The 135,624-nt window shown below is 36.8% G+C and overlaps 4 protein-coding genes across 9 annotated transcripts; 1 reads left to right on the top strand and 3 right to left on the bottom strand.

Annotated features, from left to right (window-relative positions):
• The first annotated feature begins 28,183 nt into the window (after nucleotides 1-28,183).
• Nucleotides 28,184-70,952, top strand: LOC123525711 (ribonucleoprotein PTB-binding 1-like). Of its 5 annotated transcripts, XM_053538818.1 has the most exons (20): nucleotides 28,248-28,384; nucleotides 29,517-29,730; nucleotides 35,840-35,929; nucleotides 36,828-36,903; nucleotides 37,303-37,524; nucleotides 38,086-38,237; nucleotides 39,626-39,733; nucleotides 42,159-42,341; nucleotides 43,151-43,262; nucleotides 43,459-43,542; nucleotides 44,753-44,871; nucleotides 46,660-46,710; nucleotides 48,692-48,926; nucleotides 49,121-49,480; nucleotides 49,893-50,083; nucleotides 52,184-52,357; nucleotides 55,161-55,235; nucleotides 56,160-56,391; nucleotides 61,996-62,330; nucleotides 64,499-70,952. In XM_053538818.1, exons 4-20 carry the CDS (start codon nucleotides 36,843-36,845, stop codon nucleotides 64,652-64,654), a joined length of 2,850 nt encoding a protein of 949 aa, XP_053394793.1. In that variant the 5' UTR covers nucleotides 28,248-28,384; nucleotides 29,517-29,730; nucleotides 35,840-35,929; nucleotides 36,828-36,842; the 3' UTR covers nucleotides 64,655-70,952. The 5 variants fall into 5 exon arrangements, with proteins under 5 accessions (XP_053394791.1, XP_053394790.1, XP_053394793.1 ...); XM_053538817.1 differs by lacking the exon at nucleotides 29,517-29,730; XM_053538819.1 differs by lacking the exon at nucleotides 35,840-35,929.
• Nucleotides 70,953-75,540: 4,588 nt separating this feature from the next.
• On the bottom strand, nucleotides 75,541-79,252 carry LOC128555696 (heavy metal-binding protein HIP-like). Its single transcript, XM_053538820.1, has 2 exons — nucleotides 76,279-79,252; nucleotides 75,541-76,019 (listed from the first exon to the last, which is right to left on the bottom strand). The coding sequence occupies exons 1-2, from the start codon at nucleotides 76,664-76,666 to the stop codon at nucleotides 75,565-75,567; spliced, it is 843 nt and encodes a 280-aa protein (XP_053394795.1). The 5' UTR covers nucleotides 76,667-79,252; the 3' UTR covers nucleotides 75,541-75,564.
• Nucleotides 79,253-79,583: 331 nt separating this feature from the next.
• On the bottom strand, nucleotides 79,584-120,943 carry LOC123524507 (uncharacterized). 2 transcript variants are annotated; one of them, XM_053538814.1, is made up of 4 exons: nucleotides 120,770-120,943; nucleotides 120,166-120,273; nucleotides 119,774-119,885; nucleotides 79,584-82,531 (listed from the first exon to the last, which is right to left on the bottom strand). In XM_053538814.1, exons 1-4 carry the CDS (start codon nucleotides 120,820-120,822, stop codon nucleotides 82,214-82,216), a joined length of 591 nt encoding a protein of 196 aa, XP_053394789.1. In that variant the 5' UTR covers nucleotides 120,823-120,943; the 3' UTR covers nucleotides 79,584-82,213. The 2 variants fall into 2 exon arrangements, with proteins under 2 accessions (XP_053394789.1, XP_053394788.1); XM_053538813.1 differs by lacking the exons at nucleotides 119,774-119,885; nucleotides 120,166-120,273; nucleotides 120,770-120,943 and adding exons at nucleotides 83,721-83,832; nucleotides 84,068-84,175; nucleotides 84,670-84,860 and having other exon boundaries at nucleotides 80,616-82,531.
• On the bottom strand, nucleotides 112,337-114,749 carry LOC123524506 (uncharacterized). Its single transcript, XM_045302751.2, has 2 exons — nucleotides 113,076-114,749; nucleotides 112,337-112,815 (listed from the first exon to the last, which is right to left on the bottom strand). Exons 1-2 carry the CDS (start codon nucleotides 113,461-113,463, stop codon nucleotides 112,361-112,363), a joined length of 843 nt encoding a protein of 280 aa, XP_045158686.2. The 5' UTR covers nucleotides 113,464-114,749; the 3' UTR covers nucleotides 112,337-112,360.
• Nucleotides 120,944-135,624: the final 14,681 nt, after the last annotated feature.

The following is a 135,624-nucleotide window of genomic DNA, read 5'->3' as shown; positions in this document are numbered from 1 at the left end:
GTTTAAATTTGGTCAAAATTTACTTCTCCATTTCTAAAATACAGGATAAGTTACTATCACCAACTAGCTCTTTGTCATCCAAAGTCATAGTCCCTTTCATGCAAAAGCTAGCCTTACCACAGTGACACCAGTTACCAAAAGAGACTGCTTTCTTTAGTTTTCTTTCCCTCTTAGACCCCATTACATTTTTCAAAATATAGGTTACCATAAGAGACATCTTCCTTTCCCATCCAGTTTCTTACTCCTAACACCACACCATTTGCAAAAATTAAGGGAAGGCCACTAACATTCCAGTTTGTTCTTTTTACTATCCAAAGTTACTTTCCCTATTCCTCAACGCCATTTGCAAAATAAAGGGGATGCCACTTACCGACCCGTGTTTCAGCCATCAAAGGTTACTTCCCCAACCTCCTACGACGCCATTTGTAAAATAAAGCGGAGGTCACTTACCGACCCTTGTCTCGGCCATCTAAAGTAACTTCCCCTGCCTCCCTTGATGCCATTTGCAATATAAAAAGGGAGGTCACCCTTACCGACCCATTTTGTTTTTTTGCCTCCCACAGTTACTTCCCCTACCTCGACGCTATTTGCATTGTAAAGGGGAGGTCACCTGTACCGAATCGTTTATTCTACCCGCCCCTAGTTCCTAACCATACCTCCCTCGACACCATTTGCAATATAAAGGGGGTCACCCTTACCGACCCGGTTACTTCCCCTAACCTCCCTCGGTGCCATTTGCAATATGAAGCAGAGGTCACTCTTACCGACTCCTTTTTTAGCTGACCACAGTTACTTCCCTGCGTCCCACAACATTTGCAAAATGGGTCACTTATCTACCCGTGTCTCAGCCACCCAAAGTTACTGCCCCTAATTCCCTCGACGCCATTTGCAATATAAAGGGAGGTTACTTACCGATCCGTATATAGCCACCCACAGTTACTTCCCCTACCTCCCTCGACAGCCATTTGCAATATAAAGTGGAGGTCATTTACCGATCCGTTTTTTAGCCACCCACAATTACTTCCACTACCTCCCTCGAAGCCATTTGCAATATAAAGGAAGGGTCATTTAAAGACCCGTTTTTTAAGTCACTCAGTTATTTCCCCTACCTCCCTTGACGCCATTTGCGATAAAAAGTGGAGGTCACTTTTACTGACCCGTTTTTTCAGCCGTCCAAAATTACTTCCCTTGACGCCATTTGCAATATAAAGGGGAGGTCATCCTTAAAGACCCATTTCTAGCCGCCAACAGTTACTTTCCCTTATTTCACTCGACACCATTTGCAGTATAAAGGGGAGATCACGCTTACCGATCAGTTTTTTTTGCCGCCCACAGTTACTTCCACTACCTCCTTCGACGCCAATTGCAATCTAAAAGGGGAGGTCATCCTTACCGTCTCCTTTTTCTGCCGACCACACTACTTCCCCTACCTCCCTCGACGCCATTTTCAATATAGAGGGGAGGTCACTTACCGATCCATATCTATAGCCTCCCTCAGTTACTCCCCTACCTCCCTCGACGCCATTTGCAATATAAAGGGGAGGTCACTTTTACCGACCTTTTTTTTTAGCCTCCCAGTTACTTCCCCTACCTCCCTCGACGCCATTTGCAATATGAGAGGAAGTCGCCCTGCCTTTCCCGTCTATTTAGCCATTTGCAATATAAAGAGGGGTGGGTGGGGGGGTTCACTCTTACCGACCCGTTTTTTTAGCCACCAAAAATTACTTTCTCTACCTCCCTCGACGCAATTTGCAATATAAAGGGGAAGTCACCCTTACCAACCCGTTTCATATTCACCCAGAGTTATTTTCCCTACCTCCATCGACGCCATTTGCAATATAGAGGGGAGGTAACATTTACCGACCAATTTTAAGCCTCCCACAGTTACTTCCCCTACCTCCCTCGACGCCATTTGCAATATTAAGGGGACGTTATTCTTACAGACCCATTCTTTAAACTTCCAACAGTTACTTCCCTTATCTCCCTCGATGCCATTTGCAATATAAAGCAGATGTCATTTACCAACCCGTTCTTTAGCTGACCAGAATTACTTCCCCTACCTCCCTCGACGCCATTTGCAATATAAAGGGAGGTCACTCCTACCGACCTGTTCAGCCGCCAAAAATTACTTCCCCTATCTTTGTCTATGCCATTTGCAATATAAAGGTAGGTCACTCTTACCGACCTGTTTCCGCCGCCAAAAATTACTTCCCCTATCTATTTCTACGCCATTTGCAATATGAAGGGGAAATCGCCCTAACCGTTTCATATTCTCCCAGAGTTATTTCCCCTACTTCCCTCAACGCCATTTGCAATATCAAGGGGAGGTCTCCCATACTGATCGTTTTTTCGCCGCCCACAGTTACTATCACTTACACTCTAGGCGCCATTTGCAATATAAATGCGAGGTCACCCTTAGCGACCCCCGTTTTTGAAGCAGCCCACATTTACTTCCCCTACCTCCTTCGACGCCATTTGCAATATAGAGGGGAGGTCACTCTTACCGATCCCTATTTATAGCCTCCCTCAGTTACTCCCCTACCTCCCTCGACGCCATTTGCAATATAAAGGGGAGATCACTCTTACCGACCCGTTTTTGAAGCAGCCCACATTTACTTCCCCTACCTCCCTCAACGCCATTTGCAATATAGAGGGGAAGTCATTCTTACTGATCCATATTTATAGCCTCCCTCGACACCATTTGCAATATAAAGGGTAGGTCACTCTTACTTTCCCTACCTCCTTGACGCCATTTGCAATATAGAGGGGAGGTCACTCTTACCGATCCATATTTATAGCCTCCCTCAGTTACTCCCCTACCTCCCTCGACGCCATTTGCAATATAGAGGGGAGGTCACTCTTACCGATCCATATTTATAGCCTCCCTCAGTTACTCCCCTACCTCCCTCGACGCCATTTGCAATATAAAGGGGAGGTCACTCTTACCGACCCGTTTTTGAAGCAGCCCACATTTACTTCCCCTACCTCGACGCTGTTTGCAATATAAAGGGAGGTCACTTACCGACCTGTTTCAGCTGCCAAAAATTACTTCCCCTATCTTTTTCTACGCCATTTGCAATATGAAGGAGAAATCGCCCTAACCGTTTCATATTTTCCCAGAGTTATTTCCCCTACTTCCCTCAACGCAGGTCTCCCATACTGACTGTTTATTCGCCACCCACAGTTACTATCACTAATACCCTCGACGCCATTTGCAATATAAATGCGAGGTCACCCTTAGCGACCCCTGTTTTTTTGCCACACAAAGTTTTTTCCCCTACCTCGATGCCATTTGCAATATAGAGAGGAGGTAACTCTTACCGACCCATTTTTTTAGCCTCCCACAGTTACTTCCCCTACTTCCCTTGATGCCATTTGCAATATAAAGGGGCGGGGTTACTCTTACAGATCTGTGCTACCCACAGTAACTTCCCCTACCTCCCTCGACGCCATTTCAAATATAGAGGGGAGGTCACTCTTACCGACCCGTTTTTGAAGCAGCCCACATTTACTTCCCCTACCTCCTTTGATGCCATTTGCAATATAGAGGGGAGGTCACTCTTACCGATCCCTATTTATAGCCTCCCTCAGTTACTCCCCTGCCTCCCTCGACGCCATTTGCAATATAAAGGAGAGGTCACTCTTACCGACCCGTTTTTGAAGCAGCCCACATTTACTTCCCCTACCTCCTTCGATGCCATTTGCAATATAGAGGGGAGGTCACTCTTACCGATTCCTATTTATAGCCTCCCTCAGTTACTCCCCTACCTCCCTCGACGCCATTTGCACTATAAACGGGAGATCACTCTTACCGACCCATTTTTGAAGCAGCCCACATTTACTTCCCCTACCTCCCTCAGTGCAATTTGCAATATAGAGGGGAGATCACCCTTACCCATCCCTATTTATAGCCTCCCTCAGTTACTCCCCTGCCTCCCTCGACGCCATTTGCAATATAAAGGAGAGGTCACTCTTACCGAACCGTTTTTGAAGCAGCCCACATTTACTTCCCCTACCTCCCTCGACGCCGTTTGCAATATAAAGGGAGGTCACACTTACCGACCTGTTTCAGCCGCCAAAAATTACATCCCCTATCTTCGTCTACGCCATTTGCAATATGAAGGAGAAATTGCCCTAACCGTTTCATATTCTCCCACAGTTATTTCCCCTACTTCCCTCAACGCCATTTGCAATATCAAGGGGAGGTCTCCAATACTGACCGTTTTTTCGCCGCCCACAGTTACTATCGCTAACACCCTAGGCGCCATTTGCAATATAAATGCGAGGTCACCCTTACCGACCCGTTTTTTTGCCGCACAAAGTTTCTTCCCCAACCTCCCTCGACGCCATTTGCAATATAGAGGAGGTCACTTACCTACCCATTTTTTTTAGCCTCCCAGTTACTTCCCCTACCTCCCTCGACGCCATTTGCAATATAAAGGGGAGGCTACTCTTACCAACCCGTTTTTAAGCTACCCACAGTTACCTCCCTGGACGTCACTTGAAATATAAAGTGGAGGTCACTTACCGGCCTTTGTTTTAGTCGCCCACAGTAACTTCCCCTACCTCGATGCCATTTGTAATATAAAGGGGAGGTTACTCTTACCGACCCGTTTTTTAAGCCACACAGTTAACTCACCTATGCCAACGCCATTTGTAATAAAAAGGGGATGCCACTCTTCCCTTCCTTTCTATTAAGCTGCCCATAATTACTTCCCTTACCTCCCTCGAAGCCATTTGCAATATAAAAGGGAGGTCACTTCCCCTGTCTATTTAGCCGCCCATAATTATTTCCCCGACCTCCCTTGACGCCATTTGCAATATAAATTGGATGTCACCCTTACCGACCTGTTTTTAAGCTACCAACAGTTACTTCCCTCACCTCCCTGGACGTCACTTGAAATATAAAGAGGAGGTCATTTACTGGCCTTTGTTTTAGTCACCCACAGTAACTTCCCCTACCTGGACGCCATTTGTAATATAAAGGGGATGCCACTCTTCCCTTCCTAGCTATTAAGCTGCCCATAATTACTTCCCTTACCTCCCTCAATGCCATTTGCAATATAAAGAGGAGGTCACTTCCCTTCCCATCTATTTAGCTGCCTATAATTATTTCCCCTACCTCCCTTGACGCCATTTGCAATAGAAATTGGATGTCACCCTTACCGTCTCCTGCTTTTGTTGCCCACAGTTACTTCCCCTACCGTTACTTCCCCTACTCCGTCGTTTATATGACTGCAAAATTGTTGAAAAAGACGTGAAACCTGGGGAGGTCACTTTTACCGACCCGTTTTTAAGCAGCCCACATTTACTTTCCCTACCTCCCTCGATGCCATTTGCAATATATAGGGGAGGTCACTGTTACCAACCCATTTTTTAACCTCCCACAGTAACTTCCCCTACCTCTCTTGACGCCATTTGCAATATATAGGGGAGGTTACTCTTACCGAGCTGTTATTAAAGCTGCTCACAGTTACTTCCCTTACCTCCCTGGACTCCATTTGCAATATAAAGAGGTCATGTACCGACCCTTCTATTTAGCTGCCCATAATTACTTCCCCTACCTCTCTCGACGCAATTTGCAATATAAAGGGGAAGAAACTTACTGACCCGTTTTATATTCACTCAGTTATTTCCCCTACCTCCCTCGATGCCATTTGCAATATAATTGGGAGGTCACCCTTACTGACCCTCTTGCTGCCAACAGTTACTTCCCTTACCTCCGTCAACACCATTTGCAATGTAAAGGGGAGGTCAGTCTTACCACCTCCTGTTTTTTTGCTGCCCAAGTTATCTCCTACCCATCTCGACGCCATTTGCAATATTAAGGGGAGGTCACCGTTACCAATCCCTGTTTCTTGCCGGCTACAGTTACTTCCCCTACCTCCCTCAATGCCATTTGCAATATAGAGGGGAAGTCACTCTTACCAACCCATTTTTAGCCTCCCTAAGTTACTACCCCTACCTCCCTGAACGTCATTTGCAATATAAAGGGGATGTCATTTACCAACCCGTTTTTTCAGCCAACAAGAATTACTTCCCCTACCACCCTTGATGCCATTTGCAATATAAAGGGGGGGGGGGGGGGAACACTTACCGACCCATTTTATTTAGCCACCAACAATTACTTCCACCTCTGTCGACGCCATTTGCAATATAAAAGGGAGGTCTCTCTAACCAAACTGATTTTTTTTTTACTTTCCCTGCATTTTTCGATGCCATTTGCAAAAGTGAGGTCACTCTAACCGAACTGGTTCTTTTTACATACAAAGTTACTTTCCTTGCATTTCTCGACACCATTTGCAATATAAAGAGAAGTCACTCTTACCGACCTGGTTTTTTTTAGCCACCAAGAGTTACTTCCCCTACCTCCCTCGATGCCATTTAACCGAACTGGTTCTTTTTACATACAAAGTTACTTTCCTTGCATTTCTCGACACCATTTGCAATATAAAGAGAAGTCACTCTTACTGACCTGGTTTTTTTTTAGCCACCAAGAGTTACTTCCCCTACCTCCCTCGATGCCATTTGCAATATAAGGAAGATGTCACTCTAACCGACCTGTTTGTTTAAACACCCAGAGTTGCTTTTCCTATCTCCCTCGACGTCACTCTAACCGATTTGGTCTTTTTTAAGTTACAAAGTATCTTTCCCTGCCTTTCTCGATGTCATTTGTAAAATAAAGGGAGGTCACTCTAGTCAGCCTGTTTTCTTTAACATACAGTGTTACTTCCCACATCTTTGTCGATGCCGTTAGGAAAATAGTGTGGTCACTCTAACCAACCTGTTTTTAGCCATCCAGAGTTACTTCCCCTACCTCCCCGAACGCTATTTACAAAATATAGGGGAGGTCAATCTAACTGTCTTGATTTTTCTTAATATACAGAGTTACTTCCCCTACCTATCTCGATGACATTTGCAATATAATCTTACCGACCTGTATTTTTTTTAGCCACACTGAGTTACTTCTGCTATCTCTCTCGACGTCATTTGCAATATAACCGGGAGGTTACACTAACGACCCAGTTCTGTATCAGCCCAGAGTTACTTCCCCTATCTCCCTCGACCCCATTTGCAATATAAAGGGGAGGTCACTCGAATTGAACTGGGCTTACAGCGGTACTTCCCTTACATTTCTCGATGGTATTTGCAAAATAAAGTAAAGGGTTGTTACTCTAACCGACCTGTTTTTAGCCATTCAGAGTTATTTCCCCTACCTTCTTCGGACGCCATTTGCAAAATAAAGGGGAGGTCACTCTAACCGTCCTGTTTTTTACATACAGAGTTACTTCCGCTATTTATCTCGACACCATTTCAATAGAAAGGGGAGGTCACTGTAACCAATCATTTTTTATCAAACAGAGTTTCTTCCCCTATCTCACTCGACACCATTTGCAAAATATTGGGCAGGTCACTCTAACCGACCTGTTTTTTATGGTGGCATATTTCTGCCAACCACATATCCACTTATTTATCTCGAAATTTTTCGTAAAAATGTCACTTATTCAGTTATTATCTGGCAAGTGACAAAACTGCTTGTTATCCACTTAAATATCTTAACAGGACAAATCTGCCTGTTAGTGCCCACTACTGCCATCCACATATTCACTTACGTTAACTAGGTATCTTGATTTTTGTCACTTAGTCAGTTATGATTGGCAATATCCCGTAATCGACCCCATCATTACGGAATAAATGAAAATACATAAAGGGGCATAAAAATTATGCAAATTTATAATTCCAAATCCTATCTATAGGCACAACCATTAGGGGTGGTGGTAGGGGATAAGGTGGATATACACATATTCATTCTGTCACAGGGTGACAAAAATGTGAAGCCAGACCGAGACTCGAACCTGGGGCCTCGGAATACCTGTCCGGTAATCTACCGACTGGGCTACCCGACTGCCTACACATTTTCTCCCCATTTTAATATTCAAGTTCTATACCGTGATATATTTCCCATTTTGAAATTCGTCCTCGAATTTCAGTGGGTACTTTATAAATCAAGCAATTACAGGCATCGGAGACTAACCAGTGTAATGCCGTCACCGCCCCACATTGGGCGCCAAATATGATAGGATGAGAAAACTGTGCAGCCAGACCTTGACTCGAACCAGGGGCCTTGGAATAATGCTTTACCGACTGAGCTATCCGGCCGCCTATACATTTTCTCCCAGTTTCACTGTTCTATACCGTGACAATTCTGTATAGGGGGTGAAAAGTCTAACTGTAAATCATGAAAACTTTCACAATAACCACTTATTTATGTGAATATGTGGATGACAGAAGTTGGCACTAACAGGCAGTTTTGTCCTGTTAACTTACTTTTATGGAAAACACGCAATTTTGCAACTTGCCAGATAATAACTGGATATGTGACATTTTTAGAGAAAACTGTCCATAAAAATAAGTGGATATGTGGTTGGCAGAAATATGCCAGCGTAGTTTTTAAGCATACTGGGTTAGTTTCTTTATCTCCAACATAAAGGGAATGTCACTCTAACAAATCTGGCTTTTTTACCATTGAAAGGTACTTCTCTTACCTCCCTCAACGCCATTTGCAAAGTATAGGGGAGGTTGCTCTAATTATATGTACCTTTTTAGCTCATCTGATTTTTTGAAAAAAAATGATGAGTTATTGTCATCACTTGAGCGGTTGTCGGCGTCGGCGTCGGCGTCTGCGTCGGCGTTGCCTGGTTAAGTTTTATGTTTAGGTCAGCTTTTCTCCTAAACTATCAAAGCTATTGCTTTGAAACTTGGAATACTTGTTCACCATCATAAGCTGACCCTGTATAGCAAGAAACATAACTCCATCTTGCTTTTTGCAAGATTTATGGCCCCTTTTGGACTTAGAAAATATCAGATTTCTTGGTTAAGTTTTATGTTTAGGTCAGCTTTTCTCCTAAACTATCAAAGCTATTGCTTTGAAACTTGGAATACTTGTTCACCATCATAAGCTGACCCTGTACATCAAGAAACATAACTCCTTCTTGCTTTTTGCAAGATTTATTGCCCCTTTTGGACTTAGAAAATCAGTTTTCTTGGTTAAGTTTTATGTTTAGGTCAGCTTTAGTCCTAAACTATCAAAGCTATTGCTTTAAAACTTGCAACACTTGTTCACCATCATAAGTTGACCCTGTACAGCAAGAAACATAACTCCGTCCTGCTTTTTGCAAGATTTATGGCCCCTTTTGGACTTAGAAAATATCAGATTTCTTGGTTAAGTTTTATGTTTAGGTCAACTTTTTCTCTTAAACTATCAAAGCTATTGCTTTGAAACTTGCAACACTTGTTCACCATCATAAGCTGACCCTGTACAGCAAGCAACATAACTCCATCCTGCTTTTTGCAATAATTATTGCCCCTTTTGGACTTAGAAAATCATTTTCTTGGTTGAGTATTATGTTTAAGTCAACTTTTCTCATAAACTATTAAAGCTATTGCTTTAAAACTTGCAACAGTTTTTCACCATCATAAGTGGACACTGTACATCAAGAAACATAACTCTATCCTGCTTTTTGCAAGAATGATGGCCCTTTTTAGACTTAGAAAATCATGGGTAGGACAATATTTCTATTACACTAAAAAAAATCAGATGAGCGTCAGCACCCGCAAGGCGGTGCTCTTGTTTATATATTCAGTATACGATTCGTGATTTTGGTATTCCATGTATTACATTTAGAATGCATATAAAGGGAAATCAAATGTATATAATAATGTTTGCTATCATATGATGAAAAGTTTGTTCCATATAAAGACGAAACGGTTCCATATATTGGATTATTCAATTTATATAATGAGCGAATGAACCCATAATATTTCTTAAGATGAATGAATTATATGAACAATGTCTAAATAAGACAACCGTGGCATTCCATAATAATGGGTACCAAACAAATTTAGTTGTTTACAGAATTCCAGAGTGCGACAATACGATTTAAGTACTCATAAGAGAAACTATAGCACACAGAATTTGAAAGCACCGCTTTATTTATTTTATTGAATCTCCTCGAGTTTACTTTAATTATGACACACAAAATCTTGATCAGAAGTTCTGTTAAGTAAATTATTACAATACACTTATCTGACCTCTTGACCGTTTCTTGAAACTGAGTGAATTCAATTTAAAAAAACTTGAGAGCCCGTCCACTTAGCTCAGTTGGGAGAGCGCATATCTACGGATCGCGGCACCGTGAATTTGATCCCCGGGTGAGGCATATGTTTGCCGTGATGATTTGATAGAAGATATTGTGTCTGAAATCATTCGTCTTCCGCCTCTGATTCATGTGGAAAAGTTGGCAGTTACTTGCGGAGAACAGGTTTGTACTGGTACAGAATCCAGGAACACTGGATAGGTTAATTGCCTGCCGTTACATAATTGAAAAACTGTTGAAAAATGGCGTTAAACCCAAAATAAACCAGAAAAATCAATAACATGTTTCTAATTATTTGTTGTTGTTTTTTAGACCAAAACCTTTGTAATTTTCGTGATGACCTATTTTAACTTAAATGTGGGGAATGAAAACTTTGCTGCCAGTTTATTTTCATACATATGTTAATAAAATGGTCTAAGTATAAAGATCTTATTAGTTTATACTAATTTATTTTAGCTAGATTGTGATGAAAGTTTCAAGCTTATTTGAACCACTCTCGAGTCTGCTTCCTGAAAAAAGCCAGTACTAGTGTCATATGAGAATGCATGGTCGTGATCCCAATGGGGCTCGAACCCACAGCCCCCCAGTTGAGCAGCCGACACCTTAATCACTCCTTTAAAGGTTTTTATTTCAAAATGATTATGAATGAGTTATATTACAAAGTTTCTGTGCTGTTTATTGGCCTGCAGGATCATTTTGGTGAATTTTTGTAGGTAGTTTTACAATAGTGGTCCTAGGGCTTTACCCTGTATCAACCCACGTGCACAGCCAGACAGTGAAGCATTTTTGGGTGAGAACCCAATGCTGCGTTGGCAAGCAAAATGGCCTTAGATGAACCTATTGGCCCAAAGGTACAATTAATTTCCCATAGAGTTACATATAATATACCAATGCAATACTTGACACAATGTTCAGGAGACAAAACCAACTACCTTCTCTATAGAAATATATCTGAGAAAAGCACTAAATTCCGTTGACCTGCTACTTTCCTCCTCACATCACTTAGCATGAATACCCTTACAGAAGCAAGCCTCTGTGGCGTACATGCTGCGTATTTGCTGTGTATATGCCTTGAACACAGTAGTACGCCAGAGGAGTACATTTTACATACACCGCATGCCGCGTACTATTTCGACGAGTACACAGCATGTACGCAGGAGGTCACTAGTACACTGCATGTACGCAGGAGGGACTTGTACAAGAAAATAGTACACTGCATGTACACCGCAGATACTTTGAAATTTGTGCAGTACACTTCATATACGCAGGAAAGACTTGTACAATTTCTTTTGGCATTTATACTTAGTTTTTTTTTTATAAGTTAAAAGTCTGAAGTAAACTTCATATACGCGGGAGGGACTTGTTCATTTTCTTTTGGTGTTTATACTTTGAATTTTTTTAGGTAAAAGTCTGAAGTACACTTCGTAAAAGTCTGAAGTAAACTTCATGCAGGAAGGATTTGTACATTTTTTTTTTTTTTTTGGAAGCAAGAACTTGATTTCCGAGCAACTTTTATCTTAATAGCATAGAATAGTTCAGATTACCGGTATTCTGAACAATGAAAATTTGCCAATCTATTTGCAATGTTCATTTGTGAAGCTTACATCTTGGTGATTTCTGAGCTGCACCTTGCATGCAGTGTAAAAATATATTCTTTTTCATTTTGAATTAACCCTGGAGCTTTCTAACTTGGATATTTGAAAAGCCTTATTTGAACTTCGTTGCATTACATTTTGTAATACATGAAATAATTACCAAGATAATGCCTCAACAGCGCCCGAATGAGAAGAATTAATAGCTCTCACTGTTATTTGAATACTCTTAAGCAAAACACCTTTCTATCATGTTTTATAAAGGCTTTAATGCTCATTATGTTAACTCATTAAGGCCTCACCAAATTAAAAAGTTGTTCATCGGATTTGCCGCTCGTATATTTTCAGAACATTTTAGGCTAATTGCGCTCGCCCCATTGGAAAAAATCAATCCAAAATTTTTTGGTGCGCTACTTTTTACGGACGTAAAAGTGTATAAATGCTTATATAATTCCAGTCCTAGATTGTTCTCAGATGGATTTTAATCAAAATAAATACATATTACGTACACATCGTCTATAATAAATCATAACACTTATATTTAGTTGCATTAAAGTTGTTTCCCCTTGATGCAGTTACGCCATTTTCTTCAAATGTTTACCAAATTACATGCTACAAAAATTGATTTATTTCATTGAAAAGTGGATGAAGAAAAGCATACTAATTTATTTGATAACATCAATCTACATTATTTTGGTAAGGGTAAATACTTATTGATGCATGTCACTTATCTTTTTTCTGCTTTTTTCTGTCCAAATGATCAGCATTTGCATATGAAAGTTGGTTGGGTAAGGAATTTACATAATCACAGCAGTTTCGCCACAAGAGTACACAGCATGTATGCAGCAGGAGTACACAGCATGTACGCCGCAGGACTCGGGCCAGGAGTACACAGCATGTACGCTGCAGGAGTACACAGCATGTACGCCGCAGGGGTAGTACACCGCAGGCTCATTTGCATGTGAAAAGTGTATGTGCCGCGTACATGCTGGGTACTATTTCCCACATACTAAATTCCTCCAGCGTACATCCTGTGTACTATGTAGTCCACAGCATGTACGCAGCAAGTAGTTTGCGGCAGAGCTCATTTGCATGTCAGAAGTGTACTACAAACGTACTATCGGTGTATGTGCGGTGTATATCCTGCGTACTATTTAAAGCCCTTGATTTCAGTACACATCATGTACGCATCATATACGCTGTATGTACACAGCAAGAGTACGCAGCAGGCCTTTTTCTTCTGTAAGGGATAATCATAGTAGACTAGCTACAAGACTGAAAATAAATGTATTTCTGCATTTTTCACCTTTTTTTGTCGCACTCAATTTCATAGAGACAAAAGCCAGTCTATTCTAGAGATTTTCACAGAAGAATGATGTTAAAATAAAATTATCATATTGGCCATAGGAGTTCATTACATTCATTATAAAAATGTAAAAAATATATGTCATAGTCTAGGAGCTAGTCCATAATCATAGTACAGTATCCACAAAAATGCGAACGTTTTGCCGGAAATGCACACATGTCAAATAAACTCTCTTTAAAGTTGAGAATAACGAATATCCAACAGTTACAGCCAAAACTGCACATCATAAGACTTAGTTTGAAATTCCAGTTTTTGTTCAGTAATAAGGGCTTGTAAAAATTACTAAATTACCTTCAATACTATATTTGTGCTGAAATCACCCTTTAATTAATTAGAAAACTTAATTTGTATTGTTATAGCTTTTGAAAATGTCGATGGCCACTTAACCCGGGAGTCAAAGATTCGAGTCCAACTGAGGTCACGATCGAGCCTTACTAGTATCATAATTCACCAGTACTGGTCTTTCCAGGGAGAGGACTCAAGAGTGTACGATCAAATTTACTTCTACTACTACTATTACTGCTACCACTACTCTGCTACTGCTGCTAGTGCTACTGCTACTGCTACTAGTGCTGCTGCTGCTGCTACTGCTACTACTATTACTACTGCTGCTGCTACTGCTACTTTTATTACTACTGCTGTTACTGCTAATGCTAATGCTACTGCTGCTGTTACTACTGCTGCTGTTACTACTGCTACTGCTAATAATGCTACTGCTGCTGCTACTACTCCTATTACTACTGCTACTGCTACTACTACTACTACTACTACTACTTCTACTACTACTACTACTGCTGTTACTGTTATTGCTAGTGCTAGTGCTACTGCTACTTTTATTACTACTGCTAATGCTACTGTTACTACTGCTGCTGCTAATACCGCTACTGCTACTACTACTACTACTATTACTACTGCTGCTGCTAATACCGCTACTGCTACTACTACTACTACTATTACTACTGCTGCTGCTAATACCGCTACTGCTACTACTACTACTACTATTACTACTGCTGCTGCTACTACTACTACTACTACTACTGCTGTTACTGTTATTGCTAGTGCTACTGCTACTACTCTGCTACTGCTACTGGTACTACTCTGCTGCTGCTGCTGCTACTACTACTGCTACTGCTACTACTACTACTATTGCTATTACTGCTGCTTCTGCTACTGCTACTACTACTACTACTGGTACTTCTCTTAAGCTGCTGCTGCTACTACTACTGCTAGTACTGCTGCTGGTACTACTCTTCTGCTGCTACTACTACTGCTACCGCTTTTACTACTACTACTACTGCTGCTGCTGCTACTGCTATTACTACTACTGCTGCTACTACTACTATATACAAAATGGTTAATGTCAAATGCTAAATTTTATACAAACTAATTCTTATAGTCAAATGATAAATGGTAATTCTCAAATTATTGGGCTTTATACATATATGATCAGTTTTTTTTTTCAACTAATGAATGTCACTTTACTCCTTTGAAAAAACTCTACCTGACTGATTTGAAGCAATAACATGTTGCACCTATTATGGGGACATAGAACCGTAACTTTTTGCTGTAAAATGCTTACTAAAATATCACATAGAGCAATGAACAATGAGTATATAAAGAATGCATTCATCCACTGATATTTTCAGCTATTTACTCAGCAATAAGCATTTAGCGTTTATTGTTTCAACAATTAGCATTTACCATTGACAATTACCGTTTGACAGCCAATATATGATTCAAGCATTTGTAAAAAGCATTTTTCATTAACGATTTGCCAATTAGAAAGGCGCATCGGCCTTCCACAGACACATGTATATAGCATTTGGTATGTTGCATTATGAAAGGCCAGTGTACCATGGTAATGGCCAGTTGATAAATGCTCAATAATCAATGATAAATTCAACTACTTAATCCGGTATGGCATTTTTTAATGCTAAATGCCAAATACTTAATGCTCAATATTACATACATTGCATTTATTATTACATATTTGTCATTTTTTGAATTACGTAATTGGAATATAGCCTTAAAATATTTGCTATTTAGCATTTGGCAATTAGCATGGTGCATTGGCCTTTCATTGTAATATATATCACTCGTTTTCGAAATATTCTTCATAAGGTATTTGGCAATTGACAATTAGCATGGCGCACGGGACTTCCATTGCAAGATAAGCAAAACTTCCGTAGATAGGTCAGATGTTGTTATTGAGACACGGCTTTGGATAGGTTGAACAAATGTAGGAAACCTGTTAGATTCAATGAGGCATGAGCTGATTGGATGAAAAGGTAATAAATAAGATAGAGTCAGATTTAAGCAATACAATGTTTTATGTGAAACTTGGAATACTACTATTTTACAAGTGTTTGACTAAATGCCTCAATGTGGCCTTTGCTAGACGTCTAGTAATAACACTATGACGGGGTAGGGGTAAGAAAATGGGTGAATGATGATACGAGAATCTAAGACACAAATAGTGTTATAATGTTGGTGGATATAAAGGAGACACAACTGTTTTCTAAGCTTTAATCTATAGGAATCAATATTCTATGTACAACAAACATACATGTAAGAGAGTGGTCAGTGGGCGGTGCTTATCAGTAGATCTGATAGCTGTGATTGGCCAGTGGACTAGCCTATAATGTAACATCTCCCTTCTTCATAAAAAAATGAAACACATCAAACAATTAATTAGTTCCAGCAACGGTCAACACACAACACAAATAATTCTACAGAGAGTTCCAAACAAATTGAGTCTAATATGCCTCAAGCTCAATATTCTACCCCACCCTCGCTGGAACAATCTATGCAGCAATCTCCGCAAAAAACACAATCCCCACAAACAACAGTAACTGATCCGCCCCAGGCCAGTCCAGCCACTTATAGAACAAGATCAGGTCGTAGTATTAAAATGCGTTACCTCATTGATTTTGTTGTTGTCAAGCTTTCTCCTTCTGCATACTTTGGCAAAATGTTTAGGTTTGGCACAATAATCACAAAATTTCCCTTTAGCGGGACCAATGTCATTATATCCATGTTTTGAATTCCCACAATTGTCACAGAAATTGCTAGTCCTATGTGTGTCATATTGTCCACCTTGTTGTTTCCCTTGAAATGGTCTCTGTTGGCGATCTTGGGGTTTTCTGGAATAAGTCTGTTGCATTGTACTCCGTGATTTCTTCTGCGCTACCCTGTGCATTGCGTTTTGTCTAACAGCATACACTGACTGGGATTGACAATTAATGTCCTTGAGCTGAGTTTGACTCAACTCATAAGTCCGTGCTATATCCATGCACTTTTCAAGTGTCAATCCTGATCCTTCACTTATGAGTTTTTCTCGTATATTGTGCGAGCGTATTGCAAACACTATGTGATCTCTGATCATTTCGTCAATGATTGTGTCTGGATAGCCACAGTCCTTAATAAGGATTTTCAGTTCGGTTACAAATTGTTCAAAGACTTTTCCTTCTTGCTGAACTCGCGATTTAAACTTGTATCTGCTGTATATGTGGTTTGACTTTTGTGCAGAGTAGTTTGCGAAACCATCATAATATGTTTGCAATAACTTCTTTGCTTCTGTGTCAGTGTTCCATGTTGAGAATATCTGCCGTCCTTTTTCCCCAACCCAAAGCATTACATAATTGCATTTTGATTCCTCGGTTTTCTTTTCTAGGGGTCCACCAAACATAAATTTGGCATGCTCTTTAAATCGCTTAAATGCATTTGGCAAGTCATTTGATTCCCAATCCATCCTGGGATTGCTTTGTGTTTCCATCTTATCAATGGGTTTTCTTTTTTTATACAAAACAATAGTCCGCAGAATATTTAATTGTTTAATCCGTCAGTAATTAGGCACAGAATAAAGTCACTTTACTTCTGACACCATGTTATAATGTTGGTGGATATAAAGGAGACACAACTGTTTTCTAAGCTTTAATCTATAGGAATCAATATTCTATGTACAACAAACATACAAGTAAGAGAGTGGTCAGTGAGCGGTGCTTATCAGTAGATCTGATAGGTGTGATTGGCCAGTGGACTAGCCTATAATGTAACAAATAGTAAAAAAAATAAGGGGGGAGCGGGGAGGGGGCTGGGCAGTAAATGTGTAGGGATGGAAAGGGAGAGTTAGGGAATATTGTCAGTAGTGATGATGATGATGAGATGATGAGTGACTATGGCCTTGATTGTAAAATTCAAACAAAGAAATAGAACCCATGATCAATAAATAGGTAATCATTCGTTTTCTACTACTGTACGGTACAAAACACAGGAACGATGATAGTTTAATTGACTGCGGGCATATAATTAATAATAAGAACAGGTTGAAGTCTCCCTTGTGCACGCCTTTATATGAACAAGCGTTAGCAAAGTCGGTGCAATTTCGTATTACTCGCATGTCCATCAATTTATGACTGGTTGTCTTTCAACATATCAGGGTTCGATCCTTCGGTGGCAAGGCCGTTTCATGTCGCATTTATCAAACATTTCCCTACTACAAAAATATATCTTGTTGCAGCCTTTACTTAAACGAATCAGACTGGACTGGGCTGGGCTGGGCTAGTAAAGCCTTCATTTTTTGACAGGTCAATTGTCTTTTTTAAATGTATCATGTATAAAAGTTATCGGTGACTATGTTATGATTTTTAAATTGAATTATCTTTGAGCAATCGAAATAAGATTTTCTGTGATCAAAAGAAGACATCGTCAATTCGAAAAAGGATCCAGTGCGTTCAAGATAAGAATCTGATACTGGTGCTCGAGATAAAATGTCGTACTGTAGCTTAGACCTAAAACAATTCGCGTCAAGGCCCAAACCTTTAAATATCAAATCAATTACATTGAAAAACAAACATGCAGTTCAGAACAGTATGTAATTTCTAAACCCTTTCAATAGCCCACACAGTGCATACTCTGGCATGCACGTACACACTTTATCTTATCTCGGGTTGTTATGACCCTGAACATAACTTTATTATTTCTTTCGTTATTTGCTGTGTGGTGTTGCTACAAATAACGATGGGCAAGTTCTTGCGACATATGTAACGTTAAAGGTGCGACATACAGCGGCAGATGATTTTGTGACATTTAACAGTGCTGCGACATTTAGCGGTGTTGCGACATTTGACTGGGGACATTCGTATCCTATCGACAGAATTCTAGTTTTGTTTGTGCAGAAGCCCCTACAAACACAACGCAGTAACCCTCTTTAAAAGAACACGCAATAATGGATAATGTCACGATGTTTCAACCGTAACTTAATTTTCTAACCGGTCTGTCATTCTCTATCAAATGCCTTACATTGAGCATGACCGTCAGGTGCGGGTTCAAGCCCGACATTCATTTTTTGCTATGAAAAATTAAATTTAAACTGCCGAGCCTGGCATTCCAGTTCTATAATCTTTTTGTTCAGTCAAATACAAAAAGTGATGCTAGTGGCCATGCTCGGTTTTCGTTTTTCACTATATAAATACTAATGCTGAGTTCTATATATAATCCTAGAGCCATCGTCTCACACATTACTCAAAAAATGTGGATACGGCCCTTACAGAAGAAAAAGGCCTGCTGCGTACTCTTGCTGTGTACATACAGCGTATATGATGCGTACATGATGTGCACTGAAATCAAGGGCTTTAAATAGTACGCAGGATATACACCGCACATACACCGATAGTATGTTTGTAGTACACTTTTGACATGCAAATGAGCTCTGCCGCGTACTACTTGCTGCGTACATGCTGTGGACTACATAGTACACAGGATGTACGCTGGAGGAATTTAGTATGCGGGAAATAGTACGCAGCTTGTACGCGGCACATACACTTTTCACATGCAAATGAGCCTGCGGTGTACTACCCCTGCCGCGTACATGCTGTGTACTCCTGCAGCGTACATGCAGTGTACTCCTGTGGCGTACATGCTGTGTACTCCTGGCCCGAGTCCTGCGGTGTACATGCTGTGTACTCCTGCTGCATACATGCTGTGTACTCTTGTGGCGAAACTGCTGTGATTATGTAAATTCCTTACCCCACCAACTTTCATATGCAAATGCTGATCATTTGGACAGAAAAAAAACAGAAAAAAGATAAGTGACATGCATCAATAAGTATTTACCCTTACCAAAATAATGTAGATTGATGTTATCAAATAAATTAGTATGCTTTTGTTCATCCACTTTTCAATGAAATAAATCAATTTTTGTAGCATGTAATTTGGTAAACATTTGAAGAAAATGGCGTAACTGCATCAAGGGGAAACAACTTTAATGCAACTAAATATAAGTGTTATGATTTATTATAGACGATGTGTACGTAATATGTATTTATTTTGATTAAAATCCATCTGAGAACAATCTAGGACTGGAATTATATAAGCATTTATACACTTTTACGTCCGTAAAAAGTAGTGCACCAAAAAATTTTGGATTGATTTTTTCCAATGGGGCGAGCGCAATTAGCCAAAAACGTTCTGAAAATATACGAGCGGCAAATCCGATGAACAACTTTTTAATTTGGTGAGGCCTTAATGAGTTAACATAATGAGCATTAAAGCCTTTATAAAACATGATAGAAAGGTGTTTTGCTTAAGAGTATTCAAATAACAGTGAGAGCTATTAATTCTTCTCATTCGGGCGCTGTTGAGGCATTATCTTGGTAATTATTTCATGTATTACAAAATGTAATGCAACGAAGTTCAAATAAGGCTTTTCAAATATCCAAGTTAGAAAGCTCCAGGGTTAATTCAAAATGAAAAAGAATATATTTTTACACTGCATGCAAGGTGCAGCTCAGAAATCACTAAGATGTAAGCTTCACAAATGAACATTGCAAATAGTTTGGCAAATTTTCATTGTTCAGAATACCGGTAATCTGAACTATTCTATGCTATTAAGATAAAAGTTGCTCGGAAATCAAGTTCTTGCTTCCAAAAAAAAAAAAAAAAAAAAAAATTTACAAATCCTTCCTGCATAAAGTTTACTTCAGACTTTTACGAAGTGTACTTCAGACTTTTACCTAAAAAAATTCAAAGTATAAACACCAAAAGAAAATGAACAAGTCCCTCCAGCATATATGAATTTACTTCAGACTTTAACTTATAAAAAAAAAACTAAGTATAAATGCCAAAAGAAATTGTACAAGTCTTTCCCGCGTATATGAAGTGTACTGCACAAATTTCAAAGTATCTGCGGTGTACATGCAGTGTACTATTTTCTTGTACAAGTCCCTCCTGCGTACATGCAGTGTACACCTTAAATTTTCAGAGTCTGTGCTGCGTACTTGAAGTGTACTAGTGACCTCCTGCGTACATGCTGTGTACTCTCGTCGAAATAGTACGCGGCATGTACGCGGCATGCAGTGTATGTAAAATGTACTCCTCTGGCGTACTACTGTGTTCGCGGCATATACACAGCAAATACGCAGCATGTACGCCACAGAGGCTTGCTTCTGTAAGGGGGCCGGACTATTCTATATTTAAAGTTGCTTTTTAGAAATCAGTCTCAATATCTTAAATCATATAAATGAATTACTAGCAACAACTACGTGGTCATGTTGCAACAAGACCGGGGAACTATATGGGGAACATTTTTCATATCACTCTCTCAGGAATGCAATATCTACATAATGTAATATAACAAAATTAATGACAAAATTTTCACCACAAAAAATTAAAACCTATGACAAAAATAACATAGATCAATTCAAATTGGTAATTTTTATTTCCGTAAATTTTGCATTTATGAAATCATCAGTTTTTTCTTGTGGTAATTCATTCAACCAAAAAGTTCTTTACCACTGAAATATTGTTAATTGAATCATCAAACATATCTAGCACTGTTACGTTATACTTTGTAAATACATTGTATAATGGAAGTGTTTCTGTTTATCCAGTTCCGAATTTGACAAATCTGGCCTCGATATTCAATGGAAACTTTGGAATATCAAATGAAATGTTTGCTTGACACCTCCTATTTATAAATGTATTGCCTTGCTTTTGATATGTTTCTGGCCCGATGAGCTCAATTTTCGACCCGGCCAGATTTTATTGTACATACAGAAATGAATGGCATAAAATCTAAATATACAATTACAGTAGCAGGCAGTATTAACCTGTATTGTTTACTTGCTGCAGGTCAAACAATGAGAAACCAGTCCTCTGGAGAATCATTAATTAGCCATCATTCATCTTATTTGAAATACGGATTTGCACTGAAAAAAATGGTGTAACTAAAGGATAACTACCTGGTTTTTATCTGTAATCCAATTATCTACATATACATCTACATCGTTACAACCAACAATCGATTTCCGATTATGACTGGTTGGCGCTGTCAGAGAAACAGTTGTTAAAGAAATTTAGTATATTACAGTACTAAAAGTAAAAGATAAAAGGACAGTATACTACAGTTAAAATAGGACAGAATGGAAGAATTACATAGTGACCGCCGCCAGCCTATCTGTAAAGATACTGAGGCTGGGGCTAGCTTTGACTGATGTGGGGAGGGAGTTCCAGAGACGGATGGTTCTAGGGAAATAAGAGTTAGCAAAGTATTGAGTACTGGAATAAGGGATCAAGTAGTTCAGATTTCTAATGGGGGTCAAGTAACCTTGGTCAATAGCAACGGTCTGGGTCCTTACTTTGTAAAACAAAAGTAATGAACAGTTTAACCTACGGTGCTGGAGAGTTTTCCATTCTAAGGATTTCAACATTTCAGTTACACTGCTTGTATAGTTGTAATCATTCATAACATACCTAGCTGCTGACCTTTGGACTCGTTCAAGTTTATGGGTGAGGGTTTTCTGCCAGGGATGCCACACAGTTGAACAGTATTCTAGCTGGGGGCGGACATAGGTGGTGTATGCAGCTTCTTTGACCTTTATGTTATCTGTCTTGACATTTCTCTGAATAAATCGAAGGGAAGAGGTTGCCTTAGAAGTTATGTTTTCTATGTGTTGTGACCAGTTCAAATCATTGGAGATAGTTATTCCTAGGTATTTAGCTGATGAGGTGGACTTTAACTCTGTATTGTGTAACCCGTAGGGATATATAAAGGGATTTCTCTTCCTACTTACTCTAAGGACTTCACATTTGTCGGGGTTAAATTCCATTTGCCAGACTCTTTCCCATATTTCTAATTTATGGAGATCTTCTTGAAGGGCTATGCTATCATTATTTGATTTGACAGTGAGGTATACGATGGTGTCATCTGCAAACATACGGGTTTTACATTTGACTGAGTCAGGCAGGTCGTTAATGTATACAAGGAAAAGGCAAGGCCCAAGGACAGACCCCTGTGGAACTCCAGACAGAACCGGAAGTTCGCTGGACAGGTGACCTTAAACTGCGACCTTCTGGGTACGATTAGAGAGGAAGGATTTGACCCAATTAGTTATTTGGGGACTAACACCTAGGGATTGTAACTTGTAAATTAGCCTCAAATGGTCGACTTTGTCAAATGCCTTAGAAAAATCCATTACGATGACGTCAGTTTGTTGGCCTTGTTCTAAATTACTATAAAGTTCCTGGGTAAAATTGATAAGCTGAGTTTCGCAACTATTTAAAGTCAACTATAAGTTAACACTTAGTTTTAAAACTAATGGATAATTTCATTAATAAGTTTACCTGCTGCAATTAGCTGAGTATTTGCATGCAGTGAATGCATCTCTTTGGGAATTGTAATTAGAGGTTGTGTCCCTACTATCCTTAGCTGACCTCTTAACTGTTCAGTTGAATTGGATTGCGTGTTTACAACCCTTGTTTACGAACATGATAGGACTTAAAGATAAACGTTCGAGATAGTGGCCCCTCATAATAACAGAAGCTGCAAAATACTTTGGTGTCATTCAAAGCAAAAGCCTCAGTCATATTATTTCAGGTGTGGACGTGTACCTAGGTAGAACCACCGCATTCCAGACGTTTCACCCCCAAGACTTTTCCTCCCCAAGACATTTCACCCCCAAGACATTTCCTCCCAAGACTTTTCACCCCCAATTTTACAAATCCTAGACTTTTCACCCCCAATTTTTAATATAGTGAAAATTGGAAATATTTTGTTATTTGATATTTAAAATCTTTTTTATATATTTTTGTATAGGTTGTTAGGGCATTTATGAAGATAATTTGTTACTTTACGGACCATAATTCTATAAAATATACACTGAATTTAGGGTAACATACATGTAGTCAACTTAATCAATTGATCTTTTCAAATGTCATTTTGTTGAGACTTCTTAATGATGACTTTTTTTTCTATGTTATTCAAATGGATTCAAGTTTTAATTATGTGATATAATTTTAAAATATATGAGTAGATTTAGATTACAATAGTAGATGTAAATATTAACTAAGGGGTATAATTAGAGGGTATATGTTTATCCTTTAGTATAATAATGATAGCCCAACTGTGATAACATGTAATATGGGTATTATAAGTGCAATATGATGTGGACTTTATTTTTATGATATATTTTTATATATTTAACAATATATATAGTCTCAGGTAACTCAGTATTGAGTGGCAGCATTCGATATGTTTAATGTTATTATATGTAATACATGTATGTACTGTGATGTTATTTATGTATGCTCATTGCTGATGAGACTGAAATAAATAAATAAATAAACTAATATTACAATTTGAAAGTCATTCATTTCTAAATCTTTTTCAAGTATTAATGCCGTCCAGAACCGTGCTATGAGATTTTTCCTGGGCTTGGGAAAATATACTCCTAACAACGCTATTTATGGTGAGTGTGCTTGGCGGCCCCCTCATGTGAAACAGTGGGGCTCTGCATCCCAGCATTGGCATAGATTACTTAGAATGGATGATACTAGAATTAACGTAAAAATTTTTAGATACTGTGATAATAAAAATAGTAGTAGTTGTAAAAACTGGCAATACCAGTACCGAAAACATATGTCTACTTATAATCTACTTAATACTTTAGATAATTGTTTAAATATGTCTTCGAAAAGTTATTGTCGTAAAATTGTTGATAGTACAATGGATTCTTTTATAAACGACTGGAGAACTGGTATACAGAATGTTATTGGTCCTAGTGGGAGAGGAAGGAACAAACTAAGGACATATTCACAATTTAAATCTGTATTTGAAACTGAAATGTATGTTGAAAGTACAAATATACCTAGATCTCATAAAACTGCTCTGGCTAAATTCAGGTGCGGAGTCGCCCCCCTCCGTTTAGAAACTGGTCGATATGAAAATATCCTAGAAGAACAACGCATCTGTCCAATTTGTAAAAATGGTGTTGAGAATGAAGTGCATGTACTGTTGTATTGTCCACTTTATCAAACGCTCAGGGATACTGCTATTGTTAAAGCAAATGAGATTGATACTTCATATAATAGTCTATCTGATCTTGATAAGCTAAAATTTATACTCTCAAATCAACAAATGTTAAGAGTCAGCTCCAAATTATGTTATGACATACTTAAAGCCAGGACCAACTTCTTATATGAATAATTGTATAGAAAATGTTAATGGGATTTATTTGGACATGTTGAGCGATGTTTTATATGTGCCTTTAACTGGATTATTTGTCTCTTATTATGCTGACATCCCTTGTCCAGTTCAGGGCATATATATTTTTATTTGGTCACACTTAACATGTTTAAATGTTTTCCTTTTTGTATACAATGCATATTATTTTATTATATCTAATGCGTATCATAACAGAAATGTAAATTGTTTTAATGTATGTGTGTAAATCTTTTATTAGAGTTTATATAGTCATTGCTAATCAGTTCTCTTCTGGTCTGACCAGAGGTGATATTCGATCTTTTAAAATGTTTTTTATATGTGCACTAGTGCTCCAATTTACAGTTATCAGTCTCTTATTATATGTTAATTTTATGGCAGTTCTTAATAATTGGATTAGCAATGGCTATATAACTTTTATCTTGTAAATGTGCAATTTTGTTTCAATTTTTGTAATGATCTCATGCTAAATACACCTTTACATTTAGGATGCTGGCAGGGTCTGTATCAAGGCACCTCATCTGATAATGTTTTAATACTATACATTTTCGGTTGCCAGTTGGGTGCCTGATATGGTTCTGGTCATCATCATGAATGTAATAGATAATAATAATATATATAATTCTGTGATATATATAGACTTTTAACTTTTTTTTTTTATTACTGTCTCATATAGTTCAGTATTGAACAGCCATTAACATGTAATATAATATGTGCCATAGTTGTATAATGTCATGTTAACATGTATATTGGATGAGACAATAAACTAAATAAACTTCATTTCATTGTAGGTCAATATTTTAAACTCTTCATAAGTGTTGTGTTTAATCAACACCTTTTGATTGACAGAAATAGTCAATATTTTAAACTCTTCATAGGTGTTGTGTTTAATCAACACCTTTTGATTGACAGAAATAGTCAATATTTTAAACTCTTCATAAGTGTTGTGTTTAATCAACACCTTTTGATTGACAGAAATAGTCAATATTTTAAACTCTTCATAAGTGTTGTGTTTAATCAACACCTTTTGATTGACAGAAATAGTCAATATTTTAAACTCTTCATAGGTGTTGTGTTTAATCAACACCTTTTGATTGACAGAAATAGTCAATATTTTAAACTCTTCATAAGTGTTGTGTTTAATCAACACCTTTTGATTGACAGAAATAGTCAATATTTTAAACTCTTCATAAGTGTTGTGCTCAATCAACACCTTTTGATTGACAGAAATAGTCAATATTTTAAACTCTTCATAAGTGTTGTGTTTTAATCAACACCTTTTGATCGACAGGAATAAGTGTTAAAATATAAATGGATTAACTGGCTAACCTGTAGCATATTAATCTAAACCTTGACTGACCTTATGGAAATAAAAAAAAAACAACAAAATTATACTCATCACTCAAAAATGATGTTGCTTAAAAAATGAAACTAACTTTCAATATCTTGTCTAAGTTTATTTGCAAAATAAATGAATTTTGACAGATTCAGTAATTCCTTCCTATTTTCGTAGACATCAGATTATCAGATTTACAGAGTAGGCCATCTACAGTAATATGGTTTTAAACATTTTCTTCGTAATTCTTTATATAACGGACATACAAGAAGAAAGTGATATTCATTTTCTAAAGAATTAAAATTACAAAATTTACATTTTATATCATTCTGATCTGTGTTGTTATATCTACCTCTTTCTACTTCAAAATTATGTTATGATAATCTAAATCTACTAAGAGCAATTTAAAATTTTTTATCTTCAATTATATTAAAGTATTTTTCAAGATTAAAGGAATGTTTAAATCTACTATAAGAGAGTAATCGTTGAGAATTGTTAATGTTAGCATATCAAGTTATTCTCTGAAGATAAAGAATTACTGTTACTATCTTGACTTATCCATATATCCGACAATCCCAGGTTTTCTAACAGCATTTTTATTTGAAATGCCCAGTTTGAATTATTATATGTACAGTAATATTATTGTTTGCATCATACAACATATGATAAACTCTTTTTTGTAGTGAGTTTCCATTCGAATTCAGTAAACGGAACCAGTAGCTTACCATATAATACTAATTATTTATCTTTTTTTTCTTATTCTATTATACTTAGTACGCATGCTTGTAAAATTAATTCTATTTCCCTCATTTTTGTTTTTCACATGTATTTCTTCCTCTCTTGAAATTATTTTTTGCTATATATGTAACAAGATTCATCAAACCACTTTGACTTATTAGATAATCGAGAATTTGTTATTATTTCAATTTATTGATATAACTTGAACATGTACAGTTTATCATTATAAGGACAAAATATACTAAAACATGCAAGAGAATGCTGCCAATTAGTTAACAGTTGATAGACTTAATTTGTCTTACAAAAACTAACAATTTAGTTGTCAACAACAAACGATGCGCAATATAAACAATTTTAATATAACATTTTTTCCACAATAGATTTATTGCTTATTTCCTATACAAAATCAGCATAATATTTGGACAAAATTAATTTAAGTCCGAAAATCACCAAACTTTGTTTGAATCAGCCAAATCATTAATCTTCTAACACTTGATTGACTTATATAATTTATTTTTTCACAATATAACAAACAAGACAAATGGGTCAATTTTTTATTCAATCTTATTTTTTACCATTGATAATTTATTGAACAAAATTTGGAAATATTTATATATTTCTATACTATGATGTAAATTATTTGATAGCGGCTTTTAGCAATGTATTTTTTTTTATGTCACAACACTGTTAATTGATAGCAAACTTTCAAACCTTGAACAACAAGGCTAATTTTAACATCAATAAAATATTTTACTTTGTAGTTATTATTATCAAATGTAATTTTATTTCAATCACTGAACTTCAAACAAAGGGATTAAAATATTTTTTAGTTTTGTAATTATTATCAAAAGTACCTTTAATCATTAAAGTCACATTTTCAATCGTTGAACAAACAAATGGATTAAAAGATAACCTTGTAAATAACTTATGTTTAAAAGTTTATGGTCATCTCTACTAACAAACATCATAAATTTTTTTTTTTTAATGTATTAACCTAATTATAATACATATGAAATTTTCATAACTATACAACCCCCTCCCTCCAAAAAAAAAACATTATAATCATATTTAATATTATAATAACAAATAGGGGGTGAAAAGTCTTCATATGCTATAAAACACCAGACTTTTCACCCCAATTTGGGGGTGAAAAGTCTTGGGAGGAAAGGTCTTGGGAGGAACAGTCTTGGGGGTGAAACGTCTGACACCCGAGCCACCGACATCCCGTGCTTCCTCTCATAATTTAATGAATTCTACATCTTTCGAACCCACATTATTGAACGGTGATGGACAAGTCAGAAGAAATACTTTCCTTTACAATTAACGTGTTGTCTGCTTTTACCAGGAATTTTCCCTTTAGTATTTAAATGTTTCCCCTCCACTAATTTGGTGGCACAAACTAATCAGACACCTGAAAGAGAGATGTGGCAGATAGGTCCCACAACAATCATGATGTGGGACGATTGGCATTGGGAAGTTAAGTACCTACACCGTTTTAGACATAACCGGATGTTTACCAGCCAATGTAGTTTTTTTGAAATTTTCGCTGCTAATTTACTTTAGTTCGTCATGTCTGATACAGCAGACAACTTTTCAGATAATGCAAGCAACAAAGAGTTGCTTGAGAAAGCAAAAAATGAATTCAATCGAGAAAAAAGACTGGCCATCAAAAACTTGCCTTCTAACACAACAGAAAAGGTGAATGAATATTTAAAAACTAGCGTGTATCATTTTTATTGGGTTATTACAGAAAATATACATCCCTCATGTGGAGGCAGTATTTTGAAAAAAAATTACGCCAACTCCCCCACACCCAGCCTGGGTCCCAGGTTACCTCAAAAATTATACCCCTTCCTCCAAAATGTTCCCACCCCTCTCCATTGGGTTCCTCCAAATACCCCCCCCCCCCTTATCCATTTATCTGTAAAATACCCCCCTCCCCTGGAATGAGAACTGCTTCCACACACTACACAAAGAAAATATGCTCCCCCCCCCACTCCTTCCGTGTAGACATCCCCTGTCGCGGTTGTCTGTAAATTACCCCCCCCCTCCCCCACCATTTCCCCATTAAAGAAATGAAGACATTAAAAACCAAAGAGCTATAAAAATAAATAGATCGGCAACTTGAAAGGCATATAGATCAAATCTTGCCAAAAAAAACGTTACCACTGAATGAGATTTTGTTTACCGGAAGTGACGCGTTCCCCACGCACCATTTTGTATGCAAAAGCAATTATTCATCGGTAAATTAATTATCACCGTATGACCACGCTTCTTTTGATGGTAAGAAACGCGTACTTCTTGTCTTAAGACTATTTCACATTAAACTAATGTTGTTTTAGAAGCTAACATGTATTTTGTATGTAGTTTTAAAGGTACAAATTGTAACTCCATGCTCGCCGATGTTTGTTTTTACTAAGATAACGCCGATTCACGCTTTGACACGAGGTCATGCGAGATTACAGCCAGTTGCCATTCTGTGTATTTTAAACTTCTTTGTAAAAACCCAAAGTCATAAAATTCTGGTCTGACTACTTGCTCTAAAGAACCTTCAAATGGGTTGAATATAACTTTATATAAGAAAATATATCATTTTAAATAAGAGACTTAAATCTTCGGAAATATGATGTGAACAGGTACAAGGAGAAAAATGTCAGCCAGGCAATTTTATGCTTTAAATTTAATGTCAGCATAAATTCATTATCAGAGATGTAATTATTACAAATACATTGTACATGTACCAGAAAATGTTCTCAACAGATTTCACCAGTCAGCATGCCCACGCAAAAAACACAATGTTATGCAAATTTTTCAATGTCCTTACTTGCAGGTATGCATCTTTTTTGTGGCCAGCAAATAAATGAATTCGGCTCAAAAATTGGTGGTTGGTGACCTAAAACCAGGGAAATGCTTGCTTTTCAACTGAAAATCAATAAGAGCCCCGCAGCAAATATCTGTGCGATCTAGACTACTTGTATTATATCACATTTCCAAAATGGCACAGCAGATGAATCTGAGACACTTCCTTTTGGGTTGAAATAAACGTAAGTTGCAGAAGATCAGGGATCACTTTTGGCAGATACCTTTGTGAGATTAATTCCCATTTGCCTTGAATCAATGAGATTTTGACAAAATGAATAGGATTTTTTCTTTTTATAATGAGATTTTACATCGGCGGACAGCCTTTATTACACTGAAAAGCAAACATCTGTTTATTTATAAGAACATTTTATCTTTATAAATAAACAAAACAGTTCCTTTCAGAGACACTTTTAACATAACTCAAAATTCTGTGCCTGAATAGGTTGAATCAAGTTGTAGCCGAGTGCTAGGTCCACATGCATTTTTACTTTCAGTAAGGAGGAAGTTCAGTTATATTTTAATCTTTCTGGATCTGATACACTTCCATTAGGCCAGGACAGAACAGCTTTGAAGTCAGACTCATAATGACCCTACCCACCCTCAATTACAAACATTTCGTATGGAATTTTGGGCGTTCAGCATTTTTTTTTTATCAAGGGTCTTCACCAGGGGTTTCTCCACCTTGTTGTTATTCTGATCATTCTCATTGCTACTCGTTTGCGAGAATGGAAGCAAAGTTTGGCCTTCCAAACGCTTCAATTCCTTCTTCTGTGGCATTTTGACACCGCGAAAACAGGTGATTTTTGCCTGGTAATCATTATCACCAGACGCTTTAAGGAGATAAAAGCGAAGTTCAAGCACCCAATAAACGTCATACGATCAGCGTCTTACGGCAAGTCTGCATTGCAGCACTTTCGCAAAGTCTCACTTTCCGCAAAAGATCCACGGCCGCGTGGATGCGATTTTTAATCACTTTTGAGCAAAATTTATGCAATTTTCACCGAGAGTATCGTGAAATTGTGGCCAAAAGTGATCTCTGGAAGATGGTATGTGGGAACAACAGTATATTGATTATTTTGTGTCTGTGTAAACTATGCACCGTTGCTAAGCCTAATGCATATCAATCGCCGGGGGGTTTACCGAGACACTTGTGATCCGCTTCGATTCTGTGGAAACGTTGCTGTCAGTGTCAGCTGACTTGTCATATGACCAGTTATTTTTGTAAAAAAACCAAACTGGGTGTTTTAATAACACATCAGTGCCCAATTGGACCTGTTCATGTCATGTATGCTTTGTTTCTTTGCTTCATGGCTATCAGTTCCCACATTTTTAGCTCGACTTTTCAAAGAAAAAGTAGAGCTATTGCATTTGCCCCAGTGTCGACGTCGGTGTCGCCGTTGGTTGAAGTTTCTGATAAAGTGAAATATCTCTGTTACTATCAAAGCTATTGACTTGAAACTTAAAATAGTTATTAACTATCAAAGTCTACACGAGGAGAAACAATCCCCATAACTCTGGTTTGAATTTTGACAGAATTATGCCCCTTTTTTAACTAAGAATTTTTGGTTAAAGTTTTTGATAAAGTCAAATACCTCTGTTACTATCAAAGCTATTGACTTGAAACTTAAAATACTTATTTACCATCAAAGTCTTCACCAGGAAAAACAATCCCCATAACTCTGATTTGAATTTTGACAGAGTTATGCCCCTTTGTAACTTAGAATTTTTGGTTAAAGTTCCTGATAATGTCGAATATCTCTGTTACTATTAAAGCTTTTGACTTGAAATTCGAAATGGTTATTTACTATCAAAGTCTACACCAGGAGACACAATTCCCATAACCCTGATTTGAATTTTGACAGAATTATGCCCCTTTTTAACTTAGAATTTTGGTTAAAGTTTTTGATAAAATCAAATATCTCTGTTACTATCAAAGCTTTTGACTTGAAACTTAAAACACTTATTTACCATCAAAGTCTACACCAGGAGAAACAATTCCCATAGCTATGATTTGAATTTTGACAGAATTATGCCTCTTTTTAACTTAGGATGTTTTGTTAAAATATCAGTCAAATATCTCTGTTACTATTAGAGCTTTTGTTTTGAAACTCAAAATAGTTATTTACTATCAAAGTCTGCACCAGGAGACACAGTTTCCATAATTCTGATTTGAATTTTGACAGGGTTAGGTCCCTTTTTAACTTGGATTTTTTTTTACTGGCAAAGCTCTAATTCAGAGTCAAGCACTGAGAAAAGTCGAGCGTGCTGTCTTACGGACAGCTCTTGTTAAGCCTGTACCCACTTCTTCCAAAACTAGTGGGTATAGGTACCCACTGTTTAGAAATCCAGTGGGCATGCTGATCTGTGATTTCCTAACACTACAGTAAGAGACATATGCAGAATTAGTTTGAACATGAGGGACAGTATAAGTCAAAAGTTATCACGCAGTCCCAAAACGTCCTATTATTTGGACTAGCTTGTGGGCTGAACACCACTAAATCCGGCTGTTCTATATTTCATATAAAATCCACTTATTTTATAATGGTTTTCAGCTTGACTTTTCGAAGAAAAAGTAGAGCTATTGCACTTGCCCCAGCCTTGGCATTGCCGTTGGTTAAAGTTTTTGAAAAAGTCAAATATCTCTGTTACTATCAAAGCTATTGACTTGAAACTTAAAATAATTATTACTATCAAAGTCTACACCAGGAAAAACAATCCCCATAACTCTGAGTTTGAATTTTGACAGAGTTATACCCTTTTATAACTTAGAATTTTTTGCTTAAAGGTTTTGATAAAGTCAAATATCTCTGTTACTATCAAAGCTTTTGACTTGAAACTTAAAATAGCTATTTATTATCAAAGTCTACACCTGGAGAAACAATCCCCATAACTCTGATTGAATTTTGACAGAGTTATGCCCCTTTTTAACTTAGAATTTTTTGACTTACATTTGATTTCATAGTGATCAACCTGTAGTGATTTTAGTCCAAATAATTAAACATGAAAAAGGTTGTCAGTTGACATTCAACATTCAATATTCTGACATTTTACATTTTTACTATCAAAGCTTTTTTCGACATTTAAATGAATACTGTCAAAGAAGTGTAGCATACATTCAATTTTACACACATTATAAAGTTAGTATTTTGATTTATTTTCACCATTATAATTATTACATATTTTGTTTTATCCGTACCCTTCTAAGTGTTAAATGTGTCTTTAGAAAATGGAAGTTTATTAGCATTTGTCTTCTGTCTGTATGGGATGGAAGAGGATCAGATTCGGATATTAAAGGGATGTTTATGGAACACCCTTGGTTTTTATCGTGCCGCTATTTAAAGTTTCACCATGATGTCGTATTGATGATATATAGATAATTTGTCTTTATGTTAATATTTTTAATGCATCAATTGAAGGAAATTGTTAAATGAAAACATAATTCTATTTCAACAAGTTTTTCTGTGTAACAGACATATTTTAATAACAAACTTCACAGAATTTCATGTGTTTCATTGTTGTTAACAAAATACTATTAACATAACACAGAATTGCTGGTCCGATTTTAAAATGATTGTGTATGTCACAGTACGGACTTCGTCAGGTTAGAGGAGAAAATGTGTCAGGCCCTGTAAGTGAGGGGTGCATGGTTCAAGCCCTGGACTGACTGCACATTTTTCTCACCCACTGTGACATTTGGCGGCCAACATGGGACAGTGGCATGCTTGCTTGCCAATGCTTGGTTTGCAATATTATGTACCTCCAGAATTGGAGGACGAATTTCCAATTTTTTGGGGTGTATGTCACGTCAGGGGAGAAAATGTGTCAGGCAGCTGGTTAGCTCGGTCTGTAGAGCATTCGCCTGCAAGCGAGGGTCTTTGGTTCGAGCCCCGGACTGACTGCACATTTTTCTCACCCTGTGACATGTAACATTCAAAGCGCTGTATAGTATGCATCAATACTTACTATATAAATGATGTAATTTTGTTCTTTAGCCTGAGTGAATCTGAAAATGCAGTGGTTGATGGATTTTTTAACATGCCAAAACACATAAATGACATTTGCTAGTTAAAACTTAGTATATAGTATATGTTTTTAACCAGGTTTTTCATAGAAGACCAGTTATTAGATTGGGGTATGTCTTTACCGCACAATAACTTTAGTTTGGAACAAGCTATAGACACCAAACCTAGCCTGTAGATAAATGGTAAGGAGACGAAGGTTGGGATTGCTTTTGGGATCATTTAGGTCAAGGCCAAGGTCGCTGTTGCTAAAAATAGAAAAATTGGTTTCCGCACAATAACTTTAGTTTGCATTGATGTATTGAAATTAAACTTGGCCTAGAGGTAGCTTATAGAAAAACCAAGGTTGGGATTATATATGGGGTCATTGGGGTCAAGTTTAAGGTCAGGATAACTTATTTAATCTTCACACTTAGAAAATTTCATGGTGCGCACAGTTCAAATTGTACTGAGGTCCAAAACATTTTTTTTTTCTTTTTTTTTTTGTGATAAAAAGGTTATTTAATGCCATTTGGTCAAGGTCAAGGTCACAGTTACTTAAAATAATTTTTTTTCACAATGTGACCATCAAAAAGGTGGTGAATCGTTTCCGCATTATAATTTTAGTTTGGACTAACTTACTGCCACCAAACTTTGTGTACAGCAAGCTTATCTGAAAAATTAGCTTTAAATATATTTGGGGTCACTGTTACTAAAAATAGAAAAATGGCTCCCACTCAATATCTTTAGTTTGGGTACACTTATTGTCAGTATACTTGGTGTTTAGATAACTTTATCAAACACAAAAGGTTGGGAATGTATTTGAGGTCACCTGGATCAGGGTCAAGGTCAGTGTAGCTAAAAATAGAAAAATAGGGTCATATTTGAAATAGAAAATAGATTTTTGTGCTGTGGAATGGAAGGGTGTCAGTTCAAATCTCACTGAGATCCAAAGATTTTTTTTTTCTTTTTTCGTTTATTTTTTAGTGACAAAAAGGTAATTTTAATGTCATTGGGTAACTAAAAATAGAAAAATATGGTCATAGTTATAACATTTTTAGCTCGACTATTCATAGAATAGTAGAGCTATTGGACTCGCCCATGTGTCGGCGTCCGCGTCGGCATCCGCGTCCCGATTTGGTTAAGTTTTTGTATGTAAGCTGGTATCTCAGCAACCACTTGTGGGAATGGATTGAAACTTCACACACTTATTCACTGTGATAAACTGACTTACATTGCACAGGTTCCATAACTCTGTTTTGCTTTTTTACAAAATTATGCCCCTTTTTTTACTTAAAAATTTTTGGTTAAGGTTTTGTATGTAAGCTGGTATCTCAGTAACCACTTATGGGAATGGATTGAAACTTCACACACTTATTCACTGTGATAAACTGACTTACATTGCACAGGTTCCATAACTCTATTTTTTCTTTTTTACAAAATTATGCCCCTTTTTCGACTTAGAATTTTTTGGTTAAGGTTTTGTATGTAAGCTGGTATCTCAGTACTCACTAATTGGAATGGATTGAAACTTCACACACTTGTTCACTGTCATAATCTGACATACACAAAGCAGGTTCAATAACTCTATTTTGTTTTTTTTACAAAATTATGCCCCTTTTTCGACTTAGAATTTTTTGGTAAAGGTTTTGTTTGTAAGCTGGTATCTCAGTATCCACTAATGGGAAAGGATTGAAACTTCACACACTTGTTCACTGTCATGATATGACATGCAGTGCAAAGGGTAAATAACTCAACTTTGCATTTTACAAAATTATGCCCCTTTTTAAACTTAGGAGTTTTGGGTTAAATTCTTATATGTAAGCTGGTATCTCAGTACCCACTAATGGGAATGGATTGAAACTTCACACACTTGTCCACTGTCATGAGCTGATAAGCACTATGCAGGTTCCACAACCCTATTTTGCTTTTTTTAAATTATGCCCCTTTTTCGACTTTCGTATTCATTCAGTCGACAAGGCTGTTGAATAGTCGAGCGTTGCTGTCCTCCGACAGCTCTTGTTTTTTTTCAGTTTGATCATCAAAAAGCTTGTTTTGAGTTTATAACTTTAAATATAAGAACTGGCTTTGGATTGTATTTTTGGTCACTGTTACTAAAAATAGAAAAATGGTTTCTGCTAAGAATCTGTTAGCCTGATGCCATTGAAAACCTGGTTTTCGTGGAATTTCCTCGTTCCTTGTTACCTTCATGCAATGTCATATTTATATCTTTTAATGCCAATATAGGGTTTTTGATGTATTTTGAAGAAATAAAATGAAATTATGTTTGCAGGTTCGTTATTTTGCTCACAGTCATCAAGATTATGGGGGATGATACCATGATGATAGCAGGTTACCAGGCATTTTGGAGCAGTAGTGTCGGGTGATTGTAGCCACATACATCCAACCCTGTACCACTTACTTCCACTCTCATATGTACATGTTTTATGTTGGTCTCTTTCAGCAGTGTACTGTTTCTGTCCTGTTTTCTATGTAATTTGTGTGTGTCTCATCCTTTTGTGTCTGTCATTTGTGCAATGTTTAAGCCCTTGTTTTCTTGCCAGAAAAACAGATTTTTTGCTACATGTTTTAGATAAATTTAAATTCATGTTGAAACTTTGCACTCTGAAAATCTGTAAAGAATTTGATGGCTCAAAATACAGAATTGATGTTTTGAAAGAAGACTATTACACAAATGTTCTAATAGAAAATAAAGTAAAGAAGTTTTGTTTTTCTGGTAACTTGTCCTAAAAATGGTGTCTATGCAAGTGGGCATTTTCTATTAGTCTTTCTCTCTTCTCCAAGTTTTAATATTTTTTGTTTCCACTCTGTCGTATGAAAACAGGTAATACTGTTTTCTAAAGTTTCTTTTTCCTGACCTTTTCTGTAGTTTTTATGCATTTTTGTTCTCTGCTTCCATGGCCAGTTTTGTATCTATCTCTTTAATTCTAGCACTCACATTTAACAGATTTACTTTTGGGAGTGCATTCTACCACTGTCAGTGTTCTTACTTATGTTTGTCTGTCATTAGTATGGCCAGGGCTTCAAACTGTACCTCATAGCTATCTTCTTTGTGGCTGACCAGACTGTGCCAGACTTTCTACATTCTTGTCTGCCTATTTTGGAATTTGGATTTATTGGTCTATAACCAGTCTTTCTTCTGTCAGAACCCTTGCATGACACTTCACAACATCCCATTTCTGCCCTTTGTATTACTTTTTTTTTTCTAAAATAAGAAACTGGTTTTTTTTTTGATGATATTTGTATGTTATTTGTTGCAGGACATCCGGGCATTTATGGGGTTTAATGGAGAGTTTCCAGTAGAGTCTGTCCAAATGGTAAAGAATTTCAATCAAGGTAATTCTAAGTTCATTCTGTCAGCATTTCAGAAGGTCTGCTTCAGTTATAAGGGACAAAGTTGTGTTAGTCAAAGCAAATTTAGTCATAAAAATTAAGCATTTTCCAGGATCATACGTATGTTAATTTTCATGTTCAGTCATATGTTTTAAGACTGAACTCTCATTACATTTTTAATAGTCTTATACCGGATGACATCTTTATGAAATGAAACAGAATTTTAGATTAAATGAGTAGAAATTGTAAAGAAATACACAATTTTAAAAGCAGACAATTTTCAATATCTACTGTTCAAAGTAACAGCAAAGAAAAAAATTATTTCTAAAATGACAGTGCAATTCATCAGGACTGTGTTTTCAGCAGAAAAGTTTATTTTGTATGTCTTGTTCTTCTTCTCAGCAATAGTTACCTTAAAAGATCCGTCCCTGGTAGATGATGCCATCTCCAAGTTGGACAACACAAAGCTGCACACCCTGACAGTATCTGTATCCGTGTATAGAAGTGAGAAGATTCTATGTATTGCTCAGTTACCACTATCTATGACAGAATACAAGTTCCGAGAACTTGTCCTTGAACATGGAAACATTGATATGTGCTTTCTTATGAGATCAGAAGAAACAGGTTTGTTCCATATTGTCCTTTATTTACAAAGTGCTTAAGGAGAGCTGTTTATATTGCCGTACAGTGTAGTATATACTATCTATAAATTTTTTGAGGCAAGGCTATATTTGCATATGTGTCAACATTTCCTTGTTGAATGAAAGAACATAAAAAAATGAGTCAAAATGACAGCATACTTAATACCTTAGTATACAGGTCTCCTTTGAACCAGCTTGTAGGGCATATGTGTTTTACGAATAGCTCTTGTGTAATTTTGTTGATTAGTTATGGTTGCATAAATTTTTTTACACAATTTTGGTCATTTCCTGTCTATTGTCAAAAAACAAAACAACTTATATCACAAAATGCCTGTATGATATTGTTGGATATTGCACATCAGGGTACCTGTCTGTTTAAACGAAGTGGTATGGGGAGATAATTTTATGTGTTTTAACTAAAAGCAATCTCTAGCTTATTGGAACTTTCAATCCTCAAACTATGAAACTGAGCAGGGAACTGAAAAGTAGCTGGTAAATAGAAGGGTCAGTACATGTCTTGAATTGAAGAAAAAATGTCTTTCAGGGGAGAGTAAAGGTTATGGTTTTGTTGAATACAATGAACCTATAGAGAAAGTTGGACAAATCAAATGTGCCTTAGACTGGTCTGTTGTTGATGGTCATACAGTCCATTGTGATGCTATAGTAGACAGTTCACAGTCTGGTATAACCTTCCAGGTAGGTGATAGTCTAGGTCATAATTGATGGTACCTAATTTACATTTAGCTAGGTTAGAACATTTGGTATATTTTCACCCAGCTCATCCATCCATATTTTTGTTGTGCATATCTCTAGTTGTATTTGACCAAGAGTCATTCAAATATCACAGGATTGTCATTCAGCATATGAAGTTGTGCACTTGGTTTTAAACTTGGGATTTTACACAGTCAGACCTGAGTTGTGGCCCTTGACTTAGAAATATGTCCATCCATCTGAGTTTGTGTCATGCATTTCTTAGAAAGTGTTTGACCAATAGTCATCAGACTTAACAGAATTGTCATTCAGCACGTAAGGTTGTGCACCTGGTATTTTAATTAGGATTTCACATAGCAAGACCCGAGTTACTGCCCCTTGACTTAGTCAAAAGTATACTGTATTTATAAAAAGGACCTAAAAGTTTGTGTTGCATATATCTTAGTATTTGACCTAGTATTATGAAACAATATAGGAATAATATTCAGTATTTGAAGTTTTGCAGCATGGGTTTTGTTTAAGATTTCACTCAGCCAGACCATAGTTATGGCCTTTGACTTTGTGAAAAATACACATAAAGTGCCTAAAAGTTTGTGTTGCATATATCTTAAAAATATTTCACCTAGAGTCATGAAACCATGTACAGTGACAGGAACTATAGGCATTAGTATCCTTTGGACACACACCTAGTTTTTAATGAAATGTAGATAAAAAATTTGCATAAAGAGATATAATAGCCTGTGTGGCATTAATCTTATTAAAACATATTTGATCGAGGGTCATGGAACATAATAGGAATATTTTTCAGCATGTGAAGTTGAACCTGGGGTTATGTTTGGGTTTTCTATCAATCAGACCAAAGATTTAGTCAAGAACATATACATAAAGGGCATAGAAGTTTGTTTCCCGTGTATCTGAAAAAGTATTTGACTCAGAAGCATTAAACCTGAGAGGATTGTTATAGAGCATGTGAATTTGAGTGCACCTGGTGTTCTGTTTAAGATTTTACCCAGTCAGATCAGAGTTATGGTCCTTGACTTAGTGGATAATACACATAAAGAGCTTGTGTTGCATATATCTTAAAAATATTGTACCTAGAGTCATGAAACCATGTACAGTGACAAGAAGTATGTTCACTAGTGTCCCGAAGACATGCATCTAGTTTTTATAAAATCTAGGTCATATTGGATACTAGTTCTTCCTGGGCAGAAATTAGGTCAGCTGTCTTGTTGTTACTAATCACATATACATGTATGTGTAATGTATTTTCACATTTTCAAAGGCAGTAAAATATGAGTAAGTAAACTAAATGGTATCAAACTTTTAAATGCAAACAATTATACATGTGTTCTTAGCTGTTAAGCATTTTTCAGGACTTACATTCCAAATGCCTGATAATTGACAACTTGCCAAAGGACTACAACGATTCTATTGCATTGAGACAAGTGTTCAGTGAATTTGTCAAGCCAGTTTATTGCCAGGTAAAATCATGTCTCTTTTTGTATGCCTTTGAAACAGGGCGTAATATGGGATCGCCTGTAGCGGGTGGAAGAGCAACGTGTTTAGTCCACAAAAGTTATCTGCTCTCTTACCACGGAAGTTCTTATATATCATTTACCAAACTTGGTCAAAATGTTTATTGTCAAAAACTCATCAATTTTAATTACATACCTAAGTTAAAAAATTAATTCAAAATGCTTGCTTGAGTTAGAAAATTTGTTAAATTTTTGCATGCAAGTTATCATCGCAGTAATACCATTTAGATTTGTAATCAGTTGTAATGAAATAACACAGTTACTTATTTTTATGCCCCTGGCATCTACTGATGTGGGAGGCATATAGTGATTGTGATTGTCCTGTCCGTCTGTTAACCGAGGTTAACCGAATGGGACTGTTTCGTCTAGCATCAATACCCCTAACTAGAATGACTTGATACTAATGCAGATGTAACCTGTGACAATTCCTCATCTTCAGACATCACCTGACCTCAGTTTGACATTGACCTTGAACTTGACCTTGTTTTGGACTTAGGTTGCTTTGTATCGACAAGGATGCCACTGGGGGCATCAAGCGTTTATTGAACGCAGCTCCTTGTTTGCCAAGATATGGCACTTGTTTTATTTTAAAATTGTCGAATAGTTGAGTGTTCTGTCTTATGGTCAACTCTTGTTTAAATTAAAATTCTTTTTGCGATAAAATCCTGTGTTTTGATAGATTTATGGCTTGAAAAGGCAGTGCTTGCTACATGTAAATGACCTGTTTGTCAAACATGGGAAAGTGTTTAATTATAGTGAAATTGTTTTTTAGCTCACCTGTCACAAAGTGACAAGGTGAGCTTTTGTGATCGCGCGGTGTCCGTCGTCCGTCCGTCCGTAAACTTTTGCTTGTGACCACTCTAGAGGTCACATTTTTCATGGGATCTTTATGAAAGTTGGTCAGAATGTTCACCTTGATGATATCTAGGTCAAGATCAAAACTGGGTCACGTGCCATCAAAAACTAGGTCAGTAGGTCTTAAAATAGAAAAACCTTGTGACCTCTCTAGAGGCCATATATTTCACAAGATCTTCATGAAAATTGGTCAGAACGTTCACCTTGATGATTTCTAGGTCAAGTTTGAAACTGGGTCACGTGCCATCAAAAACTAGGTCAGTAGGTCAAATAATAGAAAAACCTTGTGACCTCTCTAAAGGTCATATTTTTCATGGGATCTGTATGAAAGTTGGTCTGAATGTTTATCTTGATGATATCTAGGTCGAGTTCGAAACTGGGTCACGTGCAGTCAAAAACTAGATCAGTAGGTCTAAAAATAGAAAAACCTTGTGACCTCTCTAGAGGCCATATTTTTCATGGGATCTGTGTGAAAATTGGTCAGAATGTTCACCTTGATGATATCTAGGTCAAGTTCGAAATTGGGTCACGTGCCTTCAAAAACTAGGTCAGTAGGTCAAATAATATAAAAAGCTTGTGACCTCTCTGGAGGCCATATTTTTCATGGGATCTGTATGAAAATTGGTCTGAATGTTCATCTTGACGATATCTAGGTCAAGTTCGAAACAGGGTCATGTGCGGTCAAAAACTAGGTCAGTAGGTCTAAAAATAGAAAAACCTTGTGACCTCTCTAGAGGCCATACTTGTGAATGGATCTCCTTAAAAATTGGTCAGAATGTTCACCTTGATGATATCTAGGTCAGGTTTGCAAATGGGTCACGTGCCATAAAAAACTAGGTCAGTAGGTCAAATAATAAAAAAAACTTGTGACCTCTCTAGAAGCCATACTTTTCATGGGATCTGTATGGAAGTTGGTCTGAATGTTCATCTTGATGATGTCTAGGTCAAATTTGAAACTGGGTCAACTGCGGTCAAAAACTAGGTCAGTAGGTCTAAAATTATTAAAATCTTTTGACCTCTCTAGAGGCCATATTTTTCAATGGATCTTCATGAAAATTTATCTGAATGTTCACCTTGATGATATCTATGTCAGTTTCAAAACTGGGTCACATGTGGTCAAAAACTAGGTCAGTAGGTATAAAAATAGAAAAACCTTGTGACCTCTCTAGAGGCCATATTTTTCAAGAGATCTTCATGAAAATTAGTGAGAATGTTCACCTTGATGATATCTGGATAAAATTCAAAACAGGGTCACGTGCCTTCGAAAACTAGGTCAGATAATAGAAAAACCTTGTGACCTCTCTAGAGACCATATTTTTCAATGGATCTTCATGAAAATTAGTCAGAATTTTTATCTTGATAATATCTAGGTCAAGTTCAAAACTGGTTCACATGAGCTCAAAAACTAGGTCACTATGTCAAATAATAGAAAAAATGACGTCATACTCGAAACTGGGTCATGTGGGAAGAAGTGAGCGATTCAGGACCATCATGGTCCTCTTGTTGAAATTTCTAGATAGTAACGAAGGAAGGGGAGTCACTTGGCTTTGGTATCCTGGAATATGACGATGCAGAAGATGCTGAGGGATCTTTCAATGAATTCAACAAACACGAATTAAATGGAGTGCCAATGAATATCTCATATTGTATACCCGGAAAATCAGCAATACATATGTTCAACAGAATTATGTTCAAATATGTAAGTGTTACACTGTGAACTTTATATATAAAGATCATGGCTATAACCAATTTCCAGTAGTATGGGACAATCTCAGTTATCCCAGTTTTAGCCGTTTTTTGTTCTACCTATGTAAAATAAAATGGTCATACTGAACATGGTTATATACATATATATCTGATATAATGAACACATTTCCATATTCCTATTTTAAAAACTACACTGGAATGATAGTTTTTGCAGTGAACCCTGTGATCATAATTTTCAAGTTAGCATTGTGTTTCTGTTGTATGCGACTGATTTTCCATAATTGCTACAAACAAGTGATCAAGGAACTTGATTTGAAAATGACAATAATTGCAGTACTGTATCACATCATCACCTGCAACACACGCACATAAACACCAGCAAATCCTCACACACATACAAGAAAAATATATGTAATAATAGTTAAAAAGAATTTAAAACTATGATTTGGTTTTATCTCATAGTATCCGTGACCTCTACCTGCTTGTATTTAGTGGATTCTTTAAAAGTCTTCTTGGAAGAAGACATTGGCCCTGTTTAAAAATAATTTCACACATATTTTCCTTGCATGACTCTGCTGTTCAAGCAAGCTGTTAATCTCCCGTGAGCACTTCAGGGCCATCATTACACACTTGTTTAAACTTTATAATGTTATTCTATAAAGCATTTTCAGGGGACAAGTGTCTGGAGAGTAATTTAAAATTAAATCCAGGTTAAGATTTAGCTGCTGTAAGTGCATTGTATGTGTGTTTTCTCGGTGTTATATAAAGCTTACTATGTTGATATATTTTACCTAATTTCAGGGAGACAAAGTACATGTAAATAGAGCCAGTCTTCTACCTGATCCAGTCTATCCTAATCCGGCCTTCCTTAAACATGTCTTCTTCAAGACTCATGTTGCTAAACATCCTAGGTGTAAGTAAACTTTATCTATGTACACATGTTGCTAAACATCCTAGGTGTAAGTAAACTTTATCTATGTACACTTGTGAGTATTAAATAAAATACTAAAATACTATCATTATTATGTCTAGCAGAGTTTTAAGAATTCCGTCTGTTATTTTTATTTACATCTATTTATAATGAATATCTTTGAATAATTCTGTTTCAGTATTGGTACAGTTCACAGATAACTTGTTGCATTTACAAGAAGGTTATGTGAAACAGCTTGAAGACAGAACTAATGCTAAACCAGGTACAGTGTATTTTCATTCAGACTTCAGACCAAGGTTCGAGAATTTCAAATTAAAGTCTGGAGACCAGTTAGAGAATGCAGTTTTGTCATTGGTTGATTTCAGATGCTGGAGGTAGAGACTGGTCTCCAGATTCGGGCTTTATAACCCTGAACGAAGGACTTTCACATGTGTTGCTTAGAGTCAGAGCTTGTACTTTACAATTGATGAGTTGCCTGTTGTGAATAGATCACCATTAATGCTTTTGGGATCAGTATGTCCAAGTTCAAGGTCACAGTGACCTTGAAACTGAACAGTTCCTGCACAGTAACAAAAGAATATTTTTGTCTTTCCACAAACTTCATGGGATGATTGTCTGTAGTTATTAGATTGTCATTGTTATGTTGGGGGTCAGTAGGATAGAGGTCAATGTCATACTGGAGACTGAAAAATGGGACAGGCCATCTTGAAGAAGCCATTCATGTTTTACAAACAACTTTTATCTATAAATGGATGTTGCATTTTGAATTCTATACACCAAAGTGTTCAATTTTTTACTTCTTTGCAGTATTTTCAGAATTTTTCTAATAAAAATTGCCATTTTATTGAAATGAAAACTAACTATATATTATGGCAAAATATCATACATTGTCTTATTTGGATATGCATGTACACATGAAGTGTGATTGTTAACCTCATGTCAGTATTAAGATAGTTCTGTTTTTGCATTTTGACTTAGCTATGATATTTCAGTGTGGAATTGTCTAAGCTGCTGTGACATTTCAACATAGATTTGTCTAATTCATGATGTTTTAGCATAAAATTGTCTAAGCTGTGACATTTCAACATAGATTTGTCTAATTTATGATATTTTAGCATAAAATTGTCTAAACTGTGACATTTCAACATAAATCTGTCTAATTCATGATGTTTTAGCATAAAATTGTCTAAGCTGTGACATTTCAACATAGATTTGTCTAATTCTTGATGTTTCAGCATCTAAACTATGACATTTCAGTATGACGTCAACATGATATTGTTGTGCTGATTAAAGCATTGTTAGTCATATAAGAATATGGAATATTTGAAATGAAGCTACATTCAATCTTTTATAGTAAAATCAATTCACTATACATGTATATAAATGAATAAGGAAAATATATCCACAAAATATGATCACTGTCTCTGTAAAAGCTTGTTAAGCAGTTGTTATATTTCCACTATTAATTGCAGGACTATTGGGGCCAGCACCAACCATTCCAATGTCACCTTTGATGGATATCAACCTACAGTTAGGCCTTCTCTCAGTGATTGTACTGGACATGCGGGAGAATGGTACTTACAATGGAGAGGTAAGAGTTGAGTTGTGTTGATATTATATCCAGTTTTTAGCTCACCTGAGCACAGTGTGCTTAGGGTGAGCTATTGTGATCGCTATCCATCCAGCGTCTGTCCATCCGTCCGTCGTACTTCCATCCGTTGTCCGTCCACACTTTCCTTTAAACAACATCTCCTAAACCACCAGGTCAATTTTGATGAAACTTCACAGGGATGTTCCTTGGATGGTCTTCTTTAAAAATGTTCAAAGAATTTAATTCCATCATGAATTCTGGTTGCCATGGGAACCGAAAGGAAAAACTTTCAAAATCTTCTTGTCCAAAACCACAGGTCCTAGGGCTTTGATATTTTGTTTGTAGCATCATCAAGTGGTCCTCTATCAAGATTGTTCAAATTAATCCCCTAGGGTCAAATATGGCCCTGCCCCTGGGGTCACATGGTTTATATAGACTTATATAAGGTAAATTTTGGAAATGTTCTTGACTGAAACCACAAGACCTAGGCCTTTGATATTTGGTATGTAGCATTGCCTTGTGGTCCTCTACCAAGATTGTTCAAATTATTACCCTGAGGTGAAAAAAGGCCCCACCCAGGGGGTCCCAAGTTTTACATAGACTTATATAGGAAAATAATTTTCTTACTGAAACTATAAGGCCAAGGCTATTGATATTTGGTATGTTGCATTGCCTAGTGGTCCTCTATCAAAACTGCTCAAATTATGCCCTTGGGGTGAAAAGAGGCCCTGCCCTGGGAATCCCAAGTTTACATAGACTTATATAGGAAAAAACTTCAAAAAATCTTCTTGTCTGAAAGTTCAAGGCCTAGGCCTTTGATATTTGGTATGTAGCATTGCCTAATGGTTCTCTAACAAGAATGTTCAAATTATGCCCCTGGGGTGAAAAGAGACCCCACCCTGGGGGTCACTTGTATATGAGTTATATAGGAAAAAATACTTAAACAATTATCTGATCATATTTCCTAGACTGTTTAATTATAATTACCTGATGACCCCAAGTAATTAGGGGTTACTTGACTGTGACTTAGACCTACTGACCTTCTTTCTTGTTTTTTAAGATACAGCCTTGAAAATTGGATGACATATATAATTTTGCACACCGATCTTAACACTGACTTTCAGAGACCATGAATTTGACCTACTTTCTTAATATTTTAGCATCAGTTTGATATTTGAAACATGTAGCTCATATTACTCAGGTGAGCAATCCAGGGTCATCATGACCCTCTTGTTTAATATTTTACACAAATTAATGTCCTGGTATCTGTTTGAGATTTGGATTTGTATGTATGAGCTAGATTCTGCATTTTTCAGCAAACAGAAAGCATTTATTATGTTACTATTTCTTAGATTTGTGAATAGTTGTATTTATAGTAACAGCTGCATTTTTAGCTCACTTAATTAAGAAAGAAGTGCTCTTAGTGAGCTTTTTTCAGTTGTTGGATGTATAATTCCATTTTCCATTATTTAAAAGAACATGTTCTAAACCACTAAGCCAGTGTCAACCAAACTTCACAGGAATGTTTCTTGAGTGGTAAACTTTCAGATTCTTTCAATCTAGGACATCCATGCAGAATTCTGGTTGTTATGGCAACCAAAAGGAACCACTTTGAAAAGGTTCTAAAAACGGCTTGCCTGATTAAAAAAAAATTCATGGAAATGTTCCCTAGGTGACCCTTTACCTTCAAATGTGTTTCATTAAAAAAAATATGGCTGTCGGTCTGGGGCTAGTTTTCCTTATATGGTTTTTATGATATTATATCAAGTTTCATTTGTTTTACACTAGGTGCCTGAGCCACTTGGTAAGGTGAAAATACCAACAGATGAAGAATTTCAGGTAAAAGCTTTTAATAATATTCATCATACCAGTATCGTTTTAGGCTTTGTGAAAGACAAGGGTTGCTCTGGTAGTTGGTGTATTTATTAACAATATTAATTGGATATTGTATGAAAAATGTGTTTGTTTTCATAAGACACCTGCGAGCCATGTTCTATAGGGAGGAGATACCTTTTCATAAACCCGCTGGCTTAGCCGAATAGGGAGAGGGCAGATCTATGGATCATGGGTTGTGATTTCAGATATATGTTCTCCATGACAATTTGATTAGTGACATTATACATCTGAAATCATTTGTCCTCTTCCTCTGATCCATACAAGTAAGTTGGCAGTTATTTGTGAAGAATAGGTTGGAACTAGTATAGATACAGGAACAAACAAACAGTTTATAAATTAAACATTATTATTGCAGCTTATGTAGCGCTTTATACACTGAACTGTTTAGATAGTTATGGATGGTAGTTGCCTGTATATCATTGGCTAAGAATATGCTTACCTATATCTCACTGTGTCTCCCTGTGATATCTGCCGTGGTGCCTCAGTGATATCTCTCAGTGATATCTCCTGGTAGTCTCTCCTAGTGATATCTCCTGGTAGTCTCTCTCAGTGATATCTCCTTGTAGCCTATACTAGTGATATCTCTCAGTCATATCTCCTGGTAGTCTCTCTCAGTGATATCTCCTGGTAGTCCCTCCTAGTGATATCTCCTGGTAGCCTATACAAGTGATACCTCTCAGTGATATCTCCTGGTAGTCTCTCTCAGTGATATCTCCTGGTAGCCTATACTAGTGATATCTCCTGGTAGTCTCTCCCAGTGATATCTCTCAGCGATATCTCCTGGTAGTCTCGTCTAGTGATATCTCTCAGTGATATCTCCTGGTAGTCTCTCCTAGTGATATCTCCAGGTAGCCTATACTAGTGATATCTCCTGGTAGTCTCTCTCAGTGATATCTCCTGGTAGTCTCTCCTAGTGATATCTCTCAGTGATATCTCCTTGTAGCCTATACTAGTGATATCTCCTTGTAGCCTATACTAGTGATATCTCCTGGTAGCCTATACTAGTGATATCTCCTGGTAGTCTCTCTCAGTGATATCTCCTGGTAGTCTCTCCTAGTGATATCTCTCAGTGATATCTCCTTGTAGCCTATACTAGTGATATCTCCTTGTAGCCTATACTAGTGATATCTCTCAGTGATATCTCCTGGTAGCCTATACTAGTGATATCTCTCAGTGATATCTCCTGGTAGCCTATACTAATGATATCTCTCATTGATATCTCCTGGTAGCCTATACTAGTGATATCCTGGTAGCCTATACTAGTGATATATCCTGGTAGTCTATACAGGTGATATCTCCTGGTAGTCTATACTAGTGATATCTGTCAGTGATATCTCCTGGTAGCCTATACTAGTGATATCTCTCAGTGATATCTCCTGGTAGCCTATACTAGTGATATCTCTCATTGATATCTCCTGATAGCGTATCCTAGTGATATCTCTCAGTGATATCTCCTGGTAGTCTCTCCTAGTGATATCTGTCAGTGATGTGTCCAAGTGATTCCTCTCAGTAATATGTCTCAGTGATGTCTCAGTTTCCACTTCATTTGTTAACTACAGCCATTACTTTAGGTGATGAATACCCTGAGACGCCGCTTTGGTACACTCATATCTTTGATTTTGACCTTGATCCTTGTGACTAGAGTTATACACTCTGCATGTCATGATGAGGTTAAAAATTGGTGCTAGTTTTATGAAAATCCTTCTAGAGGTTAAGATGTGGAGTGGACACATATTTAAACTATCTCATCTCCGTGACCTCCCAGTGATATTTCCAAATGATGTCTACAGTGATATCTCCCTAGTGATGTCCAATAATGATGTATGCAAGTGATATCTCCAAGTGATGTCTTCCAGTGATACCTGTGTGTGATATCTCCCAGTGATACTTTACATAAACACTATTGATTTCATTATATTTTAAGGAGAAGCCTCAGCCAGTATCTCTGTTAGGTGACCCAATGACAGCACAAGCTAACATCATACTGAAGAATCTACTGATGCCTCAAGACAAGCCAGAGTTTCACAAACCCTCAGCTGATGAGACCACACCTAAACTGCTTGGGAAACCAGTGTATGAATTCAACATGGTATACTTGTGCAGCCTGGGAAGACTGATGGCAATGCTATCGGAAAAGACTCAGTCAATGGGAATATTAGGTAGGGATAGGTGTCATGTCTTTTTCAGTTGTTTTCAAGCTGATTCTTGTTTACAAATTTCATGTTTGATTTTCCAGAAGTTTATCCTTCTCAAAGACTTTCCTCTATACATGATAATTTGCTAGCTATTTTGTTGAATAAATTTTATCTGTACCAACAAATTAACTCAATTTAAGATGGGTATTTACTTACAGGTAATGCACCGAGTGGGCCGCCAAAGCCTTTAATGGAAGGTTTGATGCAGGCTGGTAAAGTGGCTCAGACACTCCTTCACAACATGGGTATGAGTCAGCAAAATCCACAGAATAAGTTTACCAGGAACCAGAGAGAGCAGAACCAACAAGGTCTCCTTGGTAACCCACCAAACATGAATACAAATACAGCTAAAGCAGCCTCAAATTTTATGAACACGATACAACAGTTAGCCATCCAGAAGATGTCACACAGTGGAAATAAACAGGATCTCAACTCTCTGTTTGGTAACACAGGAAACATGAATAACAGCAGTAACTCTGGAGATGGGTTGTTAGGCAGCTATCAAGGTCAAGGACAAGGTAGGAAACCAGTTGTATTAGTTAAAATGCAGCAAGTGGAAAATGAAGTGGAGTAGATTGAGAGGAAAATTTACTTGCAGGGTCCAACACATTCTTTGAAAGTAAGTCATTCTGCAGGATGAGCTGCCTTGAATTTTCACTCTTTTTTTCTGCAATGTGTACTTGTCCTGCAGTTAACTAAGAAAAAGGATTTTTTATCCACTGGGTCTATTTTATTCAGGGAAAAAATTTGCATACTGGAATCTGCTGTGAGTTAATGTTTACTTGGACCTTTATACTGCAGATATGAATTTCTGTGAGTTAATTACTTAATATATACTTATACTCAGGCTTTTCAGTGGTTTTGATATATAGAAGATGTGCTAGGTAAATCTTTGCCACATAAATAACTTAATAGGATTTTATCTGTTAGGTCGTCTACCAAGCTTGTTAGAGAATCAGATGCCTGACCAGTCACAACAAGGGAAACAACCCCAGTCTTTACTGTCCCTGAACTTCAACAGTAAAGGCGATGGATTAATACCCACACCAAAAATGGAGGATGAGGCTGGGTTTGGTTTCTATGTCAACCAAGGAGGAAGTTACGATGATTCAGGATATCAGGTATAAGCACTAGATAATACCTTTGTAACATTGCTCAGGGTCAAATCCTCCATAGTTGTAAGGGGGGTTATACTGGTTTCAGGTAGTCTGTCTGTCCGTCCGTCCGTCTGTCCGTAGACACAATCTTGTGCGGACCGTCTCTCCTCATCCCCTTGACACAGTTTAATGAAACTTCACACAAGTGATCAGTAACAACAGTAGTTGTGCATGGGGCATGTTAGGTTCTTTCAGAAAAAAAAATTGCACAGTTACAGGACATTGTTTTTTTTTTACTATACTATATACATAGACACAATCTTGTGCGCACCATCTCTCCTCATCCCCTTGACACAATTTAATGAAACTTCACACAAGTGATCAGTAACAACAGTAGTTGTGCATGGGGCATGTTAGGTTCTTTCAACAACAAGAATTGCAGAGTTATAGGACTTTGTTTCTTGTTAACATACTATGTACATACAGTCTGCATATGCAATCTTGTGCACGCCTAATCTTCCGAACCCTTGCACACAATTTAATGAAACTTCACACAAGTGATCAGTACCAACCTTAGTTGTGCATGGTTCATGTTACATTCTTTTAGATAAATATTCTGCATAGTTATGGGACTTTGTTTTTTGTTTCTATACTGTATACATACAGTCTATACACATAATTATGCAATCTTGTGTGCGTCAAATTGCAATGTACTGTGTCAGTGCATGCAGGGGGTACATTCATCACCTTTAGTGATAGCTCTAGTTCAGGGTGTTATGTCTTCTACCCAATTTTTGGGGACAATTTTCTTAAAATTTTTATTAATTGTTTACATCATCAATACAACATGCAGTGCACAATCCAGGTCACTAAGTTCAAGTTAAAGGTAACACTTGGAGGTCAATGGTTAAACAGCTTAAATTCATGTCCACTTCATATCTTCTGAACTGCTTGGAAGCTTTTCATGAAACTAGCATTACTTCTTTACTGCATCAAGATAACCTGCAGAGAACACAACCAGGATCAATAGGTCCAAGATCAGGCCCACACTTTAAGGTCAAAGTTCAGATTGCTTAACTTGGTGTTGCTCCATATTGTCTAAACTGCTTGAAAGACTTTCATAAAACTAGCATCTGACAATAATAATTGTTTACCTCATCAAGACGACATGCAGAGCATGTGAACTTGATCACAAGTAGATCTAGCATGAGGTCAGACTTAGAGGTCAAATATCCATATCTTCTGAAGCACTAGACTGAATTTCATATTAGCATCAGTTACCATCCAGATGACATACAGAGTGCACAACCAAGGTTATTTCAGTTCGTGTCTGAGGAATAGCTCTATAAGGGGTTTTAAAAGAGACTGCATATGAAATTGGTGGACATTGGAGTACATTGTGGGGAAGTGCAGTGTACCAGATACATACCTTTACCATGCTTACATTTTGAATTATCTCATAAAACTTTGTGAATGAATTTTGCTAAAAAAATTACAATGATAGAGAACATTGAGACACAATATTTTCTCCTTGGCTGCCTTTTACATGAAACTATTTGTTTGGTAGGGGGATTGGCATGTCCAACTTGGCCCTTGTTTGTCCAGTATTACATACCTTTTTAGTTTTACATTTGTCAGACCACCAAATCTTCCAGGCTATGGTTTGTAAATTGAACATTCTGATCAATCATTTGGTTACAGTACACACTGTCATACCAGATAATCAAACACTACCAGTCAAGTGTTGTGACCTCAGAAAAAGCTCTGCCTGTGAGTTCACTGAAAACATTTTCTACAGAGTAGGTAAAGTAGGCTTTTTCCTTCGTTCATCAAACTTCCTGGATGTTTGTCTGTAGTCAGTGAATACCCTCTAGGTCAAAGGTCATGGTCAAAGTTACTTTCAGATTGAAAATGGTTTCTGATCAATAACTGTAAAATGCTTTGGCCTAACACTGTCAAACTTAACTTCATTAGATGATTGCCTGCAGTCAGTAGGTGACTCCTGTTCATTTGGATATCAGTAGGTTAAAGGTCAAGCTTACAGCATGCAAAATTACATATATGCAGTGGTCTTTGACAGGCCATCATGAGGGGCATTTGTGTTTGCAAACAACTCTTGTTTAGACTTCCTTTTCATTACAGGGTGGTTTTGATGAAGCAGACTATAGTGAAGCATATGGAGACCCAATGAGTAACATTGATGATAGAAATAATGGTTGCTATGGTAACATGATGGGACAAAATTTTTCAGCACGGAAACTCATGGAACAAGACTTAGATGTCACTGCCAACTCAAATGTGAGACATTTATGTAATATTAACGAAGTAATTTGTACTTCGATGATGAAAAATTTCAAATGAATGCATGTCACAAGGGATGTATTAGAAAGATTGAAATGTTCAATAAAATATTAATAAAAACTGAAAGTGGCAGTAGTCCCCTGGCACATTCCATTGAAGAAGCAAAATAGATGGAGTAAATACATAATGAAAGTATTATTCTTAATGAATGTGTCCCAGTTGGAGGGAAAATTTTGCTTTACAGAATGAATAATAATTATGGTCTTCATTATTTTTATGTTTATAAAGTCAGGTGCTCATTAATAAATCTTATATCATATAACCAGAGTCAAAATCGTCCGATAAATTGAACAATTTCGCATATTATTGAAAATATGATAGGTGGTCTCTGTGGCTGAATGGTTAAGGTTGCTGACTTTGATTCACTTCTTCTTTTTCTAGATCATATAAGGCATATAGATTTGAAACTTATTTTTTTATCTCACCTGTCAAATAATGACAAGGTGAGCTTTTGTGATCACCCTTCGTCCGGCGTCAATCTGTCCGTGCATCAGTCCTTCAACAATTTCTTGTCTGCACGATAGTGGTTTCATTTATGATTTTATTTTAACCAAACTTGCACATAGCTTGAATCACCATAAGATCTCGGTTCCTTTCTTGAACTGGCCAGATCCCATTATGGGTTTCAGAGTTATGGCCCCTGAAAGGGCCAAAATTAGCTATTTTGACCTTGTCTGCACAATAGCAGCTTTATTTATGATTTGATTTTTACCAAACTTGCACACAACTTGTATCACCATAAGATCTTGGTTCCTTTCTTGAACTGGCAAGATTCCATTATGGGTTCCAGAGTTATGGCCCCTGAAAGGGCCAGAATTAGCTACTTTGACCTTGTCTGCACAATAGCAGCTTCATTTTTGATTTGATTTTAACCAAACTTGCACACAACTTGTATCACCATAAGATCTTGATTCCTTAGTTGAACCAGCCAGATCCCATAATGGGTTCCAGAGTTATGGCCCCTGAAAGGACCAACATTAGCTATTTTGACCTTGTCTGCACAAAAGCAGCTTCATTTATGATTCGATTTTAACCAAACTTGCACACAACTTGTATCGCCACAAGATCTTGGTTCCTTTCTTGAACTAGCCAGATTTCTTTATGGGTTCCAGAGTTATGGCCCCTTAAAGGTCCAAAATTAGCTATTTTGGCTTTTGCAGCCATATAGAGACTTCATTTATGGTTTTATTTGATACAGACTTCCAAAATAACTTCAACAAAATATTTCTTGGATATCATGACAAATCAGATCCAAGCGTAGGTTCAGAGTTATTTTATATCTAATTACCTCCCCTGATTATAATCAAAATGGATTTATATCAGTAAGTACTTATAGGACTTATTTGAAATTTCATTATTGTCATTAGTTGGACTGAGTCGATCAGGGTATATAACTATAGACTGATTTTATGTCAAATAACCTCCCTTTATTTCAAATTAAAATGGGTATATCTCCGTAACTAATGAAGATACTGATCTGAAATTTCATTTATGTCAGCAGATTTATTTGGCAGATCCTTCTTTTGTTCACTTACAATATTTTTTTTTTTAATTACTATCCTTTTACATTACTATAAATAGCTTATATTTAATAACTTTTTTATTATTGGACGTAGGGAAAAACCGAGACCACTTCTCTGTTGTACAACATGGATGGTTCCTCCAATTGTTAGGTGTATTTTGACATATCTGTACCTTGTAAGAATTTTTTTTTCTTTTTGGTTAAATTTCTTTGCTTTGTTGTTCCTGTCCTTTGGACTTAGATATTTTTTCTGAGGACCTTCTTGTCCTCAAGTGCAATGATAACAGGTGAGCAATATAGGGCCATCATGGCCCTCTTGTCTTTTTCTAGATCAATTCCTAACCTCACTGGATCAAGTCCCATAACTCTGACATGTATTTTGGGCAAATTATGCACCCTGTTTGACTTAGAAAATCCTGGTTAAAGTTTTACATGCAGGTTACTATCTCCAAAACTAATGCAGATATTGAATTGAAACTTCACATGTGTCTTCGGGGTTATAAAAGTAGTTGATAGCATCAAGTCCCATAACTCTGTCCTGAATTTTGACCATATTATGCCCCCTTTTGAAAATTCTTGTTAAAGTTTTGTGTGAAAGTTACTATCTGCAGAACGAATGCAGAAATGCCTTGATAGCCTAGTGGTAGAGTGTCCACTTCGAGTGTGGGAGGTCGTGGGTTCGATCCCCGGCCGTGTCATACCAAAGACGTGAAAAATGGTACCAGTAGCTCCCTTGCTTGGCGCTCAGCATTAAAAGGGAAACTGACCTCTTCTCTCATACCCTTGTGGCGATGGATTCGATCAGGAATTAGGTGTCGAGAGTGATTAATATAAGTTGTAAAACTTCCTTCACAATTGACCTAAAATAAATTATGTATAAACTAAATGCAGATATTAAATTGTAACTTCACATGTGCCTTCAGGGTTATGAAACTAGTTGATTGCATCAAGTCCCATAACTCTTGCATGCAAGTTACTATCTCTAAAACTTATGCAGTACTGGATTGAAACTCTAAAGATATTTTAACATTTAGGGTAACATTTTCCTGCTTCTGGGACAATAATTCGAATACGGACAGCTCTTGATTTCCTAAGCTTTTATTTTGCAGTGTTACAGTGCACATTTCAGAAACAATCACTTTACCAGACACGAACACATTGTATGTCCAAAATGCTGATGATTTAAGTTGCTTAAAGTTGATTTTGTATATATTACAGAGGTTTGATGGAGCTTATTTTTCTGGGATAAATGCAAGGCAGAAGACTGGCTTGGGTCCTGGCATGAATAGAATGGTATGTCACCATTTGTAAAACACCATATATGTTTTTTTAGTAAAGGAGAAAAAAATATTAAAGGTTTGAAGAAAATAATATATTACCTAAGAAGTCTAGCTACATAGTCACGAAGGCAATAAAAAAGCATTCAAGGAGACTTTTAGTATTTACAGTATTTACAGTCTGTACTTTGTTGTCAGTCTGGCTCGCAGAAACACCTCGTCTCTCAGCTATAATTAGAATGATGTCACATCCAAGGGGTCAAGTTTGTACCATGAAGATAATAGGGTACGACCCAAACCACAGAACTTCACCCACAGGCAAGGACGCTAACCCTTTAACTTAATCAACAGACTAGAACCATAATCTCCGAACCTAACCCACAGGCAAGGACCCTAACACCTTAATGTAAATCCCAGGCAAGTACTCTAACCCCCTACTGTGAACCCCTGGCAAGGACCCTAACACCTTAATGTAAATCCCAGGCAAGTACTCTAACCCCCTACTGTGAACCCCAGGCAAGGACCCTAACACCTTAATGTAAATCCCAGGCAAGTACTCTAACCCCCTTCTGTGAACCCCAGGCAAGGACCCTAACACCTTAATGTAAATCCCAGGGAAGGACTCTAACCCCCTACTGTGAACCCCAGGCAAGGACCCTAACACCTTAATGTAAACCCTAGGCAAGGACTCTAACCCCCTACTGTAAACCACAGGCAAGGACCCTAACCCTTTAATGTAAACCCCAGGCAAGGACCCTTAATGTTAATTTAACCTACCTCTTTCCTTACATATTGTCCAGCACTTGCAGACAAGCGATGGCACCGGCAGGCGGTGCTCTTGTTTGTAGACAGATTACAGATAACCTCCAGGAAAAAGTTGAAAATCTAGGACATAATTATGACGCTATTCAAATTTAACATTACAAACATGTATTTACAGTCAGATAAAAGGGATGGTCACTACAACAATATAGCACAGCAGGCAGCATTTTATGCTGCTGGAGCTGCAGCGGCTTATAAACAACAGTATGAGGACTGGGTACAGTCTGGGTACAATGGTAACTATGGTAACAATGGTGCTGATTATAATGCAGACAATGGCTTTAACATAAATGGAGGACAAGGAAACTTTGGACAGGATATGTCAGGGTCACATGGAAACCAGCAGACAGGTGAGTTGGTACTCAATACAGAAAAAGGCTTAAGATCATTTATTAGTTTACTTGAATACTGCAAGTTGTTATCTATGCCACCATGTCATAACTGGCCCAAATGATTTTTTCAGCCTGATTTTCCATGTTTTCATACGCCCAAAGGGGCGTATTATGTTATACCTCTGGTGTTCGTCTGTCCATCCATCTGTCCGTACGTTAGCAATTTCGTGTCTGCTCTGTATCTCTTGAACCCCTTGAAGGATTTCAAAGAAACTTGACACGAATGTTTATCACATCAACATGACGTGCAGAGTGCATGTTTCGGATGGCTTGCTCCAAGGTCAAGGTCACACTTGGGAGTCAAAGGTCATATGAGTTTTCGTGACATCTCTGTAACTCTTCAACTGCTTGAAGGATTTCAAAGAAACTTGGCATAAATGTACACCACATTGAGTCGAAGTGCAGAGCGCATGTTTTGGATGGCTTGTTTCAAGGTCAAGGTCACTCTTAGTGGTCAAAGGTCATTTGACTTTGTTTTGTGTGTTTATTGCACTGCATTGCGGTGTTCTTGTTTTTATTTTGCAGATCCCTTTTTTGTTCACTTACAATACCTTCTTTTTTTGAATTGCTTCCCATTTATGTTACTATAAATAGCTTATTTTGTAACTTTTTTGTTATTGGCCGTAGGGAAAAGCCGAAACCACTTTTCTGTGGTACAACATGGATGGTTCCTCCAAATTTTTAGGTGTATTTTGTGATCCTCACCAGGTGTGTTCAAATCCTTGGTCATTTAAACAATCCATCCATCATAAAAGTTATTTTGCTCCCCAGTAAAAAGCATATATGTCACCGTTTTGTCTGTCTATCCATCCTGCAATTCTTATCCCAAGTATTTCTCAGTAACCCAGGGGTCACGCTGTCGATCGCCACTTGAGCCATTTGTGACAAAAAATTAAATGTGGCTCCCAAATTTTCTAATTGGGGAAAATGGCCTGAAGCTATGTCTGTCTGCAAAAGTACGAATATTGCCAGTTTTACGAACCAAAAGGTGTGAAAAATCGATAATCTGTGTAGACACAACATCCGTTATTGAAAGCTGGAACAACTGATACGTATTAGACCTTCCTGTTGAAAGGGAGGGAGCCAATTTGCAAATTTTTTATTTGATCAGGCAGTTAATTGGCCATAATTAGATTATTGAATAACAAGCTGGATAATTATAATCATCATTTTGTGCACTTGATACGATTTTATGAGCAGTCGGCCGTTACACAAATTTTCTATGATTGCTGGGGGTTAGTTTGGGCAAAAACAAATAAAAATGCTTTAGACAAGCAGAAATTGTAAGTTTTGAATAGCTATGATGATAGAAAAGCAATAAAACATAGGTATTTTATCAAATATTTAATTCCAACTTGCGTTTTTAGCTCATCTGATTTTTTGAAAAAAAATGATGAGTTATTGACATCACTTGAGCGGTTGTTGGCGTCGGCGTCGGCGTTGCCTGGTTAAGTTTTATGTTTAGGTCAGCTTTTCTCCTAAACTATCAAAGCTATTGCTTTGAAACTTGGAATACTTGTTCACCATCATAAGCTGACCCTGTATAGCAAGTAACATAACTCCATCTTGCTTTTTGCAAGATTTATGGCCCCTTTTGTACTTAGAAAATATCAGATTTCTTGGTTAAGTTTTATGTTTAGGTCAACTTTTCTCCCAAACTATCAAAGCTATTGCTTTGAAACTTGGAATACTTGTTCACCATCATAAGCAGACCCTGTACATCAAGAAACATAACTCCATCTTGCTTTTTGCAAGATTTATTGCCCCTTTTGGACTTAGAAAATCAGTTTTCTTGGTTAAGTTTTATGTTTAGGGCAGCTTTTATCCTAAACTATCAAAGCTATTGCTTTAAAACTTGCAACACTTGTTCACCATCATAAGTTGACCCTGTACAGCAAGAAACATAACTCTGTCCTGCTTTTTGCCAGATTTATGGCCCCTTTTGGACTTAGAAAATATCAGATTTCTTGGTTAAGTTTTATGTTTAGGTCAACTTTTTCTCTTAAACTATCAAAGCTATTGCTTTGAAACTTGCAACACTTGTTCACCATCATAAGCTGACCCTGTACAGCAAGCAGCGTAACTCCATCCTGCTTTTTGCAATAATCATTGCCCCTTTTGGACTTAGAAAATCATTTTCTTGGTTGAGTATTATGTTTAAGTCAACTTTTCTCATAAACTATCAAAGCTATTGCTTTAAAACTTGCAACAGTTTTTCACCATCATAAGTGGACACTGTACATCAAGAAACATAACTCTATCCTGCTTTTTGCAAGAATGATGGCCCTTTTTAGACTTAGAAAATCATGGGTAGGACAATATTTCTATTTCACAAAAAAAAATCAGATGAGCGTCAGCACCCGCAAGGCGGTGCTCTTGTTTTGAATTTGTCACCCGTTTTCGCGACCGTGATTTTCGGATATTTCTGTCATTTCTGACGAGATTTTTTAGTGCAATCTTAATAAAAAGCCAATAAAAAGTCTACATTTAAGAAAAATATGACAACTGTTGCAAAAGGAGCTCTTATTTTGAAGTATTTTTCAAGAATAAAACATGCGAAGGCATCGAACCCCACCCACTTATAGGCAATGTGCAAAATAAGACACTGTTTTTTTTAAACAATTTTTAATCCCCCGCCGTGGCGGAGGGATTATAGGAATGGTCTGCGTCCGTCCGTCCTTCCGTCTTTCCGTCCTTCCGTCCGTCCGTCTTTCCGTCCGTAACAAAATCGTGTCCGGTCCATATCTCCTAAACCCCTTGAAGGATTTTCATGAAACTTGGGTCAAATGATCACCTCATCAAGACGATGTGCAGAACCCATGAGTCAGCCTTCTCTGTTCAAGGTCAAGGTCACAACTCAAGGTCAAAGGTTTGAGCCTGCCATTTTGTGTCCGCTCTATATCTCATAAACCCCTTGAAGGAATTTTATAAAACTTGGGTCAAATGATCACCTTATCAAGACGATGTGCAGAACCCATGAGTCAGCCATGCCGGCTCAAGGTCAAGGTCACAACTTAGGGTCAAAGGTTTTGAGCCTTCCATTTTGTGTCCGCTCTATATCTTCTAAACTCCTTGAAGGATTTTCATGAAACTTGGGTCAAATGATCACCTCATCAAGACGATGTGCAGAACCCATGGGTCAGCCTTGTCGGCTCAAGGGCAAGGTCACAACTCAAGGTCAAAGGTTTGGCCTTCCATTTTGTGTCCGCTCTATATCTCCTAAACCCCTTGAAGGAATTTTATCAAACTTGGGTCAAATGATCACCTCATCTAGACGATGTGCAGAATCCATGAGTCAGTCATGCCGGCTCAAGGTCAAGGTCACAACTTAGGGTCAAAGGTTTGAGCCTTCCATTTCGTGTCCGCTCTATATCTCCTAAACCCCTTGATGGAATTTTATAAAATTGGGTAAAATGATAACCTCATCAAAACGATGTGCAGAAATTATGAGTCAACCATGCCAGCTCAAGGTCAAGGTCACAACTAAGGGTCGAAGGTTTGAGCCTTCCATTTTGTGTCCACTCAATATCTCCTAAACCCCTTGAAGGATTTTCATCAAACTTTGGTCAAATGATCACCTCATCAAGAACTCATGAGTCAGCCATGTCAACTCAAGGTCAAGGTCACAACTGAAGGTCAAAGGTTTCAGCTCTGTATCTCCTAAACCCCTTGAAGGATTTTCATGAAACTTGGGTCAAATGATCACCTCATCAAGACGTTGTGCAGAATTCATGAGTCAGCCATGTCAGTTCAAGGTCAAGGTCACAGCTAAAATCAAAGGTTTACCCTTTCACTATCCATAGCAGTGGCAGGGGATTTAGCTGTCTTTCAGACTGCCTTGTTTTTCTTTTTTTGACATCTTTATTTTAAATGTGATTTTCAGAATTTTTTTATTAAATGGCAGATGTTTATAAAAATGATAATTTTAGAAATTAACACAAATTGATTTTCTAAATAGCTTTTTAAAGGGTTACTAAGAAATATGTAATAACTACATTAATTTCTTGAATAGTATGAGTACTTTGGTACATATAATGTAGTCCTACAAGAACGTCAATGCTATGCGCTTCGCCATTGTTGGCCTCATAATTTTATCTTCAGAAAAAGCAGAGGCTCAGAGAAAAAAATTCCCAGTGTTACCCCTGTAACCGACGGCTGAAATTAAGCAAAACTTCATAGGAAGCTTCTCTCCCAAGAGAACATGTGCATAATGTCTTCATGTTCTGGTCTGATGATTTTTCACTAAGTTATTTCCTTTTGATTATTCAGTATTTGTATTTGAAAGTACCATTTCTTGTCCAAAGTATTCTTCAGCAACCCCAAAATTCTCTAGGAAGCTATATTTCAGTGAGTTATTGCCCTTTGATAAATCAACATTTGTAAGCTTAGCGCCATCCTTAGACAAGGTATGTGCCCAGTGGAGAAATTCCCCTTTTGTGTTTATAATATGCAATAATCATAGTTCAAGGAGCATCCATCGGATGGTGGGCTATTCAAATCACTCTGCGTCTGTGGTCACAACAATGATCGATAGTACTTATCACAACTGAATAAACCTTCATACATGCCATTCCCATGATAATTCCTATTCCATAACTTTTGCTTTCATTTTGATGGAATTATGCCCCTTTTTGTACTTAGCAATTTTTATGCCCCCAGCATCTACTGATGCGGGAGGCATATAGTGATTGTACTGTCCATCCGTCCTTCCGTCCGTCTGTCTGTACGAGGTTAACCAAATGGTACCGTTTCGTCTAGCATCAATACCCCTTACTAGAATGACTTGATACTAATGCAGATGTAACCTGTGACCATTCCTCATCTTCAGACATCACCTGACCTCAGTTTGACATTGACCTTGACCTCATTTTGGACATCGGTTGCTTTATATGGGCCATCTCTTGGTTAACCAAATAGGATCGTTTCGTCTAGCATCAATACCCCTTACAAGAATGAATCGATACTAATACAGATGTAAACTGTGACCATTATTCATCTTCAAACATCACCTGACCTCAGTTTGACCTTGACCTTGACCTCGTTTTGGAATTAGGTGCAAAATCTATCAACAAGGATGCCACTGGGGGCATCAAGCATTTATTAAACGCAGCTCCTTGTTTTAAATGCAAACTAGCCATTGTTTAAGATGCAAACTAGATTTCAAGTTCGTTACTTTATTTGTTCTTGAATATAGTTGTTATTGCCTGCTGTGAAGTAGAAGGTTGAATACAGAATTAATATTCATACATCGTTGTGTCTGCCTGTCTGTCTCTCTCCCTCCCCACTCCCAGAAAAATTACAAAGGGCTCCACCTTTTCCTTTGATCAGGTTATCTTTATCCCCCTTAAATGTCCCCCTTGACCCAGTAAAGCAGAGCTTTTTGCCCTTGATTTAGTAAAAAGTATGAACGAACAAACCATGGCACAATCCTGTCATACATAACTTGTGTATATCTTTAAATTAAATATGTTTCAAAATTATAGCCTCCTTATTCACAAAAAACAGGCTATTTGTCCAGGGATATAAATTCACTGAATTTGCTTGTTCATATTTTATCTCTAGGATTATATGGTAGTGAAGGAGGACTTGGACAGATGGGAAACTCTTCTGGTATGAACAGTTTACTCGGCTCATTTAATAACTCACAGCAGTTTGGGTCATCAAAAAATACTCAGAGGAATGAACTAGCAATGAAATCGGGAGCATCAAGTTTAGCCAGTTCATTTGGAAGGGATGGGGCAGTGAGGTCAAGTTTTACTGGTTCCAGTGGTAGAGGTGGGAACATGACGCCTGGTGGTGTAACAAGGTCAGGAGTCCGGAGCCTTATGGGACCACCCTCTATACCACCACTTCAGAGCATTCCAACGTGGAGCTCGGGAATAGCACAGTCTAGCACAGTAAGTTATGTTTTTATATTACTGCGAGATCATTAAAATTTAAATGGGCTAATTTACCTAGATTTCATAGTTGAGGCAATCCAGGGAATTCAGTCTTAAACCCCCAACTGCCATATAAAAGCCACAAGATGGTGCCGGGGCAGGTTTTTATATAAATTATGCATGTTTCACATCAGAGAGCCCTTTTTCAAAATTTTAAATAAACCACTGAATAAAAAGTTATGAAAAATTGCATAAATACACATTGAAATATTCTTTATCAATTGGTGTTTTATTTTTAAAATAAAAAATGTTGAAGTATAGTTTCAAAAAATTATTTAAACCTAACTGCCAAAAATTTGAATTTGCCGGGAGGAGCTAATGAGGTCATGAACCCTAGAGGAACAGAGAATGTAAACAATTCCCACGTGGTTAATTTTATCAACAAACCTGATCATCAGAAGGCTTCCTATCAATGGAATTAACACCTAGCTAGAGTGCATTGCAAAACTTCTCCAGAAAGTAATTTTGAATTTTTAAACCAAATAGCATATCATAGTCATTTCTACAGTTATATTTTTATATGTCATATCATAAAAATGTTTTAAAGAAATATGGAACTACTAATTACAGACATACAGTGATAAATATAATTTCAAATAGCTTATCATTTTTATTAGTCCTTATCACAGCAGCACTTGCTAATTTGTGTGTATTGTTCTGCATCCCAGACTTAAAGTTTATTATTTCTACATTTATTGCTAGATTATCTCAATTAATGGACCAGCCAGCAATGACAGAATTTTAGTTAAATGAATGTTTGATTTTGAGTTTCATTGTTAAATTTACATAAACAAGATTAAAAATCAGGAATGCTAGTCTTGACTCAATTTTTCATAGGATTGATACTGATATGGATGTACAATATGGATAATAACAGTTTTTTACCATCAAAACATGCAAACTAGTTCAAATTTCTTCTTCAACTGACCATTGTTTACATTTGCCTGTGAATCATTTAAAGTGAGCTATTTTTAGCTAACAGACAGCCTAGAGTAGCGTTGTTATTTGATAGGCTCCTCCTACAAAACTTACTGCCAGGGTAGTAAAAGTTGGGGCTTTAAGGAACAAATAAAACTCCCATTAAGTTGAAATCCACAGAGTCATATCCTTTGAAATAGCTGTTTTGGTCAAAAGCCTGGAATTTCATGCTCTTGTGTTCTTTAAAATTTAGATGTATGCATGTCAAGGCAGAAACAGATTTTGCAGAGTTGTCAAACAACCTATATTTATGTTGATGTAATGTTTAACCTAACAACCAAATACAATCATTAGGCAAAAATTGTCCATGAAATTGGAAAAAAGGTATTCAGTGATTTAAAAAAAAAATATGAAAAAATGTATGATATAAGATATTTTTAACATTTTTGTTGCCATGGTTACTACAATCTTTGAGATACAATAGGGTACAATGTTGAGACTTTAATATTCTGTTCATATCTTAACTCTGATTTTCCTTTTCAGTCATAAGGAAAATGGTGATGAAGTTGTCAGAAAACTCATATTAAATGTTCAAACTTGCATATAAGCTTAAAAAAATGGGATAGGGGTATACATTACCATGGAAGCAGGAGCTACACATATTATAAGCATCTTTCACAAGTTGAAGGAAATATTTATTCAGTAACAAGGCTCTGCCGAGTTACTGCACAAACTTACCCTCGAGCCAGATATTTCCATCCACACCTTCAGCTAGTGATGGATTCTTTTTCTTGCATACCGTATTCTTCAGTTCGAAGGAGAAAAGAAATAAAACAAATGCTTTTCTTTTAATTTAAGCAGTACTTTTTATAGTAGCATACGAATTTATGCATTCATTCATAAATTTTGACAAATGCTGTCTGGAATGCAAGAAAAAGTGATCTTAATTTGTTATTTTGCAAGACTGTTAATGCTTATTTAAAAACAAATATTACAAGAAAGAAATTCAATTAGACTTAAAGTCTTTTTCATAAGAGTGCATACATAGTCAAGGAGGAATTTTATTTCAGGGAAAATGTTGAAGAGTAAAATGACGGATAATATTGTTATTTCTAATATCAGATTACACAAACATTACTAGATTTACTTAGTTACAGAATAAACTTTCAGCCTTGTAAAATCATGGAAGACAATTTGTATATTTTCAGGCCACTCCACAAGGTCAGAAAAGACCATTTTCTCATATATTACCATCACCGGAGCCAAGTCCAGAAGGAGATTATATAGGTCAACATTCACAGGGGCTTGGCGGGCATTATGCTGATACATACACTAAACGACAAAAATTGACTGGAAGGTTTTAGCTTTCAGACTGGTGTATATTTGTTGGGATATTCCTAGAAGATTCCCTCTGATATTACATGTGTTTGAAACCCAGAGTGAAGGAAAGCTTAAAGTGTAAATGATAAATATTTGAGAAACTGTTAAAATATGTGCGTGAAATATTGCAGATATTTACCTAAGTTGAGATTAAGTAAAGGCTTCCTGTATAGGATTTGAGTTGTTGCTGAAATTGTCCATGTATTCTGATGATTATCGGATACCAGCGCATGTTGTGGACAGTGATTGTGCTTAAATGTCTGATCTTGCCAGACTTTATTATTTGCGGTTTTTGTATTGTTTCTAGTATCATGTAAAGAGGGTATAGCAGAATTTCACAAACATCCTAAATTTTAGAGTAGTAGATACATTTCACATTACTAAGACATTTTCTTTGTTTTTCTGTCAGCAATTTATAATTACAGTCTAACCTGTACTAACGGTCACCTCCGATTAGCGGTCACCTCCGTTCAGCGGCCATTTTATGACGCCCCCGACGGATTTTCCTCTATTTTATCACTTTATTCAGCGGCCGTCCGCGGCCAGCGGCCTCCGAAATTGCCTCCCGACCGCCGTATCTGACCCCTTTCAGCGGCCATTTTTCTTCCAAAACCAATTATTTTTAGGCAATAATCGCCGAAGATACCCGATTTTGAGAAGCACGTGGTTGCTAAGTTTCGCGGGACTTCACCACAAGAACGACAAAATGACATGAACTTCTCAGTTAAAACTGATAACCAAAGGTGTAATCCTCTTTTGTTATGATCAAATGGCCAGTAATTACCGGTAATTAGCGTGTCACCTCGTGTCAATTTTGTTGTTCACAGTTTGACCTCGGTTAAAGATAATACTCGATAACTAGTTAGTTGCATAATATTTGTGATTTTTTTATACTTCTGTCATCAAAATACTATTAAATTTATACGAAATTAATTGTGTTTGGAAAAAAATATAAACCACTCTATCTTTTACGGAACGTAACGTTAATCTTAGATTTAGCGTAGACAATAAGCACCAAGAGTAGCTTCCCTTACCAAAATGGCGAAAATTGTAAACAAACTTGTTTTGAAGTTGGAAAATTGTCTGTAACAATTTTTGTAGTAAAAAAAAACACGCCGGAGTTTTAGATTGCTAAGAAGACCATTTGTGTTGCGAAGGCAAATGCACGTCATTGTATCCTGGTAAAATAATAATGGAAAACCCAAAAAGAAACGGACCTAAAGGCTATAGACTGGTCAGAAGTCTGAAAAATACATATACTGGCTGCACCTCCGGTCAGCGGTCACCTGGCTTTAGCGGCCAAATTGTCTGCTTCCCTTGGCTGGCTGCTTAAGACAGGTTAGACTGTAAGTTGATTTTATTTGGAAATTCTTTGTTTTTGATACTGTTAAGATTTATTGCTTGTTGAAACATAGTATGTTTTCATTTTATATCAAATTAGCTTCCATGAAAAAATACCAATGTTATTTATGTACTGGTATAAATTGAATATTTCTGAATCAGATATTCCTTTGATACATCAGTAGCGCTTTACACATAATTGAGCCGTGCCATGGGAAAACCAACATAGTGGCTTTGCGACCAGCATGGATCCAGACCAGCCTACTCATCCGCGCAGTCTGGTCAGAATCCATACTGTTCGCTAACAGTTTCTCTAATTGCAATAGACTTTGAAAGCGAACAGCATGGATCCTGACCAGTCTGCGCGGATGGTCTCAAAGCCACTATGTTGGTTTTCTCATGGCGCGGCTCAATTTATTATCATGCAAGGGCTAGTAAATGCATTAAACGCCGCTAAATGTTTAATAGCTAATTCTAGCTTTACTTTTCAAGAAATAAGATAAGATAAGATAAGATTTATATAAAGTCGGCAAGATAGCAAACAAGTACAACATAAGCTCATGTGAGCTTTTGAACCGACTACAGACAAATAGTGTGAGCTATTAGAACTACTTACCCAATTGTTGTTTTAGTTTAAGTGTCACACCTTGTTTAAAGTTGTGCGTGAAAGGTCATATCACAGGAACTAGTTTGTATACTTAATTGAAAGTTCACACAAGACATCCTACTCATCAGATCTACTACAGTAACAAGTTAGATAACTCTTGGTTGAATTTAATTGAAATATGGCACATTGTAAAAGTTTTGGGTAAAAATTTTGTTAACTTTCTGTCAAGCTATAGCAACACGGCTACATAATATTGGATTGAAAGTTACATAAAGTATCCTTCTTGTCAAATGTACTTATGTAACTAAAAGAACTAACTCTTGGTAAAAATTAATTTAAATTTTGGCACTTATTTGACTTAGAAAATTGTGTCAAAGTTTGCATACAGGCTGTTACCATTGTCATAATAAAATTTAAAATAGAAGCTAGATAAATGATAAAATAAAATTTAATAAATTGGTTTGGTAAGTCTTGCCTGACCTTTATGAGATTGTTGACCCTTGCTGAATATTGAAATTCTCAAATAGTCAAACAGGCAGTCCTGTGGACAGCTTTTGTTAATTGAGTGTAATGGTAAGAACAAGTGGGTATTTTTGATCTGTTTTTTCCTTGAAATATTTGTGCTAAGATTTGAAATATATTTTCCTAGAAATCTTGTTATATATTGTAAGCTTGTTTATTTTTAGCTCGACTATTCATAGAATAGTGAGCTATTGCACTCGCCCATGCGTCGGCGTCGGCGTCTGCGTCGCGTCCGCGTCCTGATTTTGGTTAAGGTTTTGTATGTAAGCTGGTATCTCAGTAACCACTTGTGGGAATGGATTGAAACTTCACACACTTATTGACTGTGACAAACTGACTTACACTACACAGGTTCCATAACTCTATTTTGCTTTTTTACAAAATTATGCCCCTTTTTCGACTTAGAAATTTTTGGTTAAGGTTTTGTATGTAAGCTGGTAACTCAGTAACCACTTGTGGGAATGGATTGAAACTTCACACACTTATTCACTGTGATGAACTGATCTACATTGCACAGGTTCCATAACTCTATTTTGCTTTTTTACAAAATTATGCCCCTTTTTCGACTTAGAAATTTTTGGTTAAGGTTTTGTATCTAAGCTGGTATCTCAGTAGTTACTGATGGGAATGGATTGAAACTTCACATACTTGTTCACTATCATGATTTGACATGCACTAAGCAAGTCTCATAACTTTACTCTCTTTTTTTTCAAAATTATGCCCCTTTTTCGACTTAGCAGTTTTTGGTTAAATTTTTGTATGTAATCTGATATCTCAGTATCCACTAATTGGAATGGATTGAAACTTCACACACTTGTTCACTGTCATGATCTAACATGCACTGTGAAGGTCCCATAACTCTACTTGGCATTTTTACAAAATTATGCCCCTTTGACTTAGCACTTTTTTGTTAAGTTTTTGTATGTAAGCTGGTATCTCAGTATCCACAAATTGGAAAGGATTGAAACTTCACACACTTGTTCACTGTCATGATATGACATGCAGTACAGAGGTTCAATACCTCTACTTTGCATTTTACAAAATTATGCCCCTTTTTCAACTTGTATTCATTCAATTGACAAGGCTGTTGAATAGTCGAGCGTTGCTGTCCTCCGACAGCTCTTGTTTACCAGTTGTAGTTGGTTGCCATATTATTGTCAAAATTAGGATGATATTTTGTGTATCTTTGTCTTGCATTTTCTTAATGTTTATTGATCATTAAGAAATTGCTAGCTTTAAAATAAAACAGAGGGAAAAGCCTTTTCTAGATTTAGCGAATTCGGTGTTTTAGGGTCTCCATGCTACAGGGAAATTTGGAAAATTCCTTGATTTTTAAAATTATATTTCAAGGTCTGAAAAGTCCTTGAATTTTGTAGAGAGCATAAAACTGGGGAAAAGTCAGAAATGGTCTTCCATCAGTGAAGGTTTTTCAGCATTGCTAAGGTTCGCTTTCCCAAGTCTCCGTGGGTCATTTTTCCCAAATCATATATACTGGCTGAGATAGTCTTTATTTTACTGGATTTGTTTTTCCTTTTCTGAAATTACTATGTAAAAACTGTACTGCATTTTTAACAAAGAATCGGAAGCAAATAGAATTAATTATTGAGTATACATAACTAAGTAAATGCATGTGATACTGTAAACAAATGTAAATTAAAATTTACTGACATAATTTCCTATTGATATTGTCATTTTTGAATAACTAAAGTGAGAATAATTCCAGACTTGACTAGATTTATCTTCTAAACTCCAATGAAAATTCCCAGCAGAAAGAAAGGGTAATGGTTATTTCATTTTTAGAGAAATAGAGTCTGGCTAACCATTAGGAACAAAAAACCTTTATTAGTTATTTCTGCTAGTTTATATGTATTTTAATAAATTATCCTTGAAAAGTTCTTGAATTGTGTTGCCACAGAAGAGTGGAAACCCTGTGTTTTCATTGGTGAATATTGTACCTTGACATGTTTATTCTTTAGGTTGAAATTTTAGGACTGGGGACAAATTGGTTGTAACTATGTTAAAATATGATAATCCCTTTTTACATTTCTAAGATATATTTGAGTTATATAAACTTGAATTTAACTTCCTTCTTTCATGTAAAAAAGATTTCTTTGAGCCAGGAGTAATTAGTTATCAAGTACACTGAATTTAGAGTTGTTCCTAATCATATCTTAAATTGTTGTAGAAACATGCTTACCATATACTGATTACAAGTTGTCACCTAAGAGTGGAACCATTGCAACGGCTTAATCCTTTTCCAGTCAAAAAACACCCCAAACTCTGCATATCACTTAACGAGCAAACTGGCAAATCCAGCCCTATCTTAAAAGAACGTTCCTCTCGAACGGATAGATGTTATTTTTAATTATTTTGCGATTTTTATTATCACATTTCAGTGGTTTAAACGGAATTTTCCTTGCAATACTAAATGAAGATCCTGTTTTAAAAAAACTAACATTGATACAGAAATATAAGGAATACAATGAAATGTGTGGGATTCAAAATTGTGGATAGTGCTAGTGAATTTAGAGGATTTTTATTGAGATGATATTCATAAAATTCCACATAGGGATTCCAGCGTTGAAATTCTGTGTTCTTTGCAAGATGAATGTTTGAGCGTTGAAAAATATCTATGGTAAACTGAAAACAACTTAGATATTAACAGCCATCTTGGTGACTTGCAACAGTTAAAAATATATGAAATATATATTATGACGGCAAAGTTTAGAGGATTTTACATATGAAAGTGGACATGATTTCAAAGGAAGTTAATGTAAATATTTTGGTATGACTTTAATACATACTTTAACAAAACTGCTGCAGAAACGAACATGTATCACTGGGTGATCGCTGTGCAAAAGTCTAAGCATTTGAAATGACTCAAATATAGAAACAACTATAAGATGTAATAAGTCATCTTTTTCTGTTGTAACTGTATTGTGTTTTCCTGTTTAATAGTTATTTGTAAAATTGCTGGCAATATCTCGGCATTTGATAATGAAATAAAACAAAATGTAGAGCTTTTAAATTGAAATGTAATGTATTTTACCTTGTTGCATTTTTAAACATTTTGTAAACACAAAAATATACTAAAATTTGTAATCAATTAGTGTAAAGTAATGAAAATTTTATTTATATATATGCTCTTGTAGAGAATGGACATAGAAATTTTCTAAAATTGGATAAAGTATTAATTATTCAAAGATAATTAGTAAATGTATCTATAATACTGTGTTTAATTGAATAAACAACCAAGAGCAAATTATGTGAATATCGAGTAAGTGTCAATGACTGAATTAGTTAATGCCAAATTATACATGATACCCAGCTGAGATCATTGCAGATGCCATCATCTGTAAGAATGTATCTTCGTCTCTCATTCTGTGTAGGTATATTCAAGTTTTTTGTACGCACTGTGTTTTAGGAGAACTCTTACCATTATACTATGAAAATCTCAGCCAAGAGACTGTTCTGCTAGCAGTGTGTCATAATGACAGTAGATATTCAGCTGGGTACTGATTGGAAAAGGATTAAGAAAAGTTACAAAATCTTCCAGAAATGTATGGATTTAAGAAAGCTCATGTCTTTGACCAGTAATTATTGTGTTTTTAGTTGTTTGTAAAAGATAGATGTTTTATCAGCCTGCTTGAAATTATGGCCTACTGTCAGACTTTGCTCATGTTTGTGCCAGATATTCTATATTTAAAATAGTTTTATTAAGAAATATTTTGTTGTTGTTTAAGGCATTTAGTTAAACATCTCCAGTATAAAACATGTTAGCTATACAGCTGAAATACATTTATTTGATATGATTGTTCTTGTTATTTATTCAGGTTCAGAGTAGACTGTTAGTATAGGTGGATGGTCAGGAGGCCATCGTTCACAATTTATTGAAACATCTCTGCAATAACTTTTGAGAATTGCAATAAACTTGATCAGTAGCATCCTGTCAAGTTTGTTTACATGGTTATACACAACTCCTGTGGATGCCACAACTGAATGTAGAAAAAATTTCAACAAATTCCTCTGAAACTACTAGTCAGAATTATACCAGAATTGGTCACAAGCTCTGTATGGGCCACTTGAGTTAAAGTATGAGGTTATAACACACTAAATAGCTGTTGTTCTTTATTCTATATAAAATTGACCTATTTCCAATGACCGCAGCACACATCAGGACCCATTTTAAATGTCTGTAACTTACATTTTCTTGAAGAATATTGTCAGTGCTAACTAAAAATCAAAAGAAAAGTGGGGGTCATGTTTGATGCAAGAAAAATAATTTCAGTCAAACCCACAAACTGCAAAATCAGCTAAAAAATGAGACCCCAAATTATACTGGTGGTGTATGATCTAAGTTTCCATGAAAAATTTTGTCATGTTGTTATTTCATTATGAAAATGCTACCTACATGTCAAGCATAGATCTGTCATGTGATTTTAGCAAAAAAAACTGCAAAGAAAATAAGGAAAATAGCTCTACAGAGCAAAAGAACTGAGGACTATTTGTATCCGCCATTATGCGACTACCATTTTTTTTTGCGCCATTTTTCTATTTAGTGTCTGTATGCCTATGATAAAAACTTTAAACATACTTACAATAAAAAACTAGTGAGAATTTCATCAAACTTGGTCTGAAACATCCTGGCATAAAACTCCCATCGCTCGTGCTGGGCAATATGCAAGAAAAGAGTTGTGGTTCTTGGCCTTCTTACTCATCTTAACTGATGACAAAAAATATATGAAGTTTCAAAGCTATAGTAAATATTCAAGAAAAGTGAACTTAACAAAAAGCTACCAAGAAATACTGATTTTCTAAGTTAAAAAGGCCCATAATTCTGATAAAATCATTAGGCATTTGGCCTACGTACTTGCCTAAATAAGTCTTCAAAGTTTCAAAGTTATTGTTCATATAGTATTCAAATAAATTGACCTAAACAAAAAATATAACCAAGAAATTCAGATTTTCTAAGTACATAAACAGCCATAATTCTGACAAAATGCATGTTTGAGTTATGGTTCTTGGTCTATTTACTCATCTAATGATGATAAACAAGACCTGTACAAAGTTTCAAAGCTGTAGCTCTAACAGTTTTTGGGAAAAAGTGAACCTAAACAAAAAATTTAACCAAGAAAATCAAATGTACTATCACTAAAAAGCCGAAATTATTGAACGACTGTTACTGTATGACAATTTATTATGAATGTAGCTCTACATATATAATTAATTTATATATTTATTAAAGTTAAATATATTTGATGAAGGTTTTCTTCATTTGAGGTTAATATCTAAATATAAAATATTTAAGTGAAAGATAGCCATTGGAAATCTTTAACATATCGAAACAATACAATGAGGTTATACGCTTGCGGAATAATTTCACAAGGGGTATATTTTCACCTACTTGTTTACATAAAAGACATATTAGAATCAAATAACATTTAGCAGGACCATGTTTTAACATATCGTATATACGCCGTATATATAATTCACTCATGCTACGCCCGCGTTAAGATATTCCGCAAGCATATAATCTCACCATTTTGTTTCGATATGTTAAAACATGGTTCTGCTATATATTATTTCATAATTCTAAAAATTAATTCTAAATGCTCTGAAAAGATACACCTGATAAACCAAATGGTTAAATTGTTCCCAGATTGTTCAAAGACAAAATATTTGTGTAAAAGTTTGGATTTTGTTCGATTTTGTAAGACTGAAAAATTGTTAGGGATTTCTCAAATCATTTCGTTCATTTTCAGACAAGAAGTTGTAAATGTAAGCCATCTCTATTCCTTAACAAAACTGTCAAGTTGGTATGCAAGGATTGACCTATCAATAGAAATAAACGAAACAATCAACCTAACCATTTACATCTAGGTTACTTTTTCCAACGGGGTTATTTGTCCTTTGGGCTTCGGGATCTCCAGTTAACTAGTGTGTATACGAAGAAAATATGTAAGTGTTGACTATGTTTGTGCATTTATATGTGTCACATTTTTAGCTTGACTATTCATAGAATAGTAGAGCTATTGGACTCGCCCATGCGTCGGCGTCGGCGTCCGCATCAGCGTCCCGATTTGGTTAAGGTTTTGTTTGTAAGCTGGTATCTCATTAACCACTTGTGGGAATGGATTGAAACTTCACACACTTATTCACTGTGATAAACTGACTTACACTACACAGGTTCCATAACTCTATTTTGCTTTTTTACAAAATTATGCCCCTTTTTCGACTTAGAAATTTTTGGTTAAGGTTTTGTATGTAAGCTGGTATCTCAGTAACCACTTGTGGGAATGAATTGAAACTTCACACACTTATTCACTGTGATAAACTGGCCTACATTGCACAGGTTCCATAACTCTATTTTGCTTTTTTACAAAATTATGCCCCTTTTTCGACATAGAAATTTTTGGTTAAGGTTTTGTATGTAAGCTGGTATCTCAGTACTTACTAATGGGAATGGATTGAAACTTCACATACTTGTTCACTGTCATGATCTGACATGCACTAAGCAAGTCCCATAACTCTACTCTTTTTTTTTCAAAATTATGCACCTTTTTCGACTTAGCAGTTTTTGGTTAAATTTTTGTATGTAATCTGATATCTCAGTATCCACTAATTGGAATGGATTGAAACTTCACACACTTGTTCACTGGCATGATCTAACATGCACTGTGAAGGTCCCATAACTCTACTTTGCATTTTTACAAAAGTATGCCCCTTTTTCGACTTAGCAGTTTTTGGTTAAGTTTTTGTATGTAAGCTGGTATCTCAGTATCCACAAATTGGAAAGGATTGAAACTTCACACACTTGTTCACTGTCATGATATGACATGCAGTACAGAGGTTCAATACCTCTACTTTGCATTTTACAAAATTATGCCTCTTTTTCATCTTTTGTATTCATTCAATTGACAAGGCTGTTGAATAGTCGAGTGTTGCTGTCCTCCAACAGCTCTTGTTGTTTAAAATTGTCAGTAGGTTAGCTTACATGCATGGAATGGTGATGAATTCAAATCAAGACGCACTTCAGAAAACATATACTTAGTTAAAAGTAACGTTATCACAATATCAAAATACAAGAAAATGTGCAAAATATGTTACGAATTTTCTCCATGAAGTACTTTACACCAGGTATTTCTTTAAACTAATAATCAAGGCCTTTGAGTGGTTTATCGCCAGATTTGTCACTGTTCAGAATTCAGATGCGCAGGAATTAACGCTTTCGTGGTTTTAATATCTAAGCATCTGAACGATGAACCAGGTTAGTAAGATGATAAACCTCAAGAAAGCCTTGATTGTTTTCTTTTTAAGATAAACCTTTAAAAATGTAAGACGTTTTGAACTTGCCTGTTGGATATTTCAACAGCTGTCAAACGGGAGCGTAAAACACAAATTGAAATAATACTGAAGTTGGCGGCCTAACGGCCTAGCAGCCTGGCATAATCGTGTATTTCTTGTAGCAGAATGCTTTGTATGATAAGATAAATATAAAAATAAGTATGAATAAAAACTTTAAATCTCAATTAAGCATAAACTGCTCTGTTTTGATTTGATTGAACATTTTTCACTGTTTTTAAGCACTTTTATGTATAAAAATAGTCTAGGCCGCTAACTTCAGGCCGCTGGATCAGAAATTTTCAGGGCAATTAAAAATGCTGTTTTGTGTTTTATATTGAACAAAGCTTTGTTTTATACATGACTGTTTATTTATTTCTTTTTAGTAAGTGTACACTCAAATTTTCAAGCAACATTCTTTTGTATGTTTAATTGAGATTTAATGTTTTTATTCATACTTATTTTTATATTTATCTTATATACAAAGCATTCTTCTACAAGAAATACACGATTATGCTAGGCCGCTGACTTCAGGCCGCTGGGCCGCTAGGCTGCCAACTTAAGGCCGCTCATGAGGCCGCCAATTTCAGTAAAATATTGAAATAAACATTTAATACACAACTTATCAAATTCAACATCAATGGAAATGACTGAAACATATCAAAGGACACCAAAGCAATTATTTATGATAGGGAACATCTCTGTGTAATGGACCTTTTGTTCCTTAAGTCAGTCGCTTACAGAATGTATGAAAAGTAACATATTATAGTGTTGCTTGAATGTGGCAAAGGTCCATCAATATGATAAAGGCGGTTATTAAAACATATTTTCGAATCAACATAACACATTATTCTCTGTGAACTTTGAATCAAAGATGTGATATTCATAGTTTTATAGACCAGCAGACATGGGAGAATGGCAAAAAAATGCTTTTTTATTTGATGATGTTATCACATTCGATGGTGCAAGACGTCGCGAGATTTAGTTAGGATATAACAGACGAACACATGTAGCTAACAGAATAACAGAAGTCAATAATTGACGAAGATAACGTTAAAATCAATGGGAACTATTTATTGTTTATTAGCCGAGTACATTTGTTGAGGAAACGAAATTCTGATAAAGTAAGAATCCGGAAAACGACGTCCACGTTGCCCCAAGAATATGGTCGTCTGCTCGGTTGTTTTTTACAGACACGTCGTCGCCCGATTGAAGGTTTACAATGATCATCTGTGTTGATTGCTCATTAGGATATGCGATGAAGTTAGCAACTGATTTTCCATTTACGTCAAAATGTGCGTAGTAATCTTTACCATCTGTATAATGGCGCCCAGCAACAGTAGCGCAAAATACATACGTGCCGTCAACAGGGGCTGTGAATATGCCATGGTTAGTATGATAGGCATTGCCAATGTTGGTAACTGCGTTATCAAATACAATGTTCTGATTTTCACCCAAGTGTTGTATGTCATGCGGTGTAATCGTGGCAAAGAAAGCTGCCTCTGACTCAACAGAAGCACGTCGTACTCTTGCAGAACCTGCGAATGAAAAATAAATAGAATATATGGAGATAAATACTGTCAGTCCGGGAAGATAAACATCTGGCAAAATGTCTTTTCCCTGTCTCTGTATTGCATGCGGAGAACTAGAAGCCTGTCTCATCTTGAGAACAAAATAATACATATAGGCCTAAGTAACTGTCGATTTTTGTCCTAGGTGTTCTTTATTTCATAGAAAACTACATGAATATAATTATAACAAAACTATATAGCTAAATTCAGTATGAAAATTTATTACCTGACTTGTTTATACGAGTTTGTTTCAACCCAGGATCTTGGTCAATACTTTCATCCTTGAACTTCTCCTCATCTTGTGGCACGTCATGTCGCCTGTCAGGAACGTTAGTGTGAGCGATATCGCCGTTTCTTAAGTTTTCTAACTTTTCCAGTTCAGCAATTCGATCTGTCAGAGACCTTTTTTCCAAAGTAAAGTCGTGTTGCATTTGTTCCATTTTCTTCTCCGTTTCGTCATTCCTGCGTTCCAGAAGTTCTATCCGTTGTAAGAGTACCTCGAATTTGTCAGCTTCATTTGTCTGAGAAGTTGCTTCGTTGTTTGCCTGAACAGGTTTCAGACAGAAGCAAACCAGGACAACAATGTGACAAGTAAGAAAATTTGCAAGACGCATTGTACTTGTATTCCGAAACCTTATCAATAAGTCAGGAATAAATGGTGAGCTGATAATACTCTTTTTCTTTAGTGATAAGATTGGTTTTGCATTCCATTATAAATATACTAAAACGGAAAAGAAAGTGTGCTTAGAGGTTTTTCTTAGTTTGCCTGATATCCACAATAGAAATTATAATTACGATGTTTGGTACCACTGTTTAGCTTATTCAGTTGCCTACAAATCAAGTAATCTTTCTTCAAAAAAAAAAAAGTAGCGGTTTCTATAGATGCACAGAATTCGATTACATGTGTCAATTAGGGTCAAAATGAAAAATACGCAAACTGTGATATTGGTGTTATTGTGAGTATAATCACGTATTGCATCTCTCTAAATGTTTTTTTTTTAGTGTGATTATTTGATCAATACCGGGTATGACCACCAGTTTGTCCGATAACCTGTACAATACGGCGTCTCATGGAATTGACGTAACGTTATACGACGTGTACTGGAATGTTGTTCCGTTCGATCTGCAGAGAATTTTGTAGCTCCTGCAAATTGTTAACGACATGTCTTGACCTAACTCTACAACCAAGAGGATCCCAAATATGCTCGACTGGGTTGTGGTCAGGAGAAACGGCAGGCCAAGGCAAGACGTTAACGCCATTGCTGCGTTAGCCGTGTCGTATGCGGACGAACATTGTCGTGCATCAATGTGGCGGGGTCATGTTGATTAATGAATGGAACAGCTACTGGTCTTAACACCTGGTTAATGTACTCGGCTGCATTAAGATTGCCATTAACATCGGCATAAGATCAGTTTTCCTGTTCCCATGATCCCGCCCCAGACCATTATATAACACTGCCTCCGCCAAACATGTTTCTCTCTACAACACATGCGTCTGCAATACCCTCATCCTCCCGTCATGATGACTTATCGGAAAAGACAATTCTATCCCAATGACGTCTTTGCCAACGAGCAACGCAATGACGTCGTACGACCACAATAACAACGTAAGCTCGTCTTGGTCTGATAGGCCGAACACAATGACGTGGCGCTTCAGAACGGTGTCCCTGCTAATACTGTACTGCTCGCTGTAACGGTAGTACTTTGGAAACGACGCCTGGTGTGCGTCAGTTCAAATTGACGGTCTTATCTGACGTTAGTTATACGAGGGACGATCGATGTTCCTGTTTGCTGGAACCTAGTACGAAATTTACTCTCTGTGTTTCTGTGGCTATTAAATTCCCATGAACATTATCGACGGAGTCACCTCTGCTAAGCATCGAGGGTCTGGACATTGCGAGTTTAAGTTGAAAATATTCAAATCGTTTTGTGTTTTTCTTACTCCTAGAAGTTGTAAGAAAGTGTTGAGAGATTAGTTGACCGATTTCACATTTGTCCAGACGGTCAAATAATGCAAAAAAAAAAAAAAAAACAACAACAAAAAAACAACACTTGTATAGGGACATTACATAACATTTAAAGCCATTGTTCAACACAGTGACAGGCGTGATAACCGATATAACTATAGTTATCATAAAAAGAAACGTACACACTTTTGCGTTTGGGTATAGATGTAGGCTCTTGATCCACTTTCTACCAGCAAAAAAAACAAACAAGGACAAAAGAACAACAGGAAAGGTATATCGAAGATACAAATCACTTAAACTTCCGTCAAAGTCTAAGGTTGCATTTTTGCAATGTCTGTATGTATAATTTGATGCCAGTTAGTTAGCTCAGGAGTTCGATGGAATAGTTTTACGACACTATCTTTCAAATTTTACTATCTATATATATTGAACATCATTTTAGGTCACTGTGATGCTTCAAAGGTGGTGGTAGGAAAGCTATGACAATACAAGATACCTTGAATAAAAAAGCAGTTGTAGAAAAGAAACTTGTACATTACCATATTCAAAATTTCCTATGTTGAAATCTTTGGGTTTTATAAGTTACAGATCTCTATAAATTTCCCCTGAGGGTTTTTAAATAAAAATGGCGCTGATGTACTCGTATATGAACTCATAGTCGCGCTGGTTCATTAGCTGATACATGACATTGTAAACGGAATGATCAAAAAGTGATAGTAACGTTCCTAGAACAGGGAGGTTGTATAGACAGACAACAAAGACATTTAACAAACATACACAGCATCACGGTGTACACGCATCCTCACTCTTAATACACAGCGTGAAAACACATTGACAGGAACATAAGTCAATAACTGTATAATATACAGAGCTTGATTTCCTTCTTTGTTTAACTGGAAATCAAACCGTTAGAATGATTGCATATCAAAGTTAAATCGATGATTCAAAGCCTGATTACAAGTTAAGTAGGTGATCAAATACGACCATGAATATAACATGAACGCCAACAACAATACACACATGTCATCAAGCATGTTTAAATGATAATTATACATTATGCAGTGTACAAATTATTAAAAGTTACATTTATTCTGCATGATGGAATGAGGTAAGAATGAAGAGTTTGTTATTGCGTAAGGTACGTACAAAAACGGTACATTATGTAACTGTGACACATTCTGTGACGTCGTTACTATTCAATGTTTATTTCGTGATAAACCCGGTTTTAGGGGATCGAGAGAGAGAGAGAGAGAGAGAGAGAGAGGAGGGGGGGGGGGGGGGGGGGGGGGGGGGGGGGGGGGGGGGGGGGGGGGGGAGAGAGAGAGAGGGAGAGAGAGAGAGAGAGGCGTTTTTTCATCACCTCTCATGGACAGACTCGGATAAACCAATTCAGCAATTATTTTGCTTGGTCTAAACAAAACAGAGAACCTTATCATTGGCTAGTTTGCCAATATCATAAAAATACTTAAAGTACGTTCTTGAAATTAAATGTAGGCCTACATTAAGATCAACGTGGTGTTATAGTATCATTTCAAAATCTCGAAAATATCGAATCACACAAAAATACAATATTTATTCATTTTATTACCACACCCCAATTTTAGAAAGTCACAACAATACACATTAAAGTATTTTTAGAAAACGGGATAGAGTTTGATTGTTTTCTAGAAAATGGTTAGTTACATATCATGAAGGTATTAAAAGCTCTTTTTTGATAGGGCTCGACAAAGACACTATTTTGCCCCCCCCCCCCCCCCCCCCCTCATTTTCTTCCCTCAAACCCTAAAAACGTTTTCCGCTTGTAACACCCGGTCTCTAGAAGGAGGAATACCGGAGTCATCAGCTCCCCATCCTTGAAGGAGGGATTGATTAAAATCAGTTTTAGTACACACAGGTCAGATCCATCTCGAACATGATTTATGTTACAGTCCAGTGATAATTGCCAGAGTTAAGACCCCTTTTCTTCCCGAGATTCGTCCGTTTGATAACTCATGAAAAGATGAATGGATTTATTTAATTTTCAAGTTCACCGGGATGTGATCATGAAATACAGGTCAAGTTCACTATTAGTTACAGTCCATCATTTCGAAAGAATTTATGAAATGTTTATAACTGTTCGATATAAGGTTTGAATGGATAAATGCATTTATGGTACACATGTAAACGAGTAAAAATACAGTCCCCAGGTTCGATTTTTGTTATAATCCTCTGATTTTATAGAGCTATGGTCCTATTTTGACTTAAAATTTGTAAAAAGGACTTTATTTCGTATATGAAGGCGATATTACGAGGGAATTATTTAGTCTACCGAACGGCTGACAGTTCTAGTTTGCAAATGCGTTTCAAAGATGATTTAATGATATAAAAAGAGAAAATACTACGATAGCATACTTTGATTTCATTGAAATTTAAAATCTTGTCAACAACATATTACTCTAAGCATATGCCAAATTTCAAAAAAACGTTCACTCAGTAAAATTTCAGATAATGGCAAGATATTACACGGTGGGTAACTGTTGAGAAAAATATCAGATACATAAGTGCACATATCTACGAAAACAAAACCAGTTCACAAAACAGAAAGAGAAAACGTAAGTGAATGCAACATCTTACATATATTTCTATTTGGGATGATGGAAAATGTAGATGAAATATAAGCACATTCTACGGAACGTGGTCACATATCTAATATATCAAAAATCCTATATCATAGAGTCGTTCTTCCTAAAGGCGTTTTTCTAATGTATAATACTTAATCTTATATAACCACGATGCAGTTTTTTTGGACGGCGGCGGAAGTGTCACAGCAACATGGCTAGCTAACGCATCTCGAAATTGAACCGTTATAATACACACAATTCGTTTTGCTGCTTCTATCTCAAAAGACAAGTAGTAAAACATAACCATAAGAAATTTGACACTTTCAATTTCTGTTTGTGTCTAAAATGATACAAATGTCTGGAGTATGTCTGAGATAAACATCTGGTACATCTTCTGCAATAAGGCTTCTGGTTCACCTTTTGCGATATGTTCCTCATGTTGTACGAGTCGCCGTCTTGGGTATAGAATCGGTACCTGGCGATGACCTTGACAGGCCCGTGTGCAGGATTTGTTTGCTGGGGGGGGGGGGGGGGGGGGGGGGGGCCCAACCTGGGGGGGGTTCGGGGGGGGGTATCCCCTCCCGATTGCGAATTTTTTTTAATATGGCACATGAATAGATGCATTTTCCTGCTACCTGAAACACCTTTAAGGATGCATGAATGTATCATATATTTAAGGAAAAGTCTACTTTTTAATCATTTCATCAAGCCTTTTCAATGTATGTATGATATGGACTTATTTTTCTGTATGATACCCAGTTGAAAAAAATGTTGATGTTTTAAGATGATTATTAAGTAGAATAGCTCCTATACTATGATATTTTTTTTCTTCACATTATTATGATTTCATTAGTGAACTGAGCCAGTCTATATACTATGTCCAATATTACAATTTTAACATCAGTCCTCTTAGAAAATCTCTAGAATAGACTGGCTTTTGTCTCTATGAACATAAAAAAGAAAAAAAATCATAGAAATATCGTAATTATCAGTCTAGTGGCTAGTCTTATTATTAAGGGAATCCTATTTGCAAAATGGCCAAATGTTTTTAGATTTCCAACAAAACAAACGAAGTATTATGACAATTACTATTTACTTCATAGATTTCAAATGACAATGAACTCTTAACTGTACCAGAGATCTATAAAAATAAATAGATGTGTATTTTATACTTCTTTGACTGTACAAACTGTAACATCACAGCACATATTAAACGATATAATATGTATAAAACCCCTCATAAGTAACGAGTTTTAGATGCGTTTTGTAAGATTCACTGAGAAACTACTTTTAAAACTATGAGAGTTTTTAAGTAAGGTTATTGGACCCAAAAGAGTAAAATTGATACAGTAGTTTCAAATTCATAATTGTTGTAAAACAAAAAGATAGGATAAATATCTATCAATTTAATAAATTTGGGGAATGTGCCTTAATGTAAAAACAAAATACAACCATCATAATGTTTCAATTTTCAAGGCTTGACCTGGTCAATAGCGTCTTCTAAAACCACTGGAAACTGTAGTTTAAATCATTCAATGTATCTGTATAAATCTTCCACGGATACATGCTTTGCAGCTTTTACTGTCATATATAATCACTGATACGTGTATACTGAATCTTGTATCCTAAGTACAGGGTATTCATTTCTAAAATTTCTGTACGTTTCATAAAATGATAACACAAATACCTCTTCGCTTGTCAAATGTGTAGGTTGTGTCAGTAACAGACATGTGATTTCTAATTTATCTTGTATAGAATATTCTGTTAAATCATCGGTAGTCAGTCTGCACATACACGATTCTTCCTTGTCAGAAGTTGTAGCAGGAGCTGATTCTTCCTCGTAGGAATCTGTTGAAGCACTGGCAATGTCAGAGAACTTTTCACAGTTGATCAGTCTATGACAATGGTCAACCTGGTAAAATTAACATTACTGTTACATAAATCAGTTAAAAGAAAAACATATATCATATCGGAGCCGCGCCATGAGAAAACCAACACAGTGGCTTTGCGACCAGCATGGATCCAGACCAGCCTGCGCATCCGCGCAGTCTGGTCAGGATCCATGCTGCTCGCTAACGGTATCTCTAATTACAATAGGCTTTGAAAGCGAACAGTATGCACAGGCTGGTCTGGATCCATGCTGGTCGAAAAGCCACTATGTTGGTTTTCTCATGGCGCGGCTCATATGGGGGTCAAGTCAGAGAGGGGACGCTTTACGTATTCAGAAGGCTACTGGTATCGGTGTGAGAGGTCGTGGGTTCGAATCCCATTCAGCACTAAAAAAATTTATCTTTTTTTTTACTTTTTTAAATATATATTAACACAGCTTAAGGACTTAAAGTCGATATAAAACTCCTATGAACCCAAAGTACACTGTATACAGTAATCAAATAAACTACTGTCTATAAGCTAGACAAATACACAATGTGAAAGGTGCTTGCCTGAAGTGTTGCATAATATGATTATACAGGTGCTGTACGGTACCGTACGTTACGTAACGGAACGGAAGATAGCCACACCCGGTGCGATTTATGTAAAAAGTAGTAAAGGTTAATTACATAATGTAAAATCAAAATTATAAAAGATTTTCAGTCATAATAATTTTAAAGCTGCTTACAAAACCATTTGTCGGAAACTGGTACTGTAGATAAACCAATTAACGTTAATTACACTGCCCTTTCGGAGCCCCTGTTTTTGGACGCATGCGCAGATAAGGCTGGTATTGTTTACATCCTTGCAAAGAGTAAAGACTAGGATTTAACGATTTGTAGATAATTTTTGTAAACAATTTGTATTTAAAAATAAATATAATGAAAACCCTAATTTTTTTATCGGAAACTGGTCGGAAACCAGTAACTGTACTAAAGCTACTCACAAATGTAGCGTATAACTATTTATTTAGCCTATATGATTCTACAGAGAACATTCAAATACAGTTTTGAAATGTCAGAAAGAAAATTATAAATTAAACACTGACAAAATCCGTCAGATAAAATTATGTTTTTTTAAAAAAAATTAGTTTTCAATAATTTAAAATCTGTTTTGTATATAAACTTGATTTTGTATTTTATGACTGAGCAAACAATGAACGCAGAGATTACCTTGATCAATTTTATATGATGTTCTCTGCAATATGCTTCAAGCAATTTCATTTGGAAGTCTTCAACACTTTTAATTTCAACAATACAAAACATCACACCCGAACCAGAAAATCTGAAATAAAAACACAGATAATGAGAGAAGAAAGAAATTATTTATTAGTGTATACTTGTCGCGATAAAATAGCACATATTCAATTCACATTTCAATATTTGAAATCTACAGATTAATATACTGGTTACTCGTACATAAATTTAATCAACAGAAGAATATAATGAAGTCATAATGCCCGCTCTTAAATGCCAACAGAACTGTCATTTCTATGGCAATAAGAACGTGCCAATGAAACCTTTTTAATACAGCGGCCATCTCTGTGATACCAGTGATCAGTCTTCCTTCGTGTATCGCTTTGGAGACCACTGTCTGTAGCGCCTCTGTCACCATCATTGGTCTTTCCCTAAAGTGTGATTGAATTATTTGATATTTATTTCATAATAACTAACCATCAGCCTTATAGAAGCTATCAATAGTGTCTGATCGAATGTATCACTGCAGAATATATTTAAGTATATTTGTGAGATCTGTCTTTATCTGATATCGTATATTTATTTTATGTTTATTTTGTAAATATATCTAGATGTTATCATATGTTTTCTTCAAATAAATAAATCCCTTTAGTACAATAAATTTCTTTGAAGAAAGATTAACTTTTGTAGTTTACCTGGTTTGATATATTATCGGAAATGGAAGGCCATGATTTCAAGAAAACTTCAGGGTAACACTATGAACCATACTTTCATTTACAGGAATAATTTTTGTTGATCAATAACATTTTTTTCGAAAATCAACAGGGTTTCTTGAAGTTGATAATAACTATAATTGTCGGCCAAAGTACTCGCATTCATTTTCACATTAGCTTAATTATATTGCCAAACAAGTGAGATATACTACCTTCGGCACATCTTAAAATCTCCAAAACTTCTGGCACATCGTCCGAGGATCATTTTAACAGCTGCCTTTTTTGTAAAAGACACGATATATAATAAACGTTTATTTCCTTCGATTATTTAAATATAATCCGTGACAGTAGTTTTGTTTATCATCTATTTATATACCATAATAATAAGATATGGGCGGGTTAATGTAGTCATCTAATATTTCGATTGGATAGAAATTTAAACTTGACCTTAATATTCAATCTGATTACCTCGGCCTTTATGCTACGCAATAGACCAATCGTGCAACATCGGGCATTTCCGTATTCCCCGGTAAATACGTGTAGCATAAGGCCGAGGTAATCAGATTGACGAGGCGTATTTACCGGGGAATACGAAAATGCCCGATGTTGCACGATTGCTTAATATTGTAATGTATAACTATAAATAGAGTATCAACATCATGTGATAAGCTGTCACGGTAGTAAACAACCGTTCGACCGAGTTGCGCAATCTTTATCAATAATTTTTTCTATTTTCGTTTTTGATCCCAAATGTCTGTATCGGAGACCTTACGAGTGCGCTAGTTGGTGAATTTACCTGTAAATAATACACCTTTTCACCTTGCTTGTGTTAACAAATACAATTGCATTAAACCTTTCTGAGGACACATTTTATCTCAAGAAAAGAAACAAACAGATTTAAACGCTTGAGGAAAAGATAGTAACAAAGTCAACCTAATAAGTAATTTTCACTCCTCCACAAATTATGAAAATCGCACTTACAAGGATATGTTGTGCTATTATGTATATAACAGCACACTAATGAATAATTATTGTGCCATCAAATTACAATAAGTAACAAGTCTAACACCAAATGTTTATATATAACCATGAAACTTCAGTAAGCCTAAATTCTTTCTAATCATTTTGGAAAAGCTCAATAAAAAGACATTTGTTGATCAATCAATCCTCTAACATGATAACATGGTTGCAAAATGCGCATGCGTCAATTAGTTACTTTTTATAGATGTCGGAAATTCCAACATTTACATATCATTTAAGTTCCATATTGTGACAGCAGGGTTGTCAACGTTTTGTAACATACAACAGAATGATTATTAGCCTGATATGTCTCATTTATTTCCGTTTATGTGGCCTTGAAAACTATCAAGTGGACACGTTTGCGGATGAAATAACAATGTAGTAGTGTCATTTAACTAGAACTGGTTAGTGCAATTTGAATTCGTATATTTTTTCTTATATACATAGGTTACACTTACCCCATGAAACGTTTAATGCAATTTTGTTCAAAATAATTAATTACCTTGAAATAGAAAGTTTTGAGGTATGGTTCAAAATATTTAATTAATTAATAAGTAGACAGACATACAAATAAACAAAAATCGCCAGCAGAACATTTAAAATAATGTTTCAATATAAAACATATGCAACAAAACTCCCTGTAACTTAGTGTTTCCTTTTGTAGACATCATTGCTTTCAAGTTAAAATTGTTAGTTAAACATGCACTTCAGAGGAAGCAAAGCAGCATGTATTTCCTGAACCTAATTGTGATGTTTATTTGATTAAAATTCTTATCTTACATATCCCTTTTAGAATTATTGCAGCCTTTTACAGTCACTGCCATTGTGATAACTAACGAGAAAAATTAATGCTGTTCTCTAAAATTCAAACTATGTTTGGAGCGGATAAAATGTGTAAGGGACCGGGTAGCTCTGTCAAAAGAGTTCGTCCTGTAACCGAAAGGTCCCGGGTTCGAGTCCTGGTCACGCTGTACATTTTTTTTCACCCAGTGACATATCCCTCACAGAGCAGCCTATAAGTCATATACGAGGCAAGAAACGCGGTATCATAAGTTTTCTTTTTGTGGCAACATACATAGAAATGGCTGCTTCAATATTTGACATATATATGAAGATTAGTGTAAGGTCTTACAATTCTTTCTACGGCACGCACCATTTGAAATATTAATGCTATATCGAATGGTATACACAAAAGTTAACTGTGCAAAATTTGATCATATTTGCATCATTTTTTCTACAAACGTTATTTGTACTGTTTTGAAATTACTTTAGCCATGCACCCACGTTGTCATGGTCAGAGCAAGATCTGTATCATAAATACAGATAAATAGGCTCCAACTGGTATCATGGTCCGGTAACAACATCTAAAGTAGGTCTGTACAAGTACTATAGATAACCAGGCCCCAACTGTTGTCATGGTTGTGTAACAACAGCTAGAACATGGTGTGTATAAGTACTATAGATAAAAAGACCTCAGCTGTTGGCATGGTTGTGTAACAAAGGCTAGAGCATGGTCTGTTTTAGTACTATAGATACCAACGACCAAACTTTTCTTATGGCTGTGTTATAACAGCTAGAGCATGGTCTGTATCAGTACAATAGATAAACCTGCTCCGGCTGTTGTCATTGACCGGTAACAACAGCTAGAGCATAGTCTATATCAGTACTATAGATAACCAAACCCCAACTGTTTTCATGGTTGTGTTACAACAGCTGGAGTATGGTATAAATCAGTACAATAGATAAACATGCTCTGGCTCTTGTCACGGTCCGGTAGCAACATCAAGAACATGGTCTATATCATTACAATAGATAAACATGCTTCGGCTGTTGTCCTTGACCGGTAACAACAGCTAGAGCATGGTCTGTATCAGTACCCCCAACTGTTTTCATGGTTGTGTTACAACAGCTGGAGTATGGTATAAATCAGTACAATATATAAACATGCTCCGGCTTTTGTCATGGTCCGGTAGCAACAGCTAGAACATGGTCTATATCATTACAATAGATAAACATGCTTTGGCTGTTGTCATTGACCGGTAACAACAGCTAGAGCATGGTCTGTATCAGTACTATAGATAACCAAACCCCAACTGTTTTCATGATTGTGTTACAACAGCTGGAGTATGGTATAAATCAGTACAATAGATAAACATGCTCCGGCTCTTGTCAGGGTCCGGTAGCAACAGCTAGAACATGGTCTATATCATTACAATAGATAAACATGCTACGGCTGTTGTCATTGACCGGTAACAACAGCTAGAGCATGGTCTGTATCAGTACTATAGATAACCAAACCCCAACTGTTTTCATGGTTGTGTTACAACAGCTGGAGTATAGTATAAATCAGTACAATAGATAAACATGCTCCGGCTCTTGTCATGGTCCGGTAGCAACAGCTAGAACATGGTCTATATCATTACAATAGATAAACATGCTTCGGCTGTTGTCATTGACCGGTAACAACAGCTAGAGCATGGTCTGTATCAGTACTATAGATAACCAAACCCCAACTGTTTTCATGGTTGTGTTACAACAGTTGGAGTATGGTATAAATCAGTACAACAGATAAACATGCTCCATCTCTTGTCATGATCCGGTAGCAACAGCTAGAACATGGTCTATATCATTACAATAGATAAACATGCTGCGGCTGTTGTCATTGACCGGTTACAACAGCTAGAGCATGATCTGTATCTGTACTAAATATAACCAGGTCCCAAATGTTTTCATGGTTGTGTTACAACAGCTTGAACATTGTCTGTATCAGTACTTTAGATAACCATGCCCAAAAATTTGTCATGGTTGTGTTACAGAAGCTACATCATGGTCTGTATCAGTACTTTAGATACACAGACCCCAGTTATTGTCATGGCTGTGTTACAACAGGAACAGCATGGTTTGCATCATTACTTTAGATAACCAGACCCCAACTGTTGTCATGGTTGTGTTACAAAAGCTAAAGCATGGTCTGTATTAGTACTGTAGTTAACCAGACCACACATTTTTCATGGTTGTGTTACAACAGCTGGAGTATGGTATAAATCAGTACAATAGATATACATGCTCCGGCTGTTGTCATGGTCCGGTAACAACAGCTAGAGCATGGTCTGTATCAGTACAATAGATAAACCTTCTCTGGCTGTTGTCATTGTCCGGTAGCAACAGCTACAGCATAGTCTATATCATTACAATAGATAAACATACTGCGGCTGTTGTCATTGACCGGTAACAACAGCTAGAGCATGGTCTGTATCAGTACTATAGATAACCAGACTCCAACTGTTTCCATAGTTGTGTTACAACAGTTAGAGTTTGGTATAAATCAGTACAATAGATAAACATGCTCCGGCTGTTGTCAAGGTTCGGTTACAACAGCTAGAGCATGATCTGTATCTGTACTAAATATAACTAGGTCCCAACTGCTTTCATGGTTGTGTTACAAAAGCTACAGCATTGTCTGTATCAGTACTATAGATAATCAGATCCCAACTGTTGTCATGATTGTGTAACAACAGTTAGGGCATGGTCTGTAGCAGTACTATATGTAAACAGGCTCTGACTGTGGTCATGGTCCGGTAACAATAGCCGGAGAATAATCTGTATTAGTACTAACGATAACCTGGCTCCAGCTGTTGTCATGGTTGTGTTACAAAGGCTAGAGCATGGTCTGTATCATTGCAATAGATAAGCCAGCTCCGGCTGTTGCCATTGTCCGGTAGCAACAGCTAGAGCATAGTCTATATCATTACAATAGTTAAACATACTGCGGCTGTTGTCATTGACCGGTAACAACTGCTAGAGGCTGGTCTGTATCAATATAGAGATAACCAGACCCCAACTGTTGTCATTGTTGTGTTACAACAGCTGGAGTATGGTATAAATCAGTACAATAGATAAACAGGCTCCGGCTGTTGTCATGGTCCGGTAGCAACAGCTAGAACATGGTCTATATCAGTACTTTATATAACCATGCCCAAAAATTTGTCATGGTTGTATTACAACAGCTGGAGCATTGTCTGTATCAGTACTTTAGATAACCATGCCAAAATTTTTATCATGGTTGTGTTACAACAGCTATATCATGTACCAGTACATTAGATACCCAGACCCCAATTTTTGTCATGGTTGTGTTACAACAGGTACAGCATGGTCTGCATCATTTCGTTAGATAACCAGACCCCAACTGTTGTCATGGTTGTGTTACAAAAGCTACAGCATGATCTGTATCAGTACTATAGATAATCAGACCCCAACTGTTGTCATGATTGTGTAACAATAGTTAGGGCATAGTCTGTATCAGTACTATGATGAACATGCTCCGGCTGTTGTCATGATCCGGAAACAACAGCTAGAGCATGGTCTATATCAGTGCAAAAGATAAAATGCTCCGGCTGTTGTCATGTATCGGTAACAACAGCTGGAGCATGGCCTGTATTAGTACTGTAGATAAACAGGCCCCAACAATTGTCAAGGTTGCGTTACAACAGCTGTAGCATGATAGATATCAGTACTATAGTTAAACATGCACCGGCTGTTGTCATGATCCGGAAACAACAGCAGGAGCATGGTCTGTATCAGTACTATAGATGAACAAGCTACGGCTGTTGTCATGGTCCGGTTACAACAGCTACAACATGGTCTGTATTAGTACTGTAGATACCTAGGACCCAACTTCCCCCATGGTTGTGTTACAACTGCCAGAGGATGGTCTGTTTCAGTACAATAACCTTCTACGGCTGTTGTCATGGTCCGGAAGCAACAGCTTGAGTAAGGTCTATATTAGTACAATAGATAAAGATGTCCCGGCTGTTGTCATGGACTGGTAACAACAGACAGAGCATTGTTTGTATTAGTACTATAAATAACCAGGCCCCAACTGTTTTCATGGCTATGTAACAACAGCTAGCGCTGGAGCATCTTCTGTACCAGTACTATAGATAACAAGACCCCAACTGTTGTCATGGTTGTGCTACAACAGGTGGAGCATGTTCTGCATCACTACGTTAGATAACAAGGCCCTAACGGTTGTCATGGTTGCGTAACAACAGTAAGAGCATGATCGATGTGGGTTCGAGCCTAACGCGGGGCGTTGAATTCTTTATGTGAGGAAGCCATCAAGCTGGCTTACGGAAGATCGGTGGTTCTACCCAGGTCCCCGCTCGTGATGAAATAATGCACGGAAGGGCACCTTGGGTCTTTCTCCACCATCAAAGCTGGAAAGTCGCCATATGACCTATGATTGTGTCGGTGCGACGTTAAACTCAACAAAATAAGTAAAATAAAGTAAAAGCATGATCTGTATCCGTACTATAGGTTAACATGCTCTGACTGTTGTCATGGTCCGGAACCAATAGACGGAGCATGGTCTGTATCATTGCTTAAGATAACCTGGTCCCAACTGTTCTCATGTAAGAACAGGTAGAGCATGGTCTGTATTAGTACTATAGATAAACAGGCCCCAACAATTGTCAATGTTGCGTTACAACAGCTGGAGCATGGTATGTATCATTACTTACATAAATAATCGCCGGCTGTTGTCATGGTCCAGTAACAACAGCTACAGCATGATCTGTATCAGTATTGTAGATAACCAGGTCCCAACTATTGTCGTGGTTGTGTATCAATAAAATAAACCTACTTCGGCTGTTGTCATGGTCCGGTAGCAAAAGCTAGAGCATGTTCTGTATCAGTACAATAGATAAACATGCTCCGCCTGTTGTCATTGACCAGTAACAACAGATAGAGCATGGTTTCCTTCTGTACTAAAAGTAACCAGGCCCCAAGTGTTGTCTTGGTTGTGTAACAACTGCTAGAGCATGGTTTGTACCAGGACTATAGACAACCAGGCCAAAAATGTTATCATGGTTGTGTTACAACAGCTAGAGAATCGTCTATATTAGTACTATAGATAAACAGGCCGCAACTGTTGTCATGTTTGTGTAACAACAGTTAGAGTACGGTCTGTATCAGTACCATAGATACTCAGGACCCAAATATTCTCATGGTTGTGTAACAACAATTAGATCATTGTTTGTATCAGTACTATAGATAAACATGCTCTGACTGTTGTCATGGTCCGGTACCAACAGCCGGAGCATCTGTTTCAGTACTAAAGATAATTAGGCACCAACTGTTGTCATGGTTGTGTTACAACAGCTGGAGCATTGTCTGTATCAGAATCATACCATGCTGTAGATGTTATTACCGAACCATTATAAAAGTCGGAGCATGGTTATCTATAGTACTCATATATACCATGCTCCAGCTGTTGTTACCGAACCACAACAACAGCCAGAACATGTTTATCTGTAATACTGATATCGAGGGGTTAAAACCAGAACGGTATAAGTCCATTTTTCATATAGTGGAGAGAAACGCAAAAGAAGGTTTTAGACACATAAAACGTTTTATTGAATGGGAATATTTAGGTATGATTTAGTTATATTATAGTCAATAATGTTGTTATAATATAGGAAGACTATAAAAGGACTTCTCACAAATTAAATTGGTTTTATAGTTAAAATTGTACTTAACTCAATCTGGCATACAACAAAATGCAAAATAATTCGAAGGTTCAAATGTGTTAAGTGCACTCAGTACTCTACAAAATTGCAATAGTGTTGATTTTATTGGATGCCATACTGTCACAAGTGCACTTATAACAAAACTATCAAACCCTATGACATGATTTACAAAGACAAAGGAAATATGTGCACTTAGTACAAATAGAAATGTTGAGTAAAAGGTGTATAAAATTACAGATTATGTTTAAAATTGTATAACAATTACACCACACAAGTTTTAACAGTCCATTCTAGATATTAGTAAAAGAACGTTTTCCCATCTGTTTCTAGTATATAGTACCTCTTAAAAACCCCAACTCTTTTGTACTTATAACAACTATTCAATATCAGAGTTATCACTTACTTCCAACATGTCTGGTTCTGATAGGCAGTCTCTGGCTGCTTTTTCAGGATGAATATTCTTGAATATTCTCTAAAGATATTGTTCCATCAGAACAAAAGTAGAGAAGGTCCTTCCTTTTTATATAATGGGAAGTTTTGCATTGTAGATCGGCAGTATATCAGATTTTATAGAAGCTCCTTTCCTTGATGATTTCAGTTTTATACAGTGGAAATGTAAGTCATAGAAATATATTCATTTCCAGGTTTACCTTCTGTAAATTTTAACCTTTTAGTTTTTCCACTTTTCTGTGGTCAAAATCGTGTGAGAATTTAAAATCCAGTTATTCATAGAGTGGACTTTAAGATTCTAGTTCACACATACAAAGCATTGCATGACCAATCACCAATCTATGTTAAAGACTTGCTGGAACTCTATCAGCCAGCAAGAAATTTGAGATCCAAGAACAACTCAAAACAACTAGTTGTTCCAAAAAGCTTTTTCTTCAAGGTCTATTGAAACTCACTTTTCACTGAAAAACAATCTTTGCAATGGAACTTATTTCCTATTGTTTATTGTTCTTTAAAATATCTAGTACAATTAAAATGCAGAGTAAAACCTGATTCAGGCTAAATACCTTTTATTGTTGATATATTTTTGTGTTGTATTGTATGTCCATATCATGCAGTTTGTACAGCGCTTTTGAACGTTTATTTTATAGATGAAAAGAGCGCTATAAAAATCCGGTAAATAATAATGATAATGATAATAATAATAATAATAATAATAATAAAATTCTGTCCCTTTTTATCTTAGCATTTTTCGAATTCATACGTTGCAATGCTCTTTATTGAAAGAAAAACTCTCACTGGTAAATGTGCTTAACAACAGTCAGAACAAGGTTATTTGTAATACCGATATATACCGTGCTCTTCCTGTTCATTTAAACCATGACAACAGTTAGGGCATGGTTATCTATAGTACTTATATTTACCTTGATCCAGCAGTTGTTATCGAACCACAACAACAGCCAGAACATAGCCATCTGTAATACTGATATAAACCATGCTCTTCCTGTTGTTACCAAACCATGACAACAGGTAGAGCATGGTTATCTATATAACTCATATATACCGTACTCAATCTTTTGCTACCGAACCACCACTACAGTTGGGTCATGTTTAACTATAGTACTGATAAATACTACTCTCTTCCTATAGTACTCATATATCATGTTACAGTTGCTGCTACCGAACCGTAACTACAGCACGGCTGTTGTTATCAAACCGGTGCATGGTTATTTATATTACTCTTGTATACCATGTTCCAGCTATTGCTACTGGTGGTCATGGTAAACTATAGTACTGATATATACAATGCTTTAGAGCATTGTTTTCAATAGAACTCATATATATCGAACCACAACAACAGCCAGAACATATTCACCGGTAATACCGATATAAACCATGCTCTTCCTGTTGTTACCAAACCATGACAACAGGCAGGGCATGGTTATCTATAGTACACATATTCATCGTGATCCAGCAGTTGGATTCGAGCCACAACAACAGCCAGAACATGGTCATCTGTAATACTGATATATACCATGCTCTTCCTGTTGTTACTAAACCATGACAACAGTTGGGGCATGGTTATCTATAGTACTCATATTTACCATGCTCCAACTGTTATTACTGAACCACAACAACAGCCAGAACATGGTTTTCTTACTTATCGGACAGAAAAATCTCTATTTTTAGAAATGCTGGAAAATCTTATCTCACATGGGTTATCCCACACTCCTTTGACGGACTACTTCATGCACTGAATATACATATTATTTATGTAAAATAATTAAAAATCAGGTACCTTTATCTTTTCTCTCCGTTCCTTATAGTGTATTTCTCGATTCAAAATTCATTACTTTATGATAAGAACGTACCGTTACGCTATAAACGATAAAACTAAAGCGGAACTTTGTTATTGTGCGTCACTGAAATATCATGACGTGACTTCTGCTTACCGACGTCAATTTCCCGCGTTTTAAATAGTTTCATATTTTCATGCTTGTTTTTATTGTTTCTGTTGTGGTAAGTGAGAAATAGAATCCATCATTGGTGTTCGGTGAAGATCGGAAATCCCAACCCTCGGACGCACCGCTCAAGTTTTAAACTCGGCACAGCCTCGTTTAACACTTGAGCGCCCTCGGGTTGGGATTTTCTGATCTTAACCGAAAACCAATGACAGATTCTCTATATCTGTAATACTGATATATACCGTGCTCTTCCTGTTGTTACCAAACCATGACAACAGTTAGGGCATGGTTATCTATAGTACACATATTTACCATGCTCCCACTGTTGTTACTGAACCACAACAACAGCCAGAACATGGTCATCTGTAATACTGATATTTACCATGCTCTTCCTGTTGTTACCAAACCATGACAACAGTTGGGGCATGGTTATCTATAGTATTCATATTTACCAAGCTTCCACTATTGTTCCTGAACCACAACAACAGCCAGAACATGGTTATCTGTAATACTGATATATACCATGCTCTTCCTGTTGTTACCAAACCATGACAACAGTCGGGTCATGGTTATCTATAGTACTCATATTTACCATGATCCCTCTGTTGTTACTGAACCACAACAACAGCCAGAACATCGTCATCTATAATACTTATATATACCATGCTCTTCCTGTTCTTACCAAACCATGACAACAGTTGGGGCATGGTTAGCTAAAGTACTCATATTTACCATGCTCCCACTGCTGTTACTGAACCACAAAAACAACCAGAACATGGTTATCTGTAATATAGATATATTCCATGCTCTTCCTGTTGATACCAAACCATGACAACAGGTAGGGCATGGTTATCTGTAGTACTCATATAAATCGAAAGACAGCAACAGCCAGAACATATGCATCAGTAATATTGATAAAAACCATGCTCGTCCTGTTGTTAACAAACCATGATAACAGTTAGGGCATGGTTATCTATAGTACTCATATTTACCGTAATCCAGCAGTTGTTATCGAACTACAACAACAGCCAGAACATGGCCATCTGTAAAACTGATATATACCATGCTCGTCCTGTTGTTACCAAACCATAACAACAGTTAGGGCATGGTTATCTGTGGCACTCATATTTACCGTGATCCAGCAGTTGTTATTGAACAAAAACAGCAGCCAGAACATGGTCATCTGTAATACTGATATATACCATGCTCTTCCTGTTGTTACTGAACCATTATAACTGTTGGGGCATGGTTATCTAAAATACTCATATTTACCATGCTCCCACTGTTGTTACTTAAGGGGACGCATACTTTGAAATTAGAAAAAAGTGGGTGGGGTATTATAAAATTTACCTGCAAAAAAGTACAAGGTTTTGGTAAATGAAATGAATACTGTTTCAACTGTTATAAGTACACAAAGGATTGCTCACTAAAATAAAAATGAGAAAAACTGAAACAAGAAAGTTATTGTTGAATTACATAAGACTTCTTGTGTACATTAAAAGTCAACAATTAAGACTTTTTGGTGCGAAAATAATAGTGCTTCACTTTGTCCAAACATTTATCAATGTCCTACAGATTCTAATTTAAAGAAAGAATGTGAAATAAGTTCACTGTCTTGCTTTTCATTTCGCATATGTGAGCTAAAACACATTGTTTAGTTTGTTTACAAAGTAGTGCATAAGAAAAGATACGGTGGTCAAGGAATGCCACATTACAAAACTAAAAGAGTATATTCCCCTTAATACATTAAACATTTATCGTTACAGAAGTCTAGTGGCTTACAATAAAGACCTAGAAATGTTGCCATTATTAATTTTTAACTTGGTATTCATGAACTACAATGCACTTAAATATCAAAACACATTCAACAAACTTTTGAATTGTATTGTCTTAAAAATCCCAAAAATAAGGTATGAAATTTGGTTGAGAGGTCCAATCAATGTGTATATGTGCAAAAGCAACATTCTAATCTTGTTCACAAAAGTTACTAATAAACAGCAGGAATGTCAATGATCAAAACTGGACGAATATACAGTTATCCTCACTTTAATGTCATTTATAATTTGTCCTTGAATTCTCCACCATACTTTTCATAATTCTGTTTGCACGAGTTGCACGAGAATGCTGTCATTCACGTGAAAAAACGGGGTCAAATAAGTTGTAAATGCAATATCATCTAAACGTAATTAATGGATTATGCAGTTCAAGATAAACTTTATCTCATAACGTAACGAACATGTATAATGTTGTAACAACAACTTTACTTACACTGATTTAAGTAGCAGTCGGTTTATAAGTGACTTTATTTTTGTTATTATTGTCAAAAAGTATAACGGAAGTGCCTCACAACTGAAGCGGAAACCAGTTTGATGCGCAAAGTAGTCCACTGTAAGTAATATTATTTGACAAATGTCCACAGAAATTAATAATTTTCTAATATTAAAGACGAATATCTGAATAGGATTCATTATTTGATAAGAAATTATAATCATCGACATGTTTTTTTAAAAATCGTACACGTGCTGACACCTAAGTTGTCTCCCGTTGTTTATTAGAGTTACCTTTCGTCCGGCGCAGTAATACATTTGCAGTGAATCGCCGAGAAGTCGTGGGAAAATTAAAAACAATGTAAACAAACTAAAATTAACCACCTTTTCAAGATGAATTTAAAGTGATCGACATTATGCATTTAACCCGCCTGACCTGTGTAGCATCTTAGATATCTGTTCTAAGGTATTCATTGTGTAGAATGTCATGTTATGCCCTTGCAATGCTAATCCCACTCTGATTTTTTTGTTTACAATTTTATCAATGACAAATATGGCGTCCATCCAGAGATGAACAGACGTGGCGTAAACTTTTTACATGTTTAAGCAAACCTGGTGTGTTAGAAAGAAAATCTCATCCCTTCAACATTATTTGGAACACTGTTACTGTAAAAAACCTGTTTTTTCCTTATACAAAAGCTTAATATTTTGTGTTGAATGTACTTTCACAAAGACCTCTGTTTTCCTATTACATTCATAGTACCACATCCTTATCCACAAAATACTGAATATTACAGGTGTCCATCAGTATTATATCAGTTTAGGAATATGTTTTTTATTTTCCCACCATCGATTTCTTGAATATGCACCCCTTCCGCATTGCCATATGAACTGTGAATGTAGCAATATGCGTCCCCTTAAGCACAACAACAGCCAGAACATGGTTATCTGTAATACTGATATATACCATGCTCTTCCTGTTCTTACCAAACCATGACAACAGTTGGAGCATGGTTATCTGTAGTACTCATATATATCGAAAGACAACAACAGCCAGGACATATGCATCTGTAATACTGATATAAACCATGCTCTTCCTGTTGTTACCAAACCATGATAACAGTTAGGGTATGGTTATCTATAGAACTCATATTTACCGTCATCCAGCAGTTGTTATCGAACCACAACAACAGCCTGAACATGGCCATCTGTAAAACTGATATATACCATGCTCTTCCTGTTGATACCAAACCATGACAACAGTTAGGGCATGGTTATCAGTAGTACTCATATATATCGAAAGACAACAACAGCCAGAATATATGCATCTGTAATACTGATATATACCATGCTCTTCCTGTTGTTACTGAACGATTATAACTGTTGGGGCATGGTTATCTAAAGTACTCATATTTACCATGCTCCAACTGTTGTTACTTAACCACAAAAACTGCCAGAACATGGTCATCTGTAATACTGATATATACCATGCTCGTCCTGTTGTTACCAGACCATGACAACAGTTGGGGCATGGTTATCTAAAGTACTCATATTTACCATGCTCCCACTGCTGTTACTGAACCACAAAAACAACCAGAACATGGTTATTTGTAATACTGATATATACCATGCTCTTCCTGTTGATACCAAACCATGACAACAGTTAGGGCATGGTTATCAGTAGTACTCATATATATCGAAAGACAACAACAGCCAGAATATATGCATCTGTAATACTGATATATACCATGCTCTTCCTGTTGTTACTGAACGATTATAACTGTTGGGGCATGGTTATCTAAAGTACTCATATTTACCATGCTCCAACTGTTGTTACTTAACCACAAAAACTGCCAGAACATGATCATATGTTATACTGATATATACCATGCTCTTCCTGTTGTTACTAAACCATGATAGCTGTTGGGGCATTGTTATCTAAAGTACTCATATTTACCATGCTCCCACTGTTGTTACAGAATCAGAACAACAGCCAGAACATGGTCATCTGTAATACTGATATTTACCATGCTCTTCCTGTTGTTACCAAACCATGACAACAGTTGGGGCATGGTTATCTATAATATTCATATTTACCAAGCTTCCACTATTGTTCCTGAACCACAACAACAGTCAGAACATGGTTATCTGTAATACTGATATATACCATGCTCGTCCTGTTGTTACTGAACCATGACAACAGTTGGGGCATGGTTATCTATAGTATTCATATTTACCAAGCTTTCACTATTGTTCCTGAACCACAACAACAACCAGAACATGGTTATCTGTAATACTGATATATACCATGCTCTTCCTGTTGTTACGAAACCATGACAACAGTTGGGTCATGGTTATCTATAGTACTCATATATACCGTGCTCAATCTGTTGCTACCGAACCATCACTACAGTTTGCTACTGGAGCATTACAACTGTTAGGTCATGGTTAACTATAGTACTGATATAAATAACGCTCCAGCTGTTGTCACCAGACAATGACAACAGTTATGGCATGGTTATCTATAGTACTCATATATACAGTGCTCAATCTGTTGCTACCGAACCATCACTACAGTTTGCTACTGGAGCATTACAACTGTTAGGTCATGGTTAACTATAGTACTGATAAATAATATGCTCTGCCTGTTGTTATCGAACCATGATAACAGTTTGGGCATGGTTATCTATAGTACTTATATATACCGTCCTCAAGCTATTGTTACTGAACCATCAGTACAGTTGGAGCATGGATAACTATAGTAATGGTATTTACCATGCTCCGCTGAGGTAACAGAAACATATAACAATGGTTGGAGCATGGTGAACATAGTAATGATATATACCATGCCCCAGCTGTTGTTATCTAACCAGGACAACAGTCGGAGCATAGCTATCTAAAATACTCATATATACCATGTTCCAGCTACATGATGCTTTTGAAGTACAAAAATATGCGGAGCATGTTATCCATAGTACTTACAGATACCATGGGTCAGCCGTAGCTATCGAACCATGACAACAGTTAGGGCATGGTTATCTATAATACTGATACAAACAAGGAAGAATATCCAACAGGGAAAGCCATGTTCCAAAAAACGCAGCCTCAAACCATACTTGTCTGCACTTAAGTTACTGTTTCTTTCTAGTTTTGATAACAGTCGTGAATGTTTACATAGAGTAAGACTACTAATACAGAGCATGTTGTATAGCTGTTTTATTTCAATGCACTATTGCCGTAAAAACGACTTATTAACATACTACATGACTTGTGCGGCTTCGGGTCTGAAATTAGTGTTGAACTCTAACAATTTCTTTAACTGTCCGAAGTGTCTTGTCGATCTTGTTTCCGAAAATGAGGAAGAAGTAAAATATATATAAAAGTCGTCAATGGCATTTTTGCTGCCTCAAGAGACACAAATGAACCGTAATAAGAGTCATTCTTCTTAGTGAATTCCTCATCCCATTCCATGATGTTAACAGGCTAGTTATCTAAAAATAGACTTTTATTTGGGATGGCTATTTTTGTGATGACTATTTTTACACGATATTTGCACATGCGCATAACAATACCATTCGCGGCCTGTTGTGATGATAACATCTAAATTGCACATTCCCAAAATCAGCCCCTGTATCTATTTTTAGAATAACCCTATAACAGTCAGCAGGTTTATAGGTAAATGATTGTTTATATAAACTCTGTGCTGATTGTATGGAGTTACAGTATACATATTCTTTTTGTTTATGTCATGTCCCAGAATTGTTATAACTTCTCAATCGGGAAGCCTCGGCCATCTCCGGAATCCTCCGTTAGAGTAACTTTTGTGTAGCATAAAGGCCAAGGTGATCAGAGTGATAACTTTTCAGTGATGATTTACATGCAGTAAACTTCTTTCAGACCAAATTGCTCCTGTTTGGTAGATTATCTGATTCAAGTTGAATTTTAGATCGACTAGACATTAGTTATAAGAAATAAAATTTCAGAAAACTATTATGGTATGATATGACATATTTTTCTGAGTTTTCAGTTTCTGAAAATGCTCACAATATTCATGTGAAGAGAGGACCTCCGTAGCCGAGCGGTTAACATCACTGACCTTGAATCACTTGTCCCTAATTGATGTTGGTGGTTCAAAATCTCGCTGAGTTAGAACTCTTCTTGTGAGGAAGTCATTAAGCTGACTACCGGAAGTCCATGGTTCTACCCAGGTTCCTAGTCATACCTGAAACAACCTGGGAGCTTCCTCAACCACCAAAAGCTGGAAAAGTCGCCATATGACCTAAATTATATAGGCGTGACTTAATCCAACAAAAATGTAGATAGAGAACGTATTTTGTTGGAAGTGAACGCATGTTTTTCTTTCTTTTGGATAAAGAGAATTTCTGCGAAATTCATAATGCTATTATTAATCGATAAATTTATCCATTTATGACTAAGTTAAAGCCACTTTCCACTTCAAAAGTTTTGTTGACCCCTAGTTTGACACTAGGGGTCAAGGTCATTGAAATAATCAGGGTGAAACTTTGACATGTGTCTATGTGATACCAACAACTGGACGTGCAATATTTGTATTTTTGGTATAGATATCAGTATTACATGTACTGGTTATTCGATGTACTGCATCATCGATTCATCAGTAAACTAATATGAATCTATGATTATGTTCCCCACCCCCCGCCCCCCACTAGGGGAGACATATTGTTTTTGCCCTGTCCGTCCGTCCGTCACACTACATTTCCGATCAATAACTGGAGAACCATTTGACCTAGAACCTTCAAACTTCATAGGCTGGCAGGGCTTATAGAGTAGACGACCCCAATTGATTTGGGGGTCTCTCTGTTAAAGGTCAAGGTCACAGGGGCCTGAACATGGAAAACCATTTTCGATCAATAACTTGAGAACCACTTGACCCAGAATGTTGAAACTTCATACGATGGTTGGACATGCAGAGTAGATGACCCCTATTGATTTTGGGGTCACTCTATTAAAGTCAAGGTCACAGGGGCCTGAACATGGAAAACATTTCCGATCAATAACTTGAAAACCACTTAACCCAGATTGTTGAAACTTCATAGGATGTGCAGAGTAGATGACCCCAATTGATTTTGGGGTCTCTCTGTTAAGGTCAAGGTCACAGGGACCTGAACATGGAAAACCATTTCCGATCAATAACTTGAGAACCACTTGACCAAGAATGTTGAAACTTCATACGATGGTTGGACATGCAGAGTAGATGACCCCTATTGATTTTGGGGTCACTCTATTAAAGGTCAAGGTCACAGGGGCCTGAACATGGAAAACATTTCTGATCAATAACTTGAGAACCACTTAACCCAGATTGTTGAAACTTCATAGGATGTGCAGAGCAGATGATCCCAATTGATTTTGGAGTCTCTCTGTTAAAGGTCAAGTCACAGGGGCCTGAACATGGAAAACCATTTCCGATCAATAACTTGAGAACCACTAGACCCGGAATGTTGAAACTTCATAGGACGATTGGACATGCAGAGTAAATCACCCATATTGATTTTGGGGTCACTCTATTAAAGATCAAGAACGCAGCGGACAGAACATGGGCATCCATTTCCGGTCAATAACTTGAGAACCATTTGACCTAGAACCTTCAAACTTTATGGGGTGATAGGACTTACAAAGAAGATGGCCATTAGTGTTTTTGGGGTCACTCCATCAAAGGACAAGGTCACAGGGGCCATCTGTCCGTCACATTTCATTTTCGATCAAAAACTGGAGAACCACTTGACATACAGCCTTTAAACTTCACCACTTGACCCAGCATGTTGAAACTTCAAAGGTAGAGTAGATGACTCCTATTGCTTTTTGGGTCACTTGATCAAAAGTCAAGGTCACAGAGACCAGAACATGGAAAACGGTATCAGATCAATAACTTGACAGAACCTTCAAACTTCATAGGATGATAGGACTTAAAGATTAGATAACCCTTATCGTTTTTGGGGTCACTTAAGCTAAGGTCAAGGTCACAGGGGCCTGAACATAGAAAACACTTTCCAATCAATAACTTGAGAACCACTTAATACAGAATGTTGAAACTTAATAGGATGATTGGACATGCAGAGTAGATGAACCTTACTGATTTTGGGGTCACTCGATCAAAGGTCAAGGTCACAGGGGCCTGAACATGGAAAACCGTTTCCAGTTCATAACTTGAGAACCACTAGACCCAGAATGTTGAAACTTAGTGGGATGCGGACATGCCAAGTAGATGATCCCTATTGCAGCCAACCATCAGTGTCTCTTTGACTTTCGCTCCTGTCCCCTATTGACTTTTTGCTTATACAACTTCGCATTAGGGGAGACATGCGCTTTTCTACAAAAGCATCTTCTAGTTTATATTTGTTTTCGCCTATATTTGAAAATCTTTCTAAAACGATTTTTCATTTACAGTTGGGATGTCTATGAGACAAGCATTCATATATTTATGACTTGTACATCAGAAAAGCAAGAAGTAAGTTGTTCCTTTTTTCAAATGGCATAGAATCATATTTCAATCTCTTGTGAGTAAGTGCAGTCTTCAAAGATAATCACCACAAACACGTTACCTGTAAAAAGCAGGACCTACATGTAAAGACCTCAAAGTTAAAGGAAATGAAACACAGAAAAAAAAGCTAGCACGTTTATGAGATATTGTATCTAGAATACCGATTTGACCACTGTGTACCTTACGCTGTATTGTTCTACTGTAGACTACTGGTATACTTTAGCAGAAATGGATGCTTTGGATATCAGAAAGTAAAGATAATTGGGATTTCTAGCAAATAGGCTACGTTTAGTATTTAACCATCTTTGTAAAAAAAAACGTGGGGCTGTCAAAATTCGGAACACAGGTGTGAAAATTTAGAACAAACTTGTCGGTATTGGAGTTTAAAGGGATTGAACACCAAACATGTGTATCTCAAAGTCAGAAACAAGGAAAATCATTCAAAGGGGATTCATAAAACAAAAATGTATTCACAATATTACTGCAGATGAGTAGGGCCCTTGATACCATTAATATTTGCTCGAAATTCATAAACAATTACAGCAATTACATATAAAATACTTTTTAAAACTACTTTGGTAAATGTATGTGAATAAAGAAATGATACGTATATTTCGTTTAATTATTTTTATTTTAAATAATTTTGCAATATTCTGATTAATTAAAATCTAAAGGAAGCTGCCCTTAGATATCTTAGATATTTTCAGGGTTTTGCTTGGATTTCTTGAGTACTTTTTCCTGTATTGCAATTATAAATCATCTATAAAACTAAAAAAACTTTTACACATAATATTTAGCCAAATGTTCGTTTATGTATGTATTATAACATTTCTGTACAAAATTGAGACTAAAATAAACTGTAGTCTGTCTGTAAATCAAAACTGGCCAGAGAAACACTGAGCTTGAAAGTAAGCAACGGGCATTCAGGGAGACAATGCATCTTTGTAGTTTAATATTTTTCAGACGCATTAGTGATACAGTCAATAGCACAGCTAACAGCTAATGTAGTGCCAAAATACAGGTATACCCAAGACCCAAACTATTTCCCATGAACGTATTCTCAAGTGGAACTATTGTTGTCATCCTGAAATCACGTTTAAAACACTACAAACAACAAATACATGCTAATAAAAACAAGACCTTTTCCACATTTAAAGTCTGCCTCACCTAATTTTGGACCCCGATGTTTTACTTATAAGTACGTAAAATTGTCAAAACTGGCATCGTTAATACCAGAAGGTTAATATCTCTAGGCATGTTTTTCATGTTTTATATCTTTTGATACCATTCCATTTCTCCACATCAGCCCAAGGAGTTGAGGTCCAAAATGAGATGAGACTATAGTAATTTTACAACTGTTTTTCTTGAACAGACACCGGCCTGGCGGAAGCTGCTGATCTGTGGTTCTTAAATCTGACGCAGCTGTGTAATGTGTGGTTCCATCTTCAATGTCAGGGCTTAGATCCTTCATGGTATTAGCAGCTTGCTGACCATGGCTTGTACGATATGCCACAATGTTTTTAGTATTTTTTTCAAACATCTCCTATATCATATGATAACAACTGATAACAAGCAGATACAGTACACATCAATTACCAAACAACAAAACTTCATACTGAAAGCAAACATTAATACGTGTCTAATATAAAAAGAAAAAAATGCATAAACTATTTATCAATTATAAACAAAAATACCCATCAGTTTCAAAACCTTGCCAAAACTCAAAACCCTGACTTAGTTACAGCTACAGAGTCTCGGCCCAAAAGGAACACTGTACGACTGTAGCCCCAACTCCTCCCCAACATTTAGATACCCAGTGTTTCGCAGAGATAGGTCCACAGGTAAATGACGTCTTGTCAGAGATAGGTCTACAGGTAAATGACGTATTGTCAGAGATAGGTCCACAGGTAAATGACGTCTTGTCAGAAATAGCTTGTTATCATCTGAACAACCTAAACTAAACGCAGATTGTGAAATGAAAAGTATAAATTAAAATCAGTAAACCTATTTACATATCTACCTAAGTATTAGCTCATTCTTAGACTCCTAATCTTGCCTTGACAAAATACAAATCTGCTAATCCTTGCCATGACAAAATGCAAGTCTGGGAGAAGCATTCTCAGACTCCTAATCCTTGCCTTGACAAAATGCATGTCTGGAAGAAGCACTCTCAGACTCTTAATCCTTGCCTTGACAAAATGTAAGTCTGGAAGAAGCACTCTCAGACTCCTAATCCTTGCCTTGACAAAACGCAAGTCTGGAAGAAGCATTCAAGTCTGGAAGAAGCACTCTCAGACTCCTAATCCTTGCCTTGACAAAATGCAAGTCTGGAAGAAGCACTCTCAGGCTCCTAATCCTTGCCTTGACAAAATGCAAGTCTGCTAATCCTTGCCTTGACAAAATGCAAGCCTGGAAGAAGCACTCTGAGACTCCTAATCCTTGCCTTGACAAAACGCAAGTCTGGGAGAAACATTCTCAGACTCCTAATCCTTGCCTTGACAAAATGCAAGTCTGGGAGAATCACTCACAGACTCTTAATCCTTGCCTTGACAAATACAAGTCTGGAAGAAGCACTCTCAGATTCCTAATCCTTGCCTTGACAAAATGCAAGTCTGCTAATCCTTGCCTTGACAAAATGCAAGTCTGGAAGAAGCACTCTAAGACTCCTAATCCTTGCCTTGACAAAATGCAAGTCTGGGAGAAGCGGTGGAACATGGAAAAGTGAAGTCTTAAAAATGAATAAAAATAAAAATGTCATTAAAGATAATTAGTTTCTTCATGACCAAATCTTAGAGTCTGTCCCTCATACCAAATATCTTGGACTATATCTTTCTTCCGACTTAAACTATAACACTCATTATACAAACATTAAATTCGAATAAAGCAGCGAAACATTACCACCAACCATAAAAAAGTTAAAGAACTGGGATACAAGGCCATAGTCCGGTCTTACACTGAGACAAATACCAACACAAATGAAATGGTCTAAAGGCGTGCCATACGTTGGGTGAAATGAGATTATTCCCCTCTTTCGAGTGTTGCAGCCATGCGAGAAGATCTGGCCTGGCGGTCTCTAGAACACCGGAGATTAGACTTCAGACTCATTATGTTTTAAAATATCTACCACCATATTACAGGAATCAACCTTCCGACTTACATTTAAACAACTATCAGACTTACAGGCACTCAGTGTTGCTCAGACAGCTACAAGTTACCTCTGATCATCACAAGTACTCGTTTTTCCCACCTAGTATCAACCTTTGAGGCCAACTTCCTGGTAATATCGCAACAATACCTGACCTTGACCAGTTCAAGCTGGCAGTTGTAAAGATTAACCTTTTACTTTTTACCCTGTTCTTACTACCTATCATCTTAACATCCAACTTTAATGCACAAGTCATATTCAAGTATCACTGTGCCTGATAATATTCATTGTCAGATTCTGTTAAGTATTAACACTCTTTATACTAACACTTCCGATTTAAACTAAATCCTGCAAATATGAGACAGACAGATAGATAGATAGATAGATAGATAGATAGATAATTACTTACATATTTATTTTTTATAAGTAAATCTAGAATTAGCTTGAACAGTCTTTATGATTATCTAATAGAATAATTCACACTATCATCTTAAATTAAAGAAAGACAAGTGTCAGACTTCGGTGGAAGCATTTTCAAAACCGCCGGGTTGGCAAAATTTACCGTATCAACAAAAGAGTGCAAGTTTTAGAAGTCAAAAAGTTTTTTTAAGCTATTGCGCTTATCATTTGACTTTTTTTCGGCCGTAGGCCGGTATTGATTTAACCAAATATCGGGAGTGTAGGTCATTTAACAGCTGATTAAAACTGTACATTTTGATGAAAAATTCCACAGGGTTTCGAATTGTCTTAAGGAGTGTGCAGGTGCTTTGAACTGTATTGTTAGACAGTATAATCAATTGCAAGATTTCTCTGGAAATAGCTTACTTCATAAACCTGAATCCCCTCGGCAGTGAAACTGCGGCAGAGTTCTGATCCAGTGCACTCCCCTCTGTAGTGAACTGCGGCAGATTTCTGATCCCATGCAGTCATTTTATTACAGATAGAAAGAAATATTTGATCAGTCTTATTATACAAATCCTAATACTACTAAATATTGTCAGTTAATGAACAGTGATGATAATTCTACCTTGTTAAAATTATCCATATTCTTTAAAAACATAATGTACACATTTAAATAATTACAGTAAAATACGTTTATTATGCATAATTATCCATGAAATAGAATCATCTTATCGTCAAACATCTATTATTTTGTATTATTATGTTATGTTGACAGGTGCCCGTCGCGTGACCTGGACCCCCCACCCCCTCGCCCCCAATTTTTAAAAAATAAAAAATGATCATCCAAATCCTGTGCGACGGGCACCTGTGGTTATGTTATGTATGTGGCATTTCTTCCTTATGTCGGCTGCTCTTTTTCAAAATAAACTAAACTAAACTGATACGGGGTGATCTCCCGTAAACGACATACAGTGAACTCTACCCAATTTTGGTCATTTGGTATCCCTTGACAATTTCAAATTGGTCATTTCGTTCCCCACTTTTCGACCCCTCGTTTTTAGCCTTATTTTTGTCAAAGTTTCCTAGATTATGATTAAGTGCTCTGTAAAATATGTTCTACATAAAAAACAACAACATGAAAATGTTACTTAAAAAACAACAACAAAAAACTACTTTGTTTTGCTTTATAAATACCTGATCGTATGTGAAAGTGCAGCTAGAGTGCATGCACGTTTCGTAGCTAAAAGTGTACATTGTTTATCTTTTTCTACTTCTTGTTTTATTTGAATATACAAAGATTGAAATAGGGCGCATGTTTCACTATTTGAATTGATGTTTTTTAGAAAGCAACATTACGATAGGGAGTTTTTTTGCTTCATAGACTAAATGAACTTGACTATCTTTCTAATTGGACAATACCATTAACTGTGAAAAGGAGTGCTTACCAAACATATACTGACTGAATAGCTAACACTATAGATTATGATCAGACTGCACGGATGTCTTGGCTTATCATGATTTACATTGGTCGCTAAAGCAGAATCAATCGTGTCCAGCATCCTTAGGGCTAAGTACCGTGTCCTGACTGATGTAAAACGCAATGTATTCAAGCACATCCGATCTCATTAGAGCCCGCATCAAAAGTACTGAAGCTGCAGGCAAACTTGCTAATTCCATAAATTTGCAATATGTATTAAGTGAAACATTTACAATCCATAACATTTTGCATGCAGTCTGTAGAACATCTAAAAGTCACACACAATTGCATTCATACACTAAAAAACCCACAAAAACAAATGATAAACTGAATATAAAACTTATTGTATAAATAAGAAATTGTTTGAAGCAGTTTAATAACAACATAAAAACAATAAGTAAAACTGTCTTGTAAATAGATGATAGATACAATTTAAGAGTGCCTTTCATATTGAAACTATCAGAGTTAAATAAAATAATAAAATGCGATTCTCTTTTATTGAATTCAATGTGGAAAAGCACATTAATATTCTTTCTATTACATGTTAGCTTTTCTTGCTAAAACATCAAATTAAAACTTCTTTTTTCTTTGCCTAAAAGGCCTACAGGCCATTCTAATATTGTATTTCTGTTTTAGATAAAGGGCATACTAGAATCAAAATAATGTATTCATAGCAAAATCGTGTTTTACTTAAATTAGTACACTCAAAATCGGTTATATATACAGTACGTCGCCAGAGTATTTCACTCGGGCTACGCTATTGTTGCGTGGATCATTCCCAAAACGCTAAAGTGATAACTATATAACTATGGTAGTGGTGACGTAGTGGTGTCTTTTCAGTTTTGATCATATTGAATAAAATATTTCCTCACTTTTCTGGGGAATACAAACAGTATGATTTATGGAGTAAAAAGCGAGATTCTGCATACTTTATTACGCTCGCCATCATTATTGTCAAAGAAAGCGGAATGGAATGTTATGAAAGGGGTATCAAATAACCGGCACAGCCGGTTAAGGTAGTTAAAGTGATTTAACGTAGTATGTGCGTCAATGCCATGTGTGACAGTTTCATTTTACCGAAACATAGTAGGCCTAAGTGTTCTACACAAAGTTCACTTCTTCTTTCGTGTAAAAACGATTTCTTTGAGCCAGGAGTAATTAGTTATCAAGTAAACTGAATTTAGAGTTGTTCCTAATCATATCTTAAATTGTTGTAAAAACATGCTTACCATATACTGATTACAGGTTGTCACCTAAGAGTGGAACCATTGCAACGGCTTAATCATTTTCCAGTCAAAAAACACCTCAAACTCTGCATATCACTTAATGAGAAAACTGGCAAATCCAGCCCCATCTTAAATGAACGTTTCTCTCGAACGGATAGATGTTATTTTTAATCATTTTGCGATTTTTATTATCACATTTCAGTGATTTAAACGGAATGTTCCTTGCAATACTAAATGTAGATCCTGTTTTAAAAAAAACTAACATTGATACAGAAATATAGGGAATACAATGAAATGTGTGGGATTCAGAATTGTGGATAGCGCTAGTGAATTTAGAGGATTTTTATTGAGATGATATTCATAAAATTCCACATAGGGATTCCAGCGTTGAAATTCTGTGTTCTTTGCAAGATGAATGTTAGAGCGTTGAAAAATATCTATGGTAAACTGAAAACAACTTAGATATTAACAGCCATCTTGGCGACTTGCAACAGTTAAAAATATTGAAATATATATTATGACGGCAAAGTTTAGAGGATTTTACATATGAAAGTGGACATGATTTCAAAGGAAGTTAATGTAAATATTTTGGTATGACTTTAATGCATACTTTAACAAAACTGCTGCATAAACGAACATGTATCACTGGGTGATCGCTGTGCAGAAGTCTTAAGCATTTGAAATGACTCAAATATAGAAACAACTATAAGATGTAATAAGTCATCTTTTTCTGTTGTAACTGTATTGTGTTTTCCTGTTTAATAGTTATTTGTAAAATTGCTGGCAATATCTCGGCATTTGATAATGAAATAAAACAAAATGTAGAGCTTTTAAATTGAAATGTGATGTACATGTATTTTACCTTGTTGCATCTTTAAACATTTTGTAAAGACAAAAATATACTAAAATTTGTAATCAATTAGTGTAAGGTAATGAAAATTTTATTTATACATGTATATATGCTCTTGTAGAGAATGGACATAGAAATTTTCTAAAATTGGATAAAGTATTAATTATTCAAAGATAATTAGTAAATGTATCTATAATACTGTGTTTAATTGAATAAATAAACAACCAAGAGCAAATTATGTGAATATCGAGTAAGTGTCAATGACTGAATTAGTTAATGTAAATTCAATGCCAATTATACATGATAATACCCAGTTGAGATTATGGCAGGTGCCATCATCTAAGAATATTTCTTGATCTGTCATTCTGTGTATGTGTATTCAAGTGTTTTGTATGCACTGTGTTTTAATAGGAGAACTCTCACCATTATACTATGGAAATATTATAAGTATGATCTCAGCCAAGAGACTTTTCTGCTAGCAATGTTTCATATTGAGAGTAGATATTCATCTGGGTACTGATTGGAAAAGGGTTAAGAAAAGTTACAAAATCTTCCAGAAATGTAATGATTTAAGAAAGCTCATATCTTTGACCAATAAGTATTGTGTTTTTAGATGTTTGTAAAAGGTAGATGTTTTATCAGCCTGCTTGAAATTATGGCCTACTTTCACACATTTCTCATGTTTGTGCCAGATATTCTATATTTAAAATAGTTTTATTTAGAAATATTTTGTTGTTGCTTAAGGCATTTAGTTAAACATCTCCAGTATAAAACATGTTAGCTATACAGCTGAAATACATTTATTTACTACAATTGTTCTTGTTATTTATTCAGGTTCAGAGTAGACCGTTAGTATAGGTGGATGGTCAAGAGACTATCGTTCACAATTTATTGAAACGTCTCTGCAATAACTTTTGAGAATTGCAATAAACTTGATCAGTAGCATCCTGTCAAGTTTGTTTACATGGTTATGCACAACTCCTGTGGCTGCCACAACTGAATGTAGAAATATTTTCAAAAAATTCCTCTGAAACTACTGGTCAGAATTATAACAGAATTGGTCACAAGCATAGTCTAAAGGTTCCACTTGACTTTATGTATGGGCCACTTGAGTTAAGGTATGATAAAAATCTTTAAACATATTTACAATAAAATACCAGTGAGAATTTCATCAAACTTGGTCTGAAACATCCTGGCATAAAACTCTTGAATTTGTTTAACAGTTTTGCTTTACCCCTTTCAGGGGCATTTGCAGCGACTTAATGAATTACTTTATGGATCTTAACCAAACTTAGTCTGTAGCATTCTTGGATGGACCTCTCACAAGTTTGTTCAGCTTTTTAGTGGTTGCCTGAGAAGAGCACCGCCTGCCATAGCTCGTGCTGGACATTATGCAAGAAAAGAGTTATGTTTCTTGGCCTTCTTACTCATCTTAACTGATGACACAAAATGTATGAAGAAATTCACGATTTTGCTAGGCCGCTGACTTCAGGTCGCTAGGTCGCTGACTTCAGGCCGCTAGGCCGCCAACTTCAGGCCGCTAGGTCGTTAGGCCGTCAACTTCAGTGAAATGTTGAAATAAACATTTAATACACAACTTATCAAATTCAACATCAATGGAAATGACTGAAACATATCAAAGGACACCAAAGCAATTATTTATGATAGGGAACATCTCTGTGTAACGGACCTTTTGTTCCTTGTCAGTCGCTTACAGAATGTATGAAAAGTAACATATTATAGTGTTGCTTGAATGTGGCAAAGGTCCATCAATATGATAAAGGCGGTTATTAAAACATATTTTCGAATCTACATAACAACATTATCCTCTGTGAGCTTTGAATCAAACATGTGGTATTCATAGTTTTATAGACCAGCCGACATGGGAGAATGGCAAAAAATTGCTTTTTTATTTGATGATGTTATCTCTTTCAATGGTGCAAAACGTCACGAGATTTACTTAGGATATGACAGACGAACGCATATAGAAGACAGAATAAAAGAAGTCAATAATTGACGAAGATAACGTTAAAATCAATGGGAACTATTTATTGTTTATTAGCCGAGTACATTTGTTGAGGAAACGAAATTCTGATAAAGTAAGAATCCGGAAAACGACGTCCACGTTGCCCCAAGAATATGGTCGTCTGCTCGGTTGTTTTTTACAGACACGTCGTCGCCCGATTGAAGGTTTACAATGATCATCTGTGTTGATTGCTCATTAGGATATGCGATGAAGTTAGCAACTGATTTTCCATTTACGTCAAAATGTGCGTAGTAATCTTTACCATCTGTATAATGGCGCCCAGCAACAGTAGCGCAAAATACATACGTGCCGTCAACAGGGGCTGTGAATATGCCATGGTTAGTATGATAGGCATTGCCAATGTTGGTAACTGCGTTATCAAATACAATGTTCTGATTTTCACCCAAGTGTTGTATGTCATGCGGTGTAACCGTGGCAAAGAAAGCTGCCTCTGACTCAACAGAAGCACGTCGTACTCTTGCAGGACCTGCGAATGAAAAATAAATAGAATATATGGAGATAAATACTGTCAGTGCGGAAAGATAAACATCTGGCAAAATGTCTTTTTCCCTGTCTGTGTATTGCATGCGGAGAACTAGAAGCCTGTCTCATCTTGAGAACAAAATAATACATATAGGCCTAAGTAACTGTCGATTTTTGTCCTAGGTATTCTTTATTTCATAGAAAACTACATGAATATAATTATAACAAAACTATATAGCTAAATTCAGTATGAAAATTTATTACCTGACTTGTTTATACGAGTTTGTTTTAACCCAGGATCTTGGTCAATTCTTTCATCCTTGAACTTCTCATCATCTTGTGGCGCGTCTTGACGTCTGTCAGGAACGTTAGTGTGAGCGTTATCGCCGTTTCTTAAGTTTTCTAACTTTTCCAGTCCAGCAATGCGATCTGTCAGAGACCTTTTTTCCAAAGTAAAGTCGTGTTGCATTTGTTCCATTTTCTTCTCCGTTTCAACATTCCTGCGTTCCAGAAGTTCTATCCGTTCTAAGAGTAACTCGAATTTGTCAGCTTCATTTGTCTGAGAAGTTGCTTCGTTGTTTGCCTGAACAGGTTTCAGACAGAAGCAAACCAGGACAACAATGTGACAAGTAAGAAAATTTGCAAGACGCATTGTACTTGTATTCCGAAATCTTATCAATAAGTCAGGAATAAATGGCGAGCTGATAATACTCTTTTTCTTTAGTGATAAGATTGGTTTTGCATTCCATTATAAATATACTAAAACGCAAAAGAAAGTGTGCATAGAGGTTTTTCTTAGTTTGCCTGATATCCATAATAGAAATTATAATTATGATGTTTGGTACCACTGTTTAGCTTATTCAGTTGCCTACAAACCCAAGTAATCTCTCTTAAAAAAAAAAGTAGCGGTTTCTATAGATGCACAGAATTCGATTACATGTGTCAATTAGGGTCAAAATGAAAAATACGCAAACTGTGATATTGGTGTTATTGTGAGTATAATCACGTATTCCATCTCTCTCAATGTTTTTTTTTAGTGTGATTATTTGATCAATACCGGGTATGACCACCAGTTTGTCCGATAACCTGTACAATACGGCGCCTCATGGAATTGACGTAACGTTATACGACGTGTACAGGAATGTTGTTCCATTCGATCTGCAGAGAATTTTGTAGCTCCTGCAAATTGTTAACGACATGTCTTGACCTAACTCTACAACCAAGAGGATCCCAAATATGCTTGACTGGGTTGTGGTCAGGAGAAACGGCAGGCCAAGGCAAGACGTTAACGCCATTGCTGCGTTAGCCGTGTCGTATGCGGACGAACATTGTCGTGCATCAATGTGGCGGGGTCATGTTGATTAATGAATGGAACAGCTACTGGTCTTAACACCTGGTTAATGTACTCGGCTGCATTAAGATTGCCATTAACATTGGCATAAGATCAGTTTTCCTGTTTCCCATGATCCCGCCCCAGACCATAACACTGCCCCCGTCAAACCTGTTTCTCTCTACAACATGCGTCTGCAAATCGCTCTCCTCTCTTCCTAAATACCCTCATCCTCCCGTCATGATGACTTATCGGAAAAGACAATTCTATCCCACCGACGTCTTTGCCAACGAGCAACGCAATGACGTCGTACGACCACAATAACAACGTAAGCTCGTCTTGGTCTGATAGGCCGAACACAATGACGCAGACGCTTCAGAACGGTGTCCATGCTAACACTGTACTGCTCGCAGTAACGGTAGTGCTTTGGAAACGACGCCTGGTGTGCGTCAGTTCAAATTGACGGTCTAATCTGACGTTAGTTATAATAGGGACGATCGATGTTCCTGTTTGCTGGAACCTGGTACGAAGTTTACTCTCTGTGTTTCTGTGGCTATTAAATTCCCGTGAACATTATCGACGGAGTCACCTCTGCTAAGCATCGAGGGCCTGGACATTGCGAGTTTTGAAAATATTCAAATCGTTTTGTGTTTTTCTTACTCCTAAAAGTTGTAAGAAAGTGTTGAGAGATTAGTTGACCGATTTCACATTTGTCCAGACGGTCAAATAATGCAAAAATAACAACACTTGCATAGGGACATTACGTAACATTTAAAGCCATTGTTCAACACGGTGACAGGCGTGATAACCGATATAACTATAGTTATCATAAAAAGAAACGTACACACTTACTTTTGCGTTTGGGTATAGATGTAGGCTCTTGATCCACTATCTACAAGCGAAAAAAACCAAGGACAAAAGAACAACAGGAAAGGTATATCGAAGATACAAAACACTTAAACTTCCGTCAAAGTCTAATGTTGCATTTTTGCAATGTCTGTATTTATAATTTGATGCCAGTTAGTCAACTCAGGAGTTCGATGGAATAGTTTTATGAATATGGTGTACCGTTAGGGTCGAAAATGCCGATTTAGCTTTAAGACAATTCGATTTAGTATGACCCAGGGTCGGACATATTCCAATTAGTATGACCCTTGTTGAGAATTAACTTAAAGCTATTTCATTTAGTACGACCCAGGGTCGGACATATCATATTTAGTATGACCCAGGTTCGGAATTGGCTTAAAGCTATTTCATATTTAGTACGACCCAGGGTCAGACATATCGGAATATGTCCGGCCCAGGGTCATACTAATTGTAAATATGTCCGACCCAGGGTCATACTAATTGTAACTATGTCCGACCCAGGGTCGTACTAAAGATGGCTGCCGTAATTGAGGGTCATACTATTTCGGAATTAGCTTAAAGCTAATTGGAATATGTCCGACCCAGGGTCATACTAATTGGAATATGTCCGACCCTGGGTCGTACTAATTCGAATTGTCTTAAAGCTAAATGGATTTATTTTAATTCAGGGTCATACTAATTCCGAATTGTCTTAAAGCTAATTGGAATATGTCTGACCCAGGGTCATACTAACTGGAATATGTCCGACCCAGGGTCGTACTAATTCGAATTGTCTTAAAGCTAAATAGATTTATCTTAATTCAGGGTCATACTATTTCGGAATTAGCTTAAAGCTAATTGGAATATGTCTGACCCAGGGTCATACTAATTGGAATATGTCCGACCCAGGGTCGTACTAATTCGAATTGTCTTAAAGCTAAATAGATTTGTCTTAATTCAGGGTCGTACTAATTCGATTTAGTATCATACAAATTGAAATTGTCTGACCCAGGGTCGTACTAAATGAAATAGCTTTAAGCTAATTCTCAACCAGGGTCATACTCATTGGAATATGTCCGACCCTGGGTCGTACTAAATCGAATTGTCTTAAAGCTAAATCGGCATTTTCGACCCTAACGGTACGTCATATACAACACTATCTTTCAAATTTTACTATCTATATTGAACATCATTTTAGGTCACTGTGTTGCTTCAAAGGTGGTGGTAGGAAAGCTATGACAATACAAGATATCTTGAATAAAAAGCAGTTGTAGAAAAGAAACTTGTACATTACCATATTCAAAATTTCCTATGTTGAAATCTTTGGGTTTTATAAGTTACAGATCTCCATAAATTTCCCCTGAGGATTTTTAAATAAAAATGGCGCTGATGTACTCGTGTATGAACTCATAGTCGCGCTGGTTCATTAGCTGATACATGACATTGTAAACTGAATGATCTAAAAGTGATCGTAACGTTCCTAGAACAGGGAGGTTGTATAGACAGACAACAAAGACATTTAACAAACATACACAGCATCACGGTGTACACGCATCCTCACTCTTAATACACAGCGTGAAAACACATTGACAGAAACATAAGTCAATAACTGTATAATATACAGAGCTTGATTTCCTTCTTTGTTTAACTGGAAGTCAAACCGAATCATGTTAGAATGATTGCATCAAAGATAAATCGATGATTCAAAGCCTGATTACAAGTTAAGTAGGTTATCAAATACGACCATGAATATAACATGAACGCCAACAACAATACACACATGTCATCCAGCATGTTTAAATGATAATTATACATTATGAAGTGTACAAATTATTAAAAGTTACATTTATTCTGCCTGATGGAATGAGGTAAGAATGAAGAGTTTGTTATTGCGTAACGTACGTACAAAAACGGTACATTATGTAACTGTGACTCATTCTGTGACGTCGTTACTATTCAATGTTTATTTCGTGATAAACCCGGTTTTAGGGGATGGAAGAGAGAGAGAGAGAGAGAGAGAGAGAGAGAGAGAGAGAGGAGAGAGAGAGAGAGGCGTTTTTTCATCACCTCTCATGGACAGACTCGGGTAAACCAATTCAGCAACTTGGTCTAAACAAAACAGAGAACCTTATCATTGGCTAGTTTGCCAATATCATAAAAATACTGAAAAGTACTTTCTTGAAATAAAATGTAGGCCTACATTAAGATCAACATGGTGTTATAGTATCATTTCAAAATCTCGAAAATATCGAATCACACAAAAATACAATATTTACTCATTTTATTACCACATCCCAATTTTAGAAAGTCACAACAATACACATAAAAGTATTTTTAGAAAACGGGGTAGAGTTTGATTGTTTTCTAGAAAATGGTTAGTTACATATCATGAAGGTATTAAAAGCTCTTTTTTGATAGGGCTCGCCAAAGACACTATTTTGTTCCCCCCCTTATTTTCTTCCCTCAAACCCTCAAAACATTTTCCGCTAGTAACACCCGGTCTCTAGAAGGAGGAATACCGGAGTCATCAGCTTCCCATCCTTGAAGGAGGGATTGATTAAAATCAGTTTTAGTACACACAGGTCAGATCCATCTCGAAGATGATTTATGTTCCAATCCACTGATAATTGCCAGTTTCTACCTGAGATTCGTTCGTTTGGTAACTCATGAAAAGATGAATGGATTTATTTAATTTTTAAGTTCACAGGGATGTGATCATGAAATACAGATCAAGTTCACTATTAGTTACATTCCATCATTTTGAAAGAATTTATGAAATGTTTATATCCGTTCGAGAATGTTTGAATGGATCAATGCATTTATGGTACACATGCAAACGAGTAAAATACAGTCCCCAAGTTCGATTTTTGTTATAATCCTCTGGTTTTATAGAGCTATGGTCCTATGTTGACTTAAAATTTGTAAAAAGGACTTTATTTCGTATTTGAAGGCGATATTACGTGGGAATTATTTAGTCTACCGAACGGCTGATCGACAGTTCTAGTTTGCAAATGCTGGGGAATTTATTTTGTGACCGTTTCAAAGATGGTTTAATGATATAAAATGAGAAAATACTACGATGGCATACTTTGATTTCATTGAAATTTTAAATGTTGTCAACAACATATTACTCTAAGCATATGGTAAATTTCAAAAAAACGTTCACTCAGTAAAATTTCAGATAATGGCAAGATATTACACGGTGGGTAACTGTTGAGCATAATATCAAATACATAAGTGCACATATCTACAAAAACAAAACCAATTCACAAAACAGAAAGAGAAAACGTAAATGAATGCAACATATTACATATATTTCTATTTGGGATGATGGAAAATGTAGATGAAATATAAGCACATTCTACGGAACGTGGTCACATATCTATTATATCAAAAATCCTATATCATAGAGTCCTTTTTCCTAAAGGCGTTTTTTAAATGTATAATACTTAATCTTACATAACCACGATGCAGTTTTTTTTTGGACGGCAGCGGAAGTGTCACAGCAACATGGCTAGCTAACGCATCTCGAAATTGAACCGTTATAATACACACAATTCGTTTTGCTGCTTCTATCTCAAAAAACAAGTAGTAAAACATAACCTTAAGAAATTTGACACTTTCAATTTCTATTTGTGTCTAGAATGATACAAATGTCTGGAGTATGTCTGAAATAAACTTCTGGTACATCTTCTGCAATAAGGACTTCTGGTTCACCTTTTGGGATATCTTCCTCATGTTGTATGAGTCACCGTCTTGGGTATAGAATCGGTACTTGGCGATGACCTTGACCTGGTCAAAAGCTTCTTCTAAAACCACTGGAAACTGTAGTTTAAATCATTCAATGTATCTGTATAAATCTTCCACGGATGCATGCTTTGCAGCTTTTACTGTCATATATAATCACTGATACGTGTATACTGAATCTGGTATCCGAAGTACAGGGTATTCATTTCTAAATGTTCTGTACGTTTTATAAAATGATAACACAAATTCCTCTTCGCTTGTCAAATGTGTAGGTTGTGTCAGTAACAGACATGTGATTTCTGATTTATCTTGTATAGATATTCTGTTAAATCATCGGTAGTCAGTCTGCACAAACGTTCTTCTTGTCAGAAGTTGTAGCAGAGCGTTCTTCCTCGTAGGAATCTGTGAAGCACTGGCAATGTTAGAGAACTTTTCACAGTTGATCAATTATGACAATGGTCAACCTGGTAAAATTAACATTACTGTTACATAAATCAGTTAAAAGAAAAAACATATATGAGCCGCGCCATGAGAAAACCAACACTGGCTTTGCTACCAGCATGGATCCAGACCAGTCTGCGCATCCGCGCAGTCTGGTCAGGATCCATGCTGTTCGCTAACGGTATCTCTAATTACAATATGCTTTGAAAGCGAACAGTATGAATCCTTACCAGTCTGCGCGGATGCACAAGCTGGTCTGGATCCATGCTGGTCGCAAAGCCACTATGATGGTTTTCTCATGGCGCGGCTCATATGGGGGTCAAGTCAAAGAGGAGACGCTTTACGTGTTCAGAAGGCTAACTGTACTAAAGCTACTCACAAATGTAGCGTATATTCATTTATTTAGCCTATATGATTCTAATAAAAGAACATTCAAATGTCAGAAAGAAAATCATAAAGTAAACACTGACAAAATCCGTCTGATAAAATCATGTTTTTCTAAAAATTAGTTTTTAATTACAATGTATTTAAAATTTGTTTTATATGTAAACTTGATTTTGTATTTTATGACTGAGCAAACAATGAAGGCAGAGATTACCTTGATCAATTTTATATGATGTTCTCTGCAATAGGCTTCCAGCAATTTCATTTGGAGATCTTCAACGCTTTTAACCTCAACAATACAAAACATCACACCCGAACCAGAAAATCTGAAATAAAAACACAGATGAATGAGGGAAGAAATGATATTACATATTTTTAGCAGCTACTTCATAAGATGAAACAAAAAGCTAGGCGTTTGGAGTGTATACTTATCGCAATCGAATAGAACATAATTATACAAATCAAATATTTGAAATCTACAGATTAATATTCCTGCTACTCGTATATAAATTTAATCAACATAAGAATATAATGAAGTCGTAATGCCCGCTCTTAAATGCCAACAGAACTGTCATTTCTATGGCAATAAGAACGTGCCAATGAAACCTTTTTAATACAGCGGCCATCTCTGTGATACCAGTGACCAGTCTTCCTTCATGTATCGCTTTGGAGACTACTGTCTGTAGCGCCTCTGTCACCTTCATTGGTCTTTCCCTAAAGTGTGATTGAATTATTTGATATTCATTTCATAATAACTAACCATCAGCCTTATAGAAGCTATCAATAGTGTCTGATCGAATGTATCACTGCAGAATCTTTTTAAGTATATTTGTAAGATCTATCTTTATCTCATATCTTATATTTATTTTATGTTTTTTTGTAAATATATCTAGATGTTATCATATCATATGTTTTCTTCAAATAAATAAATCTCTTTTGTACTAAAATTTCTTTGGAGAAAGATTAACTATTGTAGTTTACCTGGTTTGATAAAATTATCGGAAATGGAAGGCCATGATTTTAAGAAAACTTCAGGGTAACACTATGAACTATACTTTCATTTACAGGAATAATTTTTGTTGATCAATAACATTTTTCGAAAATCAACACGGTTTCTTGAAGTTGTTAATAACTATAATTATCGGCCAAAGTACTCGCATTCATTTTCACATAAGCTTAATTATATTGTCAAAAAAGTGAGATATACTACCTTCGGCACATCTTAAAATCTCCAAAACTTCTGGCACATCGTCCGAGGATCATTTCAACAGCTGCCTATTTCGTTAAAGACACGATATACAATAAACGTTTAGTTCCTTCGATTATTTAAATATAATCCGTGACAGTAGACGTTGTACTACGTTTTGTTTATCATCTATTTATATACCATAATAATATGATATGGGCGGGTTAATGTATTCATCTAATATGTCGATTGGATAGAAATTTAAACTTGACCTTAATATTGTATTGTATAACTATAAATAGAGTACCAACGTCATGTGATAAGCTCTAGTTACTACAACAGTAAACAATCGTTCGACCGGTTAAAGAAGTTGCGCAATCTTTATCAATATTTTTTTCTATTTTCGTTTTTGATCCCAAATGTCTGTATCGGAGACCTTACGCGTGCACTAGTTGGCGAATATTATCTCAAGAAAAGAAACAAACCGATTAAACGCTTGAGGAAAAGATAGTAACAAAGTCAACCTAATAAGTAATTTTCACTCCTCCACAAATTATGAAAATCGCACTTACAGACATATGTTGTGCTATTATATATATAATAGCACACTAATGAATAATTATTGTGCCATCAAATTAAAATAAATAACAAGTCTAACACCAAATGTTTATATATTACCATGAAACATCAATAAGCCTAAATTCTTTCTAGTCATTTTGGAAAAAGCTCAATAAAAACACATGTGTTGATCAATCAATCCTCTGACATGATAACATCTAAACTGAACATTCCCAAATCAGCTCTATATCTATTTTTAGAATTACCCTATAACAGTCAGCAGGTTTATAGGTAAATGGCTGTTTATATAAACTCAGTGGATTGTATGCTGATTGTATGGTGTTACGATACATATTCTTTTTGTTTATATCATGTCCTAGAATTCGGGTAGACCGGATTACAGAAAACACTTGTTATAACTTCTCAATCGGGAAGCCTCGACCATCTCCGGAATCCTCCGTTAGAATAACTATTGTGTAGCATAAAGGCCGAGGTGATCAGAGCGATAACTTCTCAGTGATGATTTACATGCAGTAAACTTCTTTCAGACCAAATTGCTCCTGTTAGGTAGATTATCTGATTCAAGTTGAATTTTAGATTGACTAGACATTAGTTATAAGAAATAAAATTTCAGAAAACTATTATGGTATAATATTACATATTTTTCTGAGTTTTCAGTTTCTGAAAATGCTCACAATATTCATGTGAAGAGAGGACCTCCGTAGCCGAGCGGTTAACATCACTGACTTTGAATCACTTGTCCCTAATTGATGTTGGTGGTTCAAAATCTCGCTGATATTAGAACTCTTCATGTGAGGAAGTCAATAAGCTGACTACCGGAAGGTCGATGGTTCTACCCAGGTTCCTAGTCATACCTGAAACAACCTGGGATCTTCCTCTACCACCAAAAGCTGGAAAAGTCGCCATATGACCTAAATTATATAGGTTCTGACTTAATCCAACAAAAAATGTAGATAGAGAACGTATTTTGTTGGAAGTGAACGCATTTTTTCTATTTTTTCTTTCTTTTGGATAAAGAGAATTTCTGCAAAATTCATAATGCTATTATTAATCAATAAATTTATCCATTTATGACAGTTAAAGCCATTTTCCTCTTCAAAAGTTTTGTTGATCTCTAGTTTGACACTAGGGGTCAAGGTCATTGAAATAACCCAGGGTGAAACTTTCACATGTGTCTATATGATACCAACAACTGGACGTGTAATACTTGTATTTTTGGTATAGATATCAGTATTACATGTACTGGTTATTCGGTGTTCTGCATCATCGATTCATCAGTAAACTAAAATGAATCTATGATTATGTCTCTCCCCCCCCCCCCTCCCCCGATCCCACCCACACTCCCACTAGGGGAGACATATTGTTTTTGCCCTGTCCGTCCGTCCGTCACACTTCATTTCCGATCAATTACTGGAGAACCATTTGACCTAGAACCTTCAAACTTCATAGGCTCGCAAAGTAGACGACCCCTGTTGTTTTTGGGGTCACTCCATCAAAGGTCAAGGTCACAGGGGCCTGAACATGAAAAACCATTTTCGATCAATAACTTGAGAACCACTTGACCCAGAATATTGAAACTTCAGAGGATGATTGGCTATACAGAGTAGATGACCCCAAATGATTTTGGGTTCATTCTGTTAAAGGTCAAGGTCACAGAGGCCTGAACATGGAAAACCATTTCCGATCAATAACTTGAGAACCACTTGACCCAGAATGTTGAAACTTCATACAATGGTTGGACATGCAGAGTAGATGACCCCTATTGATTTTGGGATCACTCTATTAAAGGTCAAGGTCACAGCGGACAGAACATGGACATCTTTTTCCGGTCAATTACTTGAGAACCATTTGACCTAGAACCTTCAAACTTTATAGGTTGATAGGACTTACAAAGAAGATGACCCTTATTGTTTTGAACATGGAGAACCATTTCCAGTCAGTAACTTGAGAACCACTTAACCCAGATTGGTGAAACTTCATAGGATGGTTGGATATGCAGAGTACATTACCCCAATTGATTTTGGGGTCTCTTTGTTAAAGGTCAAGGTCACAGGGGCCTGAACATGGAAAACCATTTCCGATCAATAACTTGTGAACCACTTGACCCGGAATGTTGAAACTTCATAGGACGATTGGACATGCAGAGTAAATGACCCGTATTGATTTTGGGGTAACTCTATTAAACGTCAATGTCGCAGCGGACAGAACATGGACATCCATTACCGATCAATAACTTGAGAACCATTTGACCTAGAACGTTCAAACTTTATAGGTTGATAGGACTTACAAAGAAGATGACCCTTATTGTTTTTGGGGTCAATCCATCAAAGGACAAGGTCACAGGGGCCATCTGTCCGTCACATTTCATTTTCGATCAATAACTGGAGAACCATTTGACCTACAGCCTTTAAACGTCATAGGGTGATAGGGCTTACAGAGAAGATGACTCCTATTATTTTTATGGTTACTAGATCAAAGATCAAGGTCACAGGAGCTTGAACATGGAAAACCGTTTCTGATCAATAACTTCCGAACCACTTGACCCAGAATGTTGAAACTTCATAGGTAGAGTAGATGACTCCTATTGCTTTTTGGGTCACTTGATCAAAAGTCAAGGTCACAGGGACCAGAACATGGAAAACGGTATCAGACCAATAACTTGACAGAACCTTCAAACTTCATAGGATGATAGGACTTAAAGAGTAGATGACCCTTATCGTTTTTGGGGTCACTTGAGCTAAGGTCAAGGTCACAGGGGCCTGAACATAGAAAACACTTTCCAATCAATAACTTGAGAACCACTTAATACAGAATGTTGAAACTTAGTTGGATGATTGGACATGCAGAGTAGATGACCCCTATTGATTTTGGGGTCACTCGATCAAAGGCCAAGGTCACAGGGGCCTGAACATGGAAAACCGTTTCCAATTCATAACTTGAGAACCACTCAAGCCCAGAATTTATGACTTGTACATCAGAAAAGCAAGAAGTAAGTAGTCCCTTTTTTTCAAATGGCAGATTTCAAATGGCAGAGAATCATATTTCAATCTCTTGTGAGTAACGTGCAGTCTTCAAAGATAATCACCACAAACACGTTACCTGTAAAAAGCAGGGCCTACATGTAAAAACCTCAAAGTTTAAGGAAATGAAACACAGAAAAAAGCTAGCACGTTTTTGGGATATTGTATCTGGAATACCGATTTGGCGGCCACTGTGTACCTTACGCTGTATTGTTCTACTGTAGACTACTGGTATACTTTAGCAGAAATGGTTGCTTTGGGTATCAGAAAGTAAAGATAATAGGATTTCTAGCAAATACTGGTAGGCTACGTTTAGTATTTAACCATCTTTGTAAAAAAAAGGGGGGTTGTCAAAATTCGGAACACAGGTGTGAAAATTTAGAACAAACTTGTCGGTATTGGAGTTTAAAGGGATTGAACACCAAACATGTGTACAAGAAACCCTTCTGGTTATAGAGGCATTACTTTAGCTCCTAGTATATATAAAGTTCATTGTTATATTCTTAATAATAGACTGGCTAAATGGTCTGAGGAAAATGACGTAGTTGCTGATGAGCAAAACGGATTTCTTAAATCTCGAAGTACTACAGACCATTTAAATCCTATAGCAACTCTCATTGAAACTAGAATGAAGAAAAAACTGTCAACGTATTGTGCGTATATTGATTTTAAGAAGGCATACAATTTTATAAATAGAAGCATATTGCGGAAAAAGGCTTGAAAAGCTAGGTTTTGACGAAAATTGTAAAATGTTGAATGCTTTGAAATCATTGTATGCTAATGTCAGGTCATGTGTACGTATTAATAATTTAACAATTGAGTGGTTCGATGTCAATACTGGTCTCCGGCAAGGATGGAGCCTTTCGCCTATTTGATTTAATCTTTACATAAATGACTTTCTTGATACAGTTAAAGCTTATGGTTATGGAGTTGACATCGGTAACAACGAGAAATGTTGTATATTGCTGTACGCCGACGATATTTCTCTTATAGCTGTGTGGTACTAACAGAATGACAGTTAGTCCAACTAAAAGGCTGTTACAAATGTAGTTCATTGTAGACCTAAATGTGTATATTTAAAGAACTATTGTCTAATTCACATATGGACCAGTAAAACTGGACACAGTAGATAGATATGTTTATTTTATACTCTTCTGTGAAATAATGAAATTTATCAATGAAATAAAATTGATATTTTCACTGTTTCAAACAGTGAAAATATCATTTTTATTTTTCACTGGTAGATATCTACGGAACTACAGTTGAATGCGAAATGATATGAATTATAAATGATAGGAAATTCCTTGCAAAATATTCTTCAGTAAATGTAAAGATGTATAGAAATAATAAAAGGATCATAAATATGTACATTTTATCATAATAAAATGTCAAAGAAATCAGAAAACGTTATAAAATTATTTATAGTTTTTTCTACAAAGACATCCTGACGTCACGACATTATCACGTTATGTTGTGATGCACGTGACGTTGTGCGGCAAACTGAATATATTTTAGTTAAAACCATTAAAAATGCATAAAATAAATAGAAAATTTGTTTGTTTCAGTGTAAGATAGAAATATATTTCACTCGTGAACACCATAATTTAAATTTTCACTCGTGGCTCGTGAAAATATTTCATTACAGTGTTCACTCGGTGAAATATATTTCGATCTTACACTAAAACAAACAAATATCCTCTATCTATTTGGGTCTTGTTCAGGCCGAGTTCCTTGACTTTAACATCGTTTCAAGGATAGTTTCACAGTCAGCTGGAAGAGCACTAGGTTTGATAATTGCTAATAAGTTCAATAAGGCCGGTGGTCTTCCACTGGATATTTACAAAGCCAGTGATTGCATATGGTGCCTCCATTTGGGGAACAAAGTCCTTCTCATACTTGCAGAGTAGGTGCGGTGCACCATCGCGCCATGCGGTTCTGTCTAGGTGTAGGCAGATACTCGCCCACTTCAGCCATTAATGGAGATCTAGGGTGGTTTACACCGCACATAAGACAGTGGCAATCAATATGTAATCTCTGATCTAGATTTAGTCTAATGGGTGTAAATAGGATTAACAGAAAGATTTCTTGGTATGGGTATGATAATGCTAGAGGAAATTGTAGAAACTTCATGTATAGAGTGAAAACACATCTAAACAATATAAAGTGTAATCAGTTTTATGATTTATCTCGCCCTATTGTCAAGTCTTCTATGAAATCACATGTAACAGCGAAAATGATGTCGGCAAACAATAATTCTTGGACTGCAATTATTAATAACCCCAATAGTAGGCGGGGAGTAAGTGGAAATAAACTTAGAAAATATAGAATGTTAAAAACTGAAACTGAAGTAGGTTGTGAAAACTATTGCAAAATTGTAATGCCTCGAATACATAGATCAGCATTTGCCAAATTTAGAGCAGGGGTAGCCCCAATACGTATTAAAAAAACTGGCCGATTCGAGGGTCTGCCAATTGTAAACAGAACATGTATGTGTTGTTGAGGATGAGTTTCATGTTTTATCTAATTGCCTGCTACGCGTATATGATGAAATAAGGTATGATTTGTTACAAAGGGGCTGCTTGATAATAATTTCGCAACTATGTCAGATAGTGAGAAATTTGTATTCCTTTTCACCAATAACGATATTATACGACATTGTGCCAAAACCTGCTTCTTGATTCTAGAACGTAGGCGTTTGTCTGCGTGTAAATAGTTTTACTTATTCATTGTAAATTTATAACAAATTAATGCATCATGATAATACAATTCTAAATTTCACTAAAGTACATCTTCTTACTCGTGTAAAGTTGCTTTTTATGGAACTGATTGTACCATAGTCAAAGTAAAGTATTTGCTCATAATACCCTATTGATAAAAAATTGAATATTGTAGTAGATTTGAACTACAATAGTAAATGGTATTGTCATGTTGCATATGTATTCACAATGTTACTGTAGATGGGTAGGCTACTTGATTATGTCAATATTTGCTCGAAATTCATAAAGAGTTATACAGCAATTACATATAAAATGCTTTTTAAAAAAACATGTAATGCATGCATGCATGTGAATAAAGAAATGATACTTATATTTCGTTTAATTGTTTTTATTTTATATATTCAATATTCTGATTAATTAAAATTTAAAGGAAGCTGCCCTTAAATATCACTTTATTTTTAGGGTTTTGCTTGGATTTCATTTGAGGACTTTTTCCTGTATTGCAATTATAAATCATCTATAAAACATTATGTTGGAAATAGTTTAAGCTTCTGACGTTATTTCTAGTAATATAACTGGTGTAATAGATGTATGTTGATTCAAACATTTTATTTCTCATGTGTATATTTATCATGTGATATTCTAAAATAACTTTTACACTTGATGTTTAGCCAATATTCGAGTCATTATGCTTTTATATATGTTATAATACATTTATGTACAAAATTGAGATTAAAATAAACTCTAGTATGTCTGTCTGTCTGTCTGTCTGTCTGTAAATCAAAATTGGTCAGAGATACACTTAGCTTGAAAGTAAGCAACGGGCATTCAGGGAGACACTGCATCTTTGTAGTTTAATATTTTTCAGACTCATTAGTGTTACGGCCAATGGCACAGCTAACAGCTAATATAGTGCCAAAATACAGGTATACCCAAGACTCAAAATATTTTCCATGAACGTATTCTCAAGTGGAACTATTGTTGTCATCCTGAAATCAGTATACAAACAACAAATACATGCTTATAAAAACAAGACCTTTTTCGCATTTAAAGTCTGCCTCACCTTCTTCTTCTTCTTGTCGTTCGCGACTACACTGTCAGACCAGTAGCCTCGATGAAACTTGTGGTTTGCCGCAGATCCTCAATGCCTCCATATAGTTTCTGGTGGATTGAGGTATCTATCGGCCAAGTCGCAGCTCTCTCCTGGTCATGCATTTTACATCTCAAGTATATGCTCCGCAGTCTGATCTTCTTCACCACATGGACAAGTTGGCGATGATGTCAGTCTGTATTTCTTGTACATGTGAGCATTGAGCTTGTTGTGCCCTGAGCGGAGCTTGACCATCATCACTTGTTCAGACCGATCAAGGAGATGAAAAGCATCTTCCTCCATCCTTGGTCTCGTTAGTGCCTTGATGATGGTGACTTTCTCCTTGTAACACACAGGTTCTGTTGGTTGTTCTGACTGAGCTCCTAGCTTAGCTAGTTTGTCTGCCTCTTCATTGCCTGCAAGTCCACTATGGGATGGAATCCACTGAAGTGCTACTTTGCAGGTTATACTCAGGCTCTGCATTCTCCTGGCTAGCTGCGGAGCTTTATTGTTGATCAGAGCTTCCATGACAGACAGTACATCTGTGAGAAAGACGACTGAGGAGCTTTCTTCTGCCGAGTCTTTAACCATTGAGACGGCCTTCATGAGTGCTTCAGTCTCTGCCTTGTAATTGCTGCAGTGTTTTCCTGTGGCTGCATGTAGTGTTTCTCTCTTGCCAGATGGGTATTGAATGAAAACTCCTGCTTCTCCATCTTTGACGGCGCATGTGGCTGATCCGTCTGTATAGACATGAATCCATGATTCCGGAGGATAGTCTTCATTGATCATAGCAAGTGTGAGGCTCTTCCGAATGCCTTCATCCTCTTGCTTCCCGCGGTCAAGACGAGGAACAGCAAGTCTCACAGTCTCTGAGGACAGATCATTCGCTAGTGGGTTTATAATGTCTTCACTAACTAGGGGAGTCGTTGGTATGCTCAGCTCAGTTTTGAACTCTAGGTTGAGTTTCTTTGCCTCATGTACGAAGCTGCTACGTTTGAGCCGATTCTTTGTGTAGCCATCTAGCTTGGCTTTCATGGGATGGTCTTGAAAAGACCTGAACTTCTCTGCTTGAACCTTTTCATATCTTCTGTCTTGTAACGGCTGTGTGCCTGTAAGCTTCTCCATGAAGGAGATTGGTGTAGACTTTGTAGCACCTGTCATGATCCGCAATGCTTGGTTCTGGACCTTGTCTAAAGCCTGTTGGCTAGTTTTGGCAGTAGTGGACCAGGCAGTTGAGCTATACTCTAAATGGGGTCTCACTGTTCCCTGATATACTGTCTTGAGTATTTGCTCATTTGCTCCCCACGTTGTTCCAGCAAGTTTGCGCATCATGGCAAGCTTCCTACGGGCCTTCCCTTCTGCTTGACTAATGTGGGGCTTCCAGGTTAGCCGTTTGCCAAAGGTCACTCCAAGGTATTTTGCCTCGTCTGCTTCAATCAGCTAAATATTTCCCTTCTTGATTTTACCCGCCCTCTGCTTTGACGACAGTGAGAATAGTGTGGTGGACGATTTCTCTGTATTTATCGATACACACCAATCTTCAGCCCAAGCTGAAAGCTTGTTGATGGCTTCTTGCATTCTGTATGTGGCTGTAGTGGCATGTTCTTCCTTACACCATAACACCAGATCGTCAGCGTAGAGAGCAGCCTTAACTCCTTTCGGTAGTTAAGACACCAGGTCATTGATGAAAAGCAAGAAGAGTGTAGGGGATAAGACTCCGCCTGGTGGGACACCATGATGCAACAGGAACTTCCTACTGCTGGCATGTTCTAAACTGACTCATGCTCTCCTGTTGTGGAGGTATGACTTAATCCACCTCAGCATGTGACCTCCTACTCCAGTCCTCATCAGGTTGACTAAAAGTCCATCAGTCCAGACTTCGTCAAACGCCCTCTGCAGATCAATCCATGCTGTAAGCACGACTTCTTGCTCTTGGAAGGCGTCCTCTATCTTTTGCGATAGATAAGTGGTCTGGTCCTCAGTGGAGCGGAATTGTCTGAAGCCAGCTTGTTGCGTTGCGAATAGGTTGTTAGTCTCCATGTACCACTTCAGGCGTGCATTCACAATCCTCTCCATGGTCTTTCCAACACAGCTGGTTAGGCTGATTGAGCGATAGCTTGCAGCCTTCTTTGGATCCTTCCCTTTCTTGTGGATGGGCATCATGACTGCCTCTTGATATATCTGTGGAAGCAGTCCTTGTGTCCAGTTGTAGTTGTAAATTTCCAGGAGTTTGCAAATAGCTTCTGTGCCTAGTATTTAATTTGTGACTCCATCTGGTCCAGGAGACTTCTTTGTCTTCAATTGCCTAAGAGCTGTCTGTAGCTCATGCAGTTTAAGACTCTGCTTCATGCATTCTGGTGTCACTTGGCTTTTCTGCCTTTCCCTTTTTTCTTTTCGGGCTTCCCTTTGCCGTTCCCTGTTGATGGGGATGTTGGAAACATCTTTGTAGTTAGAGGCAAAATCGTTTGCCGCTTGTTTACCCGTCAACAGTTCACCATTTTCTTCCAAAGTTACTGAGCCTCTTCCTGTTTCTTCATCGTTCAGCTGTCTCGTCAATCTCCACAGCTTTTGGCCATCTCGCTCTAGGTTGAGCGAGGCTGTTTTGTTTCTCCAGCTCTTCCTCTGTGCTTCCCGTTTGTGCCTGAGGAATTTGGCCTTGGCTTGCTGTAGAGAGAGGTTACATTCTTGTGAGGGATTGCTTTCTGCTTCCTCCCTGGCTTCTGATAACTTTGCCTGTAGATTCTCCAACTCATCACTCCAGTAGGGCTTATAGTCCTTTCTTGCTCCCCTTGGAATGGCGCTGTAAGCAGCCTTAAGTATACTGGCGTTGAAGTCTTTGACAACCCGGTTGATGTCTCTACCTTCCACTCTGATGTCTTTACAGAGCTCATCACTCAGACTTTGGTAAAAGGTCCACCTGGCCTTCTTGTAGTTCCATCTGGGGATGTTAGGTGAAGTAGAGGCTATACGGTCCATAGCAAGTTGGACTGGGCGATGGTCGCTACCTCATAGTTGTTCATTGACTTCCCGCTTGACATGTCCATGTATGTCGTCTGTACATAGAGCAAGATCAGGGGTTGATGTTGTTCGCCAGCTTCTGGAGTAAAAAGCTGGGGGATCATCTGGCTTGTTGATAAGGTTTAGCTTGTTATTGTCTTGCCAGGTCTCCACTTCCTCTCCACGTTTATTCAGGTGGTCATATCCCCAGCTTTGTGAGTGACTGTTAAAGTCTCCTACAATGATGAACCTGGTATCATCAGTTGTAACTTTGTCAAGGGACAGAGTTTTGTCACTTGGAGAGTATATGTTCACAAGTTTCAAATTGAACTCGTTCTTTCTGAGGCTCAGAACTTGGATCTCGGAGTCATCCATATGCGTGTTGGTCTGGACAGCGCTGATGTTGTTCCTGACCAGTGTCATGATGCCTCCTTTTCGTCTGCCAATTCTGTCACAGCGAAAACACTGGTATCCTCCAGGGCGTGTCCGCACACCGGTGGGCCTGGCATGCCACATGTCTGGGGGCAGACCTCCTCCGAGTCCCCTGCAGTTCTGCCTGAGGCCGCAAGGTGCTCAGTTACCGTGTGGCGCCAACTCGGAGTCACTGCAAAAGGGCTTGTCTGCAGAGAGGCTATGTACTGGCAGGGGAGACTTACGCTCTCGGCTTCTTTTTCACCAGAAGGCTAGCCAGCGGTGGAGGCTGAAAGCGGAAGGTGACAAGCACACAACACACAGCACACCACACTTGACGCATCAGCAGACCAATGCCACACTCTGCCTCACCTAATTTTGGACCCCCAATGTTTTACTTATAAGTATGTAAAATTGTCAAAACTGGCATTGTTAATACAAGAAGGTTAATATCTCTAGGCATGTTTTTCATGTTTTATATCCTTTGATACCATTCCATTTCTCCACATCAGCCCAAGGAGTTGAGGTCCAAAATGAGATGAGACTATAGTAATTTTACAGCTGTTTTTCTTGAACACACACCGGCCTGGCGGAAGCTGCTGATCTGTGGTTCTTAAATCTGACGCAGCTGCGTAATGTGTGGTTCCATCTTCAATGTCAGGGCTTAGATCCTTCATGGTATTAGCAGCTTGCTGACCATGGCTTGTACGATATACCTCAATGTTTTTAGTATTTTTTCAAACATCTCCTATATCATATGATAACAACTGATAACAAGCAGATACAGTACACAGCAATAACCAAAAAACAAAACTTCATACTAAAAGCAAACATAAATACGTGTCTAAAATAAAAAGAAAAATTTGCATAAACTATATATCAATTATAAACAAAAATACCCATCAGTTTCAAAACCTTGCCAAAACTCAAAACCCTGATATAGTTACAGCTACAGAGTCTCGGCCCAAAAGGAACACTGTACGACTGTAGCCCCAACTCCTCCCCAACACTTAGATACCCAGTGTTTCGCAGAGATAGATCCACAGGTAAATGACGTCTTGTCAGAGATAGGTCCACAGGTGAATGACGTCTTGTCAGAGATAGGTCCACAGGTAAATGACGTCTTGTCAGAGATAGGTCCACAGGTAAATGACGTCTTGTCAGAAATAGCTTGTTATCATCTGAACAACCTAAACTAAACGCAGATTGTGAAATGAAAAGTATAAATTAAAATCAGAAAATCTATTTACATATCTACCTAAGTATTAGCTCACTCTTAGACTCCTAATCTTGCCTTGACAAAATACAAATCTGCTAATCCTTGCCATGACAAAATGCAAGTCTGGGAGAAGCATTCTCAGACTCCTAATCCTTGCCTTGACAAAATGCAAGTCTGGAAGAAGCATTCTCAGACTCCTAATCCTTGCCTTGACAAAATGCAAGTCTGGGAGAAGCATTCTCAGACTCCTAATCCTTGCCTTGACAAAATACAAGTCTGGGAGAAGCATTCTCAGACTCCTAATCCTTGCCTTGACAAAATGCAAGTCTGGGAGAAGCATTCTCAGACTCCTAATCCTTGCCTTGACAAAATGCAAGTCTGAAAGAAGCATTCTCAGACTCCTAATCCTTGCCTTGACAAAATGCAAGTCTGGAAGAAGCATTCTCAGATTCCTTATCCTTGCCTTGACAAAATTCAAGTCTGGAAGAAACATTCAAGTCTGGGAGAAGCATTCTCAGACTCCTTTGACAAAATGCAAGTCTGGAAGAAGCATTCTCAGACTCCTAATCCTTGCTATGACAAAATGCAAGTCTGGAAGAAGCACTCTCAGACTCCTAATCCTTGCCTTGACAAAATGCAAGTCTGGAAGAAGCACTCTCAGACTCCTAATCCTTGCCTTGACAAAATGCAAGTCTGGGAGAAGCTGTGGAATATGGAAAAGTGAAGTCTTACAAATCAATAAAAATAAAAATGTCATTAAAGATAATTACTTTCTTCATGACCAAATCTTAGAGTCTGTCCCTCATGCCAAACATCTTGGACTATATCTTTCTTCCGACTTAAACTATAACACTCATATCACAAGACAAACATTAAATTCGAATAAAGCAGCGAAACATTACCACCAACCATGAAAAAGTTAAAGGACTGGCATACAAGGCCATAGTCCGGTCTTACACTGAGACAAATACCAACACAATTGAAATGGTCTAAAGGCGTGCCGTACGTTGGCCGAAATGTGATTATTCGCCTCTTTCGAGTGTTGCAGCCATGCGAGAAGATCTGGCCTTGCGGTCTCTAGAACACCGGAGATTAGACTGCAGACACATTATGTTTTAAAATATCTACCACCATATTACAGGAATCAACCTTCCGACTTACATTTAAACAACTATCAGACTTACAGGCACTCAGTGTTGCTCAGACAGCTACAAGTTACCTCTGATCATCACAAGTACTCGTTTTCCCCACCTAGTATCAACCTTTGAGACCAACTTCCTGGTAATATCGCAACCATACCTGACCTTGACCAGTTTAAGCTTGCAGTTGTAAAGATTAACCTTTTACTTTTTACCCTGTTCTTACTACCTATCATCTTAACATCCAACTTGAATGCACAAGTCATATTCAAGTATCACTGTGCCTGATAATATTCATTGCCAGATTCTGTAAACTCTTTATACTAACACTTCCGATGTAAACTAAATCCTGCAAATATGAGATAGATAGATAGATAGACAGATAATTACTTACATATTTATTTTGTATAAGTAAATCTAGAATAAGCTTGAACAGTCTTTTTGATTATCTAATAGAATAATTCACACTATCATCTTAAATTAAAGAAAGACAAGTGTCAGACTTCGGTGGAAGCATTTTCAAAACCGCCGGGTTGGCAAAATTTACCGTATCAACAAGAGTGCAAGTTTTAGAAGTCAAAAAGTTATTTTACCTACTGCGCTTATCATTTGACTTTTTTTCGGCCGTAGGCCGGTATTGATTTAACCTAAATATCAGGAGTAAAGGTCATTTAACAGCTGATTAAAACTACATTTTGATTGGTGGATGAAAAATTCCACAGGGTTTCGAATTTTCTTAAGGGGTGTGCAGGTGCTTTGAGCTGTATTATTAGACAGTATGATCCATTGCAAGATTTCTCTGGAAATAGCTTACTTCATAAACCTGAATCCCCTCGGCAGTGAAACTGCGGCAGAGTTCTGATCCAGTGCACTCCCCTCTGTAGTGAAACTGCGGCAGATTTCTGATCCAATGCATTCATTTTATTACAGATAGAAAGAAATATTTGATCAGTCTTATTATACAAATCCTAATACTACTAAATATTGTCAGTTAATGAACAGTGATGATAATTCTACCTTGTTCAAATTATCCATATTCTGTAAAAACATAATGTTCACATTTAAATAATTACAGTGAAATACGTTTATTATGCCTAATTCTCCATGAAATAGAATCATCTTATCGTCAAACATCTATTATTTTGTATTATTATGTTATGTTGACAGGTGCCCGTCGCGTGACCTGGACCTCCCACCCCCTCACCCCCATTTTTTTAAAATAAAAAATGATCATCCAAATCCTGTGCGACGGGCACCTATGATTATGTTATGTATGTTGCATATCTTCGTTATGTCGGCTGCTCTTTTTCAAAATAAACTAAACTAAACTGATACGGGGTGATCTCCCGTAAACGATATACAGTGAACTCGTCCCAATTTTGGTCATTTGGTATCCCTTGACAATTTCAAATTGGTCATTTCGTCCCCACTTTTCGACCCCTTGTTTTTAGCCTTATTTTTGTCAAAGTTTCCTAGATTATGATTAAGTGCTCTGTAAAATATGTTCTACATAAAAAAACAACATCAAATGTTACTTAAAAAAACAACAACAAAAAACTTGCTTTGCTTTATAAATACCTGATCGTATGTGAAAGTGCAGTTAGAGTGCATGCACGTTTCGTAGCTAAAAGTGTACATTGTTTATCTTTTTCTACTTCTTGTTTTATTTGAATATACAAAGATTGAAATAGGTGCATGTTTCACTGT

The sequence above is a fragment of the Mercenaria mercenaria genome, chromosome 3, assembly GCF_021730395.1.
Source record: "Mercenaria mercenaria strain notata chromosome 3, MADL_Memer_1, whole genome shotgun sequence".
Classification (NCBI taxonomy): Eukaryota; Metazoa; Mollusca; class Bivalvia; order Venerida; family Veneridae; genus Mercenaria; species Mercenaria mercenaria.
This window is presented reverse-complemented; position numbering and strand designations above follow the sequence as displayed.

Coding starts and splice junctions, on each gene's coding strand:
- LOC123525711 (XM_053538815.1), top strand. CDS start 28,256: ATGTCTGATACAGCAGACAACTTTTCAGATAATGCAAGCAACAAAGAG. Junction 43,543..44,752: donor CAGAACTAATGCTAAACCAG/GTACAGTGTATT, acceptor TATTAATTGCAG/GACTATTGGGGCCAGCACCA. Junction 44,872..46,659: donor ATGGTACTTACAATGGAGAG/GTAAGAGTTGAG, acceptor GTTTTACACTAG/GTGCCTGAGCCACTTGGTAA.
- LOC128555696 (XM_053538820.1), bottom strand. CDS start 76,666: ATGCGTCTTGCAAATTTTCTTACTTGTCACATTGTTGTCCTGGTTTGC. Junction 76,020..76,278: donor AACTCGTATAAACAAGTCAG/GTAATAAATTTT, acceptor TTTCATTCGCAG/GTTCTGCAAGAGTACGACGT.
- LOC123524506 (XM_045302751.2), bottom strand. CDS start 113,463: ATGCGTCTTGCAAATTTTCTTACTTGTCACATTGTTGTCCTGGTTTGC. Junction 112,816..113,075: donor AACTCGTATAAACAAGTCAG/GTAATAAATTTT, acceptor TTTCATTCGCAG/GTCCTGCAAGAGTACGACGT.
- LOC123524507 (XM_053538814.1), bottom strand. CDS start 120,822: ATGATCCTCGGACGATGTGCCAGAAGTTTTGGAGATTTTAAGATGTGC. Junction 120,274..120,769: donor GATTTTAAGATGTGCCGAAG/GTAGTATATCTC, acceptor ATCACACTTTAG/GGAAAGACCAATGAAGGTGA. Junction 119,886..120,165: donor ATGGCCGCTGTATTAAAAAG/GTTTCATTGGCA, acceptor TTTTTATTTCAG/ATTTTCTGGTTCGGGTGTGA.